The sequence below is a fragment of the Falco rusticolus genome, chromosome 4, assembly GCF_015220075.1.
Source record: "Falco rusticolus isolate bFalRus1 chromosome 4, bFalRus1.pri, whole genome shotgun sequence".
Taxonomy (NCBI): Eukaryota; Metazoa; Chordata; class Aves; order Falconiformes; family Falconidae; genus Falco; species Falco rusticolus.
In genome coordinates, this window is record NC_051190.1 from 72717064 (window position 1) to 72861242 (window position 144179).

General features: G+C 39.9%; 3 protein-coding genes across 5 annotated transcripts; 2 read left to right on the top strand and 1 right to left on the bottom strand.

Moving 5' to 3' along the window:
* Positions 1-951: 951 nt before the first annotated feature.
* Positions 952-36751, bottom strand: STAM (signal transducing adaptor molecule). The gene is made up of 14 exons (XM_037384344.1): positions 36570-36751; positions 25525-25609; positions 18885-18960; positions 18707-18802; positions 18015-18161; positions 17659-17749; positions 16146-16338; positions 15740-15834; positions 14387-14475; positions 12616-12703; positions 9909-9963; positions 9418-9571; positions 7215-7390; positions 952-6053 (listed from the first exon to the last, which is right to left on the bottom strand). Exons 1-14 carry the CDS (start codon positions 36607-36609, stop codon positions 5804-5806), a joined length of 1635 nt encoding a protein of 544 aa, XP_037240241.1. The 5' UTR covers positions 36610-36751; the 3' UTR covers positions 952-5803.
* A 9170-nt stretch (positions 36752-45921) lies between these two features.
* Positions 45922-63906, top strand: HACD1 (3-hydroxyacyl-CoA dehydratase 1). Of its 2 annotated transcripts, none has more exons than XM_037384944.1 (7): positions 45922-46202; positions 49953-50070; positions 51293-51311; positions 51399-51481; positions 54192-54313; positions 56948-57126; positions 58468-63906. In XM_037384944.1, exons 1-7 carry the CDS (start codon positions 46075-46077, stop codon positions 58548-58550), a joined length of 732 nt encoding a protein of 243 aa, XP_037240841.1. In that variant the 5' UTR covers positions 45922-46074; the 3' UTR covers positions 58551-63906. The 2 variants fall into 2 exon arrangements, with proteins under 2 accessions (XP_037240841.1, XP_037240840.1); XM_037384943.1 differs by having other exon boundaries at positions 45923-46202; positions 51393-51481.
* Positions 63907-99227: 35321 nt separating this feature from the next.
* ST8SIA6 (ST8 alpha-N-acetyl-neuraminide alpha-2,8-sialyltransferase 6) lies at positions 99228-142961 on the top strand. 2 transcript variants are annotated; one of them, XM_037384904.1, is made up of 9 exons: positions 99228-99659; positions 99947-100042; positions 109757-109855; positions 115397-115483; positions 128459-128603; positions 130875-130987; positions 132227-132319; positions 135253-135725; positions 140047-142961. In XM_037384904.1, the coding sequence occupies exons 1-8, from the start codon at positions 99565-99567 to the stop codon at positions 135719-135721; spliced, it is 1197 nt and encodes a 398-aa protein (XP_037240801.1). In that variant the 5' UTR covers positions 99228-99564; the 3' UTR covers positions 135722-135725; positions 140047-142961. The 2 variants fall into 2 exon arrangements, with proteins under 2 accessions (XP_037240801.1, XP_037240802.1); XM_037384905.1 differs by lacking the exons at positions 99228-99659; positions 99947-100042; positions 109757-109855 and adding an exon at positions 111109-111309.
* Positions 142962-144179: the final 1218 nt, after the last annotated feature.

Consider the following 144179-nt stretch of genomic DNA (forward strand, 5'->3'; position numbering starts at 1 on the left):
CACTCTGCCCAACAGAGAGGGAAGTACAGAAAACTCAGTATTAATTCCCTGTCCCAAATCAGAGATGTTTCATTTCTACACTATCTGTAGGAGTTTCAATTCTGTCAACTCAATTGATATTCTCTTGAAACATAGAAATTATACTTAAATAACACACAGCCCACACAATCACTTATCCTAAAGGTGTTTGGTTCATGTTTTTAGGAAGAGACTCTAAGAACAGGCCAAACTGATCATCATCTGCCCACTGCTCCCCAAGTCCCATGGAGATCTCAGATGCTTACATTGGTTTAAGCAAGAAACCAATAAAGTTTGACATTGTTTTAAGAACACAGCATACATCTCTCAAGACTATCAAGTTTCAACTGTAACAGTATTTCAAGCAGTAATGTGGACTCAAGAACCAGGCTTTAGCCTGATCTTCAGCTCACATAGATCAAACCACCAAGTTTTATGCTACTTTGTGTTATTGTCAACAGAAATGGAATTAACTGTCAAATAACTGTGTAAATTAACTGACAAGCTGCCAGTAGTATTTGCTTATTGATCTGTAAAGCACATATATAATTACACTATACAGGTACAGTTTTCATTTGTTCTTTTCCACCCCTGTAAAATATTCATGCTGTATTTCTTACCAAAAGAAAGAGGACATGCATCATACTTGAAATAAGATGTACAATCTTATGTATTACTTTGGTTTTAGCTGAAGGGAGTTAATGACAGATTAAAAAATTTAGAAGTACTAATCTATGTGTAAGCACCATACAAAAAAAAAAAAAAAACCACACCAAAAAAAACCAACCCACAACCCAAACAAAAAAAAACCCTACCAGAACAACCACAACCCCATCTCTTCCCTACCTGCCTATTGCATCTCCAAGTCCTTCCAGCAAAAGTCCTTTTCTGATTATTCTTCCATGAAATTTATAAATTGACTTTGCAGCGTAATGAACTAAATACTCCAACTTTAATATTTTGCATTCATACCAAAAACAATAAACAATTTTTACAAATAGTGTTATTTACTAAAACAATTCTTGTACAACAGTGCAGTATATCTAAATATATACATATGCCAACATCAAAGGGAGCATCAAAACAAACAAAACCAAAAATGCACTTCGCTACTGTGTACACTTTATTAAAACCAAAGCAGACTGCAGCAGGCTTCTTTTCTTTTTCATGACAAAGACAAAAATTATTTGGATTTCCAGAAGGACATGCAGGATAAAACAAAAACGCCTACCACCTTTTTGCCAAGGTAGCAGAATGAAAAGTGAACTTTAAATCTGCAATTTTACATAGTAGGAAATGGAATGCTCTTAAACACAAACATCCTTATTTAAGAAACAGGCTTCAAAAATGTACATAGTGTTTTTTACATATTGAAGCAAAAAGTCCAAATGTCAAGGCCTTCCCATGTTTTATTTGTTGGATATGTGTCAGATAGTATACACACGAAGGTTAATACTCTTCATTGCAGCTGAAAATGAAAAAGGACTAGCTGTAGTGTAGAGTCGGTCAGCTTTACTAAGATTGAATAACAGAGTAAAAAATGATTCTGCCTGCTGTTAGCAACAGTTTTTTGTACTCTTACTTCACCTTTTTCTTTAAAAAAATCTCCTCCCAGTTTTTAACTGGAAAACTTATGCTCCCACGTTCTTCAAAACAGATACATACATCTTCTCCAAAGGAATCTGCAGTTACGTAACCCAAAGCGCCATTGTAGCTGCTGTAATTAGAGATATTCTTTTTCATTCTGTCTGTGAAATCCAGCAGACAAGGTGTAAGACTTTTATATTTAACGACTGCACAGATATCTTTGAAATATGAGTGAAAAATAAGGTGATATTAGAGAATATACTAAAAAAGTTGGAGAATGAGGTATTAAGCAGTTCTCCAGTGTAAATCTGATGTTCCTGCCATCTAGATGAAATCAGAGAACTATAATAGCAGCCTAGACTTGGTCAGCAAAATATGTACGCGCTACTAAAAGCAAATTTATCTCCATTGTTGCATCTAAGCATTTGCAATCTGACAGATTTCTCTGAAGTTCTGGTTACTCAAATTCATTTCAGCTCCCTCTGCTTCAAAATTCACGAACAGTAGCTATACCATGAGGGCAATATGCTGTTCCACACCTGTTGAGAAGCATGCAGTAATTTGTATATTTTGTTCCTTTTTACTGCTGTTTTACTGCTGTTTGTATGTCCTTTGGCTGGTGACATTAAACACACATCTACATGGGTGCCAGTGACTAAACAGAGATGGGTAAATACGTTGCCACTGTTCCTGCAGCTGCCCACTGTGGAACACACTGCCATGACATCAGCATAGCAAATTTTAACACACTGCCTCAGTTATTTTTCCTGGGATGCTTTACAGTAAGTCTTGACATCTTTGTTATGTGCACATAAATTGAGATGATACACATAGGTAAACAAGCTTTGTTTATAGAACTGAAATGCACAGAAGGCACTTTCCACAGTTTGCTCCAGTTCACGATAACCAAGCCACTAAAAAAAACCCTTCTGAAGTTAACATTTTTGTAGTCCTTAATAAAAGGGTTAAATAACAAAGTGTTATATAAAACATTATGAAAACATTTTAGCTTTTCATTGACAATTTACATGTAAAGAAACAAGACATTCAAAAATTAGGTCTTCTATTGGAACATGAATAACACAGCATTTCCAAGGATTATTAACTTCCAAATAGATTAACTTCCTGAAACTTTATTTGCTAAAAAGTTTTCCCATACAGCAGCTGTACATGTACTTTCCCCCTCACCCAGATTTCAGTGTTCAATACTAAGTGTTCAATAGTAAGACAGAATGTATGTGAACTTAGTCAAAACAATGCATACATGAGGAATCTGAGAATAAATCACAGCAGAGAAGCACCAGCAATGGCATCTCCAGGTTCATGACACCAAACCAGCAGAGGAGTACTCAAATATAATTGCTGAATTATCATTTAGAAAGTATACAAGAGGATGAGTGAAGGAACTAGTGCAATGACAGCACCTAGCAAGGTAGGAGGAGGCATCACTTTAAAGCATCTAGCACATGGGACACAACCAAGCGAGAAAGCAAAATTATATTTTCTGATAAATAAAAATAATCAACTTGAAGTAACCCAGCTCCAAATTCAATTTAATCTGAAAATTGCATCTGAAATGGGAAACATAGGATGCAACAGAACTGCTAAAACTCTGAACCTTAACACCTAGTGATCTACCGCACCAACCGTGGACAATGAAAACAGATTTTAAGTCAACTAAAATTCACAACTTGTTACAGGAGATAACTTAGACCAGTGACTCTAACAAAGGCGTGAAGAAAATAAAAATTAAAAGCATCCACCTTTTTTTCACAGCTTTCATTATACTGAATTTATAGTGGCGTTGCATTTTAGAAAGTTGGTTTTGGTCATGATGAACACGAAAAAAGGTGATTTTGACTTTCTTAAAGATGGGTAAATGCCCAAAATAAGTTGGAAAGCAGACTTAAAATACACCCAAGTTTTCAGTGTTCAAAGGAGAAACCAGTAATGAGCATTTCTGTGTGTTAATGAAAGACTACTTCAAAAATTTTAAAAACTAAGATAAATTAGTAACAAAAAATAGATTTGTTGAGTCATTTCTGTACAGAGATTCCATAGGCCCTTAGCAGGGAACATGTGACCACCTAAGAATACACATAGTCAATGCCAGCTGGACAATTCTGTGTAGAAGTTACACTCTTCCATACACATTGCTTCTCTGGTTTTGGAATAAGGTACCTAAAGTATACAGAACACTATCTAAATTATACTACATGCTCTTTCTAAAGAAAACCACCTCTTTGATCTATAAAAAATTATCTATGACACAGTATCTTGGATTATTATTTCTTTTTTAGTATTTCCTTTCAAATTCCACATACTTTTTTGATGACACCAAGTGCTGAAGTAATGACAGTTTGTGAGGGTGCTTAAGAATTCTAGAGAAAAAAAATATGTGAAGATACTAGTACCAAAACTGCCAGTTGGCTAGAACATCCCCGACTGGAACACATCAGCTATAAGCGCGTTGTAACCACCCCAGTTAGAAGTTATGCAAAGTAGTCATCTGAAAGCGTTAAAAGCAAAACACCAGTGTCTATGAAAACAGTGAAACAAAGACATGTTAGGTAACTGCAAACAGATGCAGAAGTGTATGCGATAATTGAGGTCAGCTTATAGTATAATGTACAATGGCAACATTTAATTCCAGAAGCATCACACTAAAATATAGTACACAAAAGCAAACAATTTCTGACATGTACACTAACAAGACTGAAAACGTGGATCTGATGTTGAAGCTATCTAGTATTGCTCTAAGTGGAAATAGAGTCAATGGAAGAGATGAGGAAACCAGGATGCATTAAGAGATTGAATACAAATGCAAAAGTTACAACACTCTTTGTACAAGAAACTCTGAACAAGAATATCTAAAATGCTGCCTTCAATTGCCATGTTCCTTTTGCAGCACCTCAGCTATAGAAAGAAAATATCATGCCTTAAAGAGCCACCTGGCTAAGTTACTGAGAAATGCAAGGGTTTAAAATAGGCTAATGCATGCTGCTGCAGAAGAGAATCCGAAGCAACCTGAAAGTGAATGAAAATAAGATGACTCATAAACTATTCATACTGTAGAAGGGCTAACAAACTCAAATGGTACAACTGGAAATTGAAACAGATGTTTAAGGCAGAAGTGTCTGTGTAAGAACAGTAAGCACAACAAATTGCTAAGCAAGGCCACAAGAGATAAAATAAAGCCCTGAAGGTTTGTTCAGCAAAAAGTGACTTAAATGTCCATAATTCTCCATGTTCTAATTAAGAAGACTTGAGTAAAGTAGTGTCATTCATGTTGTGTGTTCCAGTTTAAAACTCCATCGTTTCTCTTCCAACTCAATTCCTCTGTCTTTGGTGTAATCTCTACCAACACACATAGAATACAGTTCTGGTTCTCACCATAGAAAACAACATGGAAAAAATAAATTACATGCTTCTCATGATAAAATGCAAGATCCTGTTCTGTTGCATGGTCCCACGATATGTTTAGCAGCCTCTGAATAGTAGGTTTTAGTTATTAATTATATCTGAAGCAGAATCATAATTTGCTGTTATCCCCCCAAATCACTTACTAGTTTACTAGTTTACTTTGGTAGACAAGCCATCTAATAGTCATGATACACTTGTGTTCAATTCAAAAAGTATTGAAACCTAGACTCAGATAAGTTTGTAAATTCATATATAGATCTTAGCTTGTAAGTGTAACCATGATATGCAGGATTATCAGAAATACATCACATCTGTCATAAAACTAGACAAAACTATGAAACATGGTTGTCAGTTCATGATTAAAATAAAATAGTAAATTATTTTTAAACATTGTGTTAAATATATTCACATGATCACCATAGCTATACAAAATGGCCACTATTGCAATCACACACTATATGTACATAACATATATGCCACAACAGTTTGCAAGTGTTGAGTTTTCACAGACTAGCCAATTTTACCAGACATAAATAATCTTGTACCAATTTTTAGGCATTTTAAAAGGAATTAAATGTCCTTAATATATCTGTTCCTCTGCAAAATTAAAAAAAAAAATCCTAAAAAGTCAGTGCAAATTGAACTTGTTCACCAAGATAGATTCTTATTAAGCTGAGGATAAACAAAGTTGAAGAGATTAAAGGAAGAAACTCATAGAACTGCCAACTGCCTTCAGCAGAGGTTACAGAAGATTAGGAATCAGAAGTCCTGGATCCTATAGCAGAGCCTTCTGTGAGTAACTATGCTGTTGTTGTTGAGGTGTTGGAGGCTGTGGTTGTTGTGGAGGTGTTTGTTGACTGCCTGCTGTCTGTGGCAGAGGTGTTGATGCTAAGTTATAGTTTGGCACCTGGGACATACTAGTTCCAGCATTTTGATAAGCAGCAACATCAACAGTAGCAGGTGGCGGACTATACACTGAAGCCTGGTTAGAGTAAGTATTTCCAGCAACAGAGCCAACCATTGCACTGGGGAGGGAAAAAAAATAAATAAGTTGAAGTTGAATTAACAAGCCATTTACCAAGAGAACAGCAACACTTTATCACTGCTTCAGCTGTTCTTTACATACACACAAAATCCTCCTAAATCTGGACACCTTGCATATTTAACACTGTAGCCAATGAATTTTCCAATTAGAACTCAAACACACTCCTCAGATTTAAACACACCTCCCTGTGAATCTGTACTTTGCTTTACTTTCATGGAGCCCCATCTACTTTCCATTCTGCTTATGGAAAAAAACAAAATCCAACCAACCATTTTAAATAGCAAAACAAGAATTATGCAGAAGCTCAGTATATCAATATATGTCTTACCACTGCAAATAAGTAACTTTGGGGGACTGAGACTAACAAATACTTCGATAACTCAAGACGGATGTTTATCTCAACTTCATAAAATAAAATTACTTTATACAGAGAGTAAAAAAAGCCACCAAAAAAACCCCACCACCAAGCAAACAAAACCAAAATACCCTAATCTTTTCCTAAGGTCAATTCAAAACTTATTTGTAATACCAGTAGCTTAGCCAAATCTTAGCATCTCTGGGTATCTACCCAAAATAGAAAGCCACTTGTGGCTCCTTTATATGGGGAAGCTGTTTAAGCTTTGGTAAGTATTCATAGCCCTATTCACTTATTTTCCAAAGTCAGCAGAGTTCTCCCCATGCTTCCACAGTAAGATATTTGAAAAAAGAACAACACGATATGCACTATCCCAGAAATTATGTAAAGCCAGCCAGCCAGAGCAGCAGATGATTTTCATCATGAGATGTGTATTAAAAGTTATATTAAAAATAATAATAAAAACCCTATCCATCATATCTATATAATTTTCTACTATTTTTATTTTATATAAAAATATAGATATAAATAAATAATGTATTTCTTACATATAAAATTTAAAACTAGATAAAATTATAAAAACAACATAAAAGTTTGAAGTTTGTCAGGAACTTTTACCATATACACAACACCAATAACACACACATTGGAAATAATTGCACTGCAGTATCTTTCATTTGTGTTTAAAATTATATTTCTGTATGAAAAAAGTTTCCTTTAAATACTATCTGTAGTCCTTGAAGTTTAAATTGATTTAAACTTGAACAGGAAAATATTTAAAATTACTTTGTGTAAGACGTCTGTGCAGGCTGACCAGGCAGTATGGAGCTGGCAGATGGAGTAACTGTGCCTTGGCTGAGAGAGGAGAGCTGTTCAGGAGGAAGACTGTAGCCTTGTAGATGGCCCATCTGTGCACTCCCTGCCACCAAATATGCACTACTTTGAGGTTGCCCCGGATAGACCTAGGAAGTTAAATAAAGAAATATTAAAAATAAAATAGAAGAACATTTATTTAATATCTGACTTCAGAACTTAAAGGCAGCCTCTCAAAACTTTTATTACAGATGTTTTAATAAAAAGCAACCGATTGTCTTCTATTAAGTGCTGCAGTATGAAAAAATTGCCAGCTTTTCAAAGGTCACTATTTACATTTGTAATCTCAGGCTCCAGTACCGAAAAGGTCAAATAGTTTACTGGAAAACTTGTATTCCAAGCTTGTATTTTAATGACCATCACTCATGCTAGCTAAAAGCTTCTACTTTTGAATGAAAATACCAGAGAATTTAAATTATGCAACAACAAGCAGTCCAAAGCAGAATACTTTTTGATGTCCAGATAACTTTCACCAAGTAGAATCATTAAAATGGAAAACCAATTGCATTTTTGTATCATTAGTTAATCTGTCATTTCATGTAACTGTTGAGACTACCACTGTAAAATTGTTTGAGCGGGGCAGAAGGGAAAAAGAGGTCTTATGAAAATTTCAATTGAAAATAAGGTAATGTTTTACAATTAACTAGAGGAAAAGCTTGCTAGTAGATGTGTCAACAGTATTCTACATCAAGACTAAATTTCTAAACCCTATACTTTCGTTCAATCATGAATTATTTGACAACCCAAATTACTAGAAGATACCAGGTCTCATGCACAACTGAGTTCATTGAGTTTATGATATATAGCTCTTCTGTCCTAAGATCCATGAATCTCAGATGACATATTCATAGAAGGCTTATCAATATTGCAAAAGAATTTTAGAAGACAGAAAAGGCAGAGACTACCTAGCTTTTCAGAACTTACTGGCCCATCTTCATCCCCAAATCCAGTTTTTCCCTTTAAGAAACCCCAGAAACATGTCCATTTATAAAACATTAACATTATTTGGTAGGGTCACGACATGATTGCTTATCACATATGAACAGAAGACAATGTTCCTCTTAATGACACTGTAAAAGTATACATCATCTTCTTTAAAACACACTGAAACAAAGTACGTACTTGTAGGGAGCTAAAAGAACTAAATTTTCTTCAATGTTTATATAATACTGCACAGGTACTAATAAATTGGCTTGAATTATTTTTTTTTACTCACTCAAAAAGCAAGTAATTTATTGAAAAAACAATTTGAAATGTTACATATTCCTATAAGAAGGAAAAGAATACATCAAGTGTGCATTAGACTGTGGATTTAAACATCTAAATGTTTTAAAGACCTTTTAAAATACCATAGTATACAAAAAGGCCAAAAGACCTACTCAGAGAGAATGGCCAATTACATGGAAATGCTGTCATGAAAGAACTATAAATTTTAACTTCAGTAATTTAAATGTTAAATGCTTCCTACTGATATTTCCAAAAAAGGAAACTAAAAGAAGAGACTGATTTTAGGGTGGGGAGGGCATAATCTTAAACAGGAATTGTACTGCTTTTGTTCTTTTTACTTTCCTTTTTTTTACCCGAGCAGCTTTAATTTTTAATTTTATGTGCAACTCAAAGCACGGAATGGGCTTTTTCCTTGGTCTAGAAGAACTGAAGCGAAAAGAACTAGAGGTGTTCGAACCTGCAAAAGGAGAATACCCAAAGCTTGCAGCTGAAAACAAACTTATTTTTTTTTAACATACTGTGTTGAGAGGAAATACTGCTTTTTCATTTGAGTTTATCTGTGAGGGAGCAAGATGATTTTAACCTAGCATTACGGTAACAAAGATCATAAAAAGAAGTTTCCAACTCAGGGGGCAAGGGGGGTGGGAACAGAAGGGCAGAAATAGGAAATGAATTATTATCTGCAATCAACAAGCTCCACCATACTTTAAATATCAGTACATATTTATTTTAGTAATGTAGAGAACTATACTGTAAAAAAATATTTAACCAAGTTTTGTAAAAAAGTTATTTCATGAAAAACTGCTTACCACTAATAATTTATAAGAAATCAACCATAGCTCAGTATGTACTTGATAATGTTAATGGCTATTAAAGGTTACATACATACCTGAGAGCCAGAAACACCAGATGACTGCATATAATACTGTTGGTTTTGTAGTTTTGCATACATAGAATACATTGGGTCTTCATTCATCAATTTGTTATACAAAGAAAGAGCCTCCATTGCTTTAACATTGAGCTCTGAAAGTTCTGAATGTTTCCTAGAAAACACATCTTAGTTTATTCTACAATTTAGATAACCTCAGTACAGAACAGATAATACAGGGAACTTTCATGAGATGTGACAAGCAACTTATTCTTACTGCCCGTGAAGTAATGCCTGACAAATGCCAGAATGTCAAACGGTACAATACTATAAAATATTGTGTGACTGGGAAAAACAAACATTCAGACCTCCTCCCAGATGAGAAGATACTAATACACACACCTATTTTCTTTGCCAATATTCACAGAAATGATTAACATATCATTAAGTAACAACACTGGTATTTCTAAGAATTAATTTTCATTTGAGCCAAAACACATGACTTTTTTTACCTGTCTATATCTTCCAACTTTTCATCTATGAGAGGTCCCATCTGGTGGCACATTGCTAGAACAGAAAGACATTAAAATATATCAGAGTAATAAAGATTTCCATATTGCAAAGTCAGAAGGCAACTTTAAAAAAAAATTATGACAGAAATGTGTAGATGCTAGTCTTAACTTTTTTTTACATCACTACTATAATCTATATGCCAAAAAAGTTATAGTAACAGAGGTAGTGTCATGAACAATTTAAGAATGACATTCAGCTGAAGTTTTCAGTAGTGGTACAGTTTAAAAAGTACAGTATCTAAAACGACAATAAACCCACAGAAAATAAAGACATTTAACATCCAGGGAGTGTAAAGCTGAAACTATTTTGCATAAAAAAAATTTCAGGCAAATCTGAAAGGTGATCTCTTCTTCAAGGAAGAAAATTCACCACTGCAACCTAAATCATGTGCTCAACCAACATTAGTACAAAAAGACTATCTACGAAAACAATGATGGGGAAAACAGGTTGCAATGATGCAAATCATCTGCAAAGACACTAACAGCACATTGCTATCTCACTGGGATCCTAACTGGGGGAAGGGGGCTTATTCAAACCACTGACACAAGCAAAAAGCAACACCAAAACTTACCAGAAGTAGAATGGAAAAGCATTAAAATAAACAAAAATGCACCCTCCTGCCAATCTTCAGCACAAGGACAGGAGGATCACATAACCGTCAAGCAAACCAGTTAACTAACAGAAAGACAGAGGTTTTCAAACTTAAAAATAAAGAGACAAGGAAGCTGAAAGGCGATACTGCAGTCTAACCCTACACCAGAATGCAAAAGGTGCCCACTTAGCCAAGCATGAACTATTTACTAACCAAGAGATGTGTTTAACACCAAGAGCCACTCAACGTTCAAACCGAGAGATGAGGAAAAAAAAAAGATTCAGGCATCAAATATGCCCGAAATGCATTACAAGCAGCCCTGGAACAGTGCCTTCCCTCCCAGTTTTCCCAAATGAGAGATGCAGAAGGCCCTGAAAGCCTCTGGGCCATGATGGGTGAAAGGGCATCACTGATGTGTTCCTTGAAGGCAACGCCAGGTGAAAGAGGAGTTGTATGAAAGGCACCCGTATGCTTCTTTGAACTTGGGAGCACTAACACATTAGCAGAAATGCTGGGAAAAGATGTAAAACCTGGTGTAAATTCTATCTTTTTTTATTTATAACACAAAGTGTGGTAGAAGGCATGACAAGGATTGCTTAGATGTCTGTACACTAACACAATGACCGCACTGCTGCCAGCCACAAACAAACCCGGGGCTCCTGAGAGTGTTGGGATGAGCTCTGCAATTGAAACACATTTGTGACTTGACATCTGGATGGCAGAAGAAAATGAAGTGGGTTTTTGTCAAATACTGATCAGCACCTGCCACCACTGGTAGGAACCCAAGATCCAACATACATCTATAGCAAAATTCCCAGAACCTATGCCAGAAGTAGTATCTACCCAAGGCCTACTTGAGCGCAAAGCCAGTACAGTCTTGAATATAGCACTGCTGAAATATATGCAGCCATGTTTGGCAAGTGCTGTTGAAGGTAGCTGGGGAGCAATCACCCGACTACACTACAGCTTTGAGATTCTAGGAGCAGTCCCACTGTTTAATATAAAACTCAGCATTGCTCTAACGATCTCACAATGTGTTTTGAAAGGAGACCCTAACGTAAGCTGTATCTGCAGGTTGGTTGACAAGCACACCTTTAATTTCTTTGCCTCTGTCCTGGACCAGATAGGGGCAATCTGCTTCTTAGACAACAAGCCTCTATAGCTGTATTTGGTACTTGAAAGAATAAAACCATTCATGTTTCTTTTTATAGCCCTTTAGCTTTAGTGAAACTAGAATATGTGCAGACACATCACTGATGTACAGTACCTAACACGGGATTCACTTACAGGTATGATGAACCAGATGGGTGTTGAAAGATGGGAGATATCCAAAGCTTACAAGCCTACGCACTTTCTTCCTGACTAACTTCTAGATAGATTTGGAATCTGCCATTTTTCTTAACAAAGTCCAGTCTTATCTGAATTGTTCGTTTAAGCCAATGTTCTGTCTCATAATTGGTAAGTTTCTTCCTTCTCTGAAGATCCCTTCCAAAAATTTTGGTGCATTTATCAACCCAGGTAAAATGGTCTATAATGCCTCTTTGAAGAGGCATTCAATTCGAGTCTAAAGGACTAGAATTTTTACCATTCTGTAACATATTTGTTTGATATTAAAGTCCTATAGAAATATTCATGCAAGCAAAAAGACTGGGGGACACCCACAGGTCTATTCTAAGCCTCAGTAGTACTTCTGCTTCCTCTCGCGGAATCTTCCTTACACTCCTTTTGCAACTCATGCTGTGCTACTCTAAGAAGAAAAAAGAGAAAAAAAATGAATATATGAGATTGAACTAAGTATTCCTGGGTCTTGAAAAAGAAAAGAATACAAAATATAGTTTTCTTGCAAGAGGAGTGGGCTTGTTTTAAGCTAAAATTTTGCACTTTGGTCTCTTAGATGTGGGAAACAGGAAATAAGAATATAATTATGGGTCAGGCACTTTTCTCAGGCATGCTTGGGGCATGCACATGAAGCTGAAGTAGTTTCAATTTGTTTTGATACAGGTAATGACTAGAGAGGAAAACAACAACAAAATGAAGCCATGAGATCTTCTTACCCTCAAGATGAAGCAATTCTGGGAGGTCTGGCTGGTCATCAGATGGATCTGCACTTTGCAACATCTGCAAGAGCTGGTCCATTTTATCCTAGAACACAAATTGTGTAATTAGGGCATATGTGGGGTGAGAATTAACACTTTCAGGAGAGTAAATTAAGGCAGCTATTTACAACAGCCATTTGGATATCCTGGGACTTGGAAGTCATCTAGACTAACTTTAAGAAAATACAAATCATACATGTTACTTTACAGGAACTAAGATGCTTAAACAAGGAAAAGCCAAATTATAAAAATTATTAGTAATAACAAATGGAATGTGCAGAATACCCCTTTACTCCTAAATTTCCTTTTAAACAGTATTTTCTAAGCAGTTTCCATTTTTCAATTTTAGTTATCACATAGGCAATACCACCACCTGGTGGGATTAGTGGTAATGTTTTCACAGAATACATTGAGTAATTTAGAAAGAGACGGGTACTGAAAAACCTCTTGCATTTTTTAAATGTAAGTGTATAAGGCCTATCAGCACATGAGCAATGTCATTACTAATTTATATATGAAAGGATTTTGTTAACGTGATGTTTGGAGGGGTTACACAGTTGACTTCAGAATAAGTAATCCTTGACTAACCATTTTAAGTGCAACCCAGTTATAAAAATACCAAAGGGTAGAAAATTAACAGGCATAACCTCTTTGAAAAATATGTCTCAGAGTGAGTTATATTGTTTAAACAAATATTAGATATAAAGTATTAAAAATCACTTTTTAGCTGAGTGCTATCAAATAAATAGCCTTTAACAGGCCAGAGTTATACAGGTCATATAACTAAACCCATGCTTTTTCTTCCCTAACCCCAGGAAAGGCAGGAAGAAGCCAAATTACTTACTTCCTTAAAAATAATACTATGGTAATTCTAAAAAGAAAACAAGCCACTATAACATAAACCAACCAGGAATCACAGAAGACAAAAGCTGGAAGGCACCTCAAGGCAGGCCTGAGATAAGCTGTTTCAGCAGATTACAAACTAGTATCTCTTGGGAAGAAGAGTATTTGAGGCAGGAGTTAAACAGGACTTTAGAAAGGCAGTAACTGATTTTGCATTTCAAAAAACAATGACAGAACCCTAGTTAAGAAAGAAATAGAAGGCCATGGAAAATTCTAAAGATAACAATTCTAAGCCCCCCAGGAGGGAGAGAAGAAAAAGAACAAGGTGGTGGGGAAAGGCAGGGGAAAAATATGGGCTGAGAGTTCTTCGGAACCTTGCAGAACCGCTGCGGTGAGATTGTGTAAATCTTACTAAATACTGCTTATGGAGCAACAAAAAGATCACAGTTTTCACAGAGGGAAAGAGGTCTTTCAGACTGGAAGAAGACAGCAGTGGTTATTCTGGAAATAAACCTAAGACAGCATTCAAGATGGGTAACTCTGAGGTATCCTAAAGTACTTAAAGCAAAACTTGGAAGTAAATGCATCACTCCACACCAAGCTTCTGGTCTGAAGGTGAACAGCTGTATAACCTTGGAGCAGGGCCCTAAATAGAATGCAGTTTCCAAATTCAGTTTCAGAAATTCCCAAGAACTTCAAGGCACATGAACAAACTCGAATACTGCAGATATTATTTTTTTAATTTAAATCAACTTTCCCTTCCCATTCTCTTTCGATTATGTTCTCCTGATATTTCAAATTGCTTTTGAAGTACAGGATGAAACTGTTTAACATCACACATTTAATTGTACCAGCAGATGGAAAACAGGGCTTTTATCATGCTTACTTCATCAATATAAACCGGTTCAGGCTCAGGTTCTATTGTCTCTACTTGAACTTCGTCACTGAACTGCACTGTTTTCTTCTCAGCTTTCACTGTAAGATAGACAGGCAGACTTTATTTTAGAAAATAAAACTAAACAGAACAATGATGTAAATGTTATACAGCTAGTATGTTGGCTAAGTTCTTTGCATTTGAAACATCTACTGTGAAAATTCAAAAAAACCCAGTGTTTTGTTAACATTTGAAGGCCAAAACCATCTCCAAAGACATAAACAATCTTTTTAAATGAATCTGTAAATTGCATAAAAAAGGTATCAGTCCACATAAGGTCAACAAAAACATGTGTTAGCAAGTAAATGTCTTTATTGTAGTCTCCCTGAACATAACATACTTCTTAATAAGCCATCAGAAAAAGAGACTGAGAGAGAGTGATTGGAAGAAATAGAGCTAATGAATCAGGTTTAAGAGAAAACTGATAAAGTAACCTATGACAAACCAGAGCCTTCTTTTCTCCAGAACAAAGTATAGAATTGAAAGTTTTCAAATTTTGCTATTCCTTCTCCCCCAAATAGTACCTGCAAAAGCATCTCACTCCTTTGTAGTGGAGGCCACAACAAAAAAGCTATATATTTGGGAAAAAAGCCAAATACTACTCTTATCACACTACTATTATCAGTTAGTCTTAACATAGAACAGATGACTCCTACAGCATGTAATTCTGCTGACCTGCTCATACCTTTGGCACATTCATATTAAGAGCACGGGAGATCAATCTTGCAAACCCATCAGATTTACATAAACCAGTTCTAGAATATTAAAACCTTGTCTAATATTTAATATTTTTATTAAACATTTAGAGTAGGTTAGACTCATATAAATAGATAAAAGAAGATAACCAGTATGCAGAAAAAAACTCCTTCAGTTACACACACACAGAGCAAATCTACAGCTGTAGGTTTCTTGAATTGTTTAAACAGTGGTAACCTTCTCCGATTCCTGTATACCCAAAGGCCTTCAGTTTTTCCTTGATTAGATATGTACCATTGCAACCAGGCAAAAAGGCAATTTGGAAAAAAAAGTTGTTGCCCAAATTTGTCTAGGTGTCAATGGAGTTGTTAAATGAGTTTCAAGGAAGCTACTGACAAAGCCAGCAGCAGGCAGCATTTTTCAGCAGATGCCAGCTTGGGCAACCTTGGTCTAATACATAAAGTTATGACTGTTGTTTGTAACAGCACAGCAAATGCTCCCGCGTTTTTACTTCGAGTATCATATTAACTTGCAACTGAACTCTATCATAAGGGAAAGGAAACAGAGAAAGTAAATCAATAGAGAAATATCCCTTGTAAAGTTACTTACTCATTTCTGGCTCAGCAGAAAGATCAGCTGTGACAAAATTAGACGGAAACAATCCTATACCCTGATGAGTTTCCCCTTTCCACCAATTTGGATCACTAAAGATTAAAAAAAAGAAATTATTAAAACCCCCATACATAAAAATATCCATACTCACATGGAATTTTCCAAAGAACTGCACTGTACAAGGCATTTACATGACTTATACATACACAGACATCTTTACGTAAGAATCTTTATGCAATAACATCAGTATGTTAAAAATCTAGCAAATAATTAAAGTATTTAACATGTAAATTTATTCTATTGCAATTGTATCCCAATGTATGCTTCTACATAGAAGATATGATTACTCCTGATTGATTTTTACAGTCTAATAAATTTATCATAGGTAGTCTAAATGTATTACCTGTCATCAAGGATAGTTATAAGTTCTCCAGCTTTAAAAGTTAATTCGTTGTCTTCAGCAGCCTCAAAATCATAGATTGCACGAACCTTTCGGCCCTCATGTTTGTGATTTGTTAAAAGGCTTGAGGTGCTTGGGTACAAACTGGAAAGTGCTGTTTGCTGTTGCCTTTGTTCTTTTAGTGACAGTTCAATAGCTACAAAAGAAGAGTTATTCACATGAAAATTCCCTATAAAAACAGGCTGAATGATATGAAAATTAATTCTGTGAAAACTTTCAGTATTAATGTCATTCCTGTTGCTTCATAATCAACTTCTGCCTTTCACTTATAAATAATGGTAAAAAACCAAAAAGATGTTTTACAACTAGAGAGCACAATTCTGCCCATAGATTTACTGAGGCTTTCAATATGGACAGGAGAAATAAATAACACTTAAGCACAAATGGGTTAACTCAGTGAAGTCATCCATTTTTTTATATTATTGTTATTGCCTTGAACTGATGTATTTACATTCTTGCTAGCAAACAGACGATGTTGAACTTTTCCAGATTGCTTGAAACATGAAAAAGATACAGCCGTTCAGGTACACACTGTTTCTCTTTTAGATCAGGGGTCTTGAGCCAGGATTCACAGAATGGCACAGACGGCCTGAGGTTGGAAGACACCTCTGGAGATCATGTTGTCCAATTCCCTGCTCAAGCAGGGTCACCTAGAGCTGGCTGCCCAGGATTACGTCCAGACAGCTTTTGAATATCTCCAAGGATGGAGATTCCACAGCCTCCCTAGGCAACCTGTGCCAGTGCTATGTCACCCTCCCAGTAAAAAAGTGCCTCCTTAAGTCATAATTAAGAAAATTATTTTTGCTTAGAAATGCAAAACTTTGTCCACTCCTTTTCTCTCCCTGTCATTTCTTGAAAAATTTTACATTTCTTGGTCATCTTCAATTAAACTTGACTGAGCAGAAAGGTTTCAACTCATATTAAACTCCTCCAAGTTTGTGAAAAAAATGATCATGCTTAAGAGACATGTTTAAGACACAGAACGCAGAAAATAAACATTAGAGAAAACACACAGAATATAAGCCTTTGAGATACAGATCCCATTAAAGCTAGATTTTGGAGGGTCAACTGTTGAAGAAACCATTAGTAACATAGAGAGATGGGCTAATGGCGATTTAAATAAATCAATATTAGATTAGATTTATGACTTATCAAGGTTATATTAGAAAATACCTAAACAACAACAAAAAAATCCTATCAAAGATGAGAAACTGCAAACCGTCCACCAAATACTAGTGCAAGAACTTCATTCATATAGTGAACCAGGAATTTTTTTAGATTTTTTTACCCACAGAACATTTTTAATCGCTAACCCTCCATGAAGGGTACAAAAAGAAAGGAATAGAAATTGTAACCACAATCCATAAATAGACAAAGGAAGGAAGTAAAACATTTGTTCCTGCTTTACCTGATATTTACCAATATATTCATCAGATCAGCGAGTAAATGCACTCACCTTTAGCTAAATCCTCCTCTTCCTTTTTGTTGGCTACTGTACCAGGATCTTTGGCAACTAGAGCTGGACTTGCTTTTGCCTGTTCAGCAGCCTAGCCAAAAGTGAAAGATGTAAAAACAGATTCAACAAAAAACCAACAAAGCATTAAGTTCATCATTTTGATTTTATTCATCTGCAATATAAAAATCTCGAGTGAGAGCATTTCATACCTCAAAGGAACATTTTATTAAGACAAGAGTTTTCATTTTGTTCCCTAAACACATTATAGAATTCAAGACTACAAACTGTAAAATACAGAGCTGAGGATAAAAAGAATTTGTCATCTCCTTTAAGAACAACCACAAAATTTAACATACCTGTGAACCAATAGCTGGGAAAGTAACTCCTTGCTCCTTAAGATTTTTTATCATAGCAGATATTAAACTAAGCTGTGGGTCATTCTTGAATTCATCAGTCCATTCCACCATAAGGGCTTTCAGCTTTTCACAAACTTTTGGATGACCCTGCAAGAACAGTAGAAAGTAGTTAAATAATGTAGGAATCTGTTCTTAATTCCTTAATTTGAAATAATTTCATGTTATGTTACTGTGAATATAAACTGTATAGACACTTTATTTTGGAGTCAAATTTATCACTAAGGGATATCTTAGTTAAGAAAGGGAGAACAGTACACCAGAATTGTGTTTGTACTAGTAAAATATGTACTAGGCCCAAAATAAAGAAAAACAAGGTTATATAAAAGCCCTGTATTATCTCCATTTCACCACATCTGTATTTAGTGTTTCACTGTTGTCATTTAATGTGAAAATGAATTTGTATATTTATCAATGAACACACCACACCTCACCTCCCCCAAACAGAATACATAAGTAACCATGGCTGTGAGAAAAGACTTCCTGACACAGTCTTCCCAGTAAACTTGTATCCTTCCCCCAGCCACCAAATTTCCTATCTTCCAAAAGTAGATTCCATTCCACTTCCAGATCACCCCAATTTTCTGTCTGATTTTTCTTTTCTATGAATTATATAAATCAAAGAAATACATTACCTTATTCAACACATTGCTTACTTCACTGGCAAAATCTCTTGAACAGACTTCTAAATGAAAGATTTTGCCACAATTTGATACACATGCACCTAGAAGCTAAAGACAGAAAGATTAAAACTCAGATGTTTTGCAACGTAACTTTTCACGAAGGAAAAGCACTACCTAAAAAGGAACCTACTGTTAATGCTTGCATAGCAACATGGGGATCTTTATGGTTCACTCTCTTCATAATAGAACGGAGACAGTCCTTAGGCCTAAAAAAATAAAACAGATTTTAAAAAATTTAGTGGAATGAACACTAACTGATAGCAAGCTCTCCTAAACATCATCAGTAAATTATTTAGCAGCGTATAAGCGCAACAATAAAAAAAATACACTAGTAGCAGCTGTAGCCATATCTATCTGTAGGTTTGCTAGCTTTCTTAGTTATCAAAACCTCTCAGAAAGTTACATTACCTTTTGTAGTTAGAAAGAATTACTGTAATTACTCCAGAAATGCATAAAATCCCTTACAAACAGAGAACTGTAGTTCTCTGTAGTCCATATACCTACTTCCCCGAACTTCACTCACACACATGAGCGCATTTGCTTAGGTACTGATTACCAACACCCTTTTGCTACCTTTTTAATTACATTTCTCAGAGTCTCTTTTAATCAGCAGAGGAACATTTATAAAGAAGATATGCAATGAACCAACAAGTGCTAAAAAATTGTTAGACATTCTGTATCAAAGTTTCAAAACAATTCAACACAGAATTAATTACAGGTTTCACCTAATGTTGCGGTAGGTAGAAACAATGTGAAAAGAGAATTTAAGAAAGTTTGAATGGGAGTTTCAGGCATAGTTTAGTGTATTAAAACCTGTGTGACTTTCTATTATTTTCTTCTGTCTTTAAAGGTGGTAGAACGCTGAGCGAGGCTGGGGTAGGACTTATCATGGGCATACAAGCATTAGCTGTTGAATAGCCCTGAAAAGATAACCTTGAAAGGGGTTAAGTAGGGGAAGAAGAAAAAAGGTGGTAAATTTAAACTAGAAGATTTTTATGCATTTCTGGATTATTTATAGTAACTTTTTTTTTTTTCTAAGCAATACTTTTTTTTTCTATTGAACTGATACCCAAGAACTAATACGAAACTTAGGTATAAGTTACACCACTGCTTGGCTATACTATATTTGGCAGTGTCTACATTTTACAGAAATGTCCACCTCATATTTAGTAGTACTAATTATAGAAAATGCTGTCACACAGCAAGACGACATACCACTTAGTGTATACCTTCATATAAGCAATTATTACAAATGAAGGCTATAAGACAAGCACTGCCTTTTATCTATTAATTATCCAAGACTTATCATATGTTCCCTCTAATTGAGAAAGAACACATGCTAAAATTTTCAGAAATAACTGCGCTTTTTAACCATTAATTTCTGAGGACGACATCAATGTTATAGGAGTGCAAACACAAAAAAGTGCATGTCCATTAACTGTGAAGCCAGTATTTATAGAGGTAGGATGCAGGACCAAGACCATAGCAGTTCAGAAACAGGACCATTACCCCAAGTTTTTTTTTTATTAAGGAATCCAAAGTCTTATTAAAAAGTAATACAGTAACAAGAAAGCCTCAAAGCCAAACAATCTTCCACATGTGTCAAGTACAATTATGAAAAGGTAAAATACCAACAAGAAACCCCTCGGTAATTCACAAAACCACCTTAATAAATTTAACAAAAAATATCTATTTGCCCCTATATTTAACAGAAATTATCAATATTTGATTGTTAATGTTTTAACATGCTCGAATGTTTAAAATAAATCTTTTGATTACATCTACAGAAAAAAAAAATGCTGGGTTTACCAATATTTAGTCACACAGACTAAGAATCCATATTCCAGACAGAACTGTAATCCTTATTTTTACTTCAAATTAATTAATCATAAAATTTAGTTTGTAAACTATGAGAAGCACTACGCAGAAATCAGAGGGAAGGCACACAGCCCGCAAGAACGGAATTCTGTTATTAGCCATCTTTCCAGACCATACTATACACACATTGGGCCACAGTTCTGCTCCAATGATTCTATAATCAAAATTTCAGATGCAGCACAGTGAGTGGGAAAAACAATTCAGTAAGGGTAAAATAGGGCAAGCTACAACAGAAGCTATGGTATTATATACTAATATCTCCAGAAAACATTCACAATAAACTTCAGTTTTAGTTTTAGGGAGTAAAAATTAAGGTATTTGATTATATTTTATTTAACAAATACAAAATTAACAGCAATCAGAATCTAAAAATACAACTCTGCACAGAACATTTCATATGTTTTCAGAAATTTATTTTTCATTTACAGTCCAAGGTAACTGACTGTGGGGCTCAAGATTACATAGGTGACTCAGTTTTCTTCCTTGCTCCTTCAGAAACAAGCCAGTCAAAGAGCTTCCTGGTGACCCTGTTAGACAAACATTGCAAAGACTTTGTAAAATGCTACTGAGACTGGGTAACTTGGGGGGTGAGTGGGGGGAGGGGAATAGAAGGTAGTTTGGAAGACTATCAAGTAAGCAATTTTACTGTTCTCTCTGGTATGAACAGGCACAAAAAAACCCAAAGAAGAATCGGCTAACCAGAGTACTGACTCACTGAGGCGATGATTAATTCATAAGGAATCAGGACAAAGTTAGGCAAGCAGCAATATAGACAAACCATTTCTCAATGAAAACTTTCCAGTACCCACCCCCAACAGAGAGTGCTGCAATGAAGATTTCTATTTTATTAAGCATTGGAGTATTCTCCCAGTCACTGGCTTAATGTTTTTTTCAGCCATTGTTTTTAGTAAGTAGCTTTTCTGGACAAAAACTGAAGTTGTGATAGTTTCAAACCTAAATACTGATGTGTCTCATTAAGTTAACACAAAAGGTAGAACTATCCCAAAGCCAAATGCAAACAGAATTAGACTTAGGAACGGCCAGCACTGAAGTGACAGTGGGGAGGCAGGGAGTGGGGTGCTTCATGCTGCAATACACCACATGTGGCCTTTAGTTTTCGTTTTTATCCTGCTTAATGAATCATCCAAATTTTACAATGTTATTTTACCCAGAGCTGATAAACTATAGATTCAGTTGTGCTGTGTAAGCATTTTATAACAAAGCAAAAATCTAACCTATCCTGTAGTCAGATGATTTTAAACGTCAGTCAAATACAATAAAAGTTTTTAACATAAACAAGTTTTCAATATTGCTGTAGAAAAACAGAAAAAAAGATTGCCTTTAATGGTAAAACCTTTTTTTTAATCATGTTTCCATGTTGAAAAGGCAACTTGCTCACTGAATTACCAGTACTCCCAAAAAATCTGATGCAAACAACGTAATATACAACTGCTGATCTGTATTAGTCCTTAAATTCAGAAATGAAAAAAATGTGTTGTCTTTTAGACAAATTTTAGATAATCTTAAAAACCTGATGTGAAACATGCAGAAAGTATTGAGTTAATTCCATACTACGTATGGCAATACTTCATATATGCCATTATAAACAAGGCATATTATTAAAAATATTACAGAATATACTGTCTTTCCAGAGTTTTCTATGAAAATTCCAGCATCAACACTAAATTAATTAAATTTTGAAACTCACAAAAAATAGAGGAAATGGTCAAAGGGAGAGATTCAGTGGAATTCTAATTATTAAAGCCTGTTTAAATTGGTTGTATTAAGGGAAGAAAGATAAAATGTTTAGCTATTGGTGATTCTCTGTGACTAAGGTACTGCAATGTAAAAATTAACAGTAGCAATTCTGCTACTGAACTGTAACTAATTTATCTTAAGAGAAAATGTAGGACCTTTGTAGCATAACAGGTTTCAACAGTTTCCCCAGATGCAAACAAACTGTTGGCAGATCTAAATGAGACAATGTGCCATGTAACACTGTGAGACTTAAAGTGACTTAAGTCCTTCCAGTTTCCTGCTGTTTCAGGTGTAAGACATTCTGCATCTAAAATGCTGCAGACATACAATGAGGCTTACAGAACAGTACAAAGAAAACCCATAAACCAGAGATTTTATAATCTAAACCTCTACCAAAAACAGCAACACACAGCTTGTATTGGACCAGAATTGGTTAAAAGGTTAAAATAGATACCAGTTAAGACTAGCATCCTTGCCACAGGAACTTAAACTGCAGGAGAATTTCAAACACTGTGGCACATCAGATTTAAACTCCTTAATGGGGAAGTTTGTCTTACTTTATCTTTCCATGGCATGACATAATACATCAAATCAAAGAAAATCCACTATCAGTAAGTTTTAACAGAATCTGAATTTAAGCAACAAGCCTATTACAAACAGGATAAATATTACAAAGGTTGAAGTCACAGCCAGGATAAAACCACTGTTTTAATAAAAAACACAACACAACAACAAAACCATACACAAATAAACAAACCCCACAAATCATAACAGAAATTCCAGCTGTCCCAGAAAAACCTAGCTGCACATTACCAGACACTCTCCAGTTCTGTCTGTATTCCCAAGCAGCTGTCTCTTGCAACTACTTACATTTAAGCATTGTTCAGTAAGTTGCTGTGAAACTAAGTCTTGCATGTGGAAATGCTTTCAGTGATTAAACAGAATACTGAAGCCTTCAATAATATTGTTACATGCTCAGCATCAACATGCACAAGGAGTAGAAATGCAGTTTTACATATGCAGATTAATATGAAACATTATTTAACTAGCCAGCTGTTACCTTAGCCACTGTTATACACAACAGCACAGAAGCCTCACTATGCTATTTATAAGTACTCCTCTAAAGACCATCTCTAATCCCAAGGAATAAGCTTATTTGCAAACCTGTCCTTTGGAACAAAAGTCCCAGGTGGGAATATGCTGTCTGGCATCTCATACTGTTTCCCGCAGTTTTACAAGGCAATCCAAGTTGTTCTCAGCGAAGCCATTCATTAAACAGCAGCAATGGCAAACCTCTCTTTTTGAGGCTATTCCTTACCTGAATTGTTACAGGGAATGCTGGGAGAAGATGTATTTAAAACACTTCCAAAGCTTAATGCTACATTGAATAAAACCACTGTAAATACATTGAAATAATTCCTTTAAACTGTATTTTTTATTTGTTAACTCAAATTACACTTTATCTTTTCATGTCCAAAAAACAAGTGCGTGTATAAATTCCATGACAGAGTTCAGTAAAGAATCATTAATGGAAGCACTAGTGGCCCATGTTAAGATGTGTTTAATTTAATAACACATTTTCAATATGTACATTTATCGAAGCCCTGACATCAGAAATAGCTTCTCAAAACAAGGGGAAGAAACACAGAACCTCATTGCTTTCTGTGACAAAGACACTGGTGGTCTGGTGGTGAGGACAAGGGAAGCGCAGCAGATGTTTTATACCTTGGTTTTAGCAAAGTTTCGACATAGAGTTGAAGCTCATATAGTTTCCTCATTACCCAATTGGTGAAATATGGGCTGGATAAAATGTTAATAAGGTGGGTGGAAAACTGGCTGGCCTCCTACGCTCAAAGAGTTGTCACCAGCGATGCAAATTCCAGCTAGTGGGCAGTAACTAGCAGGGTTCTCTGCTGGAACCAACAGTGCTTAAATGCCTTCGCTAATAACCTGAATGATGGGAGGCAGCGCACTCTCAGCAACTTTACTGACAACAGCAAACTGGAGGGGAGCAATCAATATACTGGAGGGCAGGGCTAATATCCAGAGGGGCCTGGACAGGCTGGAGAAATGGGCAGACTGGAATTCAAGTTCAACAAGAACAAGGGCAAGGTGTTGCATTTCATATGGTCTGCACCAGCAAAGGCCAGGAGGTGACCACCTAAAAAGCAGCTCTGCAAGAAAGGATCTGCCGGCCCCATTGGGTAACAGGTGTCAGCAGGGCAGCCTGGCAGCAGACAACCAAACGTATCCTGGGTCAAGCAAGTGGCCAGCGAAGCTAACAGGGCCAGGGAAGTGATCCTTCCCCTCTGTTCTGCACTTGTAAGAGTGTATCTGGAGTACTTGTCCAGTCTGGGGCTCCCCAGTGCAAGGGGGATATTGATGCACTGCAGGAAGTCCAGTGGAGGGCTGCCAGGATGGTCACATGCAGGGAGATGGAGAGCTGCTTTCGGTTTTGAGAAGAGTGAACTAAAAGGGGACCTTACTGCTTTCTACAACTACTTAATCAGAGAATGCATAGAAGGTGCAGCCAAACTTTCTTAGAGCTGCACAGTCATAGGATAAGATGCAACAGATAAACTGGGACTGGGGAAATTGGAAGCAGAATGCAGGATTATTTATTTGTTTACCCACTGACTGTGAGGGTAGTTAAATACTGAAACGTGTGGCCCACGGAGGCTGTGGAAACTCTGACGTTGGAGGCATTCATGACTCGACACAGTCCTGACGAACCCGATGTAATTAGACCTGTTTGAAGCTGGGGGGTTGGACTAGATGACCTCTGGAGGTCACCTCCAACCCAGATTGTGATTCTGTAAGAAAAATCCCTCATGATATCTCCTGGGTTTACAGTGACACTGCTAAAACATATCAGTTTGTTTATTCTGTTATATTGCTAAAAAGCTGCTGAACACAAGTCCTCATTTTAACATCAGCTAGTATCTCCAAAGGAAGAATTGCAAAATGATTGAGCAGAAAATCCATACATTTTCCTTTTACTTGTAACAAATCTGAATTAAATCAAGCTGTTGCAAAAGTATACAAGATAACAAAAATTTCATTCCTCTCATCTACGTATAACACTGAAATAACAAACTTTAAAAAGTGGGGAGGAAATTTCTAAAGTCACTTACCCTGTGCGTGACTGTCCAACTTTATCACAGATGTCCAAGATGAGGCCCCAGTCTTCTGCAGTGTTCATCTCACTGGTTGCTTTCTCTGATGAATAAAATATAAGTAAATCAAAATACAAATTTTAAAAAAATAAACAAGTAAAAGAATTTAACACAATTCTCAACAAAGACGTCGCAATAGTACCTTTCTGTATATTGCTAAATGCATGAAAAATCCTTGTATTTAATAAATTCATATATTAAAACTGTTATATCTAATTATTTTTAACTTTTGCATGTCTACTCATGGCCGTGAATTTAAACTCATAAGCAAATATATATTTTAAGGTTGTTTTCCCACATAATAAAGATATACCCAGAGTATGACAAAAGTATTATAACTATCAACAGATATTTATATTTTTTTTCATTTGGAACTATAAAGTTTAATAGGATATAAACAACCAAAGCTCTAGTTCGCTGCTGAGTCAGATACAACTGCATTGACCACTTCAACAGCCACTAAATTGCTGTGTCTTGCATTTCCTTTCTAGGTATTACAACTCAGCAAGGAGGATTCAACAACTCATTGATAATCACTAAACTTTTATGCCCCCATCTTCATCTCTGCTTTGATGATATATATTGCACACTCTCCTCAGCTATAAAGACTGCTAAACCAACGCTAATCTCATAGAAGCCACCGGAACCCCTTCTTCCAAATCTTTCGAATAGGACAAAAAGTGTCCCTGCTGAAGAGTAAAGAAATGGAGAGGGTAGGTGGAGAAGAAATAGATTCCACTTCAGAAAAAAAAGAGTCTCTCCCTATTTCTTCCCCAGAAAAGCTTAAGTACTCAGAGGATACCATTAAATAGAAGTGTTAAAGGACACTGAGCCTTACAGTGCAGCTGAACAGGAGATGATCTAAACACTGACAGATCAGATCAGGACTGGAGAGCATAAATGAATGCACAAGCAGTTTCCATTATTCACCAAACAGGAGGAGAACGGGCACAGAACAGTACACAAACTTTGTTTTCTACCCCTGGTTCATCTAATATTCATCTCTTAATCTACAAAACACAGAATATGCCTCAGCAACGAGTACGATCCCTCAGGGAATGTCTCAAAGTATTTAGTTTTATGAAAGGAAGCAAAGATCTCCAATAAAAACTTCTCCGCCAGGAAAGATTATCCGTATTAGCAATTGCAAGACTGCAGAGAAGAGAAAACAAAGCAAAACATCTAATCTCCAAAAGTTACAAAGAATTATTAATGTCAGAATTGATGGCTTGTCTTTATGAATGAGTTTTTCTATCCTACAAATTTAAGTAGGTTACAGTTAATTAGTTTAATTCAGAACAAAAATGCAGAAAAGCAAAGCTCTATAGTTATGTGCTCTCAAAGTATTTCTGAGGAAAAATTAAACACTGTCATATACAACTGGAATGACAGCACATCATTTGTGCTGCCTGACACAAGGAAAACAGCAAAGCAGTATACAGAAATCCTACATAGAAGATACTTAGAATTCTATATGTTCTCTCAAAAAAATTAAGAGAGCACTGCCTCCTCTCTTTAAACTGAATTGGAAAACTTATTTTATTACAAAAAATGGTCATAATCAACAAAAATATGAAAAATTCTGGGTAGACACCATGCTAACCTCTACCACTAAGATATACTAGCTGATAAACCAACCACTTTATTTTTCTTTCAGTCCACTATTGTTCCAAATCATCCTTAGGATTACTATAGCTAACAATCAGAGAAAGTCTTGATTTTTAAATCTTGTTCATAAAGGAAACATGTCAACTGTGAAGCAAAAATTGAGAGGAAAACCACAATGGCATGCTGAGTGGATTCTGCCACCTAAAAATACCAAAACTTGAGAACAAAGCAACAAGCCCATACCCTGCTCATATCAACAATGTTTTAATACTCCAGAGTTCTGGTTCTTTAGTCGGGGATATCTTCTAAATACAAGACAGTGTGTGTGAGAGTGTGTGTGTGTGGGGAGGGGAGGGGGGGAGGAAAACCCCATAGCAGAACCATGCATTATACTTTTCCTGCTTGTTATTTATTGCTTTAATATAGCCAGCTCTCAGTCACCTGTAGGCAGAATACTTGTGCCACACATGGTAAGACATCTGAACTGAATGCCTTGCACAGAGCCATCCAGACCAAGCCAGTCTTCTGTAATCATAGTCCATGAGCACAGCAGCTGTACTGCTACCAAAGCCAGCCTCAACTCTGAAGCATCATAACTGCTTTTTTGAAACACAGAGCCTGAGTTGCCTACACTGCATTCCCCAAACAGAAAGCAGCTGATAAACACAGTCCAGGGACACACAAAACAGACCACATGGAGGCAGTTTATTTCCAGGACTCCGAAGTTCCAGTTCATTGCCGGTTCTGCTGGAGCTGGACCAGCTCCAGTCAAAGTGTGCCTGCACGGTGCTCTCCACAGCATTAAGCTCCTGCCAGGCTCAGAGCTCACAAGCAACCTTGCAAACCCACACTGTTCACTCATACTTAATGCTGTACCTTGGTTAGCACATCCTTCAGCAAAGCGCTAAGCAATCCAATGGAACTGAAATTTTGGCCTTTTCCGTTATTCTACACAACAGACAGTTGTCTGTACTTCTGGCAACAATTGATCCTTCTTTCCTCACAATGGCATCAGAAAGAAATGGCACGGCAATCGGTTATGTCTTTTACAAACCAAAAAGTAAACTAACACATGCTTAATGTTTTAAGATATTACCAAACTATGGGTTATGCTAATTTAAATAGTTTGGCTAAAACTACAAATAAGTTGGTGATTGATGAAATCCCTGATCCATATCAGCCACACCAATTACAACCTTTATTTTAATTCTCAATAAGATTATTTTGCTAATTTATCCATAAGTAAGAGTTTTCTATCATGGCTACATTCCTTCATGGAAGTTGAATTTAGTCCTGTATAAAAAATGCCATTTGCTTGCAACACCCTTTCCCCTTTTTAGTTAGGATATTTCCTCCACCAACACACACTAGATAGATTCTTACTAAATTTCAGTCTGAAATGCAGTTCCATTGTGTACTTCTGTCTTCTGTAGTAACAAGCATCCATTAATTCCCTTGGATAATAAAGTTAATGTAAGACATGAGAAAAAAAATTGTCTCTAGAGTTTTAGTCAAATTCTGTCTCAGACAAGGGCAGTTAAAAGTTAACAGCATACTGTGAATGTCAGCAGTACACTATCTGACATTGACTGTCCACAAAAAAGGCCACTATCTCTGTCAGAGCATTAGCAAGCAACTATCACCTTTCACCACTCTGGGAACAGAGGCAAAGATCCTTTGACAAAATTCCTATGTTGCATCTCTGTTTTGTAGACAAAAATATGACTTAAAGCTACTTAAATTAAATTACTTACACTATTATCACTTAAATCCACAAATGCTCTCTCTCCTAACTTAAGGCACGCATTCACAGCCAAAAAAACCTACATGCCAAAAAAACCTCTGTGCCTTCAATATTTGCTTACCCTAACAGCTGGCACTCTACCAGCCTTCAGGTACAGTTCACATGTCACTGTCAGGCTCTATCTTAGTACCAAATGGACTGATAGAGAAGGAAAACCAGACATTTGTATTTGAAGTCCTAGGTTAGGTTAGCACAGCAGACAGAAGATAGCTTAAACAAGAAGTGTTCATTCTCTGTCTCCGATCAAAAATAATTCTGCCATAGCAATATGAAAACTTACTTCAGACCCTATTCTCTCCACCTCACCATTGCTACAAAGTCTTATTCAACTTAGTGAATGCCAAACCAGGATCAGGTAACATTTCAGACTTTACCAAAAGAACTTTTAAAGACAGCACTGGCTCCTTCATGAAATCCGTGTTATTTAAAACTTGTTAATGATACGTCAAACACAAAGGAACATAGGCCTATATGACACAGAGGTATACATGATTGAACTGGGTCTCTAGTTTTCCAGAACAGCTCTCTCCCATAAAGCTGTATTGCTCAAATTCAAGACATCGTTCTCCTAGCACAAGCAAGACCTACAAATTAACATAGTAACTTTAACAAGTGCAAGACTACAGAATCTTACATCACCTCAGATTGTAATGAGTTGTTTTTACAACTCTGCTTTTTCTCCTTTTTATTTTTCCCTTTCATTACAGGTCTTCAATTTTTACCATTATTTTTCTAGGAGTTATTTAAAATTCTTTTCTTACAATTAATTGCACAAAGATAGACAAAGTCATACACACCATCATTTCGGAGGAAAAGAATACTTAGAACTATGGCTTCTTTGGACGACACCAACAATTGTGCACAGTATGAGTGCCTTTCTAAATAAGTTCAACAGTTTATTTAATTCCTAAAACAAAAGCAAGACACACAAAACCAATATATCACATTTTTCAGCCACTTTGCAAGGCACAGAACATGGGATCCCTAGGCTTCTCCCTTCAAACTACTTCTGTACTCAGAGCACGAACCATAATGAGCCAGACAGATTCCACCTCGCCCAACATTCAGTCTTCTGAAGAAGATGCCTAGTAAAACCATAAAAAACAATGAGGCAAGCATTAGTTGTACTTCCCTACAACACACCTTTCAGCAACCAACAATTCATGGTTTCGTAACTCCTGAGTCAGAAATGGTGCTTCAACCGCACAAACATAATCATAAATGACATATAAAACAAATAATTAAGAAAGTGTTCCAAAGCAAAATGCATCTCCTCTGACAGAAATCTCAGCTGTATCTGTACCTTCAGAATTTCTCAATAAGTTCTAGAACATAATCTCCTTCAAGTAAAATATCTAGATGCTGAAATCATACTTCCAAACATCTATGGGGTTTTTTTTCAACTAAGCCTCTGAATAAGATTCATCCAAACCTGAACATCATCTGCCTTCTAAAGAAAACACCATTATTCTGTAGGAATACCATCTAATCTCACTAATATACTGTACCAAAAATGCAGAAGACCACATTACACCTAGTGATCAAAAGCCAGGCCAGAAAGACCTAATTATATGAGTTACATTACTTTGGTTGTGGTGAAAGTACACATGCCTCTTGCATGGGCTCTTTTTAGTTATCTAAATAAACAGGTCTCTCCTTGTGTTGTAAAGTTCATTAATTTTGTTGAGATCCCATTTCCCTCCAATTTACACAAATCTGAAGGGTCTTGGCGCATCAATAAAATTCTATTTTCTCCTGTGGGTTTGTGCATTATTTAGAAATTATAACCAAAGCAAAAATATTTGCACTGTGATTGTATTTGAAGTTCCCTATTGCATACTAAACACAACTGTAGTTGATGATTTTAGGACAGAAGCAGCAAACTTTTCTCAGAAGAAAACGTAATTTCCTAATAATTCATTACTGTCCTGAAAGAAATTTATCACCAGATGTATAAAGTACTATTAAACAGAAGAACTGCAGTACATGCTGAAAAAATCCACTGCCAGACTTAGTGGTTGACTGTTTAGGTGCTGTTAAGTAAAATATAAATATTGCCGCAGATTTTCCATGCAAATATGTGCTAGTCACTTGATTTCTCTGCCTCAGTTCTGCATTTTAACAAAAGCATTTTACTGCCTTATTAGAATTCCACAAGAGTAAATACTCTCATCAATGTTCAGATACTGCATTGAATGGCATGATGCATTTTTAGAGGGAAGTTGTGGCAGGTTTGAGCTTCCTAAGCTTTAGATTTTACTGAAATTTAATTTAATAAAAAATTCCAAACTTAGAACGGAGCTATTTTTCAACTACAAAGTCTCAAAGATGTTAAAGCTGCCTAGAATTTCAAGAAGTAACAAAAACAGATCAAAACACCCCCAAAGCCAACACTTAAAATGTACATAATTTGAAGCAGTTAAATATGAGTAAAAACTACCAGAATATTCTACTAAACTAAGGTTTTTAACGATTCTAGTTGGTATTTGCTCTAACTCCAATCACGGACATAACTCAAGTTCTCCAGTTCCGCATCTCTAAAAAGAAATACTGACTTTCTCAATAATTGAAGTTACAAAGAAAAGAATGGCTACAGAAAGACTTCCAAAGAATGGCTACAGAAAGCCTTCACTCAGAAACTAGAATTACAACCAGTTTCTAGCATGATTTTAAAAATCCTTAAAAATCCGTTATATCAATGTAAACACCACAGAATTAACAAAATATTCAACACTCCCTTTCCTCCCCATCTCCCTAGTCTTTTCTTCCCAAAGAAATAAATAACTTGCCTCCTCTCTATATAAATGCAAACACTAAAATTCCAAAGCATTGTAAATACATAAATGTAACTACTTCATCTCTTCAATATAGTTTAAATGGTCCTGAAAGACTGAAGCTGATGGCGAATTATTCTTTCTTTTTGCAGTCACTCACCAAGAAATTCTGATTACATACCAATCCACATCACTGAAGTTAAAAGTAATTAATTTTGTTCTTTTTGTCTGTCAAATAAAATGAACAAATGCATTTCTTGGCCCACTCTACAAAAAACATCACTTTAATATTAAACTAATCTGCATTTCACTAGCATGCTCAGAACCATACAGAAGAATATGTCCAACCAGGTTCCATTTAGACAAGGCTGAAAATAACCTCTAACAGGCCATGCCACCAAAGAAAGAAACTAGAATTCCTCATTGAAGCATTAACTTCAGTAAATCTATTAACCAACGTCTTCAGTTTAATATCCCATTTACAGTATTCCTAAAAAGCCCTAAAAATGGGAGCACTTGTAGAAGGTGTCCTATGAAAGCACTGCCAGCTGATCCAAGGCAAAGCAAGCAGCAGTGACTGAGCTGACGTGAGGCCACCTTAACTCACTCCTTCAGAAGACTAGGTAGGATCTTACCATGCATGAGGCAGTCTAGCCAAGACAGACATCACTCAACTCAGTAAGCCAAGCAGAATGAGTACAAAAGAACTCAAGATGTGGTAAGACAATGCTGAAAACACCAAGACAAGCTGGGCAAAAATGATTTATCTGTTTAAATATCTCATGCAAGCCCTAACAAATCCACAGAACTCAAACTACCTTTTGACCAGAAATACTACAACAGAGCAGGAAGGTGAGCATGTTAGAGATTTATGAGAATGATGATTACTCTGTAAACAAGGTGTATCACACGCATGTTATACTAAAATATGGTGCCAGGATCTACTTGCAGGGACCCACAAACCAAGTCATAATAGGAGCAGCATTTCAGAAGGAAAATCAGTAAGAGACTTATTCACATCAAATATACAGCATTATTTTTATCAGCTAGAGGAACAGATTTTACATGTTGGAAAACTACTTTTGATTCTTCTGAATTTTGATATTATAATGCACACTGTCACAGCTGAAATGAGGGGTTCTGAATTTTGATATTATAATGCACACTGTCACAGCTGAAATGAGGGGAAGCACTTAAAACGACAGCTCTTCCCTGGGAAAAAAGAAAAAGAATTACCAGGAAAGTAGTCCACAAAAACTCCATTACACCAACTACACTGAGAATCAGATTAACATGCAAAGCAAATGCAAGAAGTGCCTTCATCCCTTACTGTGCGTAAGGGAGAAAAATCATGCAAAACCCCCATGTTTTTTAAATACCTCCTATTAATATCATGTGTGATTTTATGACAACTCATACCAGAACCTGTATTTATCGCAGCTTATAAGACTTCAGAAATAATAAGCTTAACAGCAGGGAGTAAAAAGTTCTTCCAGTTTTCTACAATACAGATTAAGTTTACAATGCTTGACATGAAGCTAAAGTATGCACTACATTAAGCCCAGAGTTACAGATTTTAGTTTGGAGATAACATCTAAATGACACTTCAGAACTGCTTTAGCAGTTAAGTTCTTCATCAAACCTAGCCCAACCACCACTGCACTACCAATTAGCCTGTCATGACAGATTAGTAGACAGTCTTTTGGTTCTTAAAGCACATTTCACCATTATTTTGCTTGCATCAAACCTACAGGTAAACCTGCATTTCTCAGGAACAATTCTCTGAGAGTAATTTTATGATTGAGTTTGTGAAATACAGCAGAAACAGACTTCCCACCAGCCTAATCACACCATTAATTCTAACCCCTTAAATGGAGGATTAGAGACTCTTAATTATAATCACAGCAGTCCAGCGTCTTGAAGGTTTTTTCTTTTGTTAAATTCCAATATTGTGTTCCTTAGTTGGACACAGTACCCAAGGTTCCCAGACTTGACTGTGAAAATCCAAACTACCTTGTGTCACCACTGATTAGGACCCCTTCCTGGTGAAACATGACTAAAATGGTAAAAAGAGGGTTCAGAAAACAAAAAGTATTTGGGCTTCATCCAGACATTTGGACTCTTTGAAGATGACAATGGCCTATTTCCTCAAATGTCTGGGCAGCTTAAAGCATTCTTTAATATTATTAGTTTAACAGTAGTCTTAAACAACATTCTTTTGCCAACCACACCTAAAGAAGAGGTGCACCCCTCAAAATCTCTGTACAAAGTTGACACTAAATGGTAAGCTATTATGGATGACCAGGTTCCACAGCAGGAGTATGCTAACTGGACTAGCCAAATGTTGATGACTGGCCAGACAAACTGAGAAATTTCTCCTTCTGAACTTAGAGATACTTATGTTCCTGAAAAGAATGGAAAACAACCTAGTTCTAGATGTGTTCTCTGCAATCCATCATCCTAAATGGTTCCAAAATCATTTACAATTATTACACAGTACTGATTAGCTGTCCAGTAGACAAGAATGCACAGCTATCACAGCAATACTATCAGCTACACCAATGTCCAAATTCATATGAAATTAAGAATAGCTTTTGACTGCCTTCCTGCTTCAGGAATCTCATTTTTCAAAAGAAAAAAATTTTGCTGAGCAAGAACAAAAGCAGAGCACTCCACTTTCATTCTGAGAAAAGAATAGGAAAATAACACTACTGCTTGACAACTTTTGTAAGTTTCCCGAGAACAGGAGAGCTTACTTTACAGCTGACGTTATCTTATGAAGCCTGCCAAGAAGTTCATCCAGATAATAGCACATTCCCATGGGGCCTTGGGGAAGAAGGGCCCAGGGACACTTTCCAGGAGACTTCATAATTCCCATTTCCCTGGCACAAATCCAGTTAAGTGATGGATAAAAGCAGCAGGCTCCTGTAAGTAGGCTGCCACCAACTGAACAGCCAGCTGCTCCTTCGGTCTCTCTCAGGACACCATGGAAGGGGCCAACAGAAAGAAGCCACGTCTACTGGTGTAAGTTAGCCCATTGCCCATTGTCTGCTTTTCCAAGAACAATCTGGGATTGAGTGTTTATTTCCCTGTGCTCATACAGTATACAGACTAATGCTTTTTAAAATATATCTACAGGTGATCATATTAGGCAAGCGCAGTAGGTAGGATGCTGGCATCCTCTGCACCTGGAAAACAGCAACCAAACTACCAAAGTAACAGTTGGGTACTATTACCCTGCATTATGAAACTTAAAGTGCTGACAAACACATCTATCAGACTTCGCTCTAAAGAAACACATTCAAGCAGTCTGATCTTCACTGCTACACAGTGGCCTCAGGAAGTAAAAAAAGTGAACATTTGCCAGAACCTCCGCTATCACTTTTTAATCTTCTTAGTTCAAATAATTCTCATGTATAATATTAGCAATGTTTCAGTCCTCTAATGGTCCATGGAAAACTGGCAAACAGTTCAATGTCTTCCTCATTTTCAACTGCCAGATTATACTAGAAGACAGAGAAACAATTAGGAAAAATTCTTTACCACTTCTCAAAATAAGTCATTGTCAATTTTGCCGTCAAGAAAATTACAAATTGAAGAGTGGTCTTCAGCGGAAAATTGTTCTTAACTGTTCAAAATGAGAAGAAAAGCAAGCTATGCTTTATTAAGATGCAACAGACTATGAATTCCTGATAACATGCATACAGACTTTATGTCACAGTCCTTCCTTCATGCACTAACCCTCCCCCCTGAAAAGATACATGCTTTTCAGTTTTTGAGTTTTCTTTTGAAGAGCAATTAAATTGGAACTCAGAATTCTAAGGTCAGATAAACATTAAGAAAGAACCAATGTATTTGTAGTTGAAAGCTACAGCAATTATAAGGCTACTAAATAAATTTGTTCCAAGAGACATATACAGTGTTATACTGCTGTAAAAAAATAATCTAGGGTGGGTGTAGGGGGTACCTATCTGCATACGAGAAACAGTCCCTTTGTATTTTGCTGTTCCCCACACAAAGCTTATCGCTCTGATGTGAAACAAACAGCAGCAGGTAGGTGACGAACCTTATTACACAATCACAAATCAGACAAGCAAAACGAATTTTTAACTGCCTATATGTTATTTCACCTTCAGTTTGGACACATCAGCATTAATCACAATTTTTGTCAAGCAAAAGCCAGACATTTCCTCTCCATCTAGTTTGGCCTTGGAACAAGCAAGGTGGGGATGAAACCTGATCACACAGCATGTCAAGTTTCACTTGAAAGGAAAAAAGAAAGCTCCCACAGGAATTCACTTTAAACCACTGCACACAAAACGCTTTGACAATTTTATCCTGTCTGCGAAGCAATAACAGATGGTGCTTTTTACTTTTCATCCTTCCAGCAACACTCCACGTAGGCATTTCTCACTACTTGTTTTGCTACGCTGCAACGTTACCTCTGCGAAGCAGGCCGGCCTGCCTCCCGCGGGCATCCCCGCGCCCGCCCCCCGCCCGCAGCCCCGCGGGGCCAGGCAGGGCCCGCCGCCGCCCCGGGCTGTCACCGACCAGGCCGCAGCCACCGCCGCTCGCTGCCCGGAGGCGCCCCCGGCCCTGCCGCTCCCCCCGCACCGTGACCGCCGGCCGGGCCGGGCCGGGCCGCCCATGCGCCGCCGCCGCCACCGGCGAGGCCGGGCGGGCGCCAGCGAGCCTGGCAGCGGGGCTGGGCGGGGAGCGGGCCGGCGGCCGCGGGGTCGGAGGGAAGGCCGGCCACGGGTTACCCCAGGGGAGGCCGGAACGGAGGGCCGGGCCGGGGCGCCACGGCAGCCACTCACCCACATCCTGGTCGAAGGGGTTGGTGGCGAAGAGCGGCATCGCGGGGCGGGGGGCGCGGCGCGGCCACCCCTCCGGGCAGCGCGGCGGCGGAACGAGAAGCCCTCAGCGGCGGCGGCCGTGGCGGCAGCGGCTCCTCCTCCCGCCCGGGGTCCCTCCACCGCCGCCTCCTCCCAGGGCCGGGGAGCCGGCCCCCCGCGCGCAGCATGCTGGGAAACCGGGCCCGGCCCCGCCGTGGGCCCGGCCCCAGCCCCAGCCCCCGGCCCGGCCCGCCCCGGCCCGCGGCGGCGCGGCACCCGGGGAGCGGAGCGCGGCGGCCGGGACGGCGCCTCGGGCCCTCTCCGCAGGCACCCGCGGCCCGAGCCGGGCCTGGCCCGAGCCGGGCTCGGCAGGTGGGTGGGCGGGCGCCCCTCCTGACCAGGCCCGGCCCGGCCTTGCCCGCCGCCCGGCCCCTGCAGGCAGCGGCCCCAGCGCGCCCCGCCGCCCCAGGCCAGGCAGCTTAGGGCCGGTAGAGCGGCTGGAAGCGGGGGGTTATTTCATTTAGTTCTGCTGAGCTCTTCCGTGCCCCTCTAGGCAGGAGGTGGGTCGGTTTTGTGCTCAGGCACGTTCACTCCCTATACAAAATTTTCAGAGCTTCCCTATATGTCGGGCTGGGTCTTTCCGTTGTTAATGCCATCATGCTTCTGGAGCCGATGGCCTGCCAGCGAAGGTGCTGGGGGTGGTTATGAGAGCGTCTTTGGCAGCATGGCTTGGGAGTCTTATCATTGCTCGGTTAGATCTGCCGAGATCAGTAGCTTTCAGTTGTTCACAGGGCCTTGCATACCCTGTGGCCTTTGGTGCGCAGTCCTGTCTTGCTGCTTCTTTTCACACAAGTATCTTGTTGGCTTCAGTTGGGTTTGTCCCACGGTAACAATTTTGACTCATAGGATATGACACGTTCTGCCTATACCTGCCGTTGCATAAAACTCAAGTAGTTATCCTTTATTGCTCTCAACTAGTTGGATTGCAAATTAAGCAAAAAAGGGCACACGCACGTATGTGAGGCAAGAGTCATAGTCGTCTCAAAGAGCAATAAGGGCATGTCACAGGAGCGCAAACAAGAAATTAAAAAGACAGTACTACTGTTTGTGGTGCAGAAACACTAGATGCAATCAATAGCACTAACCATGCTCAATAATGAATGTGATTGCATGCATTAGGCAAACTTCTGACACATCAAATGAAAAGTGCACACAAGCCTCTTCCCACAGGGATATTCAGTCACTAGGCACTTCCTTATTTTACTAAAATTTATTCCATGATCTCAAGTTCTTCTTTCCCTATCTACAACTATTTTCAGCAGCGGATGCAGGTCAGCATTGATCTACTGCTTAGGACTGACTACTTTTAAGGAATTGCATGTCTGCTTTAGATTCCGCCTGATTTCAGCGACATCTGCTAGATATTCTCAGAGGATGCTTTACCTCCTCACCATTCATCATCCCCCATTATGTTCACAAAAGACATATGGTAGATGTTCTCAGAGCCTGTTTTATTCCACGCCTTTTCATCCCTTCCCTCTAATGGGTTTCAAAATGAATGGTAAGAATTGTTTAAAAACAGGCAGAACAACTATGCAGTAGTCCTGCAGTAAGAGCAAACACAAGAGATGTGGGGAACTGGGGTTTCAGCCTGGTCTTCAGCCTGAAAGGATTCCAGCCCAACCTTAACTCCCAGGCAACACTCTACTCCGCATTTTGAAAAAAGTAGTCAATACTCAGGTTGCATCTTAAGGCTCTGCAGTCATGGCTCATGTTTTGTTTCTCTTAACATTTTTTTTCTGTTGAAATTGGTGTGAAGTACAAGAGTCCTTTGGATACTCTGTATTTTATTGTATCTCCCTCTTTTTCCCTGTGCCAGGGCTCTGGCATTCTTCCATGGCACAGCAATGGGTAGTGGTTAGAGCACTCTCCCACAAAGCTTGGGGTTTGGCCTGTCAGACACGGATGGCTACAGAAACCAGCTTTTCCACCTCATGTGTGAGTAGTATAATAAGTACACTATTGAAAAAAAGGCTTGTTGAGCTCCTTTTGTTGAATGTAGTTCAAAACATTTGTATTATTTCCTGCTGCATTTGAGCCATTTCAAATGGTTCAAACTTGTGCTGCCTAAATTAGCAATCTAAAAGCAAGGATTCAAGTTGAAAGGTACAGTCTCAAATTGCATCTAATTTCAGGGTAACTAAGACGTGGAGAATGTAGCAACACTGCACTCCCTGTACCCACAACTGTGTGCTGCTACCACATTTCTCGTATTAGATTTGGATTTGATCCAATTCATTTGTGGTTGTACAATGAGCCGATCCAGCTGAAAACTACCTCACTGCAGAAAGTTCCCTGTTGGATCATGTCACTCATCTGACTCACCTTGCAATTAGATCCCAGGCAAGTGAAGAGGTGGGAAGGCATGGCTGGGGACTGCACTACACCAGACTGGGTCAAGAAAAACAGGCACATCCAGGGGATTATTCATCTGTTCTATTTCAGACCTCATTCTGAAGATGGCCTCTGCAACAGTCTGACCCTTGATTTCATAGAGGAGCTTATCTGTCCAGCAGTCCTCTGACTTAGGACTGTCTCCGGACAGCCTCAGAGCAAGTTTTAAGTAGGGTGTTTTTTAAAAATATGTGCTACTTTTGTCCAAAGTAAACAGTCTCAGATGATTGGTATGGACATTTCTTTTTTATATATAGTACTGTTGTTCAGATACTGTTAAGAGATAAAGGCATGTATTCAGCAAATTGCCAATGCAACTCACTTCCTGGATTTTAAAGATGCAACATACTTCTAGATTTGCTTAAACAACTGTGTAATTTTATTGTTTGTTTATATAATTTATTTTTTAAATTATGTCAAGGTTATCCATATCAAGGTTAGTTCCAGATTCTGGTGGCATACAATGATTCACTTCCTTATAGTCTTCCAGTAGGAAAGGGTACTTAGGAACAGCAACTTATAAATTACAATCCGCTAGGACAGTTCTAGTATTTTTTACAATCACTGAACTGACACACATCTGCATTATACAAGCATATTTCTTAGAGGAAGACAAAAATGTGGCCACAGAGGGGAAATCCACTGCAGTTCCAGTTTACTGGAGGAGTATTATACTTGGCATGCCCATTTATGTAGGGATATAGTAGTTTGCTGGCTGCTGCACTGTAAAGATAAGGCATATAACTCCAGGAAAAAGTCAGGCCAGTACAATATTAGCAGGGAGACAGATATGAAGACCAGTGATTGTCTCAGGGATCAGTCATGCTAACCTCTATTTTTAACAGCATTTTCATTATAGTCCACTGTGTATGTTTCTTTCAGAACTGGAAACTGGGCAGAAAAGAAAATTAAAAGAAAAGAGGAAGATTCAGACTAGAGAAAGTGCCAGCAGTCCATTTAATCACAGTTTTTGTCTTTGACAGGGCAAGTACAAGATGTTTTGGATGGCATACAAGACGCTGTAATGCACAGCAACATGATGATGTGACTAAGACAAAATTTATCCCAGTCACAGGCCACATGTAAATGTTCTAAGTACTGGACTACAGTGTTTTATTTCCAATCTATAGTCTTATTGTACATGTCCTAATATTTTGCAAGTGACCAGGTGGCATGGCTTACTTATGGTATTCTTATCTATTTCGTTATATAAAGAGACTATCTGAAAGATAAGTAACTCTGGTGTCCTCTGTTATACAAAAAGTCAGGCTAAAATTACTCATCCTTTTTGGCCTTAGTATTTATGAAGTATGCAAGTAGGATTATATGAAGCATATAGCTGGAGTTCCCTCAAATTCATGTAACAATAGAGCTAGGCAAGTGTTCAAACAATAAACTTTATAAAACAATCTATTTTGCCCCGACCACATTAAAAATTGTAGTGTGCAACTTCCTAGTTAATTTTTGCACATATAGATGCCTGAAACAAGGGTTTATATCTTCCCCAGTTTTTCTGTATTCAAAGCAGTACTTGCAAACCAGCTCACACGAAGTAATATTTCATATGTTTACACTGCAGTTTTGTTAAATGATTTTGTATAACAAGTTCACCAAAGTCAAACACAAAAATGTGTTTACACTATTTGCTTTAGTAAGCTTATAGTGATGTATTGTGCTATAGCTGTAAGAAGTAGATAATCTGGAAGCTGCTGGCTGATGGGACCACTGGGTGCCTGGGCTTCCCTGGGGATGCTGGCGGGACACCAGCCTCCTGACACTGCCATGGGGAACCACTTGTCCTCGTGCTTTTTCTGGCACAAGCACCTGTTCTCAGTGTGGCCAAACTGACTATGCCCAACATGGTCACTTTTTCTTGCTGATAACTAAGACCAGTTTTCAACCAATGATCAGGTTAAAATGAACCTTTTTGTTCTCCACTGCTCTTCTGCAAAGGAAAACAGAAATACTTCCACTGACCATAATGGGAGTTAGATTGGAACACTACTCCCTTGATAAAGAATTCTTTTTAAATTAAGTCCTTGAAATAAAACTAAATAACAAGCAAAGACTGTGTCTGCTCTGAAACTAATAATGGAAGCAGTCTCCTCTATAGAGATTGTAGTGCTCACACAAGCAAGCTACCATTGAAATATGCTGAAAATCAGAAGGTATTTTTAATATTACTTAAGTGGGTTTTGTGAAACTCCGTGAAAAATCTGTTGGCAAGGTAGTAAAGCTTCTTTAAGAAAAATATTACATTTATTGCATAATATAGGGAAGGGAATTTAAGAATATCTTACTTGTGCTAGCAGTTTGTTTTCAACATGTACTTTATTTTACAAATGTGAACAGTACCATTGAAGCTAATGATACTAATTTAAAGTTTTGAGCATTTTATATGTATATCTATATAATTAGAACATTAGAGTTAGCTTCTTGATACAGCCAGTCTTCTTAGTATGCAAAGGTGTCAGCTGCACAGATTACAGTCTGTGGGACGGCTCTATACATAAATTTATCCAAGTCTAGCAATGCAACAAAATGTCAGGATTAAACAGTGGAACAGTCCAAAATATCCCATTAAGGAAATAATTACTGTACAGAATCCAGTTAGTCTGTTACAGCAAAAAGCACATTGAGTTTAGTTTGTCTAAATGAGATGAGTGGGACAGTCATCTTCATTTAACATGTGTGTGTCCTTCAACATTGCAGTTTGGGTGACAGTTTTGCTTCTGAAGAGGATTAAACACACAAGGGCATCTCAAACTGGTGATTTTGAAAACATAAAATAAATATACCTGTGCTTTTCAGATATAGAGAATCAATGGTGTTCATACAAAGACTTCTAAATGTTCACACCAGATTTTTTGTGTATTTTCCACTTCAGCCTGTGTTCATGGCACCTGTTTTCCTTTGCTGACTACTGAACTGCACAATAATATGAGTCATTTATCTTGCAGTAGCAGTACAAAACTCCAACTGCTTCAGATGTGTCTAATACAAAGATATTTTCTAGTTCTTTCTTTATGCAATCCATGCTACACCACATCTTTTGAAAGCATCTTCTGTCCTATTTCTAGAATAATAAATAAATCGATATACACACCTCAATGAATGCACAAAAAGTGTATAAACACTGTGTTGTTCGTTAGACATAGCTAAATTCTGTTTACTTGCATTTATCCTTGAATACTTCACTGATTACTACACACCATAAACCTAAAATAGTGTGCAAGTGCTATATATAAGTCTGTTGTCTAAACACATTGTTCTTGCAAAGTGTGTTGGGAACATGAAGTGAAGACAGGGCAGAAAGACAAGCAGAGTTTAAGTTGTTACTTTTTCTAACAAATTCTCCTTCCTCAGGATTTTAAGTTATCATCTGGCATTTAACTATTCTGAAGTATAAAGGTAATCTAATGATTCTGCAGGGCTCATACTAGAGTAATTCTTGTACCGTTTCATAACACATGACCTTCTCCTGTGATAGTGGAGCTGATAAGCCATTATATTATTTTCAGAGCACTACCACTTTCCTTTTCATAGAAATGTTCCCATAGAACACTGCATGAGAAAATAATTCTCATAAAAGCTTCACTTTGTATTTCTGTAAATAGATTGCAAATAAAACCCATTCAGCTATATAAGGTATTGAATATCTACTTGTGCAATAGCAACCTAGAACATAAATATACACTGATAATATCAGTCATGAAGAAGGCCAGGAAAACCACTCATTTTTGTAATAACATCATAGCAATATTGATGGTTTGCAACTAGAGTGAACATAGGAGAACCACCTGTGAAGGCTGAAAATGAATATGAAACATAACGATGAGCTCACCGACAACACAAAAGGTCTTGATCTAACCATCTTAAAATTTATCAGGAAGGTTGATTTCAGACTGTACTTGAACTGATTGAGCTCAATTGATAAGCCAGTCATAATTTATTTAAGAAGCTGATTTAGATAATGCAATTAATATATCATCCTACTCAGTTCCATTGATTACATTTCTGTATGTAGACAAAATCTGTCTTACGAATAATTTTGAGATTTTTTTGATCAAAGGGTGCTAGCTGAAGCTGAAATAGTAAATGAAATAATTTTGCTACTATAATATATAAATATAAAAATATATATCATATATAAAATCTATTTGCCACAGTATTTCTAATTAAGCCAGATACTGTACTTAATGCTTTGAAAACAGCTGAAATTTTATCAAATTTAAATAAAAGATTTTATAGTGATTCAGAAAATGCAGACTACTAAACCACAAATGTATACACGGTAAATTGACAGAAATAATGATTAAAAGAATAACAGTAGAAAAGTTATGAAAGGGAAATTTCATTTCAACTAATTTCTTGCAATTCCTGGAACACATAATTGCAAGAACAGACTAAAAAAAAATTAACACAACAAACACATTTTGAAAACACTGCTGCAAAGTTGTCACACAGGAACTACCAAGGATATGAAGTAGTTATATATTAAGGAACAAAGTATCTCCATAGATCAAAATATGGGAAACAGAAACAAAGATCAAATCTTCTTTACTTTGGCAAAAAGAAAGCAGTGGGGTGTTTATGAAAGTTCTGTAATTAGTTTTGTGCTTAATAAATTTATAAATGGTCAGGAAACAGAGAGAGGCATGGGATGGCAAAACTTGCAAATGACACAAAACGTTTAGTTTATTGAAATCCAAAAAGGATTATGAGGATATTCAGAAATTTCTCATCAATTGGGTGAATGGGTAGTGTAACAGCAAGAGAAACTGTACACTCATAAATAAACCCCACAATATTAGAGGAAAAACATTGAGCTTATCCTCAACAGTAAGTTCTTAATTGACTAAATCAACTGAAAACAAACCTGGCCATCATTACAGATTACAGATAAATTGTGCATCCAAAATCAACAATTTTAAGCAAATAAATAGTCGGAAGGAAAATAATACAGAATTCTAATGAGAATATATCGAACATTGCCTATCACATTTCAAAAGATTCTGTGCAACAGCATGGAAAACATCCAAGAAAGGATTTAAAGATGGAAAATGTTCACTTCAGCAAGCAAGTAAGATTTGTTTGCTCAAATCTGCAGTGGAACAACCTCAAGAGAAATAGCAAAAGGTAGCTAAAAGTATTAGAAAATCACACCTAATATTAAGAATTGGTATAAGGTCATGCCTTCCTCCATGTATCATGATTTAAAATTAGAAAGTCTTCAGCTGCTAATGAAGTCATAAGTTGCCAAATTCAAATGAGACAAAAAACACTTTACACATAGTACATGGTTGATTTGTGATACCCATTTCAACACTGTATTGAGAAAGCCAAGAAGCTAGAAAGGTCTGAAGAACAAAGTGAAATTTGAGCAGCAAAAAAGTGTAAGGAAGATAGCAGGAATACCCAGAATTAAAATAGTAAATTAAAAAATATTTTGGAAAGCTACAGAGTTTATTACAACTCATAACTGTTACATTGTGATGAAATTTAGGCTCAGATTATCCCGTATTTGCACACTATAGTTTCTTGCACTTTCCTCTGAAGCCCAAAGTTGGCAAAAACTTCTGAATTAGGTCATTCAAGTCCTGTGTGTAAATTTGTCTAGAATTTTTAACTATAGGATTCCCAAACTGGGTTATGACTACTTGAAGACAAAAATCCTCTTTGTATATATAATAACAAAAGCTACTATAAACTTACTAGCATGTACTGGTGCTGTTTTGCCAACTACTTGTTTTGCATGAACGTGTTATACATTTGCTGTTACCGGTGGGTGTGTATTTTGAGGCTGAACATCTGCTTGTGTACTTTGGTGAGAAGAGGGGGAGAGACCAAGTCTTTGCTTGGCACATCTACTTGTATTTTACCTAAAGGCCCACGAACTGAGACCATCTAGGTGTTTCCGACATTGAGATGACCTACCCCATCCTAAAGAAGTTAGAGTTGGACTCTTGAAATCTTTTAGGACTGAAAAAGCAGCGTTCCAAAGATATGTCCTGACCCACTTTTGGAGTTCTTCTGTCTGTATATGCCTGTTTGAGGTGTTTGGGCTGGGTGCCCATGGTCACCACGGTTAGCTGTGGAAATGAGGAGCCCGAGGCCACATGTACGCTGCCCAGAGCAGTGCACAGCATCCCTGGGCTAGCATACACTGGTGTCAGGGTGGCGTCAGCATCCAGGTGCCAAGATGGTGGGTGCAGCCTGCCACTTTGAGGGGCCATGTCACAGCAGCATAGCTCAGGCTCAGGCTGCCCCTGCTTCCAAAGCTAGTCTCGGCAACGCTGCCTGTGCTGGCTTTGCTTCCCTGCGCATATGTGCAGGGAGCGGATGTACAAGACAGCGTGCACATTCAGATGTCACCCTTCAGCCTGACAGCTGGGCTCTCTTCAGGCCCTAGGAAGGCATTTCCCTCCTTCTCAGGTGCGGGCCTTAGTCACCCTTGTGAGTGGAGGGTGGCCTTTATTGAGACCTACCAGACGGGAAGGTGTCCTCCCCTGAGCTGACCCTGGCAGGTGGCTGTTGGGCCTCTGAGGTGGGCGCCTGGGCGCCGCTCCCACCGCTGGGTCCCTGACCCGGCTGCCAGGCGTTCAGGCTCAGCCACGCGTTTCCGCGTGTTCCAGAGCGGCGGGGTACCCTGCCGCTCTCGCTGTGCCGCCGCTTTTGCAGGGCTGGGGACGCGGCAGCAGCCCGCGAGGCCCTTCCTCGCGCTGGAGGGGACAGCGGCGCGACCCCGGCGCCCTGCCCGCCCGGGGACCACGGTGAGGGGCCGCCGCCGCCGCCGGGCCCACCGGCCCCGGCCCTGCCCGCCCCGCACCGCCCCCGGAGGCCGTGGCCGCCCCCGCGGGAGGAGGGCGGGGCGCGCAGCGCCGGGCGAGCAGCTGGCGGCGGCAGCGGCCGCGGGGGGACAGATGGGGTGAGAGACAGCGCGCGGCCGGCTGTCAGCGCGGCCGCAGCCCCGCCGCGGAGGGAGCCCCTCCTCCCCGCGGGTGTGCGCCGCTCCGCCGGGCCGGCGGGAGCCATGGCGTCCAGCGAGGAGGACGGAGGCGGCAACGGCGCGGTCGAGGAGAAGGAGAATGGCAAGAAGAGGCGGCTGGGCGCCCTGGCAACGGCCTGGCTCATCTTCTACAACGTCGCCATGACGGCGGGGTAAGCGGGCGCGGGCACGGACGCGCCGCGGCAGCGCGGGGCGGCGGCGCGGCAGCCGCCAGCGCGGGAGCCGCCAGCGCGGGAGCCTTGCCTGCCCGTAGCCCTTGCCTGCCCGGCATTGCCTAATACGGTGCAGCGCTGCCAGCCGCCGGCGCGTCACGGCGGGCCCGCCGCGGAGGTTAAGTATAGCCGGCCCAGGAATGCCGGGCAGGGGTGCCGTGCAGGCCGCGTCCCCCGGCACAGCCGCCGCCCCTCCGCCGCCGCCCGCCCCCGGGCCGCCCCCGCCCCGCCGCAGCCCGCCGCACCGCTCCGGGACGGGGGGAGCTGCCTGCCTGCCGCGGGGCGGCGGAAGCGCTCCGGGGCGCCGCCGGGGGGGTCGGGGCGCCGAGGGGGGTGGCCGGGCTGCCCCGGGCGGCGGTTGCCGCCTGCGGCTGCCCCCGCGGGGGGCCGTGGCTCCGGGCCCGCGCCCCGCGTTACCCCGCGCCCCGCTGCGCCCTGAGCGCCGGCCGTGGGCCAGCAGAGCCGGGGCAGGCGGCTGCGGAGCGCAGCGCGGGCCTCGGCCCAGCGGGCGTTTAGTGATGAGCGGGGGCGAGCGCCGTGGTAAGCCAGGGGGCTCGTTGGCCCTGTGCGCCGTGCTGTCCCGCTCCGCTGCGCGGAAAGGGGGTGTATGACGGGGCATAAGGGCACTCAGGTTTGCGGTGGTAGTGCTTGAAGCACATATTTTCACTTCTCGAAAATTTGTCCTGTTCGCTAAATCTTTGGGGAGAAAACCCCAAACCTATCTAATTATCACATGCTTGAAGGAGAGCTAAGAACGAACACTTTCATATCTCCTAGCCTGTCATTCATCCTGAGAACAATCTTACCTTGGTTACCAGTGGGTGAACTCTCTGCCCTTTGAATCCCGTAGAGCAAAACTGATATGCTGTAGTTGATGCAGGAGTTCAAGCACTGATGCAGACAGCCAGGAGTACGATCGTAATAGCTTTCTTCTCACTAGCATCAGTGAACCTTGCACACATGCTCGTCTGTTCATATATATTGCAGCACCTTTTGAAAAGTGCTTTTACTCAATATAATCTTTTTCTAGTTGGCAAGTTAATGTTGCTTCATTGAATTCCCAGCCTCGTGCTCCATGTGTGAATTTGCTAATGAACACTGACTCTTGCCACTGACTTTTATACGCCTGTAGAAGATTATCGAACCATGTTAGTTTTGACCTTAGGTGCTGATTCAGTATCTCCCACTTCCCTCTCTCCCATCTGTCATTAATATCAAAAGGGATTAAGACATGCAAAATTGCATATTTTAAGTGGAAACAGAGAAATAAGAGATAGGAACAAAATCTTCTGATCTGTTTCATATACAGTTTAAGAGGAAAATAAAAATTTGTAATAGAGCAATACTTAACAGGCGCACTACACAGGGTAAATAAGTAGCAAGAATGGTATGTTTGTCCACATAGTGCAATATAGCAAAATGTTTCTGGAGTTTTAACAAACTAATACATAATTGCTTGTTAACAACCATTCTAATAAAAAAGTGCAGCTTATCTTTTTTTTTCTAAGAAAGGTTTAAGGGACTAAAGTGACAGATCAGTACCCAATCTTACTGAAAGTCCCAACTGGAAACGCTACTTCTATTACTGAAAGTTTTTTCCATTTCCTGGTGATTTGCAATATTCAAAGTACAGGCGCCTTCCTGAGATCCAGAGTCAAAGCCACTAACAACTAAATAAATCAATCTACAGAAACTCACGTCCAAATGAAAATTTATTTAAGAAAAACTTACTTGCAGTCTTTGCTTCTGAGTGTAGTGCAAGATTACTTCTCTCTGCAACCCTTTTGTTACAGAATGAGGTGCAGAAAATGCCTTGTTAGATTAGATGTATTATGACTTCTCAGTGTAGGGCTAGGACAGAGCTGTTGCTGTGGTATTGCCAGCTGGATCTAAACTCCCTGTCACCTTCCTCTTGTCAAACACTTCACTAATTTCACTAACTCTTCATTTCCACAGTGGTGGGAGACAGCATCAAATGAATGCACTTCGGATTTAAAATCCATTATAAAATCTAAGTAACACTTGTGGGGGCAAATTTTGGAGCTCTGGCAGATCGGATTCATGGGCTTAAAGCAGAAGGGATCAAGGAGGGGAATCATTCCTACCATGTGGGGAAGCCTAACTCTATGTGAGTTTGAAATGCCAAGTGACTGCGTAGCAGTAGCTACCATATGTAAGAGTTGTTAAGGTGCTGATACCAAAGAACATGCCATCCGAGGTGAACAGAGAGCTGTCACAACCTATGTGACTCATGCTGTTACAGCGTAATGTGTGTGACCAAAGACCAGTGTTTCCCGGTAGCCCATTCCCAATGTTAGCCAATACCTTATGCTTAGGGAAGAGAATATAAGAACAGGAGATGTGTTAAATGTTTATACAAGTATTTCTCTGAAGATTTATATGCTCTCTGATTCTTCCCCTAAGTATTTCTCAGACCCATTCCTTAGCCAGAGCTCATGTTGCCATACAGCATACTTGCTGTGGCTTTATGTAGAATGAAAGTACTCAGTAATTGTTCCCAATGTCGTCAGACAAGAAGTTAAGCTAAAGTCACTGTTATTTTTGTATTTTTATTTTTAACTCTCAAAATAGCCATCTATAGTTCTGGTTATGCCTGTAGGTCTATATTGAAGAATTTTTGTACCTCCTTAGTCTTTGTGGTTTAAAACCTGAAGTTTCAAACATCTTGCTAGCATCATGTTTGTGAGAATGTGTTATAGCCTTGCATTAAGGATGGAATATGTAGTACGCTATTTGAAAACCTTAATTATATAAACATGGATTAATTATATTGAAGGATGCCTTGCATTATTGTACTGGCTTTGGGCTGTGTGGTGGGGAGCAACCCACGATAGTTTAGAAGTTTGGGGTTTTTTTAGTCTCAATTTCCATTTGAGATATCAATTTAAGTTTTATATCAAGTTCCAGTCTGATTAAAAGATACTATTACGTTCTTTCTTTTACATTGCAAGGGTTATCAGTTGGTATCATTGTTCAGTTTCCTTAAAAAGATATTAAAGAATTATCCAACACCATCAAACGTGCTAGATAAATAAACCTGCACAGCCAGGAGCACAGAGCACCCATCTTTCAGCACTTTGGAGTCTGATTTTCAAGGATAATTTCTCAACACTTTTAAAAACTGCATCATAATAAATTCAGTTGGACAATCACAAACAGAAGCATTCCGATCACTGGTCATATCTGAAAGTCATGAATTGAGGGGGCCATGAAAAATGTTAAAATGATGTGCATAGGTTCTGGTCTGTTACTTATACAAACTTGCAACCCAAAACAGTGGCTTCATTGCCGAGTTCATCATGTGTTTTCAAATGACAGTAACTGACAGTAAAAAATGCTTGAGAATTTAATAGTAAAATGATATACTCACTGCTAGTGAAAAGTCTGATGGATCCACGGTTTTGGGGAGTCCCCTGAATTCAGGTCAGTCCTCTGAAGGTAAACAAGTAATTCTCTATCCCTTTCCAAGTAAAAAGATCAAAGAGTGTAATGTTTATATAACATCATATACAATTTATGTCTAAAGATATTTTTAATAATCTCCTAAGAACACTGACAAGTGAAGAAGCAAAGATATTCTGTGGAGAAAATATTCTACTAAATTATTTACCGTGGATGGATATTTTTAGATTTTTAATTTGAAATGTATCCATTCTTTTTCTTTTGTAGGTGGCTGGTATTAGGTATTGCCATGGTGCGGTTTTATATACAGAAAGGAACACATAGAGGCTTATTCAGAAGCGTTCAAAAGACGCTTAAATTTTTCCAGACATTTGCTTTGCTTGAGGTAAATTTTAAACATTAGTTTGCTTTACTGGATGCTACATATTGTAGTCAAAACACATTATTAACCTGAATTTAATATAAAAATATTATATTAGTACTTAAAGTCCTATTAACTTTCTTTAACGAAGGTTTTCTGGGGGGCAAGGTGGTTTGTGGAAACAAATGGGCACATTTTTTCAAACTTAATTCTAAGATTTCTTTAAATCAAATACTGCCTGGGAACTGCTTCGATTTGAGAGTCTTTAACTCAAAGGGTAAAATCTCTGAAGGCATTCCAGCCAGCAGATCAATCCTCTAGCATAGCAGATATCTTGTCTCCATCTCAAGAGACGATAGCTTCCCCCTTACACATTATTCTTCTGTGCCTTTCCTGGTTCTGCTTATTTCCAGACTGAATTCACATGCTCCATGTAATCTGTTACAACCGCGCACAACTGTGCAAGAGGTGCAAAGTATTCTTTAAATAATAAAACTTTTGCCAGCTATGCACTAGTGGTCTCAGTTTATGGTACATCTATGGAATGAAACTGTTGGATGTATTGAGCACTCAGTTCTTTCCCAGGCACAACATAGAGTGCCTATCTACATTTTAACTTTTTTTCTCAATCTGCCTACATCTGTAGTTCACTAATTTCATGGGGCCAGCTGTGTATAGGCTTTTATGCTATTAAACTTTCACAGTAAGTAATACTACTCAAATATGTCAAAATAATGAAAAGCACTCTATTTGCTAAACATGACTGACCAGAAAACACAATACTTCTGAAGCTTTGTAGTTGTCATTGACAAAATTATCATTAATTTTGTAGTAATGTTATCAAGCCATAATGACTACAGAACATTTTAAAATTGCCATGCATTTAGCATCACTTACCTGACTCCCTCCCCACTGTCCTGTAAAATTCTTCTTTGAATAAGATAATGGAAGGGAAGCTTACTAGTTGAAAAAATAAATGCTTTGTAAGTATCTATATATGTAATACATACAGCTAATTAGGAAAATAAATCTTTTCCATGTGTTTGCACAGATCAGATACCGAGCCCATCACATTGTTGGTTGCCAGGGCTCTGACGTGTATTTCTTTTAAAGGCTGTTAGTTGGAGATGAAAAAACAGTTCTTCAGAATTAAGCCTAGGTTTATATAAATATCAAAAGGCCATGTTTATAGTGTAGATAGTAACATACTGTACATCAGTAACCTCTAACTTATTTTTATTTACAGGTAGTCCACTGTGCAGTTGGTGAGTTCTTTGTTTTAGTTTCTCCTGTAACTAATTAAAACATGAATTGTGGAACAGAAATAACATGTTTCTCTTTTTAAGGAATAGTTCGCACATCTGTGCTTGTGACTGGGGTCCAAGTGAGTTCAAGAATCTTCATGGTGTGGTTCATTGCACATAGCATAAAACAGGTATGTGCTTGAGCAAGTCATGTTTTGATTGTTTTTAAGGAGAAGCTATTCATCCAGTTCTCATTTCACAAGGAAGACCAATTTAAAGATCAATGGCATTCCTACAGAGAATACTTACATACTTCAGTGTGATTTTGGAACTTGGGGTTACAGGATGGAATTTATGTGCTTCTACCCAGGAGACTGAGTCTGGGTCTTAGCTGTAAATCAGCATCGTCTTGGGCGTCGTGCCAGCGTGGTCTGCTTAAGCGAGATCAATGACTACTGCTATTATTTACCAGCAAGTCTACAACAGTGTTACCAGTTCCCCTTCAAAAACTTAAATCAGCACTTACTGAATGAATCTAAATGAAAATATGTCTTAAACTGAGTTTACCTGGATAAACATGGTTGTGATTTTGCAATTTATTTTAGGAAACTTTTCAGTATTTTAATGTTATGGTAATAGTAACATCTGATGACATCCATACTGTATTTTTTTCATTAAAAATATACCAAGTCATACAGCATGCCACAGTGACACAGTCCTGAATGAAAGACGATAGTTTATTTGCCTGGCTGTAGGTGGTTATTGTAAGTGTAGTGATTCGTTAGCAGAATGAGAAAAGCTTACTAGCTTACAGCTAGTAGATAGGGCATTCAGTTCTGTTTCTGAAGGTCTGCTTTCTGTGAAGGGCATGTGAGAATTAAGTGATGGATTTTGAGCCTGTGCTCCTGAATTTCTTTAAACTGAAAAAGCTGAGCCATTAAACTGTCTCACCAGCAGATGGCACATGCCTCTCTGCTGAGGGGGCATCATGGTACCTGCCTCAGTTGTCAAATCCCTTTGTTTCAGTTTGCAGAGGACTTGTTTTCTACACTTTCTCATCTTTTCCTTTACTGTTGCTTTTCTTAACATGAAATAGGCTTTTCATAGTTTTGTTTGTTGGTTTTGTGGTTGGTTGGTGGTTTGATGGGGTTTTTTTGTAAGCTAAGTGTTTTTTTTCTTAAGGGAAAATGTCTCAAAGAGTAACAATTTTTTTATATTGAATGTTTACGTGAATGCTGGAATGTAGTGCTCCATTTTGCCATTTTGCTGTTACCTGCAGTGGATTAAATCTTTAGCATATCCACTCATTTCATTTGTTTTTTCTATCTTCAGTACAGTAGGTCAAGCTGTGTCCAAGAAAAAATATATCTGAGTGTATGTCTGATTGTATTTCATGCTGTTACTGCTTAGCAGGCATGAATGTTCAGGGTCACTTTAGGTGGTGAGAGGCATGTTAGTGATAATAGCCAGACCCAGATGTCTCTACTGGGCTGGAGATTTGCAAGGCAACAGATAGGAATTCTCTGCATACTTATTTAAAGCTCTTCTGCTTGGATTTAGCAGTGTGACATGAATCCAAGTCTGGGTTATCAATGTTTGTCTCTCATCACGTGAGGCTAAGAGCAGCCTAATTCTGTCTTTACCTTTGCTTATTTGTTTGGATGTCTTTGCATTTCAGTTGTTGCTATTCATTTGTGAGTTTGGCAGTATTTTTATTATCTTCTTTTCTTTTGTGATGTTGGTGACATTCTTTCATTAAAAGTGCTCCTTCTTTGACACATTGAGGGTGCGATTTTATGAGATGATGAGCACTTATAATTCTTGACTTTTGACAGAGTTGTGGATTTTCAGCATCTTGACATGTATTAAGCTTTGTCACTGTGTTGCATTTTATTTTAAAAAATCGATTCCCTTTTTTTAAATTTTAACAAAACTTGTGTTACTTTATTTTATTTCACAGACATCCCTGGAGCTTTTCAGCCTTCAGGCATGGAAGTGTATTACAAAATTCCTCCTCTTTTAAAGAAAAGAAAATTACTTGCGTGTAATTCTTCTTCTCAGAAGGTAGTGTTTGTAATAGATCCCCAGGTGCCTTCTTTGTATTTGGGGACTTCTGTTTATTTGTTCACCTAGAGTGAAAAAGAACCAATGTTTTGAAACACCAGAGGGATGTGTTACCTACCGATGAGGCAGTTTAATGACTCAGAACTTAAATCTTAAACAGGACTGTTGAGTGACTTTACCCAAAGCTCCTGATCTATCAACTGGTCTTCATTTAGCGATCCATCTGTGTTCCATCTCCTTAACTATCTTACAGCTCCTTGAAGTCTCCCAGATTTGATCTTCTGTGACCAGGTTCTAGTTAGTAGATTATACTGAGCAATTCCTTTAGTCTAAAGTTTCATGGAAGCATGCATTATAATGATGAGGAAGAAGCAAGATAAAAAGTAAGAGAAAGTCTAGGAGACAGAGTACTGAAATGCAGAACAGGTAAAAACTGATTTTGAAAGGAGCGTGTCTTCTGTAGTGGTGTTTTCTTTTTGCTGTTTTGAGGAGTAAGAAAATAAATCAAGTACATCAACCACAGATAAAAAGAGGGAGACAGCATAGTGAAAACGCAGGTAGAGAATAAAGAGGAGGAATAAACTTAATTATAGGGGTTTATATTTTGATATTTGCATAATGCATAAAGATTGCCCAGTTTTCAAAATGTCTGTGTGTTAGTAAATACATATGATAAAGAACTGTACATGGTAATGATATCAGCATATCACTTCTATGCCAAAATTTTCTTACAAGACGTTAGTTCTGTTCCATATATCTTAAACAGAAGTCTGTTGCAGTTTGCACAGAAAAGAAGCTTAAGGATGAAAAAAGTGTTGGTTCTTTATACTTCTGCAGATCCAGAATGAGGAGAGCGTTATTCTTTTTCTGGTCGTATGGACTGTGACAGAGATTACTCGATATTCCTTCTACACATTCAACCTGCTCAACCATTTGCCATACTTCATTAAATGGGCCAGGTGGAGATGTCTTGTACTTCAGTTTCTCATGGTTCTGTGCATGTTAGTTTCACGCATGCTGAGCTAACACACAGGAGAGCAGATGTTTGAGCTTCGGTTATGTGTCAGCAGAGTGCAAAGTCAGTTGCTTTCTGTGCTTGGGATCATTGTTAGTTGGTTTAAAACGTTAAAAATATTTTAGCTGAGATTTTGGGGTGTGATTTGTTCTTTGCTTTCTGTGTCTCATGTTTGAACTCTGCTTTCACTTTAACTTTTTTTGCTTTGTCTTTGGAGTCATCTTTTAACTTACAGTATGACTCCTTAAGATGCTTTTGAATACAGTGCCCAAAATTAAGCACTTGTGTCTTTGTGGATTTCAGGTCTTTGAAAATGTGGGAGGAGTTGTCACTCAGTCTGTATGCATATAATTACTTTATGAGAAGTTCTGCTTTATCAGAGCTTTTGTAAGGTTATATCCGTGCAGTGAAGCTAAGTGTCAGCAGAGTGCAAAGTCAGCTGCTTTCTGTGCTTGGGATCATTGTTAGTTGGTTTAAAATGTTAAAAATATTTTAGCTGAGATTTTGGGGTGTGATTTGTTCTTTGCTTTCTGTGTCTCATGTTTGAACTCTGCTTTCACTTTAACTTTTTTTGCTTTATCTTTGGAGTCATCTTTTAACTTACAGTATGACTCCTTAAGATGCTTTTGAATACAGTGCCCAAAATTAAGCACTTGTGTCTTTGTGGATTTCAGGTCTTTGAAAATGTGGGAGGAGTTGTCACTCAGTCTGTATGCATATAATTACTTTATGAGAAGTTCTGCTTTATCAGAGCTTTTGTAAGGTTATACCCATGCAGTGAAGCTAAGTATTAACTTAGTTTAGCTCACATAAAAAGTGTATTCCATATCAAAACTGCTCTGATTTTGAAACATTCAAAGTTGGCCACTAGATCACATGTATTACAGAGACTGCATATTTATCAGGAGACTTAACAGGAAGAGTAGTATTATCTGTAGTCATGATTTGAAAAATATGTATGAGACAGACACTGTCAGAAGGAAAATATATAACCTACTTGCAGAGCAGGCAACTCTTATTTAGAAGAGTGTGTTTGTTTTCCTTTGTTTTATAGTTAATGCAGTTCTGATGCTTCTAATGCACTTTTTTGATATGTCTGGTATTTATGTCCACTCTGATAATACACTATCTTTTTGCTAATATCTAGGGTGGTAGGCTTGGTTATGTTTAAGCACTAAATGGCAAACTTAAAAATAATCAGGTCTGGTTTTGTTAATAATTTTTTAATGTAGGCTTCAGAAAGAGAAATGCATTCAGAAAGTACTACATTGCAGATAAACTTTTTGCCATCAAATCAGTGTGTCTTGGATGACAGAATTTTTGTCTCCTTATCATAGACGATAGGGAAAACTGACATTGTCACAGCAGAGATATATGATGAAGTATACTATAAACAAAACATTTGAAAATGTATTATCTTTTCATAGTGTCCAAAATATTCCATCAAGATTTATAGATAATCAAACAGCACAACTGGGCGTAAATTCAGTTCTGCAAGGGACCTGGAAATTTCTCATCTTGAGCTTATAATTGTAAAACATACGTCTTCCATTGTTAATAGGTATGCTCTAAAGTTTAGTTCAGAATTTTTACTTTTTTTTTTTTTCACTGTATAGAGACAAACGTGTGCAGGTCATGGCATCGGTTCCTTCTTATACCTCCCCTAATCTGTTCTCTGACCGATGAGTCCTTTAAGCCCATTTCCTCCTAGGAGGGTTTCATGTTTTGTCACTGCTGTTTTGGATCTCATCTCTTTTGGTCATGGAATGCACACTGTACCTTTCTGTCTGTGTGACCGCTGTCATTGCTGTTCCCTGCATGAACTCGAGAGCTGTTCCTTAGGAGAAACCACATTTCCATGGTGTACACTATGCGTAAGGACAACACAAACCCTATTGATTATGTTTTTCATTTTGTCACCGCCTATGTGGCCTATAACATTCAATCCACATTTTCTTTAAACTGAACGCCTTCACCTTTTATTTGAACACCTTCTTCCCATTTTAGAATAGATCTGATAGGTTTCTAGCATACTATGGTTCTAGCATAGATGGTTTTCCATCTCCATTAGTGGTAAATAGTATTATTTGGATTCCTCATGTGGCAGTGGGTAAAACAGGCTTCTGATGTTTCTCAGCATTTTCATGTAAAGAAATTACAATACACAGGGTTGACCCAGTATGCATACACTGTGACAAAGTTATGTAGGATCATCTGAATTTGGGATCCAGTTTGAATCCTGTCAGTGACAACAGGAGCAAGAGCAGTAAATTTAAAAGAAGTCATTACTGGAGACTATAGATTTCTGGTTTTTTTACTTATTAGTATTAGAAAGACATATAAACATTCTAATACTTAACTTTTTTTAACTAAAAGGGCCGAGGAATGCATTCTCTGTAAACCTAAGCAATGCTATCCAAAGTAACTGAAACTGATATTCTGTGCCATGTCAGGATGTGGTCCTTGATTTTGGTGCAGGAGCTACTGTAATACTTTTCTGTGCCACTAATAATAGCAAGAGGAAATTTTAAATTCGTGGGGTGTTTCTCACAAGGGTTTGTTGTTTTTTTTAATGCAGATACAACTTTTTTATCATTTTGTATCCTGTTGGAGTTGCAGGTGAACTGCTAACCATATATGCTGCTTTACCCTATGTGAAGAAAACAGGAATGTTTTCACTGAGACTTCCCAACAAATATAATGTCTCCTTTGACTACTATTACTTCCTTATTATTGTCATGTTCTCCTATGTGCCATGTAAGTATTACTTAACAGTAGTAACGCTAAAAACATAACAATCAATTAACAGCACTGCCGGAAACACTGCCTGTAGTTAAATTTGCTGGACATTTTCTGCTATAAAAACCTGTTTTCTGCTGACCCCAGCTTTGCTGTGTTTTAATTGGTTAGACTGAAATTTTCCATCCTGTTATCTGCCACAGAACATGAGCTGTCTTAAGTAAAATTTCAGTGAAAATGATAAAAACATTTCTAAGACTCGGACAAATTAAAAATCTTTTTGCTTAACACACAGAAATGTCTGTAACTGTGTTGCTGAGAATTTCTAATGCCCCTGCCACTTTGAATCATTGACTTTAAAATTGTCCTGCAAGTTGTGCCAGAGGTTTGCCTTGTTTTTATTGCCATTAATATCCATTCCCTGGTTTAATCCAGTTGTCTTTGTACTTCTGGATACCAGAAGCCACGGATCAATTGGCTAACCAGAGCTAAGATTAGAGAGGCTATCTCTCTTTCACTTCCAGTGCGATTTCCACTGGTACTTAAGCAGTGTAGCAAGGAGAAAGCAACCTGATTCAGATATAGCACCATGAATGGGGCTAGACCAAACTGCGCAAATAGAATATTTTAGATAGTCTGGACAATGAAGCTAGAAACAAGACAAGAGATTAGGGAGAGGCATTGAAAAGCAGGAAAACTGAAGTTTAAAAGGTTTGTGATGTGCATCCATAAAAGGTATTTGTTTAAGAAGTTGACCTTATACTGTGATTTTTTTTGCCGCAAGAAATCGTGAAGGCAAATGAGAGAGATTAATATCAGTAAAAATTTCCTAAGCTATTGTAACTTACTAACAGTTTTACAATTGTTTATATAACTTAATGCTTCAGGAAGAAATTTGGTTTTCTATCCACTAAATATAAGGATCAAATCTTATCAGCTGGAGAGTAATGGAACAGATCACAGAGGGCCAGGAGAGGGGGAGCTTCTCACTTCAGACTTGAACAAATAGAGTAAATTTGTATCCTTCTCAAGTCTTAATTCAAACATGCTTACCTTAGCACAGATTTGAATACTTCAGGCACTGTCAGAAAGTGGTAAGTCCTGTTTATACATAGAGAGTGTTGGAGGGAAGTTCCTTGAACACAAGGTGTATATTCAGGGGGCCTTGTCTGATGTTTGAGTAATTACTGTTTTGTAGTTGACTGCAGTGTTCATGACTTGCTATTATTTACCTTAACCAACTGCAGCACTGTGTGCCATAATTTTTCTCAGTTCATCATTCTGCAAAATTGTATTTTTCCATTATGCGATCTGTTGAATTTTTTGATCTAACTTGCTTTCTTTTATGCTTTGATCAAGTATTTCCACAACTCTACTTCCACATGCTGCGACAGAGAAGAAGGGTGCTTCATGGAGAAGTGATTGTGGAAAAGGACGATTGAATCAAGCTGTGTAACTATGGTGCTTTTAATGGAAGAAAAGAGGGTAAAAAACCAAAGCTTCCTGTGATTTTTCTGAGTCCAAGTTTTAAAACATGGAACAAGAATAAACTACTGTGCATAAAATAGCATGGACTGTATTATTTTTACAATTAATATATCTTCAGACTTACCTTTTCATCCTTAGTTTTACCTTGATTTTTAATTATTCATTTCTTCAGACAAATTATTTTCTTATTTCATTAGTTTAACAAATAGCTGTAAGAATTGGAATAGTTGACTACTGTGCTTTCTGTTCTCAAAGTTCTTTTATGACCTGTAGTCATCATCAAGAACTGAAGGAGAGCTGATAAGTTGTAATGAAAGTGAGTCTTCTGGAAAACAGAGCATGAATTAAGTATTGATGTTTTTCATAGACTAGGTGACTTAAATGTCATTTAAGCTTTATATTAAATAATACTTTTCCAGTTATAAGTACTGTTAGCACGTTGTTCAACATTCTTTGAATTACAGGATCACACTGTAGAATTTCGGAAGGACTTTTGAAAGGAGCTCTGTGTATTTTCATTTGTAATTTTAAAGGTCTGTAGAATAATAGATACAATATTAACTGGTTAAAAGTTTGTGCTGAGGAGTAGACTTGATGTGTGCCTACCTTTCTCTGGTCAGTGGCTGGAATGGGGCTTGTTTGCAGAGGAAGACTGTCAGCATGTTTCCTATTCTACACTTATATATGCATAAAAATGATGGTATTGCATTTAGAAACTGTAGCTATAGTGAGATATTTAACTTCTTATAAATAGCTAAGTGGGGTAAAATAATATTCGAAATAGTGTCTTAAAATATAAGTTGTGCTTTGAATCATCCCCTTGTGCAATTTTAATTGCTCCCTGCCCATTAATTGTTTATGCTGTGTTGACCTAATTCTGTTTAATGTCTTCAATAATCTGCAAGAGGGATCTACAGTAGATTAATAAAATTTACACATGATATTATGCTATATGATACCTGAGTGGGAGAGGTCCAACAGATTAGATGCAGCCTAAGAGATTCAGAGAAAAGGTAATGCATTTGAGGAAACTTGGATACTTGTGGAGAGAGAAGATAGAAATGTAGTGATGTAGTAAGAAGCCTCCACAATGTAGGCAACAAAGTTGCTTCTGGCATCACTGATGTCAAAAGAAGAGTATATATGCAAAAGAGCTGCGTCAGGCAGCTGGAAATCAAAATACTTATGATTGCTGAGGTCATTTCTGAAGCATGGTCTTGTATTTTGGGTACTTCAGGGGTGAGGAATTGAGTCAATCTTCTGAAAAGTCAGAGAACAGTAACAGAATCAGTTGAAGTGAGAAGGAAGTCAGAAAGACTGAGTTGTTAAGTATGTGTAACTGTTTGTTATATGATAAATAAATGTAAAGGAAGAAGCTTTCTAAGTATGAAGGTGTAAATACAACTGTTTATATACTTTGAAACAAGGTTAATATCCAATGAATATCAGGAGAAGTATCCTACCAATGAGATAAGTTAGGTCATGGATGACAAAGCAGCGCGGATCAATGCATACAATTGCTTGGAAGGTTTTAAGTTAGATGTAATGCAATAGTGGAAAATAATCTTCCTTTGGCAAGAGTTTGAACGACATACTTGAATAGGTAGTTTCCATTTTTAGCTTTGATGATTCTATGATAATACAGCTTTTTTTACAATTGTAGATACACCTTTTTCTGCTGTATCTGGTAATTTGATGAAAAACCAAGGATTTACTACATCCCTAACTTTCAAATTCCATTTTGTGCCTTAAATTTGTGGTATTTATGCATGTCTTCATTACCTGTAAATTAGTTTTCTTATAAATGATGACAGGTGCATAGTGGACTTGAAATAGAATAGTTATATTTCTTACAATTTTAAAAAGTGTAATCTTTGTATTTTTTAGAACAAATTTCACGCAAGGTGCTATCATTTATTACTTCTGGTTTATATGCAGCTAATATTATTAAAAGTTTAAAATATAGATTAAATTTACAACACTGCATCACAAAATAGTTGTGTTACACATGTTCAGACTAGCAGCTGTATTTGTGCAAAGTTCTTAAGAGTACTGTTCTATAAACTTCACTTGCTTTTTGATCCATGAGGAACATCATGGCACTTTTTAGAAATATTTCTCAGTTAGCAAGCAGAAGAGTGTGATGAAATACGAGTAACTAAGATTAGATTAAATTCCATGTCTCTTTTTTTACTGTCAGGGCAGCTCACTGAAGACCATAGCTATCGATTCATTGAAAATGCATTGGATACTTTAAGAATGTGATTTTTAAATCCTTGATCCGATGAGTGTATCCCACAAATGCTATTCCTGTAACAAAAGGAATACCTGCACTATAATATGTATTATATTTGTTTTCATTGTGGCCTAAGGATATTATCATATGTCAATCAAGGAGCTATTTATATATCCTTTTGTACATGTGACAAGAAAAAAATACAGCACCGTTTGCTGAAACCTTGGCTTTGCACTTTCATAAAGCAACAGTGCACAAGGTAATGATACAATTTTAAAAGTGATTTACAGCTAGAGAAGAGTCTTGCTAAATGATAAATGAATAAAAATAAAGCTAAAAATCATTACAGTATTGCTTCAGTGTTTCATAGACCAGAGAGATTGCCATGTAGATTAGTTTACATGGCATGCACTATAAAAAAACCAAGCAATGTGTTCTTTTCTTCCTCATCTTTGATTAAAGCCTTTCACTGAAGCCTCAATGTATAACTTTTGCTTTAGTATCTTCTCAAAGATCGTGAAAATTGCAGGTAGAGTCCTCTTACCGTTGACTTTAGATGGGCCAGGATTTTATCCTAGGTAGCTTACTTAAACTTCAATATAACATCATGAAACATTTAATTAGTTTGTTAAGTGGACATAAAAGGTTAAGTATGATTTTCTTATGGTGCTCTCTTTCCAACTTCTTTTTGACACCTGTCTTTTTGTCTTCCTCTCTGCAATATTCCTGGTTTTCTAAAGCATTGAAATCCTCCTGCTTATGAAAGATTAGGAATATATTCAGGCATCAGTGTCTTTAATGTTTTGATGTAGTCTTCAACAAATTATTCATAAAAGGTGTTTTCTTACTTGTGCTATATATGCCTTCTGGAATGGATTAATATAGAGTATGACCTTATAAAGCTTTTTAATGTCAGTACATAGGAATAAGCATTTGGAAGGAGATTCCTATTCATCAGGTGACATTTCCTACTATTGATAGTAACATAAATACACCATCCTTTTCATAAACTCCAGCTGAAAGCAGTTGGATTTCTTGAGGTTCCCCCTAACACTCACAGGCAGTTCCCACTGGGAAAGGCTGTTCTGGGACTGATGGGGTGAATCACCTTGTTTCACAGCTCTGCCCAGCATGTCGAGGCCAGACCCTGGCCTCAGGGCATGGGCAGTACAAAGGAATATGACACTGAGAAATTGCATCTTCCACATTAGCTGCCAAGAGGGTCACTGAGGCCATTGTGAACAGTAGTTGATGGGCTTCATTTCTCTCACCTCTCACTGTGCAGGATGTGAGAAGAGAGGGGAGCTCAACGTGCTCTCATACCTTCTGCCTAAGGAGCTCACGAGATCAGCTGGGAGGATCTCTATGCACAAAAGGTGTGTTAAAGAAAGGACTTTTCTGCTCCATTCAGCTATCTTAGTATCTATAAGCGTGCATTTCTTGAAATACTGGTAAGCCGAGATAGCTATGCCACACTGCTCTCGATAGTTCAAAATTAACAGCCTTGGAGAAATGGTGCAGTGTGCTGCTTCTGATTCCCATTGAACATAACATTTAGTCGGGGTCACGTTAGTTAATGGAGAGATGTCAATCGACTAGTTAACAGGGAGGTGCGTGGAGACCTTTTCTGTGACCAGAGGGAACCTACCTCTTCTCAACAAAGAAATACGTGCATTTTAAATCTAGGTCTAGCTACTGCTCTGCCTGTGGTACCTGCAGTCTTCACAGTAGTTTTAGTGGGTATTTGGATATTTATATGATTAATAAACAACCTAGAATGAAAACAAGTTACAACCATTACAATAAATTATAATTTAAGGTAGTTGCTACATTAACAGTTTTTGTGAATTCAGCTCTTAATTAATCTGCCTTAGGAAAAAAAAGGAAGGAACGTTAATGCAAATAAGTGTTCTGCACTAGTCAGGAGTGCTTCATAAATCAAAATTTTCAGGCAGGCAAACTGGCTGCAGTTGTTTATATAGGGTTGGTTAAATGTGTTTTTGAACAAAAAGGTTGAAAGCTTTTCTGATAATTAAATTTTATTTCATAATGTATATTTTAAAATGTGCTCAGAGATACTGTATTATTTATTACCAGTTTACAATTTCAATTCATGCTGAACATACACTTTTTATAGATGATTAACTGTAGCCCATTAAAATGTTTTATTTTAATGTCTGTTACAACGTTTAAGAAACAAACACCTCATGTTTCTGCAAAGCTCTGTGTTCTCTTGCTCAAGTGAGTTGCAGTATTGTCAGTGCCTATGAAGCTTTGCAAGGCTGTTAAAGCAGCAGGTTTATATTTGCCAAGGATAGCTCCTTAAACTTGCTTTCATGATGGCACGCCTTAACAGTGGTTGTATTCTTGGTTCAGTGTCTGGTACTGTACACCGCTGATGCTGTTCCAGGGGTCTTGAGTGCCTTCAGTAGGACTGAAGGCTTCACAGATGTCAACAAGTGATTCATCCTTACCAGATTGAGAAGACCTGTCTTGTGAACTCTTAGATTACAAAAGTAACTAAATCTGACAAGTAAAATTAAGGCTGTACCAAGACAAACTGTGGAGAACTTGGATGTTGGGTAACTCTAACCCTCTCATAGGAACTTGCTGTCAAGTTCAGGCCCAAAACTGGCAGTGGCTTTCGAGTTCTAAAATGTACAATACTTTCTGTGTCATGTCATGTCAGCTGAAACATGGCGTCGTTTTGTTCACAGCTCTCTTTCTTCTCTGCTCAGTCTTGAATGTATTTTATGTCCGTTCAGTTGATGGCTTTGTAAAAGTGTAAGTACAGAAATATTTATCTAAGTGTATCATGTATAGAATTGTACTTGAGGATTCTTAATAATGTAAATGCACCACAGCTGCTCATTATTGTTATTTTTTCTGAAATGCATTATCATTAGCGGTTTACACAGACAGGAAAACAACACAATATGATACTTTTAGTAACTTATTTATTTGCAAAGATTGTAAGATTTATTGAGCTATAAAGTCAGATATTTGTTTTAGAGACTGTTAATACTGTAGCACTGTAGAAATTCATGATCAATTAAAAGACATTCTAAACTTTGTTCTATTTGACTTCTTTTTTTTTTTTTTTTAAGCATGTAGAAGTCAGTTCCTACAAATCTTCAGCACATGACACCAGACTGGTATCTGTGTACAAATACTATACTTTTTATCAGGAGTTATTTCACAAATTAATCTTGACATCCCCTGTAACATACTTAATATTACCCAGCCTTCCTTTTTTTTTTAAAAAAAAAAATATATTCCATTTAAAAAAGGGGTAGGTTTGAGTAATAATACTGGTTTATCAAGCAAGAGGGGAAAAAATACAGGGCAATAAAGAGAATGTATAACATCTGTCAGCTTGTTTGCGGACAATTGTGTTACAGTGGTCCTGAAACAGGTATTACAAAAGTGGATATTTCAGTGTTTTGGATCAGAACTGTTCTGTGGTATTAACCTTTAAGGGGGGTAGAGGCAGTGAACATCCTCTGGCTGTCCTTTGCTAAGTGACTAACAATGACATTGCATCTATGAGGATTTTGTTGCCATGACAGTAGGATAAAGCACTATGTGAGCATTCACACCTACTTCTTTTGAATTAGGAATCAAGTGGTTGTAACCCCAAGGAGCTTAACTGAGTACAAAGGCTAAATCCTGTTAGTCAGATGCATTGTAATGGAAACGTAGATCTCTCAATCTGAAAGTCACAGAAGATGTCTTCTGATCTATATTTACAGGACAGGATTTACTTGTCCTGGCCCTCTACCAAGGTTAAACCAGTCAGATTTCTATAGAAGCTAGTGGAAGAATATCCAGTGATCTCAACAGGAGTGTGATTGGACTTCGACATTTATGTATTCTGTTCTGTATAAATCTGGATTTACCAGGGAAAGAGTAAACTGTAGCCTCCCTGTTAGCACTGCCTGGGAGAGAGCACGCGCTTGTTGCGCGTTATGCTGTTGTGTGGTGGCTCATCTGCCTCCTGGCTTTACAGTGCACCTGCAGCCAGCTCTGCTCTCTGTGAAATGTGCCAAAGGACCAGGAAATCTCCAGCATTACACTGCTATTGCATTATACTAATCTTAATTCAGCAGAGTCATAGAAACTCCCTTCACATATCTGCAGAAGTATCTTTTATTTCTGAAATTAATCTAGGCCCAATGACACATCTCATTAAAAATAGGCAGGGTAGATCAGCCCTCACAGCTGCTTGGACATTCCTGGCTTGGAATGCTGCTGTCACTGAGCAACTTCGATTTTCATATGTTGTGCTTTAGCGGTCTGTGCTTATACCAGTCTCATAAAATGACACTCAGCCTGCCCTTAAGTGGTTGTTCCAGATTCAGTAAAACAAAATGCAAATGATGAGCAAGAAACGATTCAGATGAGTGTACTGCTTCACATGCCAGACACTCTGCTGCACTCGGAAGAGAATCCTGGGTGTGCAGTCAAATTTGCATGCCTCTTAATTTATCAGGTATAAAGTTGCATTGTATAATAGAATAGACCTTCAAGTCATGAAACAAATTTCAGTACTGAGGACAGGAAATTACATTTTATTGTGTAAATTAAGTCTGGGAAGACCATTAAGATTGAGATTCACTTGGTGACAAAACAGAGACAGAACTGTGGATCTTGCAGCCAACTGGAGGCAAGTATTTAGCATTGCTCCTGTTTTCTTTCAAAATGAGGTGATATTACTGAGAATAAAAATCTGTAGTTCTTGCCAGAAGGAGTCATCTCTGACTGGGGCTCAATTGATTTAACTTTCCAATCTCTACATCATGTCCAGCAAACTCTTAACAGAAGGTTCTGCCTCTCAAAAATAATAATAATAAAAAAAACCTGGAAAAAAATCTTCTTAAAGGTTCCTAAATAGAAAATTTATCTAAGAGTTCATGAGATACAAACACTTTCGACCATTTTCATACTCTTAAGGAGAAATAATTTAAATCTTATAATTTATTTATTTATTTATTTTGTTATCTGTGCTTACTACAATAATACAGTGCTTGAAAAGGAGATGGAAATCTAGGGAACAATGCGCAGATACTAAATATGCTGGTATTGAATCTTTAAAAGGATTATAATATCTTAGGGTTAAAAGGAAGAAAGCCAAGGTACAAACTAATTTTCTTAGAAGGAAAGAGTACTCGAATCTCCGGTCTGCCTGTTCAGCTCTGTTTGATCCATAGGCAGTGTCTGCTGTTGTCTATTATGTTATAAATTTCACTGTGTTCACACTTGATACAGAAGATTTTTTTAAAAAAATCAACAGACATAAGTAGTTCTGATAGAAATGTGTTACTGTGATGTGCAACTCAGGTCAGGAAAAAAAAAAGAGGGCATGGTTTCTGTTTCTTAAACTTTTTAAATGGAAAGAATGTCTTATCTTAAAAGCCGTATTTGACAGTGTTGCCATGATACTTTTAATGTGCCATGAAACCAAAATTAAGCTACTTTTTAGATTATCATTTTCCCACAATTTTTTTTTGCTGTATGGGAATGAGAGTATGGTCTAAATTATTTTCTCACTTGACTCAGAGCCCTGCTACTTTACGGGTCAGCAGTAGTCCACAGCTGGAAGAACACTGCATCGTGATATTCTTAAATTGGTGCAATGGCTACATTCTTTAGAAATAACTTTATTCCCCCAGTAACTGCAGGATGAAGATGAAATACTCAAGACTAGTGTTTTTTATGAATGTGATTGCGTCCTGAATAATGCCTGTTACATGTGAACAGGTTTTGGGGTTTTGTTTGTCTGTCTTTTCTACCAGTATAGTTACAAACTGATTACATCATTACCTACTGAATATGAAGCCAGTGGGCTGTTGTGGTTGGCATATTTGTGAGTTCCTTGAGTTTATGGCAGGTTTGTAGTCCACTTTCCTGATCATTAGCTTCAACTCTTGGCTTGCAGATGTTTGTGGGAAAGATACAATTATTTCAACTTCTGTCTGAAGTAAGCATTATACTTCAGGATGTCTTTCTCAATGCATTCAATATTTAAGCATGATGCCCGTTTTGTTTTGCTTCCTTCTGATCTGTGCAGGCTACTGACAGGGAACAATCATAAAATCTCTTGTAAATAACGTCAAGTTTTTGTTAGTTCTCGTTTCGCTCCCCTGACTCCTTTGAACCCTTGCCACAGTCCTTGAGCTGTTAAACAGCACTAAGTTGGAAATAACTCAATCACCTTCCTCTGGTGTGTAAAGTATTAGGGGACAGAGTGTGCAAAAGACAGAAAGCCAGCAGACAGCAACGGAGCTAAGTTTTGTGTTAGGTGAAGAGTGGGTGGCTTTAGCCATGTGTTGAGGGTAGTATGTAGGATATATGTTTAGGGAACTGAAAAGGAGACACTGCGTTTCTGAGTCAGTCACTCCGGGATGGCTGCTGTGCTTGTGACTGGAACAAGCTTGCTATTTAGCCCTTGGTATTGAGAAGACACATGAGACGTGCTTCACTGATGAGTGGTACCATTTATATATCTGCTCTTGTTTTTCATCTCTGGGCACACTATGTGCCTGCAATTGCACAGTTTACAGGCGCTGCTTTCTACATGTTAAAGGAATTAACACCTTCCTCCAGCGTTTTAATGTAGTTTAATTCTGAGATGTCAAGAACTTCTTGGAAGAAATAATGCCTTAGACTAATCTGATTCCATCTTGAGAGTATGAATGTTTCAAGCAGCAGAAGTAAATCTGTTCAGAGTTTTGGGTGCCCATCTTTCTGATGTCATCTTTTCCAGCATAGCCTGCCTCTTCTAATTAATTCTGCACTATGAAATCTCATTACACAAAATACAATATGTATGACAGGGAAATTCGAGGTATGCAGGTGGGCCAGCACGCTTAAAATACAGGACCTGTCCTTCCTTACTGCAATATTTTATGGCAGTTGTGGGAGGTATGTCAGACCAACCGTTCTGAGGAACAGCAAAACTGTTGGTCACTGACAGTGGCCTTAAAGTTTCCTGACTGTCAAACAGTTTTGAGGGGAATCTGCTCAGGGATGTGTTTTTTGTAAGTGCTTTTTTGCTTGCTGAGAAGTCAGTCACAAGCTTTTTTTCCCAAGGTATGCTGGGGTGGTATCTTTGCTTTAAGATGACTGCATGTAACTCACTTTGGAGGTGATGCTTAAACCTTCAAGGTGCCTTGTGCTACTGCTAAGATTTCTACCTTTCAGGGGCTTTAACCTTTCTGTTATTCAGTTATAGATCCATTACAGGCCCATAGCATCCCTTCAGTGATGATCTTTCTTCATTGTATTTCTTATCTCTCTGAGAGGCTGTGACTGTTGTACTTACTATGTACTTAAGAGGTAATATTATGTAGTCTTTCCTCTGGCTGAGAAAGGGTATTACCCTTGTCTTGGTGATGGTAAGCACGGAGGGTTTTTGATTGAGGAATGCTTAGTTTAAAAGCTGAGATCTACAATGAAGCCTGGAAATCTTAAATTGGAGGAAGGGATTAAATTACTTCATTATTTACTAGAAACTCTGAGGCCTGTAACAGGTGCATATTGAATGAGATAATTAGGCATGCTTTAAAGTTCGTTGCAGTTAAGCTATTATTTCAGTATTTCTCTTTCAGAAACCACAAGTAGAGAATTACTGCCTTCATGATGATAGGGATTGCGCTCGGAGCACTACCCAGGCTAGCCACTATCATTTCCCATTGCAACTCCTCTTCCATGGGAAGCTGAGAAATAATTACCGTGTAAGTATGCTGAGCTCTAAATAGCTGTTATTCTTTAGGTATACTATTTACCAAGAGGTTTCATTTGCAAATACCTCTTGAGATGGTGCACGGGAAGGATGTGAAAATTTAGAAAAGCCTTTAAGAGATGAGGCTCTAAATGTCCCAGCTGGGTAGGTTTGCAGTTCACAGTACCTTTGGAGATGTAGATCATGGGACCAGATCCTCTGCTGCCGTGCCTCAGTGGGATTATGCTGATTTACACAAATTTGAAGGCTTGACTCTTAAAAGAGCTTTTCTAAGAGGAACAGTTCAAATTTCAAATACGTAGCCCATGGGAAATGGTGATATTTTTCTTTTTTTATTTGGACAAAAGCTAGAAATACCAGCATTCCTTTCAGAACAAGAACTGTAGAAAAACAAAGCTGGAAAGAGTAAGGGATTTTGTTCTGAACCAGTTCTAGATTAAACCCTTTTCTGAATATTCTGATACTGTGAAAATGCAATTTCCTGTCACAAAATGCATTGTATTCCTAGGAAATTCCTGGCTAGCTCAACCTCCAGGTCCTGAGACTGAGGATGGGGGTAGAGAGAGCAGGGTGGAAGAAGGTGAATGAAAAGCCATCTTGCCTGCTCCAGCTATGAAGGGCCGGCGGAGGCTTCTGTGCCGACAGCTGCTGGATGGGACTGCAGCCCTGGCAGAATGGGGTCAGTAGGTGGAGAGACAGCCGGCTGCCAGGGGCAGGCTTTAGAGATACCAGCTGAAAGAAGCTGTGGAAGGAGCAATACGGAGCAAAGCCTGCCAAGCCAGGGAAGCAGGGAATGGCCACAGGGAGCAATGGACAGAAAGGAACAGTCCTCGGTTGCTTAATGCATGGTCGTTAAATCTAGCAGAAAGATTTCCTGGGTCTTCTGCTCTGCAAAAAAAAAAAGGAGGTAATGTTCCTGGAGGAGAAGTGGGTCAAGGATTCATTAATCTCAGACTTGAGAAAAATAGTCTCGTTCAATGAGATTCCACTGTATTAGTTTTACCCCACTCTGTCACACCAGGTAATCTTTTATCCTGAATTAATCTGTTTCTTTCCAACATAAGCAATGGGATGGGAACATCTTCTGACATGTCATGGCATCTACTTTCTTCCCTGGTGCCTTTGACTTGGAACTTGGAGGACAGTGGCAGGAACTTGAACTGGGAACCAGCTGACGACTCCTCCTGTGGGCAGCCCTGCCGTGTTTGTACTGCATACCTCCAAAGGAGTGCTGGTTGGTCCTGCGCATCAGGAGGGTAACCCTGATTTGCCTTAGTTCTGTAGTGAGAAAATTCCCTAGGGTCTGTCTGAAATGCCTATACAGCCACTTCCCTGAAGTCTTTGGAAATGCCTGAAGTAGTCAGAGTTTTGCTAGCAATCCAGCAGGTTGAGATCTATGTCTGCTGAGGAATTGGCTTCAGACCTGGGTAGCCTCCAACCCCCTTCTGATATGGGGGGCAGGTCTTCAAAGGAAACCCAACCACTGCTGTGAATCTGGACTCTTCCAGTGGTTCATTGCTTTCAGTCTGTAGGTATAGATGGAGTTAAAATAATCCTTATTCTAACAGTTCAGTCATCTCATTTTTTTACCACTATGCCCTCTGGGAAGTGTGCCTGGCTGAAAGAACCATATTTTGTTCTCAAAAGCTTAGAAAGAGGCTTAATGTTGTGACAGACAAGAAACTGGCTGAGAAAACAAAGGATGAAGTGACAGCAAGAACTGTTTAGAGAGTAGGAATGTGGGATTTAACAACAGTACACAGTAAAAACAAGCTAGTTCCAAAGTGTAAATGCTGATCTTGCATATGTGAGGTAAACTGAGAAGGTTTCCATGTTTCCCAGATTTTTCTGGGACACTTGAAGTGGACCAGATGGTCATTTGGTTGGAATTAGTGTAGTGCCATGAAAGTTAAGCTGCTGGTTTATATAAAGTGGTATGTGGCCTTTTATGTGTATAAAGCACGTAAAGTGTATTTCTCTTTTCTGTATTGCTTTAGGCTTTCTAAACTACCTCTCTCTACATCATTTTTTTGAAAGCTGTAAGAAATTCAGCTACTCTCTCATTTCATTTTACTAGGCCTTACTTGGTTTAAGGCTATGGTGAAGACAATTTTTCCTCTCTGTTATGTGTGAGTCCCTTCTGACACTGAGAACATTATATTGTCTTCACAAAGGATTGATGCTGTTTATTGGACATAAAACTAAAGGGGGCACTAAAAAGAATGATAATAATACAGTATCTGCAGACAAATAGCTTTTCTGACACGAAACAACAAAATGAGTTATTGCCATGTCAATTAATGCTTTTAAAATTCTTTGCACAGTATCTATTTCAGAATATTGAAATGCAGAGGTAATTTGGGCTAAAAGAAGATATGATTCACAGTCAAGATGTAAGCTGTGACTTGACAAAGGGTTTAATAGCTGCCTCAGGCAGATCAGAACGTGTGATAATGAGAATCTAGGAGAATAACACATAATGGAACTGAACTTCAGAGTTTGCCAAGGTAAGTGGTGTCAGTGACTAGCTGGTAATGCTTCTTCTACAAGGCAAAGAGGCAGAAGTGGTCACTCTTGACAGCAGTGACTGCTGTAAGCTTTGAGCTAGTTACAAAGTACTCATTTTTTAAGGAAATACGTGCATTCACATACAGTCATATTCATATATATGTATATACACCCATATATAAACATAAGATTATTTTTGTGAAGTACAGTTCAGTGAAATCCATTTCAGTGTGACAGAGAAGTAGGTTCATGATAAAGCCTTCACCAATTTACTGCGCTCCGTTGTCTGCTCATGTCCCCTGCCAAGTCCTTTCTGGGAAGCTGTAAAAAGAAAATTATTTGCTGGCTTAGGGTTGGACTTGACTCTGTTCCCTTCATTGCTACTGTACTTTTCTCTGCAGGGGATCATTTTACATTTGCTTAATTGCATAGACAGCTCATGGTGTTGGCAGTAGTTGTACTGAGAAATAGATTTTAATGAAGTGCAGTTCTCTTACTCTACTGGAACTTCAGCATTCACAAGCTGAACGATAGCATCCTGTCAAGGTAATGCTGACAACTTTGTCACCAAAAGGACAGAATTATTTGGCACCCATGCATTTTATAGCAAGATTGTGCTTTAAAAACGTCTTGCTATGTTGCTTTATGTTTACCTGTATTTTTCTGTTTGTGAATATTGCTACCTGGAAGTGAAATGGAAGGGAAGTTACAGGCTGGACATTAAGGTGAGATTCCTTTCACCTAACTTCAGATTTTTATGCAGCAGATGTTCGCACCCAGGGTAGATACCCAAGTTTCCCTTGAGAGAAATGGGCACTTGGAGGGCTCAGTTTGTTTAACCTTCTGTAGATATCTAATCTGAGTTGAGGTGAATACCACTATAGCCTCTATGGCTGTAAAGATAACATACTGAACCTGGCTCTGCAAACAGTATTCCTATGGGAACAGCAACAAAGGCCTCCTGCATCCACACTGTTTATAGACTGCCCCATCAGCAGAAGACTGGTTGTTTCCCTGCTGCACAACATCTTTAACCTGAGAAACTCTCCAAAACAGATCACTTCCCAGGACTTATAAGCTCTACCTGAGGAAAATGAAGGAAAACATTGCAGATGATGTCTAAAAGGGGAAATCAATCCCATATTTTTGAAGGTTTTGTCTGCAGGAAAGGAAGCCTCCAAGAAATGCAAGACTTTTAACTAAGGAGCGGTGCATATGTGGCTGTAATTTCAGTTCGTGCTTGTTCCTGCCCTCTCTCCAACGGCTTTTCAACCCAGTTATGAATTTCAGCCACATTAAAAAAAAGGCAGTAATGTCTCAAAGACATTGTATTCCAAAAAGTTTGGGTTTTTTTTAAGTATTGGTGCTTGAATAAAGAAGGAAGAGCCAAGTGAGTGTCACCATAAAAGAAAGGTGGCAGCACCAACTGGGCAGGGACCTGCTCTGTTTGACTTACCACTGGCTGAACTGGGGTATACACACTGGCCACCCTACCAGCACCAGCGGGCTCAGGACAAGCCACTGCACCCTGCTGCCTCTCTCTAGCTGGTACCTAGGGAATGCCAAAGAAGGCAAGGGATTCAGGAACATAAAAGCAGCAACTGGGGATGCTGAGGCAGAAAGGTAATAGGCAGTAGCTGGGTGTGTGGTAAAATGCTGGATGGATAAAAATCCAGAGGAATCCAGGCTAAGACTGAATGTTCTGCACATTGTCATTCCTAATTGCTCCTAACATTGTAAATACCGTTAACTTCTAGAAGTCAAAGAAGGACTAGGAGAATTTAAGGGAGTGAGATGGACACACTGTTCAGGAACTGGAACAACTAATTGACTTGCATTCACTTGCAGCATCCTTTCCTGCAACCCCCAATTTCCTACTGTGAAATCTTCTTAGCATCCCCCCAAAACACTTGCAAGTCAAAAGAAAATTGCACTTGGTCTGTGCTTGTTTAGCTAACAGAAAAGAGGTCATCTCTGCTGCCTGGGTATTGTCCAAATGCTATACTTAATGAGCCTACTTAAACATCTTAATGAGAGAAAGAGGTATAGAAAGGCTGTTCCTCCAAGCAATTTATCACAGGAACTATGGAAAGGTCAATAGTGGAAATTCTGCAAGACGCACAACACAGATTCAGTGTGGAAGGGGATGAGCATCCAGGCTAAAGCATCTGTAGAAAAGGGAAAAGAACTCTCTCCCCCCCAGTTGTCAGGCTGCTATAATCAACCTGAACAACTGCTTAAAATCAGCATGTGCCTGTCAATATTGTGGCTAGTAACTTAAACCTCCTCAGTCTTTGAGCTAGTCTTGGGTGGGTATTCAGAGCATCTCACAGGCATTAGTCCCTGACATGCCCCCTTCGACCCTGTGCTGTTCTGCTCAGCCCTTACTCTCTGTCCTGTCCTATTGACTGACTTTTCAGCCCTTCTGCTTGAGTCTCCGTGATTAAGGTATACCTCTTTTTCCTTCTTTATCTCTGAAAGGAACTAATCAGCTTCCGTTTTCTAGCTGTGTGTCTTTTGTTACTTAGAAATCATAGAATCATTTAGGTTGGAAAAGACCTTTAAAATAAACCAAGCCGAACTGTTAACCTAGCATTGCCAAGTCCATCACTAACACATCTACATATTTTTAAACACCTCCTGGGATGGTGACTCAACCACCTCCACGGGCAGCCTGTTCCAATGCTTGACCACCCTCTCAGTGAAGAAGTTTTTCCTAACACCCAATCTAAACCCTCCCAGTGCAACTTGAGGCCATTTTCTCTTGTCCTAATGCCTGTTACTTGGGAGAAGAGATCTAGCCTCACCTGCCTACAACCTCCGTCCAGGTAGTTGTAGAGAGCAATAAGGTCCCCCCCGAGTCTCCTTTTCCCCAGACTAAACAACCCCAGTTCCCTCAGCCACTCCTCATAAGACCTGTGCTCCAGACCCTTCACCAGCTTCGTTGCCCTTCTCTGGACACGCTCCAGCACCTCAGTGTCCCCTCTGAAGTGAGGGGCCCAAAACTGAACACAATATTCGAGGTGCAGCCTCACCAGTGCAGAGTACAGGGGGACAGTCACTCCCCCAGCCCTGCTGGCCACACTGTTTCTGACACCAGCCAGGATGCTGCTGGCCCCCTTGGCCACCTGGGCACACTGCTGGCTCATGTTCAGCCGACGGACCGACACCCCAATGTCCTTTTCTGCCAGGCAGCTTTCCAGCCGCTCTTCCACAAGCCTGTAGCGCTGCGTGGGGCTGTTGTGCCCCCAGTGCAGGACCCGGCACTTCTCCCTGTTGAACCTCCTACAACTGGCCTCGGCCCACGGCCCGGCCTGCCCAGACCCCCCTGCAGAGCCTCCTGCCCTCAGGCGGATCAACGCTCCCCCCGCTTGCTGTCCTCTGCAAACTGGCTGAGGGGGCACTCGATCCCCTCGCCCGGTTCATTGATAAAGAGATTAAACAGGACTGGCCCCAGAACTCCATTCACCACCACTCTTTGGGCTCAGCCATCCAGCCAGATTTTAACCCAGAGAAAAGCACACCCGTTCAAGCCCTGAGCAGCCAGTTTCTCCAGGAGAATGCTGTGGGAGATAGTGCCAAAGGCTTTACTGAGGTCCAGGCAGACAACATCCACAGCCTCCCCCTCACCCACTAGGTGGGTCACCTGTCGTGAAAGATCAGGTTCATCAAGCAGGACCTGCTTGTCATGAACCCACACTGGCTGGGCCTGATCCCCCTGTTGTCCTGCCTGTGCCACATGATGGTGCTCAGGCTGATCTGCTCCATAACCTTCCCCTGCACCGAGGTCAGGCTGCCAGGCCTGTAGTTCCCTGGGTCCTCCTTCCTGCCCTTCTGGTAGACAGGATCACACTGGCCTCCAGTCTTCTGGGACCTCTCTAATTTGCCAGAACTGTTGATAAATGATGGAGAGTGGCTTGGCGAGCTCCTCTGCCAACTCCTTCAGTACCCTTGGGTGGATCCCACCCAGCCCCATAGACTGGTGTGTATCTAAGTGATGTAATAGGTCACTGGCCATTTCCCCTTGTACTATGGGGGTTTCGTTCTGCTCCCCATCCCCATCTTCCAGCTCAGGAGGCTGAGTACCTGGACGGTAACTGGTCTTACTATTAAAGACTGAGGCAAAGAAGGTATGAAGTACCGCAGCCTTTTCCTCATCCTTTGTCACTGTTCCTGCCCACCCCGCCCCCCCCCCCCCCCCCCATCCAATAAAGGACGGAGATTCTCCTTAGCCCTCATTTGGTGATAATATATTTATAGAAACATTTTTACTATCAATCACAGCAGTAGACAGATTAAGTTTTAGTTGGGCTTTGGCCCTTCTCATTTTCTCCCTGTGTAATGTCACAACATCCTTATAGTCCTCCTGAGTCACCTGCTCCTTATTCTAAAGGCCATAAACTCTCCTCTCCCCAAGTTCCAGCCAAAGCTCTGTTCAGCCAGGCTGGTCTTCTTCCCTGCTGGCTCGTCTTTCAGCACAACTTTTTGTTTGCCATTTCTAGATCTTAATTGTGCCCATCATTCTTTTTATCTGTGTGTGTGTGCTTTCTGTCTTCATGGACTCTTTTCTTTTACTTTTTAATGAACCTGGGTATTTGACCTGTTTTCCACCTTAGAACAGACACAGTAGTCCATTCCATAAAAAGGAATTTCCAAGGTGTTACTGCCTTTTTGCACAGAGCTCTTGAACAGACACCATGGCAGCTATTCTGTCTGTGTCCAGCATGTCTGTGCTCAGCAGTATGACGTTTTCTATTTTTAATCTCAGATTAGCTCAAAAGCCAGTATCAAGCTGATACAAACCTTTACTTAACAGGGGTTCCAGTATTCAGGATGATGTTCTGCTCACATCATCCCCTTTCGAAAAATTCTTTTTCACTGTGAATTACTCATTTCTTTATAGGTACATTAAATCCTGCTCTGCAGGCTTTTACAAAATGTTTTTTTCCCTACAGATTGAACAGTTCTGGCCAGTCTGAATGCTTAACACAACATACATCTTGCATGATCTTTCAGACTGCTGCCAGGTACACATTGACTCTGACTATGATTTTCAGTCTTTGGCCAACAGAAATCATGGAATTCTTTACTTTTCCTCTGTCCTTCAGTGACTTAGGGTTTCATTACCCTCTGTACTGTAATATTGTCTCCTGTTCCTTCTAACATTTACAATCAGATCTGGTTCTGTTTTGCTGATGTTAAATAATCGCTGCTTTTTCACAGGTTAAATCAGGACTGTTAATTAGATTTTTTCCCCTTGATTTTGATATCTGATCCCCATTACAATTTGTTCTGACACAGTGATTATAATAAAAATACATGATGTATTTTGAGTTAAGACAAGTTGCAGATCTTCTATACATGATTCAGAAGTTATTCCCCTCTGACTGGTTTCCCTTTTAAAGCTGATACCTTTCACCAGTACTTTTTTTCTCCTAGATGTGATATACCCCTTCAGTATCTTTCATGTTGCCTGATCACTGGTTCAGACTTAAACACATCCCTGTGCAAACCAAGATCTAGAGCCTGTCTCCTAGCAGTATTTTAAAAAATACCCACCTCCAGGCCATCTTTCTTTCCTGTTACCTTCCTGGAAAACTTAATGGTCACTTGAGGTTTTTCCCCTTGTCTGATACATTTCTGGAAATTGTCACTATTCTTGCAGTTTTAACTGCCTCTCAGTGAAACACTTTATTCACGACTTCTTTCTTTTTCTAAAATCTTCTCTCTATTTTTGAATCTACTTTTGTTTAATTCTCTCACTCCTTGCAACAAGGAATACTCTTTGGTTTGGGAGCTTTTGGAGAATTCAATTACAGCTTTTAAGCTCAGTGAGTCACTACTATAACAAAAGATAAAAATAAAGAAAACGTGAAGAAATAACACGAGGGAGGGAGAGGAATCCACGTAGCCCACACTCAGCCTGCCTGCAGCCAGCCAGCTCTGACAGGATTGCTCCAAGCCAGCACGTTTCAGCTTCTGTCATGGCCCTTTGTCCTCATGTGCATGGTGCACAACACTCCGTAATCACCTGCACTCTAGGAAAAACACTCACTCGGTGAGGTAAGTCAGAAACAGATTAAAGAAATATTCTGAACACTGAAGAACAGTAACATAGCCCTCTGTACAGAAAAGGTGCAGACAATTATTTCAGCTATTGACAGAAGAAGTAATATGATAGTTGTAAAATCTGAAACCTTTCTCAGAAGGTCATTATTCAGTTGTTTGTAGAAATACTAGTTGGAAGAAAAAACAAAGGCAGTAAAATTGAGCAGTAAAGTGATTGCGAAGAGGATGCGTGCTTCTGGAGATTGATGCTTCTTAAATTGCAGTGGGGGATGGATACGTGTGTGCAAGGCAGCATTAAGCCCCACTACTCACATTAACTCAAGAAAAATTGCACTGCTGCCCTAAGAGCTGTTCCCAAAATGTGCTCTTCTGCATTTGCAGGATGAACCCAACTAGTGACTAGCGTGTTGTTAGCGGCAATAAATAACCATTGGAAAGGTTGTTATTGAAAGCCTTGAGACAATAGAGATGAAAGAGACAAATGGTTATTGTCCCAGTTAAGAATCACAGCTATTTTGAAAGGTGTACCACATTGAGCAGGAGAGATGGGGACCTACCAAAAGCTTTGCAGGCATAACTGACAGCAGTAGATGAAGCAATTTAGTGATGTGAAAGGCATCCTCTAGAGGTGAAATATGGAGAAGAACATGTCTGGAAGGAGGGGGGGGCTTTGCTTTTTTTTCTCTTTTTTCAATAGCTGACAACAGCAGCAGCAGCAGGAGGAGGTACCTGAGAGCGAATGAGAGTGAGGGAGCTGGGATGATCACCAAATGACAGTCAAAAAAAAAGTGACTTGAAAAGGCCCTGGGCCCCAAGTGGCTCTAAGAATAGTGAATTGGGACAACAAAAGCAAGTGCACTTTGAAAGAAAACACAAATGTGCTCTTCTTCCTGGCCGCGTCTGAACTCTTTCTCAACTGACAGATCAATGCACAAAGCAAAGATGTGTTGTATCTTTCATGTGGCTGTGCTGTTCTATAATAAAAACCTGAACAAACAGGTTTTGTTTACCAGCCTTCTAGTGAAACCACAGTTTTCAGCTGGGAATCTTCTCATGTCCCTTCCTCCAGCCTACTGAAGCAGAGGGTTAGATGTTCCCTCAACACTGGTGAAGCTGCACCAATTTCCATTGGGGAGTCTCTAACTACTCACTTCAGAAACAAACTTTGCCATAGAAAATATGTTTAGTTTTTGAGTATGAGGAACAAAAATGTTTTTCAAGCCGAGAGTTCAGTGAGAACCAGGCACCGCAATTCTGTGAAGCTGGCAACAACTTTTGGTGATGTTTGAATTTAAAGACTTTGCAAACAGACTGGATCTGGGTCATAGGCTTCAGGAAAATAGCCACCTGTCCCCTCAGATAAACAGCTTCACAACTGTATTGTCCTACTTGGTTTGTGGGTTGGTTTTTAAAACTGGGTTTTGTCAAGGGAAATAAGAATATTGTACATGCCTTGTAAAGCACCTAACAAACAGCTTTCTTAGTCAAGGATGGATTCTTGCCTTGTTTTCTGCTACTGGCAATCTCAGAAGCAGCTTGAGTCAAAGTACTGTAGGTCAGGGATTTTTGTTCTGACTCAATGAGCATACTTTTAAATTGTTTCCTGTTTAGTAAATTACTGATTTTTTGTCTTCATATCACTGTCTTTTTAGTACCTCCTAACTGGAGACTATTTTGAGGGGCAGCAGCAGCAAGCAGACAGCAGCAGAGAGAGCTGACCTGACAGCAAAACTCCCTTCTCATTGTAGGGAGCACAACTTGCACACACCTGAAAACTTTGTCCTCATTCATGAAAAATATAAACCCCGTAATTAACACCTCCTATCACTGACAGCCCCTCTCTGTGCACACCCAGGTCAAGACATGAATACTCTTTCTGGTACATCCCTCCTCTGTCTGAATATAATGTCATGGAAAATGAAATACAACAGTCAGGTTTGCCAGTGACCGTGAGGCGAATAATAAGTCTTCCCTCTGCTCCCAATATGTTCAGTGTTCATAGCATTGAGTTTGGCAGAGCTGCTGGGTTTGCTCATTTCCTTCACTCTGAGCCAACATTCCCAGTAGTGTCAGGACAATTTTAGAAGCAAGATGCACTCAACTGAACTTCATCTATGAAGAGATGAACAGGTGCTTACAGCTGAGTTTTCAAGTCCATATATTACCTTGATGGCTTTTTTTCTGCCTGAAATAGAGCAATTTTTGAATACAGGCTTTTGGCCAGTCCTCAGATTTCAGGAAGCCATCTACTCCTGAATCTCTTCATCCTGGGGAAAATGAAAATGTAGAGGAGGAGACAGAAACACATCTGCAGTAAGCAGAGTAACTGAAATAGGTGAAGTAACTGTTGAGCAATATCCAGAATGCCGTCTGGTGTAATAATGACCTCTCTCAAGCCTGCTAACTCAGCGGATTCCAACCTCTCTGTGCTTTGCTACATTGCATGGTTTCAAATTATATCTCAGGAAGGGCTGAGTGCGTCCACCAGTGTAAAGAAGTGATAAGAAAAAGTTACGGGGAATCGTGAAGGAAGGAGTTGGAAGTTGTTGGGAGGTATACGAGGAGCAATGTGTGGACACTCTGACATACAATCTGTGAGTTTAGTCTACAGATTTTGAAGTTTACAGTCTGCAAGGCTGAAGATGTGTCAGCTAACGTGCTCCAACTGAATCGGAAGCAGCAGAGACCCCATATTGCTGATCAGATCAGCAGTAGCATAAATCAGCATGAGTCTGGCTGGCGTGTCTGAATGGACACCCACACTGGCAAGCAGTGCCCTGCAATAGGAGTAGCTCTGCGGAGTGAAACAGTTGGCACTGAGGATCCAATGTCCACACTATTCAGGGCAGAGGAGTGGAGGGGGATGGAGGAGGTTACTATGCCATTAGTGGCTGGAGCACACTAGGTACAGTCCAGAAGCATGTCTACTGGTTTAATTTAATCTGAAAGCAATTCAGCTTGTGCACCCTGACACCACACCACAAAGCAAAAAAAAAAAAAAAAAGGTTGATAGGGTGATTGACTTAAAAACATACTCTCTGGGTGTAAAATGCTAGCATATATGCACCCTCTTTCAACTTCTCTAACAATACATAACAATACGGCTGAGTTAAAATCATTACAATCGGCAGGAAAAAGTTGAGTAACAGGTGAATTAGTACTCATGGGAAACAAAGCAGTATTTGTTCCAGAGTGGCTCCTTTTAGGATGCTGGAGACTTTCTCTTGCAGCTTTTAGCAATTTGTAAAATACCACAGATCCACGTTGATTGCCCGTGCCTGTGCCTCTGGTCCCGGGCACCGCAGATCTCTGATGCCCCTACCGGGTCCTGGGGTGATACTGCACAGCCAGTAACATAAACCCGTTGCTATTTCCTCTGATCATTAATCACTCAGGATTTCATCGGTACTTCACTGAGATGCCTAAGGCACCCTTATAAAGACTGTAAGATTTCTTGTACTTGGAGCCCTTCTCCTTTTCTAAGGCACTTATATTTTCTTTTTCTAGGAATAGCCTTGGTGATAAAATGAGTCACCTAACCTTCTGCCAGCAGTGAACACAATGACTGACACTTATATGGCACCTTTCATGCTAAGAATGTTTAAATCTACGTGTGGAATCCTGCCCTGGTTTCTGGCTGTACTGTCAATGTGATGCCAGAGACTTTCTACCCACACAGACCAGGGGGTGTCAGAGCGAGGGTTCAGCTCCCTTTGCCACTGCTTTGAAAAGGATCTCTGCATGTGGCTGTCTGACCTGGCTGGCATACGTAAATATTAAGTAGAGAGTTATGGTGCCCGTATGCCATGCCACAGGGAAAAGCAATGGGAAGGATTGTGCAAGTCTATGGGTGGGGCTCCTGCAGCCATGTCACAGGCACCTCTCCTCATCCCCCCTATCAGCAGTGTGCCCACAGCTCCATCCTCTTGTGCACCATGCTCTCTCGGGCACTGCGGACATCCAGTCAGTCGAGTATGAAAAGGAGACATGAGCTTTATGTTTATCCTGTTCCTATTGGCTTAATGTAAGCAAGACCTGACTGTGTGTCTTAGAAACATGAATTACTTTCTCAGGAATGCAGTGCCTAGCACTGCTAACATACATCTAACCAAGCATAGCAACACTAATCAGACAAAGGAAAGAGATGTTGCTTGGCGGGAGTCAATGATGGCATTGAGTCTATTATTTATATTATATATTATAGTCTCCATTTTTTTCTAATAACACGATTGGGATATTTATTTATCTGTGTTATCCAAGAGGACCTTTGCTTTATTTTTAATTTACATTCCTCACTAATGTATATCCTAATCGTACACAGGAGCTGGTGAAAAAATGTCCCCAGCTCAATTTTCAGAATCACCTTCTGCAGCCATCGTTGAATTTATTTGTGATTTTTCTCACCCAGCTACTAACTAGCCCCAGCTCAGTAAGGTGTGATACAATGATATTATAGAAACTGTGACTGTAGCACTGCAAAGTTCCTGAAAAATAAAGATGGCATTTTAGATCAAATCAGAAATACGGTAGAATGTGAGTGTGAATGTCCTTCCTAAATTTGTTGGTCTGATCATGTACTGATTGAGTGTCCCTAATGCTATAATTACAAAAAGAGTTCAGGGGTGAAAGAACAGGCTCTGCAAGAACCTACAGACCACTCCATTACGTCGAAAAGAAACAAGACTCTTAGTAAGCATAAATGTCACTTTTCCTACCTCTTTGTGCAAACAGCCAGGACTGATGCCATGGCTGCTGGCAAGGAAAACTCTGAATCAAAGAGGGAGACTTCAATATTTAAGTGTAAAGTACAGTTCAAAAGCAGAACTGCTTATATACAATTGAAATAAAAGGTCCGAGCTTTATACTTCAGTCACAGGCCATTAATTAATATCTCAGTGTGCCTCTAAATTACCAGCATGCTGCGAAAGAATGATATATTCTTTTTGGCAGTTCAGTGACAATATAAAGAAGAAAAGGCCACTAGCAATTTTTAGATGACAGACTGAAGTTAGGATTATTTAATGATAATAGGGAAGCAAGAGTGATGTGCAGATGTCAGAGAGAAGACTAAATAATTTAACATTAATATTGGCAGTTTATGGAATACTCTTCATGGACAGTCACAACACAAAACCATCTGAGGAGCAAACAGCTCAGCTGTTCCTTCAGCCAGCCTGCCAAGCACTTCTTCAGCTTCTATACCACAAATTACCTGATTCAGAGAAACCTGTAAACTGTATAGAAAAGGAATTAGAAAAGTGACATTGAAATTCATCTTTTCTTTTATGAAACTTGAACTTCTGCAGGGCAGCTACATAAGTTTTTAAATGAAAATGTCGGAAGTACGAAATGAAAATATCATTTAATTACGAGGGCAGTCGGTATTTCTGTAGCCAGAAGCAAGCAACAGGGATGAGGGAGACTGAAGAGGATAGTGTCATTCAGTGTTGATGGGAGCCCTGGTCTTTCAAGTGCCTGAGTACATCTGCCCAGAGTCAACAGTAGTTTTCTATTTAAAGTCAAGCACTGGTTCACTGAACCTGACTCACCAATAACCGCAGCTTGTTTCATAAAACTGGAAAATTAATCGGTGTGAAATGTATTGGAAAACGGTACGGTTATTCATGTGCCTCAGCAGTGTCCTTATTAGGTAAAACAAGCTTTTGATTGTTCTCCCAGGGCATACAATACCTCAATATGCTGCAAAATAGGCTGCTATAAAATGAGCCTGCACAACTTGCATACCTTAATGATCACTTCTGTGACAAATGCAAATTAATATTTGGAATCCAAGGTCAAAGCCTAATTATCAAAATGACAGTGGCTCAGTCACTGACTAGCTTCTTTAGACATATGCCTCGCTGTACATTGCTAGCTTGTCCTGGTCTAACTGGGATCCAGTGGGGTTTGCAGAGGGCAGGGACCACTGGCTGCCTTTGTGATGAGTTCCCTAGAAAGTTACAATGCATAGTCTTCCCAACAGATGCAAAAGAAACCAGCATGTGATCAAAATCTTCCTATGGAAAAGGAAAGCACCACACATTAAAATAGAAAGATTAGAAGCTCATAAAACAAAAGGGTGGCTTAGGGTTCCAGTATATATCATGTTGCAAATGGTCTTTCACAGTTGGCTCCACTGCTTGGAACCACTGAGTCATTTCCTACTTGGACATGGTTGGAAATGTCAGCTTTTTCCAATTCACTTCTATCTGGTTGCATCAACTGAAAATTCAGAGTGGCTCTGTGACAAAGTGTAGTAAAGAAAGTGTGTAGAAGAATGTCAATGAATTCATTATCCTGGCAGAATTAAGCTCATTTACATAGCACCACCCCTTGCCCTGAACGATGCTAGAATAAAAATTAAAGACAGGTCCTTTAGCAGGAAGAAAGTGTCCCTTTTTAAATATGAATTACTTTTCAGCAAGTAATCCAGGCTTGGGCAACTTTTTAAACCTTGAGAAGTTTTTGTAATGGGAGGGGATGTATTAAGACCTGTGATCTCCAGTTCCAAAATACTCTACTGAAGTTTGTGTCCTTAGACTCTCAGGATTAAAGCCTGCAGCCTTTTTATATTAATTTCAAATTATATTGAGATATTCTTCAGATAGCATTCTATTATGAAGTAGATAAAACAGATCTGTAATGTGATTGAGCCTTAACGAGGAAAATTTGTTGCATATAACATGAAAGCTGCTATCATATGTAGACATAGTGATGTTTTATTAGGTAGTAAGAGCCAGCTTCCAAGGCACATGTTGGAGACTGATGGGCGGAAAATCTCCCAAACTTAATGAAACAGAAAATCTATCTTTCCTCTGATATTATTGTAGGAGGGAGAGACTGTCACGGGAAAAATCTGGTAGAGTGACTTACAAACCTGAATGCATGGGACAAAGCTGAGGAGCAGTGTCTGTATGTACAAGGACATTTCATCGCAGGAGCTTTTGCTGTCCTCTCCTCTTGTCCAACTGCAGGTGACACTCTCTGGGCAGCTTATGGTGACTTATGAAGCAGAAGAGTATTTTTGTCCTCGGGAGTGATGGAAATAACTGGATCCAGGACATCAGGATGCTCTCTGCCTCTGCCCTTGAGGAATGGGGTAATAAGACAAGGAATTATGTTAACTTGTAATAAGACAAGGAGTTATGCTGACTTAACCATACGTCCAGAAGCGTTCATTTTGACTTTGTAATCTTGGTATGAGCTGCCGGCTCAAAGGAGATGAGTGTGATGGTGATGTTTCAAGGCATATTGTTGAACGGGCAGCTACTGATTACTTTCTATCCCTGATTTGAAAAGTGACGAGGCCCCTGATTTTACCTGTCTCCAGCCTGACTGTAGACTACTGCTAGGAGAAAGAATTAAAAGGAATGGTGTGACTGCTTTACATACATCCTTACATCTGGTCTAAAAACAGGTTTCCTGGCCCAAGATGTGATCTGGTGGTGTGAGTTCATTCAACTAACATGACATTAAGTCAACACCAGATAGTGCATACCAAGCACAATACCCACGGCAAGCTGGCAGAGCCACCATGGCCAGCAGAACCTGCACAGGCATCAGCTCTTCTGGGCCTCAGCTCTCAACTTACATGTCTACGTCACGTGGGCAATACATAAAACATGATATGCTTGATGATTTTGGAGCGCATAATTGTCAAAACCTTGTCAGTACGGTCCCCCTCCCCTTCACCACAGGCACCGGCCAAAGCAGCTGTACAGTGGTTAGCGCTGCTGTGCATATACCTGGAAATGTGCTTCTCTTTGAACATTTCCAAAGCGACTGGTATTTTGAGCGTCTGGTTAACACCGCTAGTACTGACTAATGTGAAAATACCTTGATACAAATAAGAAGTCATAATAAGCTCCAAGGGAATTATTTCTCTTGTTTATATTTTTAAATGAAGCTACTCTAACACCACATTTCTAGAGGATCTCTACATTGTGAGGTGACTTTCACTGTTAACTCCGATGGCTGTCTGCAGTGGGAGTGAAAAGAACTGGGCCACAAAGCAGCATCCATGAACACATAATTTCTGACCTAACATTTACTATCTATTCTTATTGTGTGTGTTGTTTGCAGACATTAATTTGTAAAGATTTTCTTTTTCTCTTCCTGAAAAAATGGCATTTTTATGAGTAAAACAATCAGTGAAAGTGGCCAGGGTGTCACTACTCCCTTCAAACCATCAAAAATAAAAGATAACCTGAAATTCTACGATGCACAGATCCTTTCTGTTTGTTGTTTGTTATATTCGTTGTCAGTAGTTCATTAGCTTTGGTCTGTTTTCACACATCAAAAAGCTTGTTTTTCATGCGTACACCCATGCAATAGAAAACAGTGTGTGATCAATGACCTCAATACAATGAAAATAACCCACTTAAAATTACCTGTTTGCATAGAGTCTACAAGCTGAAAACTTCACATCACATTTATGCAAAAAATTCCCACCATTTCAGGGAAATGAAATTTATTCTCAGATAGAAATGGATTCTTCCTTACTGTTTTGAGTGAGGTATTTGAATGAATTTTTGCAAATAACAAATACACAGGCAGAAATCGGGATGAGTTTGTAAACAGCCCACAAAGAGGAAAAATTGCATTCTTCTGACAATGTATCCCTCTTCATAAATATTGTAGCTAGTCCTACCTAACCAGGAGCTGTTTGTGAGCATTTCTCGAAGTGATGAATGGTGTCTCACCATTTCCTTCTCTCTTTCTGACGATCTGTTATAATGACAGCAGCTTTTATCATAACTCTGTTTGTGAGAGCCCCTCGCTTTCTTCCTTTTACTATAGAAGCTCTCAAAGGAAGCCAAATGTCAGCAGAACCCAAATTAACATAATGTGCAGCACCTATAAATAGTCCCTTCAAATTAGACTCTTCTACAACACCTTAAAGTGATATTTGTTTATTTTTTTTCCCTACTGCTGGTAAAAGATACAAACCTGTATAACATTTTTTCCTTTAGAAAACATTAATTTTGTTGTTCTGATCTGGGCTGTTTTTCAATGCTTTAATTCAGCCACAGGTGAAAAAATCAGCTCCTTGATACTGTATTTTGAAATTGTGCAAAAAAGAGCTTGTTGGAAATGTGGCATGTAGTACTGACAAATTAATTACCAAGGACAATGCAAATTAGTCCTAAAGACAGATTTAGGAAAATTGGATTTTCCATAAGCTGTGTTTCTAAATTTATTTCAAACTTTGTGAGAATTGCTTCCAGATGTGAAAAAAAAAATAAAAAAATAGAAAAGATCTCATCAGCTGAGAAGCATTAACACCAGGATATTTAAATCAGTGACTGCTATGAGGATGACAAATGAGAAAATGTTAGTCATTATTTGCACACTGTAAGGATCATGTGGTGAAATTATCAGATTATTTAATGCATATGAAATTTAAGGGTATTATTTTTTTTCACACAATGCTCAACTGAAGTGTGGAATTCAATTCCACACAGCAAGTGAGTTTGAGAGGAGTTTAGACAAATTGCTGGAAGAAATATCCCTTAGGTTTTTTTAACAAACAGTCCAGAGATCACCAGTAGCTCAGAGATTCCACAGTGCTGAGGGGTTGCACTAAGGGAAAGCCTACCCTGCTCCTTATGCTTTTCCGCTTGGACATGGTTGGAGACAGGTATTGAGGCTACCCCTAAGCTGACATGCTGGTTGTTACGACCTTAAATGTCTCATAGTCACTGCCCAAGTTTCATTCTGGAGGCAAAGACCTGGTGCCACCTGGTACTCATTGGGACAGTGTCTAAATGTGTCAGCCCTGGGGCCCTCCTTCCCCACATCTCCTCTCACCTTCAGGACAGGCTGGAGTAAACACCCAGTCCCAGAATATAAGCATGGCTGCAAACTCTGTACAAAAACATCTATACTGCTTGTTGTTTGAGGATAGTCGCCATCGAGTTGTTAGTACTGTAAATATTGCCAGGAGGCACCAGTTCCAGCTGTGCCAGCTCAGTCCTACCTGGCACCTGTGCCACTCGCCGTCTGCTGCAGCGGGGATGGAGGAGGCTCAGGGCTCTGCTCCAACAGGGGCTGGGGCTTTTCTGCCTGATCTTGGTTTGTCTGGGGCTTTCCTTTAAGGACTAAGTGGTGTAAAGTGGTTCAAAAATGATCCCCGTGAACTATACAGTCTCTTGTCAGTATTAGTTGCTTACTGCTGCTAAAGAAAGGAGAAATGGCTGATATTATCAAACACAGCTTTTCAAAACCTGCATAGGAACACACCAATTCTTCCAAAATATTTAATCTTTTTTCTTTCTGATTTCTTTAACACTGAGCAGCTTCCTTTTTCTTTTTTTCCCCTTGGCAATTTTAAGGACTGATAATTTATTTTTTAAAGAAAAAGCTCAGCTTCTCAGAATCTCATGACTCCGGTGACTGAGCAGTGGGAAAAATACTAAATATCACAAGATGCATAATTAAATCACTGGCATCCTTCAGTTTCTGGAGATTTTGTCCTGGGAATATTTTCCTGATCTCCAAAGCAGCTAACATTTTAATCCTGGCCAGGGAAACGCAATCACCCCTAACCTAACCTAATCTAATCTAATTTAATTTAGGGCTTGCAATGAAGCTAACTCATAACCAAACTCTTTGCTTTTTAATTCCATGGCAGTATAAACCATCGCTTTATTGTGGGCAAATTACTGATCCCAACCCTTATATAAATGTAAAATTTATTTCCATAAAGTGTAGACTAAAGTATCAGACAGATACTCAAAGAATACCTGTTTTGTTCAAATGAAGAATAGCATGTGCATTGAAAAATCCTATGAAAACTATAATTTCAAACTAATAGGGCTCCTCAATAAATACTTTTTGAGAAAAGGCAGTAGTTGGAGAATCATGAAACAAGCTCTTTGTGGAGCCAAGCTCACTACGTTTCCTGAGACAGCACCATCTACATTAATTACTAGTTCTCCTTCCCCATAACAGTTACTGCTTAAAGTGGAATTTACAAAATTACAACAGCTTTGAATGTTTTGCATGGTGGAAATTCTTTTGAGGCTTCCGCTTCTGTAACTCGGTACAATGATTCAAATGCAACAGAGAAAAGTTCTTGAAACAGGTTCACAGGAGGGGTTTAGAATCAGCTTTCTCGCCCTGCTTTAATTTGACTGTCATTTTCCAGGAATCACGGAGAAAGTCTTTCATTTTTTTTTCACAGCTTAAGGTTTTTTTATACTGTTGCCAAGCCTTTTTTTAAGGAGTTTAGCTCCCCTTTGTTCACCAAGATGTTCCAGCAGTAATGCCACCCGGGAAGGCCTCCTTCGTGGCTGGGCTGCATCTGTACTCACCAGGCTTTGCAGATCCCAGCGCTCTTTGTGCCCGGGGCTGTGAGCTCTGTTCGGGGGCTTTATCTGCTATAATCACCTTGCACATTTATGGCTCAGTACAATAAAACCTCTGGAAGCTTGTTTTCTTGAAGGAATACGCTCAGCCTGACAGAATATGAGTTCACTGATTTGCTCCTCTCTTGGCTTTCTGGAACATTACAGTAGCTAGCCTTTCCTTAAATATTTTTTTCTCTCTCATGGATGTATGTAAAAATTTAACCCAATATTCTTCGCAAGTCTCTGACAACTGGGGGAAGAATAACTTTGAGGAGAATAGGGTTTCTGTAATTGAATTGGCAAAGCAAGCACATGCTGTATGACCTTCTTAATACAAACACAGCGAGCAACAAGCCTGGTGGTGCTCTGCACGCTGGTGCCATGCAGATTCAGGGTACCAGAGCCCTTCACAGGTGATGGATGGGTTACTCTGGTGGGGGCAGGATTTTTCTGAGTAGTTCCTACTAACTAATTCTGCTTTTTGGGGAAATTAACAACAGAACTCCCTTTGATTTCAGTGGCAAGTGCTTGGAAAATCCCATCCTGCTGTACAGTAGGGGGTGATGTGGGAGAGATGGTGGCAGCTATTTTCTACATGAAAAGAAAAGGGAAGATAAAGGCAAATTTTGGCTCTAATTTCAAGGGGAATTGAAGTAGGCGGCGTGAACATAGCAGGGTGTCCATTGACAGGATAACTCATGTCAATAAGGACATGAGTGCATGTACTGTACCAAGTCTCTCAATTATTTTTCCCACATAATTAGATATGCAAGTGCAATTAAAACCTAGAGTTATCAAGCCCAGTCCATGTTAGAATGTGACATGATTAAACCTTGTGTCTTCAGTAGAAGTTGTGTAGCAGGCTATGTAAGAAATACTCACTTAAAAGCTTGCCACCATCTCACAGCACATTACACTTAAATAAAGGAAACAAGCTATGTTTTCAGATGAGGACAAGGAATGCTATTAATTCCCCTAAGTATCTCTCATTGTCAGGGAGGAGGGCTTTATCTCACCTGTAGCTGAACCAGTCTCTCTGGTATCTTTTTATATGCATGGTAATAGATCTGAGCTTAAATATGTTCACTTTCAGGTGAGATAAATTTATCCCCAGAAGTGAGCATCTTCCCTGAAGTATAAATGGAGCCAGGGTGAATGGTTCAGACGTGGATGTATGTATTTTGTATGACTGTCATATGAAACGCAGCCATGGTGTCCCAGCTGCATCCCATAAAAGTAGCTTTTTGTGTCTTTGGTTTTTAAAGACCTTTTAAATAAACAGATCTAATGAGGTTGATGTTCTGCATGAAAAATGTATCATTTCGGTTTTCTTTTAAAGTCAGAAGTCCTTACAAGGTTTTGTAACTATAACGGCAACACCAGCTTGTTTGTACATCATTTATTCATTTCACATCCTCCCTAGGAAAACACAGTATCTGTAGGCTGTGTAAAACCAAAATGGGAATGGGAAGCTAAGTTTATATTAATTTACTTAATTTCCCAAAATGTTCATTGTACTTAAATATGAGAAGCGACCAAATATGGAATCAGGAATCTTAACACAAGCTTCCAAATATTATACAATCTTAACCTTACTGTTACAGAATAGATCAGTCAAAGGAGTTCTGTCACATTTTTGTTACACTACCTTGACCTGGGAATGCAGATGCTATAGTCCAAAAAAAAAATGCCTGTTTGCAATAACCAGAAAAAACACAGGAGTGATCTGATCCTCATGTGCACCCCCCAGCCCCAAGCTCCCACACACACACACACCCCCCCTCAGCTCATTCAGTGCTTCAGGATGTGGTTAGATTGATGCTTTCTGTGGGGGAAGTGAGTGGGCAGCCCAAAGCACTGCCACTTATTTCACATCAGGCTCAGGACCTCAGCCAGCTGGTGTCCAGGGCACAGATTCAGACCAGAGCCCTAAACTCTCCATGCTCCACTCACAGCTCCCTGGTTCATGCCTCCTTCCCCAGTTCCCTGCAGAACATCTGGCAACACCTTTTCATCATGCACTGGGAGTGTACTCCTGTAGTCATGTGTTCTTGCTTTTGTTTAGCCTGAAATACTTTTGCGTTTATTAAAAATGTTCTGCATTTGCTTCATGAGTCTAGATAAAATATACGCTCAATAAATGTCCAATGTCAGTAAATGGTAAAAAAACCCCCATATATTTAACTGGGCTACTGACCAGTCATTTAAGACTCAAAACATTGAGTTATAGCACTGTGTTGCAGCTTTACAAACAATATGGTATCTGAACAAAGAAATCAATATGTCACAATTTTGAATTACTTGGCACCTTTTAATTTCCCGAGATCATCTTGCTTTAGATCTTGATGTGCATCACTGGGTCAGACACAAAACGGGCCCATGACTGCTGTTTCCTGTCATACAGGGCTCAGTAGGCTACATGCAAATATCCCAACGGCAGCTCTCTCAGATACCTGCCACTATGTGTTATTCATCCTTAGGTAGATGCTACTATGCCAAAGAAATGAAAACATGCCATTCAGTGCTGATAATTTGGTTCACTGATGTTGAGAAATGGAACTAGTTCCAGCTCCTCCAATATGGACCGAAGTTGTGGTCTCAGTCTCACCCCTGGTGAAAAAAGATCAGGGCTTTTTTGTCTTGCTCTCCCCGGCTGCCCCCCCCCCCCCCCCCCTCCAGTTATTGCATCATACACATTACTGAAGAGTGAGTCACACAAGAAGGAAAAAAGTGGTGTGGAGCCTGCAGCAGCATCTTTTCCCGAGAAAGATCCAGGCAGCATGGTTTGGGACAGTTCAGAGAGGTGCTGCTGTGTCACCTTGCTGCTGTCTGCATTACCTTCTGGTCAGTGTCAGCAGGGTTCAATCAGTTTTTCATGACCATACCCAACAGTTATCAATAAAATCACATATTGCTCACTTGTTAAATTCTCAGTTTGCTCTTAAGCACAGCCAAGCTGAGCCTGAGTACATCTGGAAAGCCTGAATAAATTTTCTCCAGCTGCAGGTTTCGAGTGATGATTCCTTGCTTTAGAACCATCTTTTACACATGCTCAGCTATTTGGTCAAATGCATACTCATGCAATATGCAAACACGATATTAAAGGCGAAGGATTTTAAATGTTGGTATTTAAAATGCACATCTCCCCAGCATATGATAACGGTACGTTAAACATCAGCATTCCCCTCTGCTGAAAATGCCTTTATCCTCTCTCCCCTCTGCCCTTAGGGCTCCACACACCCAGCAAGCCGTCCCCTATGCTGCACCCCGGCAGCTCCCTACGCATGCCCTCCCCTCCCTTCGACACCCGGGGAGGCTTCGCTCCTGCTCTCCCCTTTGGACCCTCCTCCCAAACCCTGATACATTTTTAGATTTCTTAAGATCTGATCGTGATGCCAAGACTGTTGAATAAAGAAGATTCAGAAATGGTGCATGTAAACCATACGTTTATAAACTTAGTCTCTTTAGATTAGGACTTGTTAACTTTGGGGTATTTCTAACAGCACCTCACACAGTGGGTCTCTAAATCACTAGGGGTGTTACAGACCTCAAGGTTAAAAATAAGGTTGATCAATCTGTAAGAAGAAAATGACCATGTGTTGCAGAAAGTCTCACCTGGGAGCTAGGGAGACTGCCTGTTCTGAAAATAATGTTAAATATAAGAGTATTTATTGATCCCTTCTGTTCAGCTGGCACACACTTTTCCTAGGCTACATTTGGTTTTCCCCTCTGCTAGACCAATTCTCTCCTGCCAGGCCATTGAAAGCACTGGATAATAATAAATCAAAATGTGCTTTCTCTGGATGTACAGTAATTGAGAGTGAGACAAATACATAAGTGGCTATCTGAGGACCATAAGAGAGATTCTAGCTTACCCAGTACACAGATTTTGTGAGAATGGCAGCATATTTGCAGAGCCTAATGAAAGTGAGCCAGGAGCGCAACATGATCAGCAAGGCCTGTCACCGAGGCATGGGATATCAGCACATTTACTGAAATGGAGAAAGTAACATTTAAAAGAATTGTTATTTTTAACTAACGCACGAATCACAGAGGAGATTATATTTACATAACTGAAGGATCTCACTGGGGGGATGGAGTCCTGTTCCTAGCACTACACGTTTAGAGGACAGAGAGACAGAGAGCTGAGCCCAGGTGATCATCTGCTGGGAGAGAAAAAAAGTCCCGGCTCCCTCCTTTGGACTTCATCTGCCGCTTTTCACACCCCCTGGCCATGGCACAGGCCCTCCGAGGTTTCTCACTTGCTCCCCATGCCAGAGAGGGGCTGCGCTGCTCCACGGCTGTCAGGGATGACCCCCGTCCCACTCTCCCAGCTGCCTTTCCCACCCCAGCAGGACAGCGATGCTCACACCACGTGAGGTGGCTCTCAAATATCAGTATGAATCCCATCATGTATTGGCCCGCTTTGGACTCTGGTCTACAACCTTTACCATTCAGACAGAAAATTACCTCAGAACGGAGGAAAAAAAAAAAAAAAAAAAGAGACACTTGAGAGAACCCCAGTTTACAATAAATCTTCCCAAACGCCTAACTTGCTCGCTCTTGAAGTAGCCTGGGCTTATTTCTGTCTGGAGGTAAAGGTTTTCAACTTCAGTTTATAAATGCCTCAAAATGCTGCTAAACAAACAAATAAAGGATTATCTGGAGGCTTTTTTTCCCTCAGTTTCACTGAGCATCTTGAAACAGGAGGGCTACCCTGACGCTAAGAGGTATTTTTTTGCATGGCTTATTTTCCTATATCATTTCTCTTCCCAGGGTGTGCTGAAGGTTCGCTGTCTTCCTTTTCCCCATCACTGCACAGATATGGCCCCTGCCCTGTGCAAACACTGATGTTTCATTGCAGAGACACATTGAGCTTTCAGAGAAACCTGGCAGGTGCTTCACTAGAAGCACAAGTCTGGCCCCAGTTTAACAGAAATATTCGTGTGCTTAAAGCTGCATCTGAGCTGAAGAACCTTGCTGAGCTGGCTCCTTGGCTCTCAAGCACCCTTATGATTAATTTCCCATACAGGCTACACACGTGAGCTCTCCTCCAGATGATCTCTATTCAGCAGGGCATCCCACAGTCACAAGCCCTTTCTGGCTGCCCCCACTGTGGGTCCCCATGTCCCTCTCTCAGGCACGGCCACTGCAGGCAGGGGGGCTCAGGCACACCTGCACCCACTGAGCATCTCCCTTGCACCGCAGCCTTACCCGCATTCACTTCACAATGCTGCAAACAGCTTAAGGAGTACCCCTGATGATGGAACATGGAAAATCTGGCATTTGCAGCAGATACGTTTCTATGGAGCATTCAACAGTTTTTACTGCAGAAGAGACTGGGAGAATCAGTTTTATGTAGGAATAGGTTTAGGCTGAAATCTGGGCAGTTATATTTTTAGGTCTATTTAATGAGGTTAATGGCTTTTTCTCAGTTTAAAGACAGAGGTCCTGTCTTCCTCCAAACCCCTCAAATCCATGTTTATGGTGCTCTGTATCACATCTGTTGTTCTATGGTACCAATGAAGTAGTCTTTCCCCATACATCAGCATACGATGCCTCCTTATTTTTATATTTACTGTACTCCATGTGAATTTCAACAAAGGACATGAAAGAATGACGGGGGGGGGGGGGGGGGGGGGGGGGGGGGGGAGGAAGGGGGGGGCGGGGCTCTAGCTTTTTTCAGCACACTGTGATCCCAAGAAGCCAGTTTGGAGCTGGGCTGTCAGGCCAGTATCCTGGATCAAACTCAATAGATGATCTTTCTCTCCCAAGATTCGGCCCTCATACAGCCATCCCTTTTTTCTTCTTCCAAGTAATCCCTGCCATTTGCTTACATAATGCATTTATTTATTTTCCTAAATTACAGTTCTGATTTCCAATAAGCATGAACAATGCTGACCAACCACCGCAGCCCACCACGTGTATCATTAAGGATGACTCTGAACTCCACTATGGCCCCTTGTTTCTATCACTGAATATTTTATACACACACTTCAACAAACATGTGACCCCAAATTGGAAATTGGATTTTTCTACAGATAAGCAGCTGGACACACTGTGCCACACTCATTGATGGAAAGAAATGTTTAGCTTGATGTAATTACCTCAACCATCGACCATAGTGCCTGATGAGAACTCTTCCATTATGTGACATCCCTGGAGGCATATTCCCCCTTCAGCCGTGCAGGCATTTCAAGAACCTCTGGGAGCTGTACCATCAGCCTGCGTGCTCATCTATGATGAGTAAATGTTGCTGCAACAGTTTTTGTCAGTGCTGATTTACTTGCTTTGTTTGTTTGCTTGGGGTTTTAATAATAGTATTAAAAGTCTTTGCTCCTGATCTATTTGACATTGTGCCATTGGTCCATTAGGATTTAGTTGAGTGTTGTGCATTATTTTTAATTTGCATTCACAGTATGCTCTGTAATAACTCACTCTGAATTCTAGCAATGGATGCTGTGAATTTGTATTAAGAGCAGCACTGATTTGTGCAATGTGTAGTAAAATTCTTTGCAACAGAATACTTAGCACTTCATGTCCTTTAGCATAGGATATCAACGTTTCCAAATAACAGACACTTTTCTTAGCAAATTGTTCCTGGACTAATCGTAATGGGAAGGATTTCAGCTTGGATGGAAATCGTTGACACAAGCTACTGTTGATGCCAAAAGTTTACAGCAATTAGACACAATTATAGAAGAAAAATCCATGAAAGGCAACTAAACACACAGATAGCTCTGGTTCAGAAATTCCCTCAGCTGTTGATTGCTGCAAGCTGAGAAAGGATCCTAGGGACGGATCACTGCACTGTTCTTCCCTAGTAGTCTGCTACTGGGCACTGCCTGAAGAACACACTGTTCTCGTCTGACCCAATATGGCCTTTCTTATGGTGTTATGTTAGGAAGTCACGCTGAGAGCATTTAAGAAGGAGAACGGGGCAAAAAAAAAAAATAGTATCTCCCTTCAGGTTAAAAACTTGCAAGTTTTTGGAGTTTCTGCATTAAAATCCTCCTTTGTATCTAATTAGAAATCAGATCCTCTTCCCCCCCTTCAGCTTCCTTAGGAAGAATATACACACTGGACTGCACTACAATTAAGGGCATTTCAGTGCCCACAGCACCCTTAATTGGATGAAGCCTTGCACAGTGGCTGGCAGTAGAGCACCGATTTTCAGTAGTTACTGGCCTCAGGTTTGCTTATGCTAAAAGATGCATTTTTGGCAGTGAACGTTTATCTGCCATGGGGCAGGATCATGATTGCTGAAGAGGAAAAGCTGGTTACTCAGTTAAACTGAACAGAGGAATCTGGTGAAGCATACACAGTACAACAATACTCTGACAAAACAAAAATCACAGCTAGTTTACAACAGTGAAAAATCATTTAATTTGTGCACACGAGGGAAGTCCTACCGTAAGTGTGACATCTTATGAGACGCTCAGCATCTTGAAGACTTCTCCATGTGTCCTGACCTTGACCTTTCTCTGGAGAGTGAATGGTGCCTTACAAGATGAGCTGTCAGTAGCACACTTGATGAACATCTCAAAAGTGGGGTACACAACTGTTTTGAAACACCTAATACTTCAGCTAGTTCTATATAGACCCTCAACAGACTGCTGACTGAATTTAGTTATTAATTATTTTAATAAAGCCTATTTTGTAAGTTATAGGACACAAAATCCTGTCCTGAAAAAAGTGAAAAACATCAAAGCAAGATTGCAAAATTGTAGCAGCAGCAGCCACACAAGGTGATTATAAGGTTTGGACTTGACTTTTTAAATGGGGTACCGGAATGCACTGGGGTTTGCCATTTTGCTTTTGTGAAATTATCTGGACAATTTGTTGTCCTGGAGTTTAGCAGAAAGCATCTCCATTCTTGCTGTTTATCATTTTTAAAACCATGTTGCCCAAAATTGTGGGTGGAAATAAATGAAAAAGTTGTGAAACGCAATGAACCACTGACTTTCTCCTAGTCTGAAACCCATATGTTTCGTTTCTGCAGGTTTTTTTGATTTATTTTTGCTAAAAGAACTCGCATTGATGACTACACTAAAAATACTGAAATAGTAGTATCACACCAACATCTCACCTTGGGGACTTTCATGCTTTGCCACAACACGGGACTCCAGTTTCACTGAATATCTTAAGTACCTTTCTCTTCTTCCTAATTGTACCAGTCATCTCTCCTCCTATTTGCAATAACTAATATCGCTATGACAGCCATTTCTTAGATGAGAAGGCAGCATTAGGAAAGCATTTAATGAACATTAATTGCTTCTTAATATGATTTAGCTGCTGGAAGTAAGAAGGCTAAGCTAGCTCCATGTGACCAGCAGCCCTACAGGCACCACCACCAGACTCCTTTTAAGATGCAATCCTGTTGACCTGGGAGGCAGCAGCCATTCATGGATGATACCCAAGGCTACATTTTACTTCTCCAAATTAGCAGCTAAGTAGGGTTGTAGAAACTCAGCAAAGGCATCATGACACCACCTGGCTGATTAGTGATCTCTTCCTTCTGTGCAAGCCAGCAATTACCAGTTCCCACTGACTTCAGAAACTAACAAGAATCAGAGGCTGGGGGATGCTGCCAAGATGCAGCAGCTTCCAGCTGTCAGGAAGAGGATGGGATGGTGGACAGTGTCAGCATACAGTGTTCAGTCCTGGTGTTTTCCTGTGTGGCATCTTTGGCACCTGTGCCTTTATCATTTTGGCCCTCTACGTTATGTTATCTGACACAGTCACTTCTAACATGGCAACATTACGCAAGGAAAAACTTCACCTTTTAATCCAGCATTCCTGAATTTGAATCCTGATTTACCATTGATTCTCATCTCACCCTTTACTTAAGTCACTTAACCTCTCTACTAAGCTGTTCTGCCAGGAAATTGAGGCTGGTAACACCTAGAGATACTGTGACAATCAATCAATAAGTGTTTGTAAAGTTGTTGATGAACAATAAGCACCAAGTGCCAAGTCTAATTTAAACAGATATTGTTTATAACCTTCCCATCTTCTTTGCAAGAACTTTAATATGACACAAAGATTAACCTTCTGATCTGGGAAAAAATCTCTACTGATATTAGACTAGTGCTGGCAGCAGACCTCCAACTTGAAATACGATGTCCTCACTGACATCACTAGATTTCCCATGGATTAGCTGACAGCGATACTTCAGGACTCATGGGAAAACCGTATTGCAGAGGGAAATAACAGTGAGAGGGGAAGAAACACCAAATAGTTTCCCGGACTGTAATTCTTAGTCTTCTTTTATTCAGAGCTGAAACAGAATACCACTAGACTTTCTGAAATGAAAGATTTATTGTTTTACAGAGTAGTTAATGGATATTATGAAATAGTTTATAATAATATTCACTAACATAGGCAGGAGCCTTCAAGTTTTACAGAGGTAATGGTGGAATTGAAATTTCTGGTATGTGCTAACCAATGAACATATACATACCTTGAAAAGTTTCCTGTTGGCCCCTACACGTTCATAAACATTGTCAACTGGATTTATAGGATAGGCCTGAAGCTGAAGTAAGAATTTTTTGAAGCAGTGATGAAACACCTTCATGTTCAAAAGATTCACGATTCACGACAGCCTCAAAACAGCAAACTTCTTCAGGACTTGAGAAGTCTTAGCACCGGCTTTGTCTATTACAACCAAGCACTTCAAAGCCAAGGGAATGACAGCTGTGTTCACAGGGGGACTGTGCATTGAGCCAGTCTGTTACTCGCTACCCCTTGGCAACACCATCCCGCAACTGCTTCTAGCTTCCTCCCACCAGCACCCACAGCACTGCTTGCCAGTGAGCTAAAAATGCCCTAAGAAATAATTAGGTATTTCCTAGCATACCCCATCACAGCTGGTGCTCTGCTGTTTTCCTGATGCACTGTAGGCATGCTGCTTCTCCTTGTCATACCTAACTACTTACCAGTCACAGTATCAACTCCCTTGTTACTTCATTTATACGGCTGCAGCAGTACTCTTATTTTGAGGCTTTCCAGCCATTGTTTGGGAACATAATAAGAGCAGCTCCAAGGCTTAAGGGAATGCTTGCCGACACAGAAAACAGGAACGATAGGGAAGAATCTGCAAAACCAAGGTGTCAGCTGGCTCACAGCTTAAAGGCTGCTCTAAGGTATAGCACCTCCACCACCCCCTCTGGTAATAAAGGCAGCCTAATTAATGGCACCTTGTTACCTTATTAGGTTTCTCATGGCAATGGCTGGCCTTGTGAAAACAATACTAAATGCAACATTACGTAAAATGACACAAACTTACCACTGAAAAATTTCTTTACCAAACCCACTGCAAATAAATCTTCAAAAAAAACCCAACCAAAAACCCAAACCCACAAAACAAAACACATCGACTGTCATTTATAAATAAGATAGCGAGCTATTAAGGCAACCACGACCTCGCTACACCAGCCACGGAGCCGGGCAGGCTGCCCGGGCCTCCTCGGCGGCCCCTCGCCGGGCCACCCTTGCTCCGCGCCTCCCCCGCCCCCCCGGCACCGCGGCCCCCACCAGTTAAAGTTTCCACAGTATTGTAACTCCCTCGGAAGGCAGGGTAGCCGCACCGCCGCCCTGGCTACCGAGAAACGCCCCGAGCGGCCGTGAGGAAAGGCCGCCCAGGTCCCGCCCTCACGCCGCGGCAGCTCAGCGAGCCCAGCCGCTACCCGCCGGCACCGCCGCCCCGGCAGCGAGCGGGCGAACCGAGCCGGCGGCGCCCTGCCGAGCCGGCCCCCGCCCGGTGGCCGCCGTCCCCGGCACCCCGCCCGGGGAGCGCCGCGCCGCTCGCCTGAGGGGAAAGTTTGGCGGGAGGGCTGGCGGGAAGCCGCCCCGGCCCCTCAGGGCGGCCGGCCCCGGCGGGCAGGGCCCCGAGCCGCGGCCGCGGTGGGAGGGGGGGCTGATGGCGGCGGCGCAGGGCTGCGGGCGAGGGGCGGAGCAGAGAGACCCTGTGGCTGCCATGGCCGCCTCCCCCTCCCCGCATCCTGCTTAAATACTATGGGGCGGCCGTAGCTGCGGCGGGCGCCGCTGCCGAGCGCACCATGCGGGCTGTCATCGCCTTGGCCGTGGCGCTGGGCAGCCTGCTGCTCGGCGGCTGCCTCCTGCGCCTGGGCGGCCAGCAGCCCCTCCGCGCCAGGTAGGGCGGCCGGGGGGTCTCGCCCGCCGCGGTGGGGCTGCGGGGCGGGAGAGCCTGGAGCCGGCTGGGGAAGGAGCGGGACGCGGCGAGCCCCCCGCCGGGAGAGGGGCGCGGCGGAGCCCGGCGCGGTGCCCCCCGGCGCGGGCTGGGCTGGGCTGGGCTGGGCTCGGCTCGGCTCGGTTGTCCGCGGTGTGTGAACGATTCGTGGGGAGGAGACCGGCGCTGCTCACGCTGGTGATGTTTAATCACTGGTTTTGACAACTTTGTTTTCCCGTCTTGCTTGCCAGAGGCTGGGAGGAGGACGCGGGAGTAGCTACTGTCACGCCGAAAGTGGTGCGAGCCCTCAGGTCCCCCCTAACGTCCCTTCCTCAGACCGAGAACAGGTACGGGCAGCCTGCCCCCGGTGCCGTGCTGTGCGGCCGTGGGGAGGGGGCTGCAGGAGCGGAGACCTGCCCTTGCTCCCCTTCGTTCTGCCTTTTGTTTTGGCAGCTTCATCAGGGAGCACCGTCGGAGTCTTATTAGACTGAGGAAATGAACATTCACTTTATTGCTAATAAAGGCTCGTAGGCCCTCTTAAATGACAGCTGCCACTCTGCCATTGGTTTCGAGCCCAATAAAATGTTGCGTATAGCAGTTTTGTTAATGTACAGCGCAGAAAGTGCTTGCTGAACGGCATGTTCCAGGTATCTTTTATTCTTTTTCCCAGGAAGGTGGAGCTGGGTAATATTGTTACCAGTTTTGTAACGTGTATTTAGTTAAAAATACCGATTTCTTCTTTAAAATCCATAGGATGAAGGCGAGACATGGTAAGCCTTTATCATGTTGTGTAGCATCTTACTTCATGGGAGACCTTTCGCTTGATCCCATGTCTTGATTTTTTACATCAGTGTAGATCTTTGCTTTACAGCCTCTTATTTTATACTGTGAAGTTTAATATGAAAATAGTTGGTAAAATTAGCTGTGAAACAAATTGTTTCCTACATGCAGGCTTCAATGTTAAAGACTCTGTTTTCATGCTCTTGAGTCTTCACACACTGTAGGAAAACTAATAGTGCAGAAGAGGGTGGTATAATCCACACATGAGATATTACTATGTACGAAGTCATTTGCAAATGTTTTTGCTACTGTTTTACTTTATATGGTCTCATTAACATTGAAATTCTAATAATTATTAGATGTTAATATATATTATGGTCAAAAACACATGATAAAAAATACAAAGAACTTGGGAACTGGGTCTTCCATGGGAACTGTGATGTTCTGGTTACATTGAAATCGATGGTGACAATGCAGTTAACCTTACTGAGGCCACCATCTCACCCCGTGTAGCTGAATTTGAGGCTGAAACAGCCGCAGCTATCAGTACCTAAAGGGGGCCTACAAGACAGCTGGAGAGAGACCTTTTACAAGGGCATGTAGTGATAGGGCAAGGGGGAATGGCTTTGAACTGAAAGAGGGTAGGTTTAGATTAGATATAAGGAAGAAAATCTTCACAATGAGTGGTAAGGCACTGGTACAGGTTGCCCAGAGAAGCTGTGGATGCCCCATCCCTGGCAGTGTTCAAGGCCAGGCTAGATGGGGCTTTGAGCAACTTGGTCTAGTAGAAGGTGTCCCTGCCCATGGCAGGGGGGGTGAAACCAGGTGATCTTTAAGGTCACTTCCAGGCCAAACCATTCCATGATTGCCTAAGTTTTCCCTAAGTGATGTTAGTCGTAACCATTGCAGCATACCCTAACAGTAGGTTTCTTATATGTTTCCGATAAGACTCTTGTGCTTACAGCCTCAAATTTTAGAAGTTTCACAAGCCGTGTTTATAACATCTTTCAAAATTAGAGCGAAACAAAAGGAATAGGAACATTTGCAGAATTCTAATTGCAGTTACTTGCTTCTAGCCTGCTTCTCTTTCCTGCGCTCATTTTTTCCCTTCCTGCCTTTTTTTCCCCTTCTTTTCCATTCCTTATAATTTACTGCTTTTGCAGTATGTTCTCTGTTCTGCTTTGGTTTTTGTGGCTGCCACTCTGTTCTCCTCTGCTCTGTTTTGTGTTACGTCTGTGGTTCCCCCCTGCCCCGTCTTGTCATATTCTTCCTTTTCCCTGCTAGTTTCTGAGCTGCAGTCTCCTTCCACTCAGCTCTGTGTACTAAACCATGGAGTAAAATTGACTAGAAATGCTGGCAGAGAGCACTTCAGAGAACAGTCTAGCTACTTCCCATCTGTTCTTAGTACACTCACAACTGGAGCAAAAAAAGTGGAAGCAACACATACCAAAGAGGGCTGAAAATCCATTGCACGTATGGGTCAGTTTTTAATCTCTGTAATATGGCAAGTGAGCATGAAATTTTAAATATATGCTTTTCCTTAACCTACTTGGAGGATTTTCGCACCAGTTTGGAGCTAGTTTTGATCAACATGAAATTGTATTTTTTCATAACTAAGTGACTGCAAAAGGGTGACAAGTAAATTATTAATCAAAGAAAGTTTCATTTCACTCTAGCTTCTGTAACTGTAGTGTCTTCGGAGGGATGGCTTACTGGCTGAATCCAGGAGAGGATGTTCTTTCTCACCTGAGTAACTGTGCTCAGTAAGCTAGCCTGACAGGAGTTTGTGGTGCATGTTTGGCATACGAGGAAGGAGAGAGAGCTGCTGGACTGACCAGGAGCTGTTACTTAATCCAGTGAGCAGCTGGACTGGGCAGGGAGCCGTGCTGGAGGGGGTTGATCCAGGCAGCAGCTGGACTGGGCCTGGCTGAGGGCCATGCTGGAGAGATTTGATCCAGAGAGCATCTGGACCCATTCAGGAGATTCAGACCAGTCCCTCAGTGATGGAGATGGATAGTCTGGTCAATAGGAATTAGATGCCAGTTTGCAGTGGGGTTTTGCTGCAGTGTCCGTGAGTATAGCAAAAGGACAGAAGAGTCCCTCATTGAAATAGGTTGTACAGAGGTTAGTGAATTTTTGAGTTGGTTGAGACTACATTACTATGTTGATATGTAACACTAGGAGCAATCTTTTGGTGCTGTGTCACTGATGGCAGTGTCCTTTCCTGTGTAAGAGGATGTGCACGGGTGTTAGGTTAGACTCTGATTGCTTCGTAAGTTTGATGTGTTTTTTCTGGAAAGTTAAGATTTCTTAGCAACTTTGGTGGGAGGATACAGGAATGGGAAAAGGAAAAAAAAGCTGGGTGCTATCCTTCTTGAACTCAAGTGTAAGTAAACTGGACAATCTTCTGAATCGCAAGCTAATCTTTCTTCTTATCATGATTTCCTTTGCTGTTGGAGGTGTATTTGTAACCAGACATCTCCTGAAGAGTCTTTAAGGCCCTATTACTCTGTTGCCTCGCAATATTGAAAGTTAATCTGTTCCTTTACTTTGAGTAATTCTTTTAAAAGGATGAAACCAAAGGATGAAAGGTAGAAAAGCTGGGGATTGGTTCAGACTGTCATAGATATTTAGGCAGCTGTTATGCACAGCAAGATTTCATTAGATGGCGACCAGGCATCGAAAGTTCTCTGAAGATCTGTGTCCTAGTAAGTAACCTTGAAGATGTGGTTTGTCTCTTGCAGGACATTCTTACCACTTTTTCTTGTTAAGTGTTAGATAACTCGAACAATGTGACTGCCTCTACAGTGTGACTTCCAGTTTTTGTCTTTGGTTTAAATCACTGCCTACTGTGCCTGTTAGTAAGGTTTCTTACTAAACAAAAGGCCATTGTTGTTAAGAGTGTTCTAGCAGTCCCCACATTTATTCATGGAACCAGTATAATTTGCACTGCAGTACTACGGTTCTCTGGCAAATCCTCATGTCTACACCTCATACCATCATCTCAGTTTTTAAGCTGTAACTGCAGGTACAGTTTAAACTTGCTTAAGACAACAGTACAACCAAAAGAAGTAGCCTTGCACTTTTCCAGCCTTTAGACACTTAGTCCTCCCTCCCTCCCCAGCTGTGTTTGTGCCAGCATATTTTTTTGTGTAGTCACAGCATTAATAGCAGAATAGAGGGTTTGGTACTGCTAATGCTTATCAGGGGAAGGTGACAATAATAACAGGAGCTAGGTAGTCTGTTATGAGGCCTGGGGTGTGCTGTGTTAAGCTTGGGCAGAAGTTCTAGCTCCTTTTGTACTGCCCAGGAATATACAGCAGATAAATAATGCCAGCTCCTACAAGAGAAGTGAAAATAGTTTTGTCATGCACTATTTATATGTACTTTATATACAAGTAATAACAAGGCAGTAGTATCCTGAAGAACTGACCACCACTGCGCTGTTACTCCGTGTTGCCAATTTTATGGCATTCGCTTACTATTTCCCTACCTTAGTCTCTGTATTTTCAGGTCTGAGGCAAGCCCAATGCAGGGACTATTGGGGTAAATGAGCAGTGGTAGGAAGTGATTGCAGGGCTGTGAGTAAACAAGTTAGTATTAATACAGTGTTCTATAGTGTTGGTTTCGCCAATTCCTCTCTGAGCAGCAGATCTTTATGCAGGCCTAGGGAATAAACAACTATACTTAATTAACTATGCTACAGAGATCTGTGCATTCTGTCTCCTGTCAAAATATTGCATTCTGGCAGGCAGAAGGGGAAGAAGAGACAGGCTATTACCACGATTATGAACAGGAGCTCAGTATATTGCACAAATAATTTGCTACAGTTTAGATTGGTCAGCACTGTTGGCCACTTCACTGATTTTACTGCTCCCTTAGTATTTTTTCCCCTTCATTCCCAAGTGATGCATGCAGACATATTTTAGGAGCACATTCTGAACACATGCCTCACGTATTAGTTCTGTCTAAATGAATAGGTGTTCAGCTGAAAGCTGCTGCCAGGACCCATTTATGTTCTGACAGTGGTGAAAGGTTTCCCAGCCTCTTTCTGTTTACTTGGTCCGAGTGAAACTGCTCTGTCATTCTGTCTATCATGTACTATTGTAACATCATTTTAGAGTAAGTACCTTATTCTTTTCACTTTACCCAGCATGAAACTCCCAGTGTTGCTTGTCATGTTACCTGTCATGCAGTTTATGGATTTTAAAAATAAAAAGTATCCAATCTTGTGTATAACTGGTGAAGAGCACCAGAAGATCTTCCAAATAATTTCAAAACGCAGCTTGTCTTAAAGACCTGATTTAGCACTGCAAAACCTCCATGGGAACTTGAACAAGGCTAGTAGGATCAGTCTCTTTCTTGGTTACTGTGATTAATGTTACAAGACAAATTCTTACTTCTGTGGTTTGATAAAACCATTTTTATAGTCCATTTCACCAAGCATTTAAATTGTATATTGACTTATTAAATTGTTGCAAACCTTAAAAACATCACCATATTCTTATCATAGATTAATTTGAAAAAGTGTCAAGGATAGCACTTAAGAGCATCCTTCCTAGGCAAGTGTGGCTTACAGGTTTTTAATAGTATTCAACTAATAGACTATGACATTCAAATATAAATTAGTCTCTTCAAGGGAGAGAGATTAAGACAGAAGGTATTCACAATCGGGATAAAGCTGTTCAGTGCCACTTTGGTAGAAGGATATAAGAGCACAATTCTGCATGCAGAAGTTACCCTTTTTAGCTGGAGATGCTCAGCTGGAACAGGGTTCAGAGGTCCTGTACTGCTTCAGGCAGACAAGAGCAGGATGCTGTAGAAAAAGTGCAACAATTAATTCTACTGGGCATGGGGTGGATAAAGGCAATGAGTGGGATTTTTCCTTACCTTCAGTGTGAATTTAACTGTTGCTGAAATTAAAGGTGAAATTATTGTTACTTTCAGTGCTGCCAACAGTCTAGTTCTGATCTCTTTTGAAAATCTCATGCCACATTCTTTCAGTTGTTTCCAGCTGATTTTGCAGGAATTCTGGAAGATTGGCCTTTCAGTCTTGGGCATATCTTTATGTTATGGTATAATTCCAGCACTGTTTCCTTTTTCTGTTTGCTTATTCCCACCACCTCCACCCCCTGTCCTTTTTTTCATCCATCCTTTTACGTCCATCCATTTTCCAACTCTGATAACTGTTTGGGGTTGAGTTTGGTTTTGGTTTTAAAGGGCTTCCCTTTTCCTTTACTCTCTGTGCCACTGCTCCCCCAGAACTCCATGTTAACTGAGGCATCTGTCTGTCTGGTGATTCCCTGCACTAAGGCTCCCTGTAGTCTCAGGACTTGAATGCTACAGGTGCAGCAAAAGGGGCCATGGACTTTCCATGTAGTTTCTCTATTTCTTACTCTAAAGGTGGGTGTACTCTAAAGGTGGGTGTAATCCTTGTCTTACAGAATTTTACACTTTAAGGAACTGCTGTTTTCCTGAGAGCAAGATAGAGAATGGCAACGTGCTGATAAATATGGCACATGGTCTTAATCTACTGTGGATTTATTAAAGTACAGATGGTGTACTTTCTGAGTTCCTAGAATTACCATAGGAAGTATGTGGTCTTCAAGCTGTTCATATATGATTAAAAAAAACCCCTGATTTTCAGATTTTGGCCAGTGAGGCTGGCTTTGAGAACATCTAAGCTCTAGGGAAAATGCAGCAGAAATTTCCCTGTTTCATCAGTTTTATGAGTTCAAGCCAACAGAATATAATATGGTTTCCACTTCAAGTTCTCATCTGTCTTAAGAGTTTGCAAAATTAGTTGAATGTAGCCTAATATCTGTATTGTTAGGCATGTTACCTGATTTTATTACAGAAGTTTTAGTGCAGTTCTAAGTATTGAATAAAGACTGTGATCCACTAGGTCAGGTAAATTCATTTAGTGGTAAATGTTGCCTAGCATAATTGTCCTGAGTGATCAGAAATCTAATTCGAGTCTAATGTCTGCACAAGTCTGCGATGAATAATGCAGCAGAAGTCTGAACTGCCCCTTGCACACCCCTTTTATCTGAATGCAAAAATGTTTCACTCATGAAACAGAGGCCAATCTGACAGTTAAACAGAAAGTCAGAAATTTAACTTTGGCCAGCGAACCATAGTTTTGCATGTCTCACAAATAAATAGTTTTGGTTTTGTGTCTTTTTGCACCATATAAAGAGTGTTGAGTAAATTTGGTGTGGAAAAAGCCACAGAAGCAGCATGTTGGTGATCTATTTTGTGCTTGCATTATATGGATAAAGAATTTGGATTAAAATTCATGTCTGGTTTTCCCCACAGTTGTGCCATTTTCACCAATCTTTACATGAAAGGGAAGGAAAGACTTCTCATTCCTTTTTTCTCCCCTTGATGGCTGTAAAAGTGATTGTCAGGATTTAATGACAAAACAGAACAGGGATTTATTTTGCTCATTCTTTTTTACCTGACTTCTTCCTTTTTTAATTTTTCAAGTCTTTAAAATGTGTGCATAAAAAGCATTTACATATTAAAAAATGGCACAACTTCCCTCAGTTGATCTTAGTGCTGTGAATTTAAGACTAAAAGTCTGTTGAGTAAAGCTTGTATTTGGTTGAGAGAATATTTATTCAGTGCCCCGCTGATCTCAGGACATAAATTAATAGGAAGCTGTAAGGACCTTGCTATGATTTTCTGCACAGAGCTGAAACCTACTTGTGAAAGAACGTTGGTTCTCCAATGCACCTCACAGGGAGCTGATCAAACTTAACCGCCTACTCTGACTTGGTCTTCCCGGCAGGCTGCGTGTGTTAAAGGTCTCCTCTGACCAGCTGTGGCTCAGAAGGGCTGGGGCCACATCTCCAATCCATATCCAGCATTTTGATTTTTAGTTGTAATGAAAGACTTACTTGCAGCAGTAACATGCACTTGGCTTATGATATCAGTAGTTCTTTTTTTAAGGTTCTGTTTATGCAGCTAAGCTTTGCCTGTAGCCATTTCTCTTACTTTAAGCTGCAGCTGCAGAAGAATCATTTGAGCTTACTGAGTTAAAGAAGCAAGAGAGAGGAAACATGATTTAGTGCTAACTAAATCGGTTCGGGAACTGGTGTTGGGTTCTTTTATGAAAGGGTCCACCTGGTTCTTTGGTGTAGACAGAACAATTCAGACCAAGCTGCAATAAACCCGTGTGCATAAATGATGCGGGCAGAATATTTGCTGGATCTGCTGCGTTGTATGCTCTGAACTGTGCGCTCTGAGAGCCTTCTGCCCTCACATTTGTATGTCACTCCTTGAAAAAGAATTAGATAAGGAGCTGTATGCAAATTCAGCCTAGGAGTTCTCAGTAGGTAGTGCCAGCTGTTACTCTTTATTAAAGTCACTGCAGAACTGAAAGGACACAGGTCTATGTTCTTACCATTGCCCTCAACAAGAGAGATGCAGACAACATACTTCCTTGGGGGCACAGAGTATATGCTGGGAAGAAATTCTTGATGTTGGAAAGAACAGGAGAGAGCTGATCTCTGCCTTCTGCAGCCTATGTCCTGGGTGATGCGCTCCTATGGAGTGACTGATTCACTAGAAAATTCACAGGCAATAGAAAGAAGGAAAGGTGCTTTATTCCTTTTCCTCTCCTGTCATAGCTATGAACATGCCATCTGTTCAATACCAAAATAAGCATTTATTCTGCTTTTTCTTCTTTGGTCAGTCTTCTTATTCAAATTGTTTAAGATTTTAGTTAAGAAGAGAAGGCTCAGAGGAGACCTTATTAATAACTGAAGGGAGGGTGCAAAGATGGTGGAGACAGGTTCTTCCTAGTGGTACCCAGTGACAGGATCAGAGGCACCGGGCACCAACTGAGACACAGGAGGTTCCCTTTGAACAACAGGAAACACTTTTTCACTGTAAGGGTGACTGAGTACTGGCACAGGTTGACCAGGGAGCTTGTGAAGCGCCCACCTTTGTAGATATTCAAAAGCCGTCTGAACGTAGTCCTGGGCAGCTGGCTCTAAGTGGCTCTGCTTGAGCAGGAGGCTGGACCAGCTGATTTCCAGAGGTATCTTCCAACCTCAGCCACTCTGTGATTCTGTGATTTGAAATGCCATCTTTCCCAAGTAAAAGCTTCAAAATCAGCTTGGCAGAAACCATGTTGATGAGTGGTCTCCATGTTTTAACAGGTGAAGGCAATGGAGTTTTGGTCCTTGTTAGTAAAAGGAATGATGGATCAGAAGCAGAGTTCATTGTGTCCACAGCTTTTCTCTTTGTGTGTGAGTGCCTCTGTACAGAGATGGCTCAGTTGGTCTGTGTTTCTAAGAACAGCATGGGTTCTGTTTACTGCTGCAGCTCACACCCAGGAGCGAATGACACAGCATCTGTGTCTTCTGTATTTCTAGTTCTGGTTGCAGTGTCAAAGTGCTCTGTAAGTACGGAATCAGTGGAAAGAGCCCCAGAGGAACAGGGCAGGGGGGGGCAGGGAAGAGGGAAGGATGGTGAGAAGCAAGGAAAATCAAAATGCTGGAGGAAAAAAACTTTGTGGTAAATGACAATACAGCAGAAGGTTGATGACAGAAGAGGGTGATGGTATGAGATTGAGCCTAGATACAGGGTGAACTGAGGTGAATGGAGTAAGACCTTGGTATCTCAGTCATTTACTAATTTACATCTCGGTCATCTACTGGAACTGACAGAGCAAGAGGACCACACAGGTGTTTGGTGAAATTATGACAACAGGAATTAAAGATGACTGGTACTTGCCTTGGTTCCTTTTACAAATATTTATTCTCACTATGTAAATAAAGAATAAACAAGGGAGGAAGTACAGTAAGTTAAGGCACAAGTACAAAGATCCATTTCACCTGTGGTGTTTCCTGTACATATTATATTGGCTCTGAATATTGCATTTCATCAACAACTTTAGGAAATCACATCTGCTAAGTATTTTGCTGGTGAATATTTTACATACCTTCAAAACATAATGTTCAAGAGGCTTCCCATTTAATTTCTTTTTTTCCATTGCATTTTCTGATTACAGTGTAAAGCAGAAAATATAATTCAGACTATAAAACAGGGTTACTTTAAAGAATCAAGGATTTTATAGTTGCTAGCAGCAAACTCCCCTTTTATACAAAAGCTTCACAATAAAAGTCAATAAGATTTCTTCGGTAATATTTTCAGCTAAATCGACGATTATTAATCTTACTGTCATAGCAAAGTAAATGTGACGGTATTATCAGAATATGTTCTGTCTTTTAAAGTTTGTTGCTTTTTCTCCCTCCCTCCCTTTATAACAGAACAACTGTTAATAAAAATGGAATTTACCAGTTTGAACAGGCTTCCAAATGTAAGGCGATTCAGGACAACATTTTGTCATCATCTGTCAAGAAGAAAAGGTAGGTGTTAACTGTGTTTTCTGCTTTGTTGTTTTTTTGTTGTTTTTTTTTTTTAATGGAAGAGTAGAAGATTGCCCTCTTTACATAATTCTTGATGATATTAATGTGGAGCTATACAACAGGAAACAGAAATTGTTCAACCAGTGTTTGCCTGCATTTTTTCTTCCACATGAATAGATTTATTCGAGGTTGGATTTAACTTTTTTTTATTTTCACAATGTAAGCCAAGAAGATTTCTCCTTGCCAGTTAGCAACATTTTATTCCAAGATATTCACAAAAAGGTTGAACAGAATCTGTGATGTATAATTTCATTCTTGAGCGTCTTTTTCCTGATTGGTGAACACTCTTACTATGAGCAACCTCAGTTAATGGATTCTTTTCAGCATATTCACTAGAATAAGTATGGAAATGAACTAGTATAAAAACCTGCTAATTGATTGCACTCATCATAATAACCAGGCATAGGAAACTATTAATTCAATTTTAGATACATTGAAAAAACACCCCAAATTAATTTTGGGTTTCAACTTGCTGTTCTGCCTTTTCCTGATGTGGAAAGAGATACTTAGTATCAGCCCTGCTCGAATTCCTTGCCATTTTCTAAAGTGAAAATGGGAGGAGCAGCCCATTGCTTTTGACATGTAGCATTTTGCCTGTAGGGGTGCACCAATAAATAAAACATTGTAAATAAGAAGGGCTTCCCATTAAGACTGAGTTCCAGCTTAAAATTAATTCTGTGCCATGGTGTCTTTAAAATTGGAATCCCCACCCCCACCTCCATTTGTGAAGAAAAGATAAATAGAATGTGAAACAAAAGCCCTGCTAAAAATAATTATGTGCCTTCCCCCTTTCAAAGGACTGGAAAAGTAAATTTTTTCCTGAACACAAAACCAACATTAAATCATGATTTTAACAGTTCTTCTATCTTTTCTGCCCCTTCTCACTTTCTCATTGTGTTTTAAGGTCTTTCAGCTGCTTTTAAGTCGCTGTATTCCCAGCGTTCTGTCTTTATTCTTAATTCTTTTTTTTTTCTTCTCTATAACCTACTCCCACCAATATTCCACTGCATCAGCAACACTACCATTGAAGTATTTATTCTTCTGAAGGGTGGTAGACCACTATGTTGCTGATGTGCTGCTAGTGTTAGCTGAAACAGGGACTGGCAAAAAGAGGTCAGAGAATAAAGTTGACTGAAAAATTTAATAATTAACACAAGAGGAGGTCAACCAGTCACTGTATTGCTTCCAAAATCCAGTTTAGCAATATAAATGCTGTTATTTATCCTGTGTGTTATGAGGTTGTACTGGCTGCAGCAATGCCGACATGCTCTTCATATCTAGAATGTTTTGGAGCTGAGATTGTAGGAGAAACTTCAGGAGGTGTGATACCGTTATTCTGTGGCTAAAAAGAAAGGAGCTGCACCATTTAATGAGGCAGAAGATGAATTGGACAGGTAGGAAGAGAAACTGATGCTTGGAACAAAGGAGCAAGGGATTGCTTTGTGGTATGAATATTGCAACTCATTGTCCTTCACTGAGAGGAGCTGCAGCAATCTTTGCTGCTTTTTCAAGGTGTGACCCACAGGTATACAAATGCTTTATATTGCAGTTCTAGAGTTTCAGGGACATTCTGGACACTCTTGCCTCTTAAATTGGCAGAAAGGGGGAAAAAATACTATTGTAAAGCTTGTCAAATGATTTGATAGTAAAAAAATGCTATGTAAGTGGGAAGTTATTGTTATAGCAGGTATGTGCTGGTGCTGATAAAGAGCCTGAAATGCTGAGTTTTGCTGGCAGTTTTCCATTTTTATTCTAGAGCAAGCCTTGTGCACACTCTCCTGAGGGCTTTAAAAACTGATAGTTGTTTTTGTAGTATTTAAGTGTCCGAAGGCAAAAGGGATCTTCCTTTTCTCTTGCATTTCCTGCCACTTTTTCTTTATATTTGTTTCTTTTTTGAGCATAAGCTGTCAAGTAGGAATATCTTTTTTCATTCCTGCTGCTCATTTTTTCTTCTAATTCTAATAGCTTTTTTAAAGTAGATGTTTAGTTTTAGCAAGTAACCAGTGGGCCCGCATCTGTGTCTCCGTTGTGACATTTTACCTATTGCCTCCCTAGTATCTCAACACTTCTGTCCTTGCTGTTGTCCTTTAGATATCTGCCAAAAATTAGAAGATACTTATACTTTGTCAGTGTCTCAACTGTGCATAATAATTCCACCTTAGCTACTGCAGTTAATGTAGAAGGTCACAGAGTACCTGACAAGTACTACAGGCAAAAAAACCCCCCTTTCAGGTGTTATTTGTCAGCAAGGCTTATATAGTATAAATGAGTTTCCTACAATAGCAAGTTATTATAATGGTTGTGGTGCAGGTGGCAGACAAAAACAGAATGAAGCATGTTTCATTCACTATTCTCAGCACTGTAATTATTTTCTTTTCCACGTATTTTAATAGTTCAATTTACCTGAGCTTTTTTTAATCTTAATAATAAACCCCTTTTAGCATTAGTGAATATGTGCTGTAAACTCCTGGGTGCCAGTGGAAATCTATGTATTGTCCCAGCTCTTTAAAATGGAACGGAGGAGAAGAGGATTGTCTGGTTGCAGCAGGCCATGAAATGATACCCTGATGGCCTTCTGGACTGATTCCATTGGAGGAAAGAGTCCATAAGGCTCCTTTAAAGCAGTAAATGCTAATATAGGCTTTTTGAGAGGAAAACAAAGCTTTCTGGGCTGTAAACCCAGCTGCAGCAAATCCCCCAACTTCTCTTTGGGTCTTAAAAAAAAAAAAAAAAGTATGGGAATATTGTCTGTATTCGAGTAGAGTTTGGTTCCTGGAAGCCTTGCATCGCTGTGAGCAGATGTGGTGGCTGCCTTGCAGCACTGCCACTGTTGGGAAGCTCGTGTCCCCCAGCACATGCTGCTGGGATGTCTGCTGCTTGTGGTGCTCTGCTCAGAGCTGAGTTCTGATAGTCCATAGTGTCTTTGTAAGGCACAAGAGGAGTAAAAGTGGGTGCATAGGGTGACCAGAGGTGGTGGTCTGCCTTGTAAAGACCTGTAAGTGCAGCTTTTCTGGGTGAGCTTGTAAGCTTAGACACCTCCAAGCAGGAGTGATTCTATCCAGTAGACAGCAGTGGAAAGGCAGCAATGTTCTTGCATTGTATTGGTGTTTTTTCCCTAGGTGCAGCTTCTGTTACGTGTATAAGAAGGTCCTTACATTTTTCTGACAGTGAGTGATGGTGTTTCTCATGAGGCCTCAGAACTAGCATTATGGATGATGCTTTGATTTGTCTCCTTACCAGATGTCTCCCTTTAATTTGCTAATAACTTGTCAGTCTGTGCAATTTCTTTCTGAGCTGATGGTGATTTTTCTTTTAATTTCTGACTCTGATCTTCATCTTACCAATGTCTTTAGGCTAGAATTTGTTTTTCCTCTCTTTTTTTTTTGGCTCCTGGATAATGATAGCCTAAGTAAGTCTTCTTGCCATGTTATCCTATTAATTTTTGGAATTTTCCTGTAAGTTCCAGCATCTACAAGTTATTTATTGTTCAGCCTTAAGGAATAAAACTAGATGAGTGATTCAGCATCAGCATAGGCTATTTTAAACTTGTGCTTCTATGCCATCCTCCCCCCCTACACACTCCCTGTCCTGCCCTGTGCTGGTACTGACACTTGTGTGACCCCACGGTGAGCCAATTTAGGTAGCAGCTTCATGAAGAAAGTAGTTCCATTTGCTCTGGCTGCAGTTCTAAGGCTGCTATTATACTATACCAGCAGGCAGCTGCCAAAACAGGAAGGTCTTGTTCCCAGTTTCTCCACTGCCATCACCCCTTGCTTATACTGGCTGTGGTGTTCAATGGAATTTTTCCTGATCTGGTCTAACACACTAAAGAAGGAGAAAATGTATATGCATATTTTTTTCCTTCTGGGTTATTTTTTTTGCTATGACAGTAAATTAAAGAGGCCTATGAAGGCATTTAACAAGTGCAAAAGCTGGCAAAAACAAAACAGAGGTGGAGTCAAGTAAGTACCAGCAGTGGTACAAGGGAGAGAACAGATTCAGAGTTGGACTGGAAGGAGGAAGAATGTACTGCACCAGGTCAGGTCAGCTACAGCTGCAAGGAAACTAGTTTCACTCTTCTCCCACCTCTGCCCATTCATTCCTGCTCTCTTGAGTTGTGTAAGGACTCAGTAAAACCAGTTTAGTCGCAATCATCTAGTTCCTTTAAGTGTTTGCTCAGTCTGGAGAATGCAAATCAAGCATACATGCTGTCACCAGTGCAAACTTGAGCCAAAGACCAGTTCTAATGCAGTATTCCTCTTAAAAGTTTTAAATTTTTTTTCTACGTGGAAATGGGAAAAGTTTTTACTCGGTTGCAGTACTTTTATGAAGCAAACAATGGGATCTGTTTTTTCAAATGTTTACCATATAGCTGTGTTGTTGAACACAAAGAAGGAAGCTTTTGGGTTGTTGACCTCTGCTGCTGTAAACCAGCACAGCCTTTTTTATATTCCTTCTTCTCAATTCTCATGCGGCATTTAAAAACAGGTGATGTTTCTTTCCATCCCAACTCTTGTAAAACTGTTCAAAATACCCACTTTTAAGTTCCAGCTTACGTAAACTCATGATCATTTGGGTTTGGGCCAAGGTTAAGCCATTTTTGCTAAAATAATACAAGGTAGATCTTTTCTGAAGACGTGAGTCCCACAGAATTTGCAGTCATGGCATCCATATAATCTCTTCTTCCCATTCATCAAGTGCTCCTTATTAGTCAGTTATTGTTTTTAAAAAACCTATGTTAGGTTACCCAGCACAAATGGAAGAACTGTTAACATTGAACCTATAAGGGAGGAAATGTCTCTATTCTTTTGACTTACATGTTCTGAATATGGACAAATTTAAATCTTTTGAAAGGGTTTAAATGGAGCAGAAAGCTCTTTGGTTATATGTACCAATGTAACCAAAGTGCTGGTTGACATAAACCAACAGATTTTTATATTTAAGAGATAATTTGAAGGAAAACTTACATTTGTAAATATTGGTCTATGGTCTTAGATGATCGAATTGAGCTTTGAGAACTATAAGGTAAATGAAAGAAAAGGCATAAGAAGTGTAATGTCTCATCTTGGCTTGCAAGAGCCACATTTCAAAACATTTTTGAAGTTTAAAACACTGAGTGCAAGAAAGAGGGGTTTTTTGTATTATTTTGGACTTTTGCACTTGAAATTATTTCTAATAACATCAAGATACTTATGGTCAAATATTAAAGCTTGAGCCAGTGTACTTTTGAAAGTTTCTGGAAATAAAAGTTCATTAGGACGTCAGTATTAAGAAGAGATGTTTAATAGGACATGCTAATTAAATGAGGATAGTACTGTTACAAATTACAAAACTAAAATAGGTCATGGAGTTCTAAAAGCAATCTATTATATATGCACCATGCACATTATTATTAATACATGCATCATTTGAATGTTTTAGAGACTGTTTCTGAATATGCATACATATATATATTCTAGTGTTTGATGTTGCCTTTTTTAGATATTCGGAAGATTATTATCTTCATATAGTCACAAAACTGCAGAACTGCACCTGGATAAGGAGACCAGAAGAATCTACAAAATTCAGGTAACTTTCATTGTTTCATTTAGCAAAACTGTTTACCCTAGATTTGTATAACAAGCCATAAGTTTAAATTTCAGTTTTGAAAAGATAATTTTGTATGCTTTTAGAGTGCATTCATAGCTATACATTTCTATTAATTCTTTGATGCTGGGGTTCTTATGGTTTGAATTGAACTGTGCAAACTGAGTAGGATAAGAGAACTACACAAATGAAGTGATTTCACCTATCTTCACTATAATGAATTGTTAACTAACTTAAGTAAAATGAATTAAAATATTCCTGACACAAAACCTACTGTATTAATCAGTGATGTGATTTTGTTCATGTGAACTGGCACTCTGGTAAAAGCCTGTGTAATGAAGCAGTGTATTTCTCACCCCAAGACTATTGCTTCCATTACAGAAGTGCTCAAGGCACTCATTAGGTTTGACACTCATGTCATGGCCTCTGAGCATGTAAGCACATGATGACATCTGTCCTTGTTCAGGATGGTACGTAAGTACATACTCCGTAGGGACAGTGATCCCTGAAAAGCTTCCACTCTCATTTGGAAATGCATCATGCTGGTTTTAGAGAATAGCTTCACTGTGCCAACCCTGTTTTCTCCAGGGGAAATACTCTCTTGAAGTACATGGATCATAATTAAATATTCTGTCATGATCATTAAAAATAAATAAATTGACCTACCTTCCAAGTCACTGGAGTTAATTGGCATTGAAAACTTAATATCCACATGCTCAGCATGATACGCCTGGAAGAAGTAGTTTTTGGGGATGGGTAAAGCTTCTTGTGCAACATAAATTGCAGGGTTCGCTGTGTATTGTAGTTAAGATGGTGTTTCCCAAAGCTGAGGTAGGAGAATACGTAGAGTTAAGGTTTAAGAAACTTTCCGTTAACTCAGGCAGGCTTTAGCTGCACACAGAGTATCAGAGCATGATAAGGAGCTGTAGAAGCAGCCCATTCTATTTCAGAACAGGCAGGTGTCTTGTACAGAGTTGAGAAAAGGTGAAGCTGCTCTCTTCTGCTCTTCACCATGCTTTTTGTTTTCCATTCTTTTTTTTAACTTCTCCTACTTCCGAATGTACCAGACACCACTTACCAGGAATTTGCCACTTCTGCTGCTGAGCTAGGTATGAGTCAGTAGCAGAGTAACCCCTCCTTGTTCCAGCTTCACTTCCTCATTTATTGTTTCTGCAATCTGTCTTCCATTGGGCCAACTTCTACATTTTCTAGGCCTATGGGAATCAAACATGACACTCTCTATCTAAACTGTCATATGAGACTGTTGGACTTTTAAGTACAGGATGGTTACTGTTCCTTTTGCTGTCCTTGCCTTCCAGCAAGGAATGTGGGTCATAAGTAGGCAAGGTGGGTTATACAATAAATTATCAGACTGGAAATATTCAAAAGTGAAAAATTTGGAGTGCACTGAGCCAGCTAGAAAGTGTGGACTGTATGTACATTGAGGTGAGCTTGCTAGCTTTAACTTAGCTCAAATACCAGTGAAACAAATCTTTTGAAACCCATGGTTCGGCACAGGCTGGGCAAACTCTTGTTACTTAATCAACATGCAAAGGCTGTGCTGTTACGGTTTCATTACTTTTTAACATTCAAACTAGCTAGAATATTAGCTAGTTGATATGTACTTAACCCATTGTGCAATTATGATGAAAGTACTTTATATTCCTCTGTCCCCATGAAAGTTGATCTGTTTTGTTATCATCCAAAATTTCCATTGATAATGACCAAGGACTGATACTTTGGTTTAGGACACTACAGATGATTATTTTACAAAAGTTGTGTGCTTTTGTGTAAGTCTTTTTCCATTCTCTCAAACTCCTCTCTTGTTTTTTGGAAATAGGTTATTAAAATTTTACAGCTGTCCTTGCTCCCAGACCACACTGAAGACTTTCAAGGCTCTTAGCAGTTGGTCAATAGAGGCTTTAAAAAAAGAGAAAAACAAATAAGGTATAAAATTTACAGAATAAATCTGTGTACACTCCTTGCTTACAGCACTCCCAAACTTGTTTATCAGAATTAAGCTCAAAAGCCTGGAACTAGCTTTGTAAGGACACTCTAGCCGAGAAATGATGCATTGACAGAGCACTATGGGGAGCACAGCTTCTAGAAATGTAGTGAAATAAATGAATAAATAATCCCTTGGCAGTACATCTCTTCCTTTTTCTAACTTTGCCTAGTGCCAATAATGCATAATAATTGTGTAATACAAATATTATTCAGTTCTAAAAATCTCATTAAGTAGGTAGATAAACACACCCATTTTGCAGAAGAGGAAATTAATCTCAGAGGGGCTGTGCAGCAGGAATTGGGAAATACAGCTAGCCACTTTCAGGAGGAGAGCTTGAAGCTGCCTGTGTCGTATTATTCACCTGCCAGTGCCACCAGAAGTCTGCCTGCTGACTAGACTGCAGAGAAGCTGCTTGAGTTCTTTCCCTGTTTGCCCATCTGTTAAATGGAGTGAACACTTACATGCTTCTCAGGTGTGATGTCAATTGTATGACATCTCTCTATTATCCTGAAGTTCTGAAGAACAGGCATGCATATTTATAAGGGATTTAATGCCGTGTGCTTCAGGGCATAAACTGACCTCTAATTAATAAGGTTCAAAAGCAGCTTCCTGTGGGGTAGTGCATTTTTCAGAGAAGCTTTCTTGTATTTTCCTTTGCAGTTTTTGCTGTGGGTTCCATCATACTGGTGGTAGAGTGAAGGAATATGTGATCTGAGTCAGTAACTCTTATGTTCCTAGAAGACAGCACTGTGTGCCAGCAAATACACATCAGTTCTCTTTGTAAGCCACACTCCCAGCAGATCCAGGCCAAATAAAAGAATATGAATAGAAGTGCAATGCAGGAAAGAAATACTTGTCTTTGTATTTGGCAAAATAGTTACAGCAGACAGCCATGCATGGCAGAAACCACAGTGGGTTTGCCAACCCAATGTACAAAAAGCAGAATGCAGGACCCTGTTTGCCATGAAGCTGTGCAAACAGTTTTATTTGTTGTCAGAGAGCTGCCCTGTTCCAAACTGCTTTCTCTAAAGCTGCTCTGCTGTGCAGGCTCACATGCACTTGGCTAGATTGCTGTCTGGCAGTGGTCAGTGGTTCTTGACAGCTATGTCCTCCATGTCTTGACAGCTAGGTGCTCTAGACTCTTCACCAGCTTCGTTGCCCTTCTCTGGACACGCTCCAGCACCTCTACGTCCCTCTTGTAGTGAAGGGCCCAAAACTGAACACGGTGTTTGAGGTGCAGCCTCACCAGGGCTGAGTACAGGGGGACGATCACTTCCCCAGCCCTGCTGGCCTCACTGTTCCTGATACAAGCCAGGATGCTACTGGCCACTTTGGCCACCTGGGCACACCGATGGCTCATTTTCAGCCAGCTGTCAATCTGCACCCCCAGGGCCTTTCCTACCAGGCAGCTTTCCAGCTGCTCTTCCCCAAGCCTGTTGCGCTGCCTGGGGTTGTTGTGCCCCCAGTGCAGGACCCGGCCTGCCCAGACCCCCCTGCAGAGCCTCCTGCCCTCAGGCAGATCAACGCTCCCCCAGCTTGGTGTCCTCTGCAAACTGGCTGAGGGGGCACTCGATCCCCTCGTCCAGATCATTGATAAAGAGATTAAACAGGACTGGCCCCAGTACTGAGCCCTGGGGAACACCACCGGCCACCACCCAGATGTAACTCCATTTACTATCACTCTTTGGGCTCAGCCATCCAGCCAGATTTTAACCCAGAGAAAAGCACACCCGTTCAAGCCCTGAGCAGCCAGTTTCTCCAGGAGAATGCTGTGGGAGATAGTGCCAAAGGCTTTACTGAGGTCCAGGCAGACAACATCCACAGCCTCCCCCTCACCCACTAGGTGGGTCACCTGTCGTGAAAGATCAGGTTCATCAAGCAGGACCTGCTTGTCATGAACCCACACTGGCTGGGCCTGATCCCCCTGTTGTCCTGCCTGTGCCACATGATGGTGCTCAGGCTGATCTGCTCCATAACCTTCCCCTGCACCGAGGTCAGGCTGCCAGGCCTGTAGTTCCCTGGGTCCTCCTTCCTGCCCTTCTTGTAGCTGGGCATCACACTGGCCTCCAGTCTTCTGGGACCTCTCTAATTTGCCAGAACTGTTGATAAATGATGGAGAGTGGCTTGGCGAGCTCCTCTGCCAACTCCTTCGGTACCCTTGGGTGGATCCCACCCAGCCCCATAGACTTGTGCATGTTTAAGTGGAGCAGTGCATTACTAACCCTTTGCTCTTGGACTGTGAAGACTTCATTCTGCTCCCCTGACTTGTCTTCCAGTTCAGGAGGCTGAGTACCTGGACGGTAACTGGTCTTACTATTAAAGACTGAGGCAAAGAAAGCATTAAGTATCTCAGCCTTTTCCTCATCCTGAGCAGCAGTGTTCCCCACTGCATCCAATAAAGGTTTACCCACATGTTTCTCAAAATCAAGAAAAATCACGAGGCAAGTACAAGCCACAATGTTCTTTTTAGTATCTCCCATTATCCACAGTCAATTTTCTCTGGTTGATTTTTGTCCAACCTGTGTCGGGGAAGCAGTCTCCTGGCCTTTCAGTTATTTCTACCTGTAATGCTGACATCAGCAGTATCAGATTTAGGCTGCCCTCAGAGGAGCAAGTGCAAGCACTGGGTTCATTGCCCTTGAAATCTAGTTAAGATTTATCATGCCCCACAGTAGTCTATGTCAGCCATTGCTAGAGGTTGTATCTAACTTACAATAGAAGCTAGCAAAGGTGATGTACATACAACAGAAGTGGTGAAAATGGCATCCTACTAACAGTGATTTAAGGAAGTCATTCCAATGTTTCCTACTACTGACATACAAAGAACTATTTAAGTGTTTTTTATTCAGACCTTTCTTTTATGAGATTCAGCTGTGCTTCTCTTGTTCTTTTTTTTATTTTGCTTGTTCTTTATGGCTCTACAGTCATCTAGCATCTCCACACTACCCCTTTGTTTCTAAGCCCACCTGTATTCTTCCTTCCTTTTCAGATTTACATCAGCTTTAAATTGTTTTAGAGAAAGCAAGTCCTCAGGTTTCTTGATTATAAGAGAGGATTGGTAGAAGCTTGGAAAGGGAAGAGAAATAATCCTGCAGCTGTCTGGAAGCGTTATTCTTAAAGCTCCAGCAAAAAGCCACGCTGGGTAGCTTCCTCTGCGATGGCTCTTCTAGCTGCAGTCAGTAGAGTCTCAGGTTCCCTAGGTAACCTGAATATTAATTATTATATTAGTATTCTTCAAAGGTTTTCCACTTAAAAGAAATGTTTCATTAGTGCAACAAATTACAGAGCCCAATTGGGTGCAAGCTGTAATTGTTCTTTACACCTCCACATCTCTTTGCTTTACAGACTTTTAAGCTTGATTTATTCTCATTTGGGCTATACACCCATGGTGGGAAATAATCTGCAGGTTTTGGTGGAAGCTAACAAGTAGCTAAAACAGCCCTCAAAATGTCTGGGGGGGAGGGGAGGGAGGATATGGAGAAAGCCTAAGCAGATGCTGTGTTTCAGAGAAACCTCTGGGCATTGTGTTTTCTGGGCCATCTCGCTTAGCTTGGAGCCTGGCAGAGCAATGCAACAGTTTTTCAGGAGTGGTATCACACTGGCATAGCCCTGTGTGAACTGTGGGTAATGGGCTGCTCCCCATGGAAATACCATTCCTGACAAAGCTTATTTGCATTTGGTAATGAAGGGAGAAGGAAATTCCTATGTGTAAAATACACTTCTAAACCCCCTGATGTTACACTGCAGTTCAGCTGGCACACTGCTCCACCCCACAGAAATATTTTTAACTTTTTTTTAAAAGAAAACATTGCTACTTTAAAAAAAGAACCCTAGGTCTTGAAAAGAATAGTTAAAAGATCAAACCATTTTCCCAGTCCTGTAATTTCCCCTCCTGCTTTTTATTCCACTCGACCTCTATTACCCTTTTCCCACTTTAATGTCTTTTCTGAAAAGTGTGTGTTAAACATTCCTGCAGATTATAAAATTCCACTCCTTCTTGAAGAGATTAATTTGTAGTGTGCTACACTCTTAACATATATAAGAGTATTGCTTAATACATCTGTGTACTGTGATGAATCACAGCTGAAACAAATATAATACCCTGCAAGGTCAATTTATGCTTGCATAAGCTCACACCACCACATAATCAATAGCTTTCCTAACACTAAACAGATCAATAATTCCACTGTATTCTCCGAAATCTTCCATTCCAGTATATAAGAAAATACACAGAGCTCAGAGATTACAGTGTGATTTAAGAGTACATTCGCTGCATAGGTTTAATAGATCATATGTAAAATCAGGAGTATATATTTGGAGACATATTTCTATTTCAGAAGAGGAAAAAGGCTGGGTGGAGAGATAGTAATTAGTGACAGTTTGGAGAAATGGTTGAATCTTTTAATTGCTCTACAGACTATATACTTTCCTAAAGGTTGGAGGATTCCTATAAGGAGAACCTAATTTTGGATCAGGCTGAGTTAATTATGTCTTCACAGTGGACTCTTTAAATAATCTTTCACTTGAAAATGTTAATACGTTTTTTACATATTCAGCTTTGATTTCAGATTCAACCCTGTTGGCTTTCATTGTCTTAATCATTTATGTTACTTCATTTATAGGCGGTTCAAGGGTTGTCAGTGTAGCATTCCCCTTCAACATGTTCTGTTGCAGATACCGGATTTAACCACTCTTTTCTAAAATACTGGAATATGTCATAATATGCCTCACTGCACTTTGCTGCTATTGACCTGGATTGACAAGAGCCTGGAGAAACCCATATCATTGTCTAAAGCACCCAGTGCAGTACAGTAAGATAATTGCTTGCTCATTATAAAATATTACAGCAATGGACGTAGATAAAAGGTAGTCTTGCACTGTTTGTAGTTGTACCCTTGAAATTTGCTGTTATATAGTGGGCTTTTTTGTGGGTTCTTCTCTGTACCATCACGACAGTCTCTTCAATGTGAAACCTCAAAGTCTTTGTTGTCTTCACACGTGCAGTACAATAGCTCACATGAACTAATGATTACAAATACCTAAGCTAGGTGAACCATTAAAGCAAGCTATTAGGCAAGCATACACTTTTTCTGGTTATTAGTAATCCAGACTTTTGTCACTTGGAATACTTTGCCCTTTATTCAATTTATTCCAATTATATTGCAAACTGCTGTGAAATATACTTAGCATCAGGCTTGCAGGAGTTACAGCTTTAAATATTTGCTAGTCTTACTTTGTGTTTGGTTATGTCGTTTATGTGGTGGTTATGTGTGTTGGCTAACTGAAGATCCACAAAAGGGTACGTCTGTGTAAGCACTGCTGGTGTAGCTAACGTGCAAGTGCTTTATAACAGGACTGATACAATACTCTTTGCGCAAACAAACATTTGCTTGTAGAGATGTTTGTAGAAGGTGACTTAGAATCAAATGGACTTCAGTCATTTCTGAAAGATGTTTGGCCAAATACATATGAAAAGATCTCCAGTTGTTGATATTCTGCACCTTGCCTACACAGTCTGTTTCAGTGTGCTTCCTAATACTGAACTTAAGCTTTCTTTAGTGCAAATTAAGATGATTTTCCTCACCCTCCCTACCGTGGCCTTAAAACAGTTGAGTATCTACTATTTAGAAAAATGTTTTGCATATTTTGGTACTTCTGCAGTGTCAATCCCCATCCACTTTCCCCTCCTCTGACCTTAATTTAGTCCAATATATAATGACAGTGAAATATTCCACACTGTCCTCAGCTATGAAGAATGCCCTCTGGCCCCAGGTCTACAGGCACTGGCATCACACTGAACTGTAGCCTAACCAAAAGAAATACTATTAAGTTCACACAGTTTTGTCAGATTATGCAGGCTTCTGTCCCCCTGAGGATCACGGTTATAACTGTGCAGGCCCAGTTGTCCAGCTCTAGGCTGGAGCAGACAATTCCAGTGGTATACGCCCTTTCCTGTGTCCCAAAGTACAAGGATGTGTAAAGTTTTGGTGCAGAAGCAAGTGCCTTTTCACACCAGATACGTACCTGAATAAGATATTTTTTGAACATATAGAACAAAATTACTTTTAGCTAAGCATTTCTGATGGAAGAATGTGTTCTGAATAAAAACCATCCTACTTACTGCAGGAGAATGAATCAGAGGTCCTCTTGGTACTGGTTTCAGTAGTTTGCAGCAGTGGGGAGTTTTTAAACTCAGTGGAAGCTCTTAGGACAAATTTCACCCCTATTATAGATTCTTCCCATTCCATTTAGGATAAGGGCAGTGCTGGCTTTTGGACCAGCTGAGAAACTCTGCTAGCCCTTGACTAACCATTGACTGCTTTAGCCCTCATGGCTGGTTCAGATTGAGTTGTTGAAAGGAAGATGTTGAGACTTTTGCAGTCTCTTCAGGATGTGTGCACACCATGTCTTGTCAGCAGGCATGTGCAGCCTGTATGCAAGCGCTGAACCAGCTAAAATGCATGTATTCATATTAGTGCAGAACCAAGCTGAGCTAATTAATTTTGCTACTTGGAGGGATACAAATAGTTCAGGCTGAGCTTCTTGGCTACAGAGCTACCACAGGATCTGCAAAGAAACTACATCAGCATATTTAGATACTGTAGATGCTTAACTGACTAGCACTACACAGAGTGAACTATCAATGTGAAGTGTTTCTGTTAATGCAGAGGGCTTTGGAAACGTGTACAATCAAGGCAGCAGTCCTCTATTACTGCCCACAGTTAAGTGTGGACTAGCTGCATAGCAATTGCAAAGCAATGTTATTCCTTTGGCTTGTCACAATACTTTGATAACTTGCTTCAGAAGCCAGGATTTTCTTAAATTCCCAGCAGCCGCAAACCTGAAGAAATTATCTGGATGCCTGCCATGTGGGCTCATAATTCCATCCCACTTGACCTCAATACAAAAATGGGTCCGGTGTCCTTGGTCCACAAAGGATGAAATTCGTTGAAAGCCTGTGGTGAACAACAAAATACATTCTCCAGTGCAACAATGACTCTGTGTTGTCTACTATGAACAAAACTTCACAGAGAAATGCAGCATACCACTCCTGTTAGGTTATTGATTAAGAATATCATGACTGTATTTATTCAGTTTTATGAGGTATGTATTACTAGTCCAAATGGTGTCTTTTTCCAGGTACTGGTTTTGTTCCTCACTTGTTACAAGTGAAATTTTCCAAATAATGCATCAACTGCCTTTCTACTTATCTTGGCGTAAGAAATATCTGTGGTTGATAGTAAGCCTCAGGATTTAAAAGTAGCTCTTAGGTTTCACTCCACTTCCAGCTGTGTGCAGGAGAAGTGTTGGAGAGAAGGTTTCCTCCAAATAAGAAACTGGCAGTACCAACCTGTACTCCAGAGAAGATACTTTACACACCTAGAGCCTTACAAAACTTGGGTACTTTGACTGCAGCTTGCTTCACTCCAAACTTATAATATTGTGACTGGATCATAAAACCACTTTGTTCTAAGGCAGCCCCCAAGTCTAGCAGCTCTGCTAACAAGTGGAACTTAAACCTTCTTACTGTGGGCTACATCCATGTTCTTACACATATCTGAGGTGGATGCTCAGCCCGTATAGCAACATCCCATCTTCCAAAAGCTGCCTCCATATCTCAGTGTCTTCTGCTGGTCAGAACAGACAATGTGGATCACTTTCTACCCTTCCAAAGAAAATGCAGTTTGGATTTAAGGTGGTACTGTTTGATGCTGTTAAGATTCTGACCCTTGTCTCTTATCCCACTATCTGGTTAGGAACTTCTTTATATGTTGGGTTTTAACAATTTGTCTCCCCAGATGGCATGATACAGAAGTTAAAATGTCTTGACTTTGCAACACCTTACATATAGCACTTGTTAAAAGAATTGGCTTATATGATACATATCTTAATCTTATGAAACACATACTCTTTAGTGTGTCATTACCTCATGACATCAATACTATAATGATGATTGCAGTAATAGATTGCTTGAAATGCCCAGACTCTACCACTTCCTCGTTGTTTGCTGTCAGTTGTAGAGGTACCATGTGTCACAGCTTGTGCAAAATCCTGTATGAACAGATCACTAAATATATTGCCAGTAGGTATTGCTGTCTGCAGTTACATGCATTCTGGCTTGAACTCTGTACATGGATGCTTGGGCACATTTTGATCTAAGTAAGAGGTTTCTGTCGTTGCCTCCAAATTTTTAGCATATATGCTCTTAGGTAACCTAAGTATATATGTCATTAATCAGTATGTATTTTCTTGTTCTTACTGCATTTCTGAACTAGCCTGGCTCTGTTGTACTTCCTCAGTGAATCCATAATATTAATTTAAACTATTATTTTCTTACTAATTCTGATATCTGTTTTTCTTCCAGACTGTTGCTGCTTTTATTGAAGCACTCGTTCTTGTGGAATGAGTAATAAAAAGCAAAACCACGTCATCTGTATTAGTGAATGTTATCTATCATCAGTTTGCTTTTTCAGGTTCTGGTAGCCATCACACAAAGAACAGCTGTTTTACTAAAGCTGGGCAAGGATATTCTGGCATTATGCCTTCTGTGAACGTCTTGTACTTGACATAGATAATATTTAGTGAACGATGGCAGCTCCCTAAGGGTGGGATCCCAACCCAGCAGAGAAGGGACTGGCAGCCGGGCCCATCCCACCTCCTGCCAGGAGTGGGGCAGCCCTAGCCCTGGGTATGGGCACCTCCCTGGGGACAGGATGGGCACAGCTGGAGACTAGCTCTGCTGCAGTGTTGCTGGGTCAGAGGCTGACAGCTCTGGGGCACTGAAATGGGGTCCTGGGCCATGGGCAGGGTGCGAGGGCCCTGAAGGTCTGGGCAGGGGTAGTGAGACTTCATGGTTGTTCTCAGGGCCCAACAGTAATATCTGAATCCTCTTGTTAGCACACGTGTTAAGGTTAGAAAGATGTGGTTATAGGAAAAAGTGTACAAGAAAGAAAAGCAAGTGAACTCTAGTCGAGTGGTTCCGTAACATCCAGTGTTTCCAGAATTATTGACTTAATTTGACTCTCCTGCCTCATTCCTCCATTTCTATTTTTCCATATTTTTAAAATAGGACTCTATATGCCCAGAGCAATTGTTTTCACCATGTGTGCACCTTCTGTGCTTTGGTTCCATCCCCACCCTTGTACCTAGTGGTTTTCATAGACCACAGACCTCCCCTGCCCCTTAAGGCTTCGAGCAAGGCAGTGGGAATGATTGTGTTTGGGGAGTGGAGCTGAATATGGCTTGTGGGAATCTGGACCCTACTGTTTCCTTCCTCAGGAGTTAACATTTCCTACTAACTCTCCTAGTATGATTATTTCAGATCTGTGCCATCCCAGCACTCGGTGTTCCTCACACATCTGGAAACTTTGTCTTTGAGGACTTTTAGAGCTCAGTATTCAGAATGGGTTAATATATAGCAGTAAGCCATCTGCCAATTGAAATGATACTCTTTCCTTTGGTATTGTATGTATGAATTAAACCAATCTTCCCAACCTTGTTGCCCCCCATTTTGACCATTATTTCAAGAGAAGTGAGCTTGGGGGTTATCCCAGATCTGTTCATTCTCTTCCTTGTCTTTCAGGAAACATAAACCTTGGGTTCTTCCATGTGCTAGACTATGCCTCTTCTCCATCAGAAACAAAATTATACTATTATTAGAATATTTGCTCTATTTAATTGTTGATAAAGTTGAATGAAGCAACTTCTCTTACCTGTGTCTTACTCTATTACAGTCAGCTTACTTTCAACCAGAATTTGGCCTGTATTGTTCAACTAGTTCCAATGGTTTGGTTTACTTTATTCACTGGAAAAGTATGAAATAAAAGTTTTCTATTCCTTTGGCTATAACTGTAATATATATATTATTATTTTTTCTTCACATTTAACCTTCAGCATTAGGACAGGAATTATTATCTTTTCCCTGCTGTGTTATCTTCTTCAAAATTCCAAGCAATTCTGTTATCAGTGAACTTTCTTCTCTAAATGGTTAATAATTCTCTTAGTATCTCACCTAATGAAATAGCTATGTCCTAACGATTGATGGATAATATCCTGGCCATGAATATTTCAGCCTTACAGTCTGAAAATCAGATCCAGTGGCAGCAGAGAGAACATTGTTCCCTAAAGCAAAATGAATTACAATGTTTCAGGTCTGATTTCAAAGGTCTGACGGGGCTTTTCATTGCATTTCACTGTTAATAGTAGGATGTTTGCACATGTAGTATTTTTATAAGTTTGGAGGTAATGGGAATTGTAAGATGGGTGATAGACTTCACTCCTACATAAGGTCGTCTATTTAAGAACTCTTGCACTCTCGTCTATTTAAGAACTTCTGCTAGGTGTTTTGCGGAGCAGGTGGGCTGTATGTCTCTACCACAAAGATATCTGTCTATTTGCAAGTTGTGATGTAATTCATTTAACATCTGTGATGATGTGCACAGGAAAAATGTACTGAGCAGTTGCAGAAATGAATTTTTAATTAATTGGCTTGCAACTATCCAGCTGTTCACTAAGTACTATAGCCAGTACTTCCCATCACCATTCCTTTCATCTCCTTGGTTCTGTCTTCAGCCTCCTAGTTTCTTATAATTACTCATTCTATGTTGGTTGAAATCACATCGTTAATTCTTTGGGGATTGAAGTTTCTCAGTGTTTCTATAATAATCTTAGCAGTTAATAGTAAGGAGAAGACTGATTACAACTTTTTCTGGATGGGAAAGGGAGACCAAGAGAGAAAATCAGGATAAGAGAAGTTCTTGGTCTGATAGTTTTTGAGCATTTGCTGTGAAAGCAGACTTGCAAAGCAAGTCAGGAGAAATGACATTACAGAGGGTTCATATAGCCTTGTGTTGCTTAGTTAGAACTGGTTTTCACTGATCTGGTTCTCTACAATCACTTTCCTACTTATATGCCTGTCTTTGAGCAGGTTTTGTTTGGGTTTTTTGCAGGTCAGAATTAGCTTCCTGCTGTGATGCAGTTCACAATTTTATTGCTTCTCAAAACAACAGCCCACTGGGAAGTAACATGAGTTATGAAGTGGACAGTAAAAAGACCATCCTCATTACAGAGGACATTTTTAAGATGCTGCCTGTGGTAAGAACTGTATCTTTACCTGTTATTATAATTGCAGTATCATATGTATTTCGGGTTAGTAATAGAGTTGCTTTGTTTGATACCTCTGGAAGAGACCCTTCACCTCCTGTATGCACTTCTTCATTCACCTTGTAAGACCTTTGTTTTTAGCCTTCCCCTGCAGTGATGGAGGCATGGACAGGGTATCAGAAATCAGGTTGTAGGTAGATTTGGTACAGAATACGTGTTGCAGCCTGGCTTGGCAGGCTGAGAATGTTTGCCTTCTTTTCTCATTCCCCTTTTCAAAGGCATTTCAGTCTGGAACAACATTTCATATTCCTCATACTCCTATGCCATTTCCAGTGCAGGCTTGGGCATATAATTTATGAAAGTTATTTTGGTGGTAAACCTGACACAGAATGGAATGGAATGAGGATAGGATAGGATAGAACAGAATAGCCTAGACTAGACTATTGCAGTGGGAAGGGACCTACAGCGATCATCTAAGTCCAACTGCCTGACCAATTCAGGGCTGACAAAGTTAAAGTATGTTATTAAGGGATTGTCCAAACGCCTCTTAAACACTGACAGGCTTGGGGCATCTACTGCCTCTCTAGAAGCTTGTTCCCATGTTTGACCCCCCTCTCAGTAAAGAAATGCTTCCTAATGTCCAGTCTAAACTTCCCCTGGTGCAGCTTTGAACCATTCCCATGCATCCTATCACTGGACACCAGGGACAAGAGATCAGCACCTCCCTCTCCCCTCCTCAGGAAGCTGTAGAGAGCAATGAGGTTGCCTCTCAGCCTCCTTTTCTTCAAACTAGGCAAGCCCAAAGTCCTCAGCTGCTCCTCATAGGACATTCCTTCCAGCCCTTTCACCAGCTTTGTTGCCCACTGGAGAGGTGCCAGAAACACAAGCTGAGCAAAGAAATCAGATTTTGTAGCCCAGGACTTAAAATAGTTCTGGAGAACAGACAGAGAGGGGTGCAGAGATGTACAGAGATTTCTCAAAAGTAAGAGCACATGGGGGCCCTCTTACCCATCTCTGGCATTCTTGATTTGTGATATATGAGCTACCATGAGTCTACTCCTTTCTAATGCTGCTGTGAATCACTAAAAACATCATTGCAACAGAGGTTACAGTGGTTCCAAATTTAAACTGAATGAATGGAAAAAGTAGTATGTTTTATGTGCATATATTCTTCCTAAGCTAGCAAGGCTTGTCTGGCCTTTGTGTTCTCCTACTGTCTTTTCAGAACTGAACAAAATATTTGAACATGTTGGTTTGTAATATATTACCAGGCAATGTGATACATGATACTTTTTCCACACTTTTTGTCTTGTTCATAATGGTGTCCCTTCCTACTTCTCTTTGGGCAAGCTGATAAGAGGAGGAGGAGGAAGGATAAACCTTAGTGTAAGCAAGTTTTAACTCAATTTTACAAGTGGGTTCAGTTTCTGCAGTCAATGTAGCTCAGCTGTTGGCCTTTCTGTTGAATGTCAGTGCTCCCACAGCAGGAGAGGCTGAACGAGATGTATGAGATGGTTCTGAGACCCTGGGATAACAGCCAACTATATTAATGTCAACTGAAATAGCCAACAATTTACATTAATTTGCTAGGTTGTGATCTGTGCTGGTTCACAAGTGGATGCGCTCAGCTCCCATTCAGCTTCCCTACTGCAAGACAGCAGCCTCTAACAAGAAGAGAAGTGGGGAGGGCAAACAGCCAGAAACAGTAACCTCTTCAGTTAGCTGTCACGTTAACCATGAGTTAAGGCAGGGTACATGATTATCCTTTGCAGCATCTTCAGGTTCCCCTAAATTTGTTATTTTGCATCAAATGTAATTGTGTGATGACAAAGTAATGAGCATTTACAAAGTTACCTTCTATTAGCTGACAAAGTCAATGACTGTTTGACAGCCCCCAGTCAGTTACAGTGCCAAGGAAAATGGGTAAATTTAAATTATCTTCAGAACAAGTTAGTTCCTTTGTTTGTCAAGGATTCAGTCCACTAGATAATTTTTGTGCTAAGTGTATTTAAAGGGTATTCATTCAGTTTTAACAATCCAGTGTTATTACCTCAAAGTACTGACAACAGAAGTAGCAGTTCCCAGTTTGTTGGTGCCTTTTTTTGCTCTTGGCTGTCCAGGCCTGGCAACCCTCTCTGCTAAATGGTGAATGCCTTCACTGGGATTTACTGGATTAAACCTGCAAGGGCAAATGACTAAAGAGCCGAAGAAACAATAAAAAGATGTATAAGGCATTGGCTGTGTCTTTTTGTTTGTTTGCAGTCCTCTCCTCTTTCGGTCTATCCCTTCAAGACCTGTGCCGTGGTTGGAAATGGAGGCATTCTGAAAAATTCCAGCTGCGGAGCTGAAATAGATCGTTCTGACTTTGTGTTTAGGTAAGAGCGGCTTCATCTTACTGAAGTGTGTCAAATGTTTTCTAAAAACTTGGCAGGCTTGAAAGCATGCCAACACCAGTTTGTAGCAGTGAGGAAGGATCTTGGCAATTCTTTATTTCTGCCTCTCTAAGGATACTCATTTTGCTTTGCAGAATTCAGAATGCTTCTTCCTAAGTAAAGAGGGGACTATGTGGATATATGTATGATCTATGATTGCAAAGATACCTTGCCAGTGATGTGAAATGTGATTATCTGGGAACCTGAAATTTCTGTTCATTAAGCATCCTTTAGGAGAGGGAACTTGTTTTCTTTATTTTGTTAATCAGAAGACAATAAAGAAAACCCTGAAACTGAAGTAAGAAAGACTGGTATGAAATGTCACGTTTACCTTTACCTCTGGTTTAACGGAGGATTTACTTAGCCCTAGGTTGGCTCACTAATGCAGTTATTTAACTACCCCGGTATTTGTCTCACCTTATGTTAGCTATCTAAACAATTAGGCAACTAATTTAAATAGGTTTTTTTCAGCTCCCTGTGTAGATTGTGGAGAAAACTAGGCATGCTCAGAGCATAATTTGGCCCACTGTCTCAGTACATGACTCACACTTCGTAGTCCCTGCAAGGGAACAGAGTAACAGAGTGAAGGTTCTCTCAGTGATGTCCAATGACAGAATCTGCTGGATTTTGTTTACTGCTTAGTATTTGGGCTTTTCAAATTAAAAAAAAAAAAAAAAGTCTTTACAGTTAGGCAACTGTCTTAATGAAAATGGGAAATCTGCATACTATGATGCTAAACTTTCTAAGTGACTAGTTGACTTTAAAAGATGCTTTCTTTACCTTTTACAGAAACCACTGTTTCTGCAATTGGGCAAGTTATGCTGTTGTTAGAAGACCTAACAGAAGATTTTCAGAAGAAAGTTTTTGTTTTGGCAACAGGCAATATTTCCTAGCAGCTAACACAGGGCATTCATAGACTGACTCCTTCTGGGATTTTAACTTTGCTACTGATTTGTGAGATGATTTATGAAAATGAGCTCTCTGTGCCCTATTTTAACCATCTGTACAGTAGATTAAATATTTTTACTAGAAGTGCTCTAAGCCTTATTTAATGTTTGTAAAGTGCTTAGAGATCCCTGTGAGCTGATGTGAAAGTGTCATTACACAAGACAGGAGTTTGCAAATAATATTTTGAAGCATTTCTGGTGCACATCTGTTTAACTAAATGTTTCTCAATTTCAGGTGTAACCTCCCTCCAACCACAGGAAGCATTAGCAAAGATGTTGGCAATAAAACAAACCTTGTGACTGTTAATCCGAGTATCATTGCTCAGAAGTAAGTGCTACTGCAAATCTCTTTCTGTGCAATATTGTATAATTGTTTGACGCGATTTAGATTTTGTTGGAAATAGGCTGGGATAACAGCATAGAGTAGTGCATGCAGATTACGTCATTAAGCCTTAGTTCCCATGTAAAATGTATGCCAGTCTAAATGGAAATCTGTTAAACCTAGCCTGTTTTGTAGCAGAAAGGAGTCAGCAATACCCAGATTAGCAAGTGCCTTGGTTGGTAACAGTCCACAGTTTATAACAGAATAAAATTGATGATTGCAAGCCCAAGCCTCTTCTTTTCCCCCCATGACCCTCATGACCCCCTAGCATCAGAAAGGAATTGTAATCATAAATCAGGAAAGCTGGGAAATGTGTGTCTGACTCTTGTCAGTAGGAGTGTGAGCACATGTTCTTAGGTAATGTGCTTAGAGGCTGTTCTGATGAAGGCTGTTTCCTGAATGGAAGCCCAATTTCTGTAATCCATTTTCTCAATCCATATTTAAGCTGCTCACACTTTTTTTTCTCAGCAAATTGTGGGTTTTTTCACCTTCTTGAAGAAAAGATAATCTAATAAGGCCGGGCTGACTAATCTGACATCTTCAGCAGGCTGGAACTGCAGCTTATCTATGAAAAGGACTACTGTGGCATGTTATTTACTGCTTACTGATCTTACTGTATCTTTTTGTCTGTCATATCTGTATTTGTCAAATAGACAAAATCAGTCAAAGCTTTTTTTTTCCTTTAAAAGAAGAAAGGGAAAGTACAGTGAGCATAGAAATGACTAACAGGCATTTGTCATTCATTCAAGGATACAGCTTTATTTTTTTAAATAAGTACTAACTACCTTAATGCTTACCCAGCCCTTTTTGGCTTAAATTAATTATTGCTTCCCCAAAAATAGATTTAGCTCACTGGTATTAGTGGGGCTGCGCAATAATATGGGGAAGGAAACTTTGTCCAGTGACTCAGCATCTTTAGTGACTACTGACCTGATGCACGATTTGTGTGGGCTTGATCAAAGTGTTCTGCAATAGCTGCACTCATTTTTCAGCTGAATTAAGCAACACCAGGGTTAATAAGAGTTACGTTGAAAGAAATAGGAGCTAAATCTGTGAGGCCAAGATGAGATTATGAGAGGACTTTAGAATTTTTTAAAAAATAATTATTTAAATATTCAGAGAACATTGTAAATGCTTTTGAAGGAGGAGCAGGAAGCAACATGGCACCATTTAGCAGAACTAGGTTTGTTTCTTTTCTCAGAAGACCTATTCTGACTTTATTCACTTTAATTTCTAATTCTGTATTTGGGTTCTGGGTTAGTCTGATGTTATTATTGTTAAGGCTAATCAGCTTTTGAACTGCGTCTGTCAGGGTGCACAATGTAGGTGAACTCTCTTGGAGGAAAGAGGCATGGTTGCATGGTTCTTATGTGTCCTGATGGAACTGGGCTGCACTGTACCTTACAGTGGCAGAGCTAGAAAGGAAAGCAAGACAAGGTTGAGTTGTTCAGGTTTCTAGCTAAGGAAGAACAAAGATCCGAATTCTGTCCTGAAGGCTCTTTATGTACTTTACACTGAGTAGAAATAGAGAAAATTCTTGAAGCAGAGGCCAGAAGTTCACCCTTTAGCCACTTTTCCTAGACATAGGCTCAGGCATTTGTTGCTTGTTTCAGCTGTGCAGCTTTCGCGTGCACAGGGGCCCAAGGTCAACAGCAGGGCCTGAGTCACTCTCATTCATTTTGTTTTAGTCTGGTGGTAATGGCACTTTTCTGGGAAGCAGAAGCTCTGAGTTTAAACCCCTCCAGGTGTAGGAATGTATCACTCCTTGCTTGAGTTCAGTTGTGCAAGAGGTAACTGATGACTCCTCCATGAGGGCTTTAAATGGAAGTGGCAGTGGCTGCTGTCCTCTGTCTTGGAAGTGCTGCATGAGAAGAGGGTTTGATCCTACTCAAGTTGTGAAGAGACATGAAACCAAGCGTTCCAGTTTTCTGCTGGAGCCATTTGTGAAAATGGGCTCTGGTAGCCCTTAAAAGGTAAAAATGCACTGCTCATACACACAACTGCCTACAAAAGAGGACTCAGTGCTTTGAATCTCAACTCAGATGTATAGAGTCTACAAGTTGAGTGACACTCCTGGGTGTTGTATCACTTCATGGATAACTCTGAAGTTCACTATTAATATTTGGGAGCATGGAATTATCCAACAGTGACAACTAAGTCTCTTTGCTGGTTTATACTTCCTCAAAACATCTGAGGATAAATCCTCTTCATTTGTGAAGTTAGATCTCTTAAGTCTACTGATCTCCATGTGTTCCCTTTGTAGTCAAAGGAGATAAATAGACATGCCTATATTGTCAACTATTTTAAAAGTATATCAGAAACAGCTAAGACCCTGCAAAACTTGAGCACACACTAATCTTCAACACCCCAAGACTGCTCACGTGCATACTTGTATTTCCACACAGGGCAGACACCCAGATTTTGGAGAGAGGTTATTGTATACCTATTGACGTAAAAACCACATTTCACAAACACATGCAGTACATATCATAGTGCGTGTATTTTTAAACAGAGGAAGTATAAATACAAAATTCTTTTTTTTTTTTTTTTCTTCATTCTCCTTTGAATTTTCTTGAATTGATCAATTCTGTAAATGGGTCCCGGTCTCATTAGCAGTGAATTTGATCTGCTTCAGTAGCTCACATGTTGCCAATTCTATCCTGTGAAGTATTTTCTTATTATGCAATAAAGCCAGATTTTCATAAGTGCACATAAGACAACATATAACAGGTTAGGATGATTTGCATGTAGACAGACTGAACTGGTACAGTGGAGTTCATAACTCATATATGCAAGTGCATTTGTGCTGGTTTGGCCTGTAGTATTTCTATTAATAGTACGTTCCATTCACTCTATACCTAAAATGTTGTACTTTGCAGATACAACAAACTAAATGAAAAGAAGACAGAATTTCTAGAGAACATTGCAGTCTATGGAGATGCTTTCCTTTTATTGCCAGCATTTTCCTTCAGAAGCAACACAGCCACTTCTTTTAAAGTATATCACACTCTGCAAGAGTTCAAAGCAACCCAAAGGGCAATATTTTTTCACCCCACTTATCTGAAAAGTCTTGCCCAGTTCTGGAGAACTAAGGGTGTGAAAGCCTACAGATTGTCATCTGGTTTTATGATCACTAGTGCTGCTCTTGAGCTGTGTGAGAATGTGAAGCTGTACGGCTTCTGGCCTTTCTCAAAATCCACAGAGAAGATGCCAATCAGCCACCACTATTACGACAACCAGCTGCCTAAACCAGGTTTCCATGCAATGCCCAAAGAATACAACCAGATCCTTCAGCTTCATGGCAAAGGCATTTTGAAGTTGCAGTTTGGTAAATGTGAATCAGACTGAAAAGGTAGGTTACATTCTTATCACATAAAATGTCTCTATTTAAGTAACGTGTCAAGGGAAAACAGTGTGGGTCTGTTCTTCCTTAGAAAAACATTTTTAGTTTACACTCAATGACAGTTCTGTTCATAAATAAGTGAAAGGTGGACTTTCCTGAATAAATGTAACGTACCACAGAGTTGAGAAATGTTTTCTAATTGTAAACTTTGGATGGGGAGCATAACTAAATACACGGTAATTCACAGTCAGTCAGTAGTGTCTCTTTATTTCAGACAGGTGTCTTTATCAACCTGTGTTTGGTTTGGTATCAATCCCATGAACCAGCCTTCTTTGTGAATTGCTTTATTAAAGGTAGTCACATACTATGATGCACAAGAGAAGAAACCTAATCCTGGCACAGCCTTTCCAGATGTATACAGAGGCCAAAGTAAGGATTAAGGTTGCCCCATGAAGCAGTAGCACGCGTTATGTGCCTTTGTTCACTCTTGTTAGGTAAAGGTAATTTTAGAGCAGTGTGCTCTTGCAGCCCTGGACTGCAGGGCAGCTTGTGGACAGTAGTGAGGAAGCTGCCATACACTACGGCAGATCTTGCTGAGGATCTTACCCTGAGGCAGCTCACGATCTGGGAGTTACAAGTATAGGATGAAGTGTCATTTGCTTTCCTCTTTTTTCTAACTGTCCCATCCCCATTGGAGCCCTGCCTTCTGTGTATTGCCTCAGAGAAATGCAGCACAGAGTCTGGCCTCTGACCTTGAGCCAATTTACTGTATACAGATTACAGATGACTTTGAAAAAGATTTGTCTGCATGTTTTCAATCTTGATTCGCCCTGTTGACAAAATAAGACCAATTTGTATAAATATTTCTTATCTTTTAAACTAACTTAGAAATTCCCCAGCTCACAATACTGTTTTCAGATTTGCCTTTCACAGAACTCTCTTTTCCCAGGGGATTCAAGTTAATGTAACTGTAAGTGAAATGTATGGTAGAACTACCATGGTATACGATAAAGCTTTAATTGGACTGATGTAACCTCATGACTGTATGGCTCAAGCTAAAAATTTAAAATAGCATCATCTTGTCTAAGCCATAAATTTTAAGTTAAAAAGCTAAGGGCTTTTATTCTGGCTAGGTTCTGAAATGTATTTGAAAATACACTTCAATGGTATTTAGAAAACATGCTATCAAAGATTCATTCACACTTGATTCATCATCAGGAACTTCAAAACAACTAGCGGGCTGCTAGTAGCAAGAAGGCACAATTTTATTCAGTTTCAATTTACTTGAAGAAACAGAGAAATAAACTGCTTTCATATATTGTTAGAATAATATAAAACATGTAAGAAGGGACCTAGAAGTGAATCCGTTCTCCCAGTCCATGGCAGATTACCTAGAAGGAGGTGTATGTGTCTGCAGTTTCATATGGCTAAGGTATGCTTTTTGGCTTATAAAAAGTTGCAGCATATTGAAAAGGTGAAGAACCTCATTATGTATTTTTCTTAGTGACTAAAATGTTTATACCCTGCAGTTTCTGTTGTATTTATTCTTTCTACGATATCAATCACTGGAAGCATACCATATAATTTTAATTGTAGTAACTACACCAGCTAAGAAAATGAAAGGCAACTCTTTAGGAATATTTAATCTAGAGAGAAGCAGATAGAAGCCACAAAAATAGTTAAGCATCTGTTTGGGTTAATTAAATGCTGTCCATGCTTGACAGACTGAAAATCACTTCTGTGGCCAAATTTGCAAAATAAGCTGTAAAGAAAAAAACAGCCAGAAGGATAAGTTGTGCTGCCCTAATTTACACTTTTATTTACAAAGAGAAAAGTTAGCCCTTTAAAACCAAAGAAATGTTGTATGAGCCACCATTCTGCTACTGTTATCAACTGTTTCAGGTAATTGAAGTTCTACAATGAGTATATTTCACTGAAGATGACCTTTTCTAAAAATTGAGCTATATCCTTTCTCTTTTCAGTTTCCCTTTTATGTTCTCTCTGCTCTGTACTTTTTTCCCTGTTAGTGGATAGCTGAAGGTTCCTTACGCTGCTGGGTGCCCACAGAAGTCTCAGGCAGAACTTCCCTCACACGTTACTAGGACACAAAAGTTTGCTGCCATAAATAAGTGAAGGAGGCTGTTCTGCTGCAAGCACCTATATTGCAAGCAGGTAGCAGGTTCTGGAGCACTATAGGGAGAGCATAACTCCATCCCAGTGAATAATTTTGGCAGCATTGCTCTTAAACACCACCCTTGCCATTGTAAAGGTGAGCTCTTTGTATTGGATAGAGAGAATTGTCAGCTATGAGAGCCCTGTAGAGCTGGTGCGGAACAATGTGGGGAACGATCAGCCGTAATATCGGCTCCTGCACTTTTATGATTATGCTCAACAGACACATACATGTCTTTGCTAGAGTAGATGCATACCAATCACAGATGGTAAAATGGAAAATGAGACATCAGCAAAATCTTGAAATGTAATTAAAATAATGATCTTTATTATTTTGTATTAAATTACCAGATCATTTTTGCTATGGCCCTGCAGCTGAAGGAAGTCTTGTTTGTTCATTGGTTTAACCTGATAAGCCTGAAGGGCATGACATTAGCTTCAAGTAAACATAGGTTCAAGGAGGGGAAATGGCCTGATTCATATTTAAAAATAAACAGAAAGATCTGATTAGAAAAATTGTCAGATGATGAATTAATCAGGCTGGCTAAAGTTTGATTGCCCAGAAGCCTGGTTAAAATGCAAATTTTGTCTGACCAAGAATCCACTAGGTTTTCTGTTTGCTAGAAAGAGACAGCAAGGAAGATAAGTATGTGTTGCTTTGACATACAGCACAGTAACATTGAACGGCTGCTCAGAGAAGACAATCAACAGAAAAAAAACCATAGAAAGAATGAAACTGGGACTCCCTGAGCCTGGGAAAGAGAGCAGTGCTCAGTCGTCTGAGCAGAAGGACTGAAGGAGGAAAGGTTGAGCAGAGGTGTGCTGGTGGTTGGGGAGCAAGAACTGCTGAACCTTTGAGTGTGAATGTATCTCATGTGGAAAGTAAAAATTGGGTCTAAGCTTTTTAATTCCAACCAGATGATTAAAAGCCATCTATTTTTGACAGAGAGAACAGCAGTGCAGCAGTCCGCTCCAGGTGGAGCTGGCAGGGCAGCATCCTGTAAAGCAGGGCCTGCCTGCTCACTGGCTCAGGAGTTACCATCAAAGAGAATTATTTTGTTGCAAACCTGTCAGTGTGTGATCTCTTTTTTAATCTTGAAAGTTGCTGCAATCCATATATATGATAAACACTGTTATAGATAGCATATTTATAAATATAATTGTTATAAATAACCTATTTATAACAATAGGATACCCGCACAAGCTTAAATTCTGTGCAAATTCTGTTTATGCTTGTAGTGTCTCAATGTAGCTAAAGAAATACGAACTGCCCCACAATTCACTTTTAATTACCTTGAGAAAAATGATACCACATTTTGAAAATAAGGATGCCTCTGGATTCCTGTCAGGTAGCCAAACTTCAGTCTGTCCTCGACTTGGGCAATTACTATCCAGTGTGAAATTATTGGATGTATACCACATTTAAAGAATTATCTTCCGCTTTAGTGTACTCATGCTATATAGCTTTTAAGCACACGCTTTGTTCATGTGTTCAACAACTAAGTTTAAGTGTTAAAAATAATGTCAGTAATGAAACAAGTGGAAATAAGTTGCTTCTGGTTTAGTTGAAGCCTGTCAGAATAGAAAAATGCAGATTAAATCAGATTAGAATCTTTGTTAGATTTCAAATCAAATGAAGAAGTATTTACAGATCTAGAAGAGTTTTGGTTTGGTTTTCCACAGCAGAACTACCCTGTTGAAGAAACATAATAATTTCCATCTCCAGCTATTTCAAAATATGGTTATGATAAGATAATTTAGAACATATCCATATTCAGTTTAGCAGTGGACGTGTCCCATGAAGTTACTCGTCAGAGCCAACCTTGGTTAGCTTGTAAAGTCTGTAGAGGGTGGTGCAGGTGGCATAAGTGTGAGCTGTTCTGGGGTTATTCAAATGAAGGAGTCCTCCTTTAGAAAGAGCAAATGCTTAGGCTAGATCAGACACTAGCAGTCCAGCTTACCCAGGAGAGTTTTGTGAGCCTGTGGTGCTGTATAATAAATGTCACAGACTCCCAATCTGAAATAAGGATGAAAAAGCAGATGCAGAAGGTGAATTGCATACACAGAAGACTAAGCTATTGGCTTATTTTTACCATAACAAGCAGTTTTCCTGCTGGACAAGAAATACCAATAACATATTTTATTGTTTTAATTCCAGGGCGATGATCCTAAGGAGACAATTTGTGTGTATCTCAGCAGTTCGGTGTTGAATTTGATCTGACGTGATTTTGTGAGCATCAAACTGCATTATTACAATAGAGAAATATTTTACACTTGGGGAGAAAAGGAAGTGTTCTTTTCGCACAGTGACTGCTACATTTCTGAATTTTGAGTAATCAGTTTTTTAAATACGAAATAACGTTTATTTGGGAAATTCTGAAACTCCTGACTATTGGTTTAATTGTAGCAAAGCACAATCTCAGGATGGTGGCAATATGTGACATTCATGATGTCTTGCTTCTTAAAGGTTCGTTAAAATATTTTAGACATAAGATCTCTGATTTTGTTAATATCACATTATACAGGCAATAGTTTCTGTATGGTAGCTGCATGAATTGGCAGTGAACATTTTCAATTAAGAACTTGATCCTGTAAACACTAGCATTTGTCCACATGAGAAAGGTGATGAGAAGAACTACAGAGGAATAATTGATTCAGAGCCATGTCATTCTTGGTTTGTCCCGGGGTGCACAGATGAAAAAATCCCTCAGGTTAGAGATAGTCAAGTGGTTTATGGGCTTTCATTTTGTGGGCAGTAGATAATGCTGTGGATTTAATGGGCTTTCATTTTGTGGGCAATAGATAATGCTGTGGATTTAATGGAATCACTCATGTGGATGATGTTAATTTTGTGAACAAGTGTTGGAAGGACCAGAGATGTATAATCATTCTTAAACCCCTCTTCTTGCTTGTGTTCCTGTCTAAGGTCCAGTTCAGCTCCGAATGAGGACGATAAACTAGGTTCCATGCTGCAATCTCCAGAGTCCTGTTAGGGCATGACTTTGCACACATTCCTGCAATCCCAGCTCTGTATCTTAGCTGACATACAAGATGGACCATTCATTAGAAATATGATAGGTACCAAATGTGTAATTTCTTCTTTCTTTTTCACCTAGCATAGCTCGTATCAATATGTGACTACAGATAAAGGAGACTACTGTAGGCATTATTAGAAGAATGTTCCTCTCACAATCAATCCCAAGCTTTTCTCCTCTACCAGGGCATATGAGAAAAGAACCTACAGTCACTTAATTTAAAATCCATGCACTTCTTGTGCTTTAAGTTTCCATATGGTCCAGGAATGCTTGTGGAGCAACAGCCTGTGACAAGAGAAAGTGAAATATCAGCCCAATGGAAAGAATCATATTAACATTTACAGGAACTGTGACTAACAGTTGTTGCCCTAGCTGTAGCTGCTTCTGTGTTATTGCTTATATATTTTATTGTGGGAAGGCCGGACACACAAAAAAACCTGCCAAAACAACAAAAAAATTGTAATAACCAGTTTCTGTGAAAAAAATTTCAGTGACTTTTTTGAGAGTCTTTTGAATGATCACTTCAAAGATAAAGTGTCCTTCTCCTTTTACGGACAGATACTATCAGGAATTTTGTGTACTAGAACTCATTTTGCCACTGTATTAAATCCCCAACTGATTTAAAGAGCAGTCAATATTCCACTTATTGAAGATTATATCTAGAAAAAAAAAATCCTACTTCAGTGTATTGAACCTTATAAAGTTCAGTTCAAAAAAACTTCTAAACTGATACTTCATAAAAGCATTTCTATATTGTTGTAATATTTGAAAGCTTACCTTGCAGCAGTTTTATAATCACATAAATAATCCTGAAAGTGTTGGAATCAATCATTATGGTTCTAGGTCTGTTAGTTGAGACACATTCAGCATTTTGATCCATTTCTAAGATAATGACAGCGGAATCCAGCACTATTGTCCATAAATCCTGCCTGCATATATCAGCAATAAAGTAAATTTTTGAAAATACAGTTTTTAAAAAATAGATAGTGCTTGGGGGCATTGAATAACACCACTAGTACCTGAGCAGACCTCTGAATATCAGTAGGGCTTTTAACAAAGACATCAGAATTGAGTCGGTGGGTTTATATGCATTACCAGCTGGTAACTGAAAGAGGCAAGCACAAGGGTTTGATTTACCGTGATCTGTTGTGGTTCCAGCACCCCATGTCCACATTTTGTCTTCACCAGCAGTGAAATTTGTGCCAATTTTGGCCACAGGCATCTGCTGCTCATGTGCAGAGAGCTGGGTGCAGCAAGACTCTGCATCCATGTTATGGGTGTTACGGGTGATGGCCTAATGCAAGTCCCTAGTTGTAGATCAAAGACAAACTTGCTCCCAAAAGAGTTCCTCCTGTGCCACAGATCACTCACGTAGACTGTCCCTGAGTGTTTGTAGCTGGAAGCTGTGCAAAGTGATGTAGTTGTCCTTTGGGTGATGCAAACAGCCTAGGCTGAGGAGAACCACATCATGTTTCATTCAAAGAGACAAAGACACACCTGTGCTCAGGCAAGGACTGTAACTTATTCCAGTCTAATGTAGTGCATTGAGATGATCTTGGCTGTGTAGCAGCTACATGGTTTGACTTGGAAAAATGTATACATCTTTTAGAGATTGAGAGGATCTTGCATTGCGTCCAGAACAACTGCAAGTGCTTTGTGTGTACATAGAGGTGATGCAAAGGGAATCAATTGATTATTCGTTGCTCAGATTAAATTCAGTGAACTACTCGGCATGAATAAAGTGGCAAAATCTGGTTGTGTGTAAGTAAAAGATGTGGAGAGGAGAAAATGAAATTTGTTTGCAATGGAAAAGCAACTTTTTTCAAAAGTGTTTGTTAGTGCTGTATTGCATTATCTCAGTGAAAAATGTATAGTGTTTCATGACACACCATAAAAAGCTGAAGTTACAGTGTGTCAGGACTATTTCTGTGCAGCTATGTTATTTATAATGCACATGTATTAGTAAATGGAAAGGTTATTGGACTACATTTTAAGAGAGGTTTAGCCAAAAAGAAGAAACCTATTCTAGTTTCCTTGACGAAAAGATTCTTAGCTGAAGGAGTGTGATGTGGCATTCACAAATGAGAGCAAACAGAAAGCTCTGTAACACGGTCAGACACTTTGACTTTTTAGCGCTGTTTTGGTGAAGTTTAAACTTGTCATTGACCTGAAGACCTGATCTTCCATGCTCTCAAAGCTCTCAGTGATTTGTGTGGAGCACAGGACTGACAAGAAATGCGTGGAGGAACTGTTAACCTTTCCTACCCTTTCCTACAAACACTCTTAACTCCTCACAGAATAAACATATCCTCTATTGGACTTCAGATTAATAACCTATTTTTAATGTAGCTTTCTCAGGCCCTGCTCCAGACATGAAGTTATTATGAAATGTTAGTTGCATCCACTTCACATCCACAGGAGTGCAGACCTTGTAGCCCACTTTATTATAGCTACTGCTGCTGTGTGCTTGGTGGCTAGGTTGTGTTAATTTGTGTGCAGGCTGGGCAAGTTAATAGTGGCGTTTCTGCGTGACAGGGTGCAGTTAGATTGATCAAGACTTGCTGAAGTACACTCGCTGTGGGAAAGGATGTTTTCTCAGGTAGCTGAATTTATTTTACATCTGGGGTTTCTCATTTATTTTACATCAGTGTCAGGTTAATGATGAATACATGGATTTTGTACTTGGCTGGGAATGTTTATGACACTTTTGCAAGACTGAGCCAAGTGGAGTTTTGATTAAGGATTCTTGAACAAAGGTTAGGAAGGGCCTTTCAGTTCCATCTACTTCATGTGAGGAATAACCATTTTTAGGTTTTGTGGGCCTTCAGTGCTGTCACATGCTGTGGAATGAATATTGAGATTAAATAGTATTCTAAAGATAGAAACACTGACAACGTGATAATAGTTCCACTGTACCTTTGCAGAGGCTGATAGTGTCCTTGCACATGACTGCTTCGCAGTGTCGTTAAATTAAAGCCTGCCTGGCTGCTTTTATTCCTTTTTCTCCTCTGAATCGTTCATGTTGCAGCTTTTTTAGGATCCCGTGCTGCCTGAAGTTGGTTATTTCTCTTCCTGCTGTGGGGCATTATGTAGTCCTGTTTAGAGTCTGTTAGGGAGTTTGTATGCTATGAATCAAACATTGCCATGCTTGCAGTAAAACATGTAAACATACATAGTAAGCATAGTAAAACATACTTTAAATCACTTGATTTACATCTCAAGGAAGGCAGTATGGTGGAGTATTCACTTTGCCTGT

Bases quoted from the DNA above. Each gene is read 5' to 3' on its own strand.
- STAM (XM_037384344.1), bottom strand. From the start codon at position 36,609: ATGCCGCTCTTCGCCACCAACCCCTTCGACCAGGATGTGG. The intron at 12,704-14,386 runs GTAAGCATGATA...TTTGTGTTCTAG, and splicing joins AACCGGTTTATATTGATGAA to GATAAAATGGACCAGCTCTT. The intron at 6,054-7,214 runs GTAATTTTAAAT...TTCCCTCCCCAG, and splicing joins GCACAGACGTCTTACACAAA to TGCAATGGTTGGCTCTGTTG.
- HACD1 (XM_037384943.1), top strand. From the start codon at position 46,075: ATGGCGTCCAGCGAGGAGGACGGAGGCGGCAACGGCGCGGTCGAGGAG. The intron at 51,482-54,191 runs GTATGTGCTTGA...ATACTTCTGCAG, and splicing joins TTGCACATAGCATAAAACAG to ATCCAGAATGAGGAGAGCGT. The intron at 57,127-58,467 runs GTAAGTATTACT...GCTTTGATCAAG, and splicing joins CATGTTCTCCTATGTGCCAT to TATTTCCACAACTCTACTTC.
- ST8SIA6 (XM_037384904.1), top strand. From the start codon at position 99,565: ATGCGGGCTGTCATCGCCTTGGCCGTGGCGCTGGGCAGCCTGCTGCTC. The intron at 99,660-99,946 runs GTAGGGCGGCCG...CTTGCTTGCCAG, and splicing joins CAGCAGCCCCTCCGCGCCAG to AGGCTGGGAGGAGGACGCGG. The intron at 128,604-130,874 runs GTAAGAACTGTA...GTTTGTTTGCAG, and splicing joins TTTTTAAGATGCTGCCTGTG to TCCTCTCCTCTTTCGGTCTA.